The sequence below is a fragment of the Calliopsis andreniformis genome, chromosome 4 (assembly GCF_051401765.1).
Source record: "Calliopsis andreniformis isolate RMS-2024a chromosome 4, iyCalAndr_principal, whole genome shotgun sequence".
NCBI lineage: Eukaryota > Metazoa > Arthropoda > Insecta > Hymenoptera > Andrenidae > Calliopsis > Calliopsis andreniformis.
Window position 1 is genome coordinate 5,145,853 of NC_135065.1, and position 142,102 is coordinate 5,287,954.

The 142,102-nt window shown below is 32.9% G+C and overlaps 16 protein-coding genes across 24 annotated transcripts; 5 read left to right on the forward strand and 11 right to left on the reverse strand.

The window, feature by feature from the left end:
• The first annotated feature begins 388 nt into the window (after positions 1 to 388).
• On the forward strand, positions 389 to 8,542 carry LOC143178509 (G-protein coupled receptor Mth2). Its single transcript, XM_076377234.1, has 6 exons — positions 389 to 502; positions 4,319 to 4,578; positions 5,254 to 5,420; positions 5,706 to 5,939; positions 6,564 to 6,827; positions 7,434 to 8,542. The coding sequence occupies exons 1-6, from the start codon at positions 389 to 391 to the stop codon at positions 7,919 to 7,921; spliced, it is 1,527 nt and encodes a 508-aa protein (XP_076233349.1). The 3' UTR covers positions 7,922 to 8,542.
• A 1,261-nt stretch (positions 8,543 to 9,803) lies between these two features.
• Positions 9,804 to 13,834, reverse strand: LOC143178197 (inositol polyphosphate 5-phosphatase K). 2 transcript variants are annotated; one of them, XM_076376721.1, is made up of 9 exons: positions 13,545 to 13,834; positions 13,184 to 13,274; positions 13,027 to 13,104; positions 12,768 to 12,915; positions 12,525 to 12,700; positions 12,229 to 12,456; positions 12,004 to 12,157; positions 11,717 to 11,921; positions 9,804 to 11,639 (listed from the first exon to the last, which is right to left on the reverse strand). In XM_076376721.1, the coding sequence occupies exons 2-9, from the start codon at positions 13,195 to 13,197 to the stop codon at positions 11,464 to 11,466; spliced, it is 1,179 nt and encodes a 392-aa protein (XP_076232836.1). In that variant the 5' UTR covers positions 13,198 to 13,274; positions 13,545 to 13,834; the 3' UTR covers positions 9,804 to 11,463. The 2 variants fall into 2 exon arrangements, with proteins under 2 accessions (XP_076232836.1, XP_076232835.1); XM_076376720.1 differs by having other exon boundaries at positions 13,184 to 13,300.
• Positions 13,835 to 16,332: 2,498 nt separating this feature from the next.
• LOC143177992 (uncharacterized) lies at positions 16,333 to 36,328 on the reverse strand. The gene is made up of 7 exons (XM_076376364.1): positions 36,017 to 36,328; positions 33,948 to 34,475; positions 30,033 to 30,266; positions 27,448 to 27,605; positions 26,030 to 26,430; positions 23,392 to 23,469; positions 16,333 to 17,092 (listed from the first exon to the last, which is right to left on the reverse strand). The coding sequence occupies exons 2-7, from the start codon at positions 34,314 to 34,316 to the stop codon at positions 16,950 to 16,952; spliced, it is 1,383 nt and encodes a 460-aa protein (XP_076232479.1). The 5' UTR covers positions 34,317 to 34,475; positions 36,017 to 36,328; the 3' UTR covers positions 16,333 to 16,949.
• A 15,812-nt stretch (positions 36,329 to 52,140) lies between these two features.
• On the reverse strand, positions 52,141 to 55,618 carry Trp1 (translocation protein 1). The gene is made up of 5 exons (XM_076376713.1): positions 55,461 to 55,618; positions 54,462 to 54,902; positions 53,457 to 53,804; positions 53,265 to 53,368; positions 52,141 to 53,131 (listed from the first exon to the last, which is right to left on the reverse strand). The coding sequence occupies exons 1-5, from the start codon at positions 55,494 to 55,496 to the stop codon at positions 52,960 to 52,962; spliced, it is 1,101 nt and encodes a 366-aa protein (XP_076232828.1). The 5' UTR covers positions 55,497 to 55,618; the 3' UTR covers positions 52,141 to 52,959.
• A 2,682-nt stretch (positions 55,619 to 58,300) lies between these two features.
• Positions 58,301 to 63,953, reverse strand: LOC143178243 (uncharacterized). Of its 2 annotated transcripts, none has more exons than XM_076376773.1 (11): positions 63,816 to 63,953; positions 63,152 to 63,278; positions 62,005 to 62,107; positions 61,707 to 61,864; positions 61,162 to 61,429; positions 60,802 to 61,006; positions 60,509 to 60,690; positions 59,957 to 60,164; positions 59,491 to 59,694; positions 58,927 to 59,160; positions 58,301 to 58,663 (listed from the first exon to the last, which is right to left on the reverse strand). In XM_076376773.1, exons 1-11 carry the CDS (start codon positions 63,916 to 63,918, stop codon positions 58,485 to 58,487), a joined length of 1,971 nt encoding a protein of 656 aa, XP_076232888.1. In that variant the 5' UTR covers positions 63,919 to 63,953; the 3' UTR covers positions 58,301 to 58,484. The 2 variants fall into 2 exon arrangements, with proteins under 2 accessions (XP_076232888.1, XP_076232887.1); XM_076376772.1 differs by having other exon boundaries at positions 60,802 to 61,039.
• A 2,662-nt stretch (positions 63,954 to 66,615) lies between these two features.
• Pix (ATP-binding cassette sub-family E member 1 pix) lies at positions 66,616 to 71,342 on the reverse strand. Of its 2 annotated transcripts, none has more exons than XM_076376698.1 (9): positions 71,245 to 71,342; positions 70,329 to 70,564; positions 69,863 to 70,078; positions 69,573 to 69,780; positions 69,271 to 69,457; positions 68,791 to 69,197; positions 68,376 to 68,688; positions 68,032 to 68,266; positions 66,616 to 67,950 (listed from the first exon to the last, which is right to left on the reverse strand). In XM_076376698.1, the coding sequence occupies exons 2-9, from the start codon at positions 70,539 to 70,541 to the stop codon at positions 67,903 to 67,905; spliced, it is 1,827 nt and encodes a 608-aa protein (XP_076232813.1). In that variant the 5' UTR covers positions 70,542 to 70,564; positions 71,245 to 71,342; the 3' UTR covers positions 66,616 to 67,902. The 2 variants fall into 2 exon arrangements, with proteins under 2 accessions (XP_076232813.1, XP_076232815.1); XM_076376700.1 differs by lacking the exon at positions 71,245 to 71,342 and adding an exon at positions 71,092 to 71,211.
• Positions 71,343 to 71,774: 432 nt separating this feature from the next.
• Positions 71,775 to 74,320, forward strand: Arfip (ADP ribosylation factor interacting protein arfaptin). Of its 2 annotated transcripts, XM_076376444.1 has the most exons (6): positions 71,775 to 71,855; positions 72,467 to 72,655; positions 72,731 to 72,898; positions 72,980 to 73,301; positions 73,394 to 73,571; positions 73,646 to 74,320. In XM_076376444.1, the coding sequence occupies exons 2-6, from the start codon at positions 72,472 to 72,474 to the stop codon at positions 73,796 to 73,798; spliced, it is 1,005 nt and encodes a 334-aa protein (XP_076232559.1). In that variant the 5' UTR covers positions 71,775 to 71,855; positions 72,467 to 72,471; the 3' UTR covers positions 73,799 to 74,320. The 2 variants fall into 2 exon arrangements, with proteins under 2 accessions (XP_076232559.1, XP_076232560.1); XM_076376445.1 differs by lacking the exon at positions 71,775 to 71,855 and having other exon boundaries at positions 72,443 to 72,655.
• A 1,729-nt stretch (positions 74,321 to 76,049) lies between these two features.
• LOC143178436 (mitochondrial import inner membrane translocase subunit Tim10 B) lies at positions 76,050 to 76,949 on the reverse strand. Its single transcript, XM_076377098.1, has 3 exons — positions 76,810 to 76,949; positions 76,602 to 76,697; positions 76,050 to 76,457 (listed from the first exon to the last, which is right to left on the reverse strand). Exons 1-3 carry the CDS (start codon positions 76,831 to 76,833, stop codon positions 76,275 to 76,277), a joined length of 303 nt encoding a protein of 100 aa, XP_076233213.1. The 5' UTR covers positions 76,834 to 76,949; the 3' UTR covers positions 76,050 to 76,274.
• A 1,750-nt stretch (positions 76,950 to 78,699) lies between these two features.
• LOC143178432 (nucleoredoxin) lies at positions 78,700 to 97,313 on the forward strand. Its single transcript, XM_076377094.1, has 7 exons — positions 78,700 to 79,271; positions 94,340 to 94,609; positions 95,312 to 95,412; positions 95,760 to 95,955; positions 96,043 to 96,133; positions 96,592 to 96,728; positions 96,798 to 97,313. The coding sequence occupies exons 1-7, from the start codon at positions 78,792 to 78,794 to the stop codon at positions 97,023 to 97,025; spliced, it is 1,503 nt and encodes a 500-aa protein (XP_076233209.1). The 5' UTR covers positions 78,700 to 78,791; the 3' UTR covers positions 97,026 to 97,313.
• Positions 97,314 to 97,544: 231 nt separating this feature from the next.
• Positions 97,545 to 100,742, reverse strand: Cdc45 (cell division cycle protein 45). Its single transcript, XM_076377099.1, has 9 exons — positions 100,582 to 100,742; positions 100,099 to 100,251; positions 99,812 to 100,021; positions 99,571 to 99,735; positions 99,183 to 99,430; positions 98,773 to 99,109; positions 98,303 to 98,697; positions 98,140 to 98,216; positions 97,545 to 98,063 (listed from the first exon to the last, which is right to left on the reverse strand). The coding sequence occupies exons 1-9, from the start codon at positions 100,630 to 100,632 to the stop codon at positions 97,999 to 98,001; spliced, it is 1,701 nt and encodes a 566-aa protein (XP_076233214.1). The 5' UTR covers positions 100,633 to 100,742; the 3' UTR covers positions 97,545 to 97,998.
• A 480-nt stretch (positions 100,743 to 101,222) lies between these two features.
• On the forward strand, positions 101,223 to 104,506 carry Nop60b (dyskerin pseudouridine synthase 1 Nop60B). Its single transcript, XM_076377092.1, has 8 exons — positions 101,223 to 101,300; positions 101,649 to 101,773; positions 101,850 to 102,182; positions 102,362 to 102,772; positions 102,877 to 102,997; positions 103,155 to 103,393; positions 103,480 to 103,710; positions 103,768 to 104,506. The coding sequence occupies exons 1-8, from the start codon at positions 101,288 to 101,290 to the stop codon at positions 103,873 to 103,875; spliced, it is 1,581 nt and encodes a 526-aa protein (XP_076233207.1). The 5' UTR covers positions 101,223 to 101,287; the 3' UTR covers positions 103,876 to 104,506.
• A 407-nt stretch (positions 104,507 to 104,913) lies between these two features.
• Positions 104,914 to 106,678, reverse strand: Rpn11 (regulatory particle non-ATPase 11). Its single transcript, XM_076377096.1, has 6 exons — positions 106,546 to 106,678; positions 106,252 to 106,374; positions 105,913 to 106,062; positions 105,546 to 105,809; positions 105,205 to 105,471; positions 104,914 to 105,131 (listed from the first exon to the last, which is right to left on the reverse strand). The coding sequence occupies exons 2-6, from the start codon at positions 106,342 to 106,344 to the stop codon at positions 104,970 to 104,972; spliced, it is 936 nt and encodes a 311-aa protein (XP_076233211.1). The 5' UTR covers positions 106,345 to 106,374; positions 106,546 to 106,678; the 3' UTR covers positions 104,914 to 104,969.
• LOC143178435 (COX assembly mitochondrial protein homolog) lies at positions 106,665 to 107,727 on the forward strand. Its single transcript, XM_076377097.1, has 3 exons — positions 106,665 to 106,802; positions 107,099 to 107,203; positions 107,283 to 107,727. Exons 1-3 carry the CDS (start codon positions 106,739 to 106,741, stop codon positions 107,489 to 107,491), a joined length of 378 nt encoding a protein of 125 aa, XP_076233212.1. The 5' UTR covers positions 106,665 to 106,738; the 3' UTR covers positions 107,492 to 107,727.
• Tsen2 (tRNA splicing endonuclease subunit 2) lies at positions 107,715 to 110,087 on the reverse strand. Its single transcript, XM_076377095.1, has 4 exons — positions 109,326 to 110,087; positions 108,394 to 109,246; positions 107,966 to 108,126; positions 107,715 to 107,882 (listed from the first exon to the last, which is right to left on the reverse strand). The coding sequence occupies exons 1-4, from the start codon at positions 109,491 to 109,493 to the stop codon at positions 107,718 to 107,720; spliced, it is 1,347 nt and encodes a 448-aa protein (XP_076233210.1). The 5' UTR covers positions 109,494 to 110,087; the 3' UTR covers positions 107,715 to 107,717.
• Positions 110,088 to 110,229: 142 nt separating this feature from the next.
• On the reverse strand, positions 110,230 to 114,825 carry LOC143178429 (NADPH:adrenodoxin oxidoreductase, mitochondrial-like). 4 transcript variants are annotated; one of them, XM_076377091.1, is made up of 5 exons: positions 114,708 to 114,798; positions 111,741 to 111,879; positions 111,465 to 111,683; positions 111,233 to 111,392; positions 110,230 to 111,079 (listed from the first exon to the last, which is right to left on the reverse strand). In XM_076377091.1, the coding sequence occupies exons 2-5, from the start codon at positions 111,858 to 111,860 to the stop codon at positions 110,280 to 110,282; spliced, it is 1,299 nt and encodes a 432-aa protein (XP_076233206.1). In that variant the 5' UTR covers positions 111,861 to 111,879; positions 114,708 to 114,798; the 3' UTR covers positions 110,230 to 110,279. The 4 variants fall into 4 exon arrangements, with proteins under 4 accessions (XP_076233206.1, XP_076233204.1, XP_076233205.1 ...); XM_076377089.1 differs by having other exon boundaries at positions 110,230 to 111,107; positions 111,177 to 111,392; XM_076377090.1 differs by lacking the exon at positions 114,708 to 114,798 and adding an exon at positions 112,362 to 112,387 and having other exon boundaries at positions 110,230 to 111,107; positions 111,177 to 111,392.
• Positions 114,826 to 120,097: 5,272 nt separating this feature from the next.
• Positions 120,098 to 132,628, reverse strand: Gasp (Chitin binding Peritrophin-A domain-containing protein Gasp). 2 transcript variants are annotated; one of them, XM_076376125.1, is made up of 4 exons: positions 132,186 to 132,628; positions 127,866 to 128,267; positions 125,973 to 126,186; positions 120,098 to 120,431 (listed from the first exon to the last, which is right to left on the reverse strand). In XM_076376125.1, the coding sequence occupies exons 1-4, from the start codon at positions 132,223 to 132,225 to the stop codon at positions 120,371 to 120,373; spliced, it is 717 nt and encodes a 238-aa protein (XP_076232240.1). In that variant the 5' UTR covers positions 132,226 to 132,628; the 3' UTR covers positions 120,098 to 120,370. The 2 variants fall into 2 exon arrangements, with proteins under 2 accessions (XP_076232240.1, XP_076232239.1); XM_076376124.1 differs by lacking the exon at positions 120,098 to 120,431 and adding an exon at positions 121,262 to 122,461.
• Between the last annotated feature and the right edge of the window lie 9,474 nt (positions 132,629 to 142,102).

A 142,102-nucleotide genomic window follows, 5' to 3' on the forward strand; every position in this document is an offset into this window, starting at 1 on the left:
AAACCTCTGATCAAATAAATTAATACGAAACTAAAAATTGGGAGCATAAATCTGAAAGAAAAGGAGACTTTCCTCAACTAACTATACCAAAGAACAGAGTCTAATACAGGAGAGATATACTGCATCTAAAGTTTATCAGAAGAATAATGAAAGAGGAACAAAATGTGGCTGATAAATAAAATACTTTGGATCTCTTATTTCTCGGTGATTATTAACACTTAAATTGCGCGCGAGTGATTAAAAAGAAACGATAAACAAAGCGAAGAAACTTTCTGAAGAAGGTGAAACAGGAAGCTGAACCGAGGAATCCGCTACACAGTCGTACGTCGAACGTCGTAAGGATTTTACGACAGCATTTGCAGATCCTAAAAAAAAGTTTCAAGGAAAGATGTCTGCAAACGCCAAAAGCTTTATCGTGCTGCTGCACATTCTTCTCTGCGAATTAGCGATTTGCATCGGTCGCGTGAACGACGAAGCGCCAACTATACACTATCTGCCTCTGGTAAGTGCGAACGTGGCTTAATATAGAGATCGTAGCTAATCGGAGCTGAATATAGAGATCGTATAGATAGGATTAACATTGGAGTTGAATGTATGTAGAGATCATGATATAAGCACACTGGTAGACACTTCGTGTGTACAAGGAATAATTGATGAGATTCACTATTGTTTAAATTGTAATGTCAGAAATCACAAAGATCTACAAATCTACACACTGAGTTTGCAGAGTTTCAGAAACTATTCAGAAAATATATATTCTACTACTGATCTCGTTTATCATAAGATAGTAACAAGTATCAAGATATTGTTAGAGTAATAAATATCAAAATATTTTTAGTCATAATTATTGAGCAATATATTCAATACCTATAACATTGTCAAAATTTTTGTTTATTTTGAAATAGTATAAATGTAGTGAATTTGAATTTATTGTGCACACATTCTATATTATTTGTTGGACCAATTTTTGTAAATTTTATTGTACCTCTGACATCTGTACATCATACATCAATTTTTTAGAAATGCTTTCTACTTTAATTAATATATTCTTATAATTGGTTTAATAGCTTTTTTATGATAATGTAACTACCTGTTCAATCTTTATTAATTCCAGTCAAAAATGCCTCAAAAATATTAGAGTATAAATTGAAAATGACTTACTTGTCGAAAATTTGTGTATTCCAAAATATTGCAACTTATAAAATGTATATGGACTTTTGAGAGTAAATGAATGTTTCATTTGAAACCTACAGGTTCAGTCATGCGATGTTAACTAAATTATGTAATCAGTAACGTAAAATTACCTATTGTATTGTGGAGATGCATGTTATCAGAATTTCAAACGTAACTGACATGTAAAAATACATTCGCGACATTTCATTGTTGAATTTAATCATTAAAACTAATCAGGAGAATAATTCGTGCTCTTGATTGGTGTAATTAGCGATTCACAAACAGTGGCATTAATCAATCATTAAGCCTTTGACATTTGTTTATACTACGTGCTTTTGGACGTTTTGCAAGATTTTTAATGTATACCTCAGATTATTACGAAGAATGTTATACTTTTTTCTGTAACCATTTATTTGAAGTTACTTTAACAGAAATTTAGGTACAAAATTTTCACTTGTAAATTTAAAATCTATTGTGTTCGACCAATTCAATTAACTTCTTTAATTTAACTTCTAAATTTTAAAAACTAATTTCTCTTAGATTTTTTCGAATGTACAAATAAATGACAATCGTTTGAAGGCGGAATAGTAAGCATAAAATTTGTCAAATGATTAGATCTAAAATATGGATATTGAATTTACCATAATAAAAGAGAAATAACTCTGAAATTTAAGGTCAATAAACAAATGGATTAATTAGACAACTTTCATTATTTCTCTAAGTAATCTTTGAATGTTACCTTTTTCTGTATTTAACACTTAATGCTATTGAAACAGATGACATTCCTTCCCCAAAGATAAAGTATTTTTATTTTATAATACTTTTAAAGAAATAAAAAAATAATTATTCTTTGATGCTAACGAACTCTATACATCTACATATAAATGAAGAAAAGCAAGGACGATAGCATTCTTACATAAATCTTTCTATTTCAGAGAGATAATTTACATATTCAACAGATTTTAGAAGCACAGTATATAAAAAGAAAGATACAGTTACGACATTGTTAAAACTCTCTACAAAGACCGATAAATCGATTTGTTTGGAATAAATATAGACACCTGTATGTTTATACGAGTATTTTTAGAGCTTTCTCTATCCATCTACGTTTATCTTTGAAACTATTCGAATCACCAATGTGCATGACGTAACTGGCGCTAAACTGCTTGATTAATATTGATTAATATTACTCAAAGGAAATTTTACTACGATAACGTCATTCATCTTTAATACTGATAGCATTCAATTCCACAAATTAACAATTGTTGAATCTTTTACTCCTTAATCAGTGCATAACTATGACGTATTTAATTTTATCAATTTTACATACTTTGCCTATATTTTGGTCCATCTGTCCTTCTCGTATCTACCCCAAAATGTAATATTACGTAAAATGTATAGATAATATGCCATGTGGCAGATATCATTAAATTTTAGGTGCTCATTAGGGGACATTGGCGAGCATATGGTTAATATTTGTTAATATTACCAGATATTCCATTTAATATAAGTCTTTTCATATTTACAATTATAATTTGACTTGTTCCAATAAGGTTCCAAATATCAAAAATTCTTCACAGCAATATGTCCAAAACTACTGTGCAAGGCATTTATGTTAATACTAATCATTGTTTTTCTTGTAAACTAAAAATATAGATACGTATACGATGAATATGTAGAATAAATGAAGAGGAAAAGTTTCACTGTCTTTTTATACATAGAAGAACCTTGATTAATCGGGTTTTAATTATTTGTAGTTTTTTTTATTGAGGCTTACGTCTGTTTAGAGTAATGGAAATGGGAATAGATTGTCAATTAAGACTTAAATTATGATTTAATAATAATCTATCGAAAATCTACACACAGTCATCAAAAGGGTACTTTAGATTCAAATCTCGTGTTAAAATGATTAATCATGGTGCTTCTATAATGCCATCTTTTCATCTAAATTTCTTCTCATACACACATCGTTTGTTATAAAAACGATAATCAATAATAACATGAACACCCTGTACATGAAATACAGTAGTAACCCTCTCTTCATTTATTATCCACCTGCATATACAGGTTTTCCCCTTTCTGCGTCACGAATGGGGAATCCCTAAATTCCTTTGATAATAATGCGAGATATCAAATTTCCTGTATATAGAAGATTCCATAAAAAAAGGGTTTAAGAATTTGAGAACACAGAGTGCTCACAAAAATAGCCTACTTGTCCAATTAACATAGGTCTTCTAAATGAATCTTAATTGAGGTATAGATAAGAAAATAAGTTGCATATGAACTATGATTCATGATGCAGAAATTCTTTTAAGGAAATCTGATCGCTGGTCCCTTCATAAATCAAAAGGTTGAAATTATTCATGTTGAACTAACGATCTACAGCACTCATGGAATATTTTAATATTGAAATAATGGCGTTAATAATGGTATAAATGATGGTGTTAAAATAGAATGAGGAATTTGAAAATACGATAATTTTTATCTAATCTTAGCTTTATCAATATTGATTTGTGAACCTATATTAATTAAGTTTTGTTTAAATTTGTGAATACTACAATATGTTCAAATTCTTTGACCACGTTCTTGAAATTCTATTTAATTCAGTATACTGTGTATGTGTGCGTTCAACTTGCATGGGATTCCTTTGAAAATATATTTTCCTGATATTTTAATCGAAATTACTTTGAACTACAGCCTTTCAACTTTCATCAATTTTTTTATAAATTAGTTTGCACAGTACTCCCGTTTATTGAAAAATTCTTTACCATATATGTTTTGTTCGATTAAATATTCATTTAATATTTTTTATCAGATATTGCATGTAAATGGAAGAGTGTACAATAACGTAAAAATAGATTTATAGATTCTAATTTTATCCTGAAGACCAAAACGAGATAAACGTAATAAAAAAGAGTAGAAACCAAATTCAATTATATAAATATAGTAGACAATGTCTTATTATTCAACAAATTTGTGTTCTCACACTATATCTATACATAAACACTTTCCTTATTTCTTTGTCATTTTACACATGTATATATCCTTTAAATAACTTTATTCTACTGTGTATTGGAAACAAACTTCTATTTGTAAACAAAGTGTTGTTTAAACAAAGATGTTTTAGAAGTCAGTCTAAACGTTCTTTGGCATTGTTTTACAGCAGAATGAGACAGTAATACCAGAAGAATACAAAAACTTACCAATAGTAGGGAAGTGCTGTGCGAAGGGCGAAGTTTTGGTGAAAAATGGAACTCAAGAAGCGAAGTGTGTGGCGTCGGATTTGGCAGTTGACCAAAGCTTCTCTCCTCTATTCAGCAACTTCAATAAAAGCGGCTTTGAAGTGCCAGGTGAAAAACAGAGCGCGTTCGTTGCAATCGTTGGAGATCCTTGCACACGTGGGAGGTATGCACTTTCAAGCTGATGAATATGCAATGTATTAATAATTTGCGAGAATAATCACAAACCTAACGCCATTTATCAATCACATTCGAACACGTTTCGTGCCTTGGAAGCTTGTGACAAAAGGCAACGCATAAATCACTTTCGTATTTCAAAATTCAATTAATTTTTTGTCTTTTCATCGTTCGTATTTATTACTTTTTTTGTATAGAAAATGAAATTTCTTTTAGTTTTGATGCAGGAAACGATGAGTTGAAATGATCCCCATTTTCGTCTCTTTTTACATCTGAATTAACAGGAAACATTCGATTCTCTACATTCTACATTACAAAAAAATTAAATATAAACAATTACAAAGCAAAAAAGTTAGTTTTTAAATAAGAAAGTCATTTATGTGACAGTATGTATTTTTCTATGGTTTTCTATGGTAATTGCACATTATACTTATCTTTTACTTTTGATGTTCTGTCAGAAATAAAAAATTTAGTCGTGGCACAAAACGTATTAAGACAGTGTTATAGAAATATATGTAACATATTATAGATATAATCAATGTTGTATATAATTTCAGCTACATTGTATAGAACGTGTTCTTGATCATTTTGCTTTGTACATATAACATTGTAAATATTTTAAGATATTTAGTGACATTCTAAATATTTAAAACACTTTCTTTAGATACATTTTGGAGCCAGATAACGAAAACGATGGTGGCAATTATTTATTATTAAATGGATCCATATTCGGACGACATCTCGAGGTATCGATGTTGAAGCCTGGTGTTGACTACTGCATGGAAACCATTTCAGGAGTGGGACTTAAAATCTTAGGATGCATTCCAAAAGGTAGGCACTGAATTATCAAATTACACAAATTTTAACAATGCAGAAAGGAATCAATAATTAGCATTCAATGAATAGTCAAATTAGCCGAAACAATTACTTCAATTTGCCTGAAGTATTTAATATCTTAGCTAATTTTTTGAAGCAATAGTAATAGTAATATCGTAGCTTAAAAAATTCAGAATTTTATGTTATTTGTAAAGTTGAACATAGATTTTTTAAAATATCCAACCCCTCTAAAGATATTACTTTATATGCTTTTTTTAACATCATTAATCAATATTTCAGAGCGCATAATAGTGACTGCAGACTCACGAATTACGATTTATGCTTGCGGTCTCCTGATATCCGTGCCATTTTTAATCTTCACTATCGCGGCGTACTCCATTACTCCAAAATTACGCGATGTTTATGGAAGAATACTGTGTCGTTATTGTGGATGTTTAGCAGTGGCTTTCATTGCATTAGCGATTTCACAGTTGGGAAGTGTGCGTTTATCTGAGCAAACTTGTAGCAGTATAGGTAAGATGTGTTTTGTTTGAATATTTTTTATAAATTAATTTCTATTAATTTGAACTGAAAAATAAAAAATGACTTTCTTATGAATTTAACAAACTGCAATTATTTTACATTTTCTTCGTTATGAGTTCGTCTCAGTTCTATATGTTAATAACATAGAATTGGGGAATGATAGATTTCATATTTTTTAAAAAAATAGATAAGTCCTAAAATATAACAGTTATGCAATAGCTAAAATAATAGGAATAAAATGAAAACTTAAGAAAATTTGCTTGTATTTTCATGAAAACAAAAAGTTATTTGTAACTACTTTACATTACTATTCTACATCACTATACACACCGCTATTACTATTAAATACTACAATAATTCTATCAATTACCAAATTTACCAAATTCAATGTAGGTACTTAATAATTCAGTTTTACTGTAGTTACCGAACATGATTTTTTCTACAACTCTTCAAAATGAAAATTTGCCAAATCGTATCCTCAATACAGAATGGATGTTCTTTCCTAAAACAGTAATCTTCATGGAAAATAATATACACGACTCAGGGATTACTTCCCTTTCAAGAAATAATAGAACTCATTAAAAAGCAATTTTAAAAAACAATTGACTTTTTAAGGGTTTATTATCCAGTTCGCCTTCGTCGCATGCTTCTTCTGGCTAAATGCAATGTGCGTCGAAATATGGTGTCTGGTACGTAGCTACGTCGATCGCGAAACGTACAAGAGGATGAAGCCAAGAACGTTATTCTTTTGGTACTCTTTATGGTGCTGGGGTCCCTCGGTGATACTTATCCTTGTCACGATGATCGCTGATCTCAGCCCGACAATACCCTCGACCTATGTGAAACCGAACTATGGCAAGGAAAGTTGTTGGTTCAAATGTAAGTCAAATAAAAGCTTTTGGAAGGCATTCCCTGTTTTTGCTATCGCTTTATACTGAACTTTAGGACTGCAGAGTTTTGGTTATTCGTCATTTTAAAAGAAAAAGAACGCTGAAAGTAGAAAATTGATTCGCTAGTAAACGTGCTACCAGTAGACTGCGGATCTTTATGAGTTTATGGAGAATTAAGGAATGCAAAGTGCAGAATGCACATAATATCTATAAGAAATATAAAAAATAGAGTACATGTTATAATACCTGAAAACTGAAATCAATTTTTAGTTTGTTTTCATTATTCTAATAGTATATACGAAAATTTGAATTTGCATACAGGTATTTAGCGTAGTTATTAATTTTCTTCATGGTAGTAGCAGTACAAGTTTAATTATTCTAATCTAAGTAAGACCTGTTAAATCGAATAACAACTGCTTCTTTCGTTCCACTTCATTTTCAAAAGAAATCACACTTCTTACACATTGAAATTACTGAATAAACATTGGCAATATATCAAGTAAAAAAACAAATGACTAAATAGATAACAAAAATATAAATTAAAAGATGTGTCTTACTATCACCAATGTAATCAATTCTTATCTTCTCTCTACAGCACATGACCAAGCAATGCCCTACTTTTACGTTCCAATCGGCATGCTTCTTCTGGGAAACGCAGTACTCTTCATTTTATCATTCTTCAAGTTAGCCAAATGCCAAAAAGACCTCGACCTGAGGCGTCTCGCAAGGAACCAAGAGTCGGTTCGTCGCGATCGAAGGCTACTTCGACGTTTGACGAGGACAACTTACGTCTGCTTGATCATCTTCCTGTTGATGGGGCTCAATTGGATGATAGACCTGATATCTTGGTTCGTCAACAGAAATTCAGGCGACTGGTCCACCATCGACTTTATCAATGCTCTTCAAGGTGCCCTGGTGTTCGGTTTGTTCGTCCTACGAAGGCCTCAAAGAGATTTCGTTTGGCACAGGATACAACAACTTCGAGGGATGGACGTAGCGGAGCCAGAAATCGAGAGCATGGAATTGTATCTGCTGCCAATGGTGAACGGTGACACGACGCCCAGACAAACTATCATTATGTAGAAATGTTCTTGATCCTTTTTCGATATCGGCGTGCAGGATGAAAGGATCATTGTTAATCTACTGCCTTAAGACGCTTAAAAGTTCCTTTTAGAAACGCCCGTGGATGTTTCATGAGGTATTGTATAAATGAAGTCAAAATATTTTGACAATCTGGGTGAATCTGCTTTAAACAAGAGTTCATTGATCGATTATGTAACTCGTTACGCAATTCATTGATAAAGTGCTTTACGCACGAGTGAAAGGAAGTGTAAACGCTGTATGAATATTTATGATTCATTGTACAAAACACGTGACATTATTATCATTTGTAAAGTAGTCATGAAATCTTAATTTTCCATTGTACATCAGGTGAATTCTAATGGTTACTATGGATAATTGAAGTAATTACATGAACACAAACATAACTTTGAATTAAGTTACAGGCGTTTAGATTCAATATGAAACTTTCTAGTCCTATTTTACTTACAAATTAGTGAAGATATATCTCAGGTTTACTACATAAGGTATCTCAGATCTGTAGGTACAAGCCTAACTGTTAAATATTAAAATATTTAATTTCATCTGTTAGATCTTAAGCTAGTAATTTTTTATACAATTATATAATATACTGAAAATTTCTGATCTTGAAATCAGTGCTGTTTGTGATTTACTTTTATTTGTATATTTTAAAACGAAAATGCATTCCAAGTTGAAATTTCTCTAAACAACTTTACCTATCATTTAGAAAATAATTATTTTTGATGCATCTACTTTCTAATTATAACTAAACTAGATATCTCTAAATCTATTAATTTTCTATTACCCAATTAAGTTTGTATTTACAGTTCTGATATACTGTCTATAATTTTAATACAAAAAATTGCTTTTTAGAAGCAATAAGAGTTAACAAATCATGAATTTTGACGGTGATATCACATGCCTTTGCATTTATACGTACATTGTAATATAATCACAAATCTCATATATTCACCAAATTAAAAAAATTCATTGTTCTCATACTGTAACGTTGATTTCATGAATCAACATACAATATGGAATTATCGTACTTGAAGCTGTGTTTAAAATAAATTCATGTTGCTGTGCAAAGATGGATCCGTGTTTTCGGGCAAAAATAGCATGTCTCTCAAGAACAGCTAGTTATATAAAAACGTCTGCAATTCATTTCACGATGATACATGCAAGTTGTAATATTTGTACTTCGATTGCATAACAGTGAGAAACCGGATAGACCGTATTGTGACCTTACATTCTACGTAAATGTAAGTACTACGAATCTTGCACAGTAACATTAAAGCGTATCCTTGATGATTTCTGGATACAGAATTGTACTAAGTGTGTGACAGATCGTTTGTTGGGAACATGAGAACATTTAGTATTACTAGTTTCATTTATCACTCACACTCAATTTACATAAATGTTCTCGTAAAATATCATATTATCGTGGTAATTATATGTAATTTGAGTTAGAACGACGATAACAGTAGGAAATACGTTGTTTCGAACACCTTTGTCTTGTGAAAATTATTTTCCTCGTAAGCATTTTATAGAATACACACTTCTGCAGCTTACTAAACATGCGTTTGTACAGTACTATTACGTAGCAATTATTTATTATAGCAATCCTACAATATTTATTTACAGTGTCAACAGATTATTTTAAAAAATGTACACGGAAATGTTCCGCATTTTATAATTACAGTGGAGTGTAGGATATGATATTTATTGTAAAGATCTTAAGTTATTTATCTAAACCTAACTTATCAAATAAATATTTTTCATATAAATATTTACGCCATTTTTTGTCCATGATTCATCTTCACCCACAAAAATAACACCTTGTTTCCAAGTCTCTGACATAGGATAGAATAATTTGCTTTATGAATAAAAAATATTGTTCTTTATTTGCAACCCCTTTCAGACGACAATAAATATTTGTTCATTTTCTTACTTCTATCGCTCTATAAAAATAAAACAGTGTAGGTTTGTATAACCAAACCGTCGCAGCAATTTGCTAAATCAAACAAAAAGTTTCATATGTTAACAGTTAATTCTTACCTACGAGTGCATTTGTGTATCAAGTGAATAAAAATATGTTAGCACTCACGTAAATCTTGAAGCGTATAATTAAGCACTAGTGCCATAGATTAATAACCTAATAGGTAAAGCCAGGTACCAAAAATAACTTTCAAATATTAGTCAAGAAACTGGTCGTAGTATAACACATTAGTCAATTTTATATCTACGAAATATCACTGTATTATTCAGTAGATACTGCGTTTTTTAAAATTTACAAATATTTTGAATTGATTTGTACAACTTCAATGTACATATTTTTTCATTTATGTACTTATCAAAATAAATGAATCTAAAAGTTTGTTTAAAAAATACATCACTTAAAATTATTTCTTTATTTAATCAGTAAAAAATCTAATATTAATATCTACTGAAAAATACAATAGCGTGTTCAACTTATTGTAATGGTGCGTTTAAGCCAAGCGAATGAGTGCTCGTTCTTCTCTCACTTCAGAAAAATTCAGTTATTAATGAACGAATAAAATCGACAAATGAATGAAAGAATGTTTGTGTTACATGAATTTTGCTGAAGTGGGGAAAGAATGAACATGCGTTTGCTTAGTTTAAACGCAATATTAGAGAGCTCTTTGCGTATCTACCGAGAGCCGAAAAGTAAACCTCTGAGCACTCTATAAGTGATGAAGCAAACCATGATTTCCTCAGATTTCAGGACCCCAATGGACATTAAGGGGCCTGATACCATTCTTAAGTACTACAGTTCATAATATTCATGGCTTACACAGACCAGCTGATATATTAGAAGGTCGCTGGTTGGCTAATCCATGGTTCCGTTCCAGTGACCACGTATATAAAAGGACTTCCTAACAACAGGGGACCTCAGTATAGGAGACTCTTAGCCCTGACGATGTAGACTGAAACGTTTGCAAAATGTCGGCAACATGCCGGAGTTAGACACGGCATTCATCCGGAAGCCATGAATTTTATGAATAATTCTGGTCGCGAAAGCCTCAAATCTCATACTACTATAGTTCTTTTTATTCGTTTATACCCTGGTAGGCTCCTCACTCGGCCCTGGAGATCAAACGAGCGCTCTGGCTTTCAAATTGCTTACTTTAATACGCGTCCTATAGATGCTACTCTTTCATCTTCGCCTCTGTTTTTCAGCCCCAATTTCAAAAGAGTTATACCGACTATTTCAGTTTTAACATTGCACAGCAGTGCAGAATTGTATCACATCTAAAACTTGTGGTCCTTCAGCGTGACAGATTTCGCTACAATAGCTTAAAGCATTAAAAACACTCGGTAAATTCTATTAAACGTTTCTAAATAAAAAACGGTGTAATAAAAAGGTTAGAAATATGCGACCTCAGAAAACGTGAAACTTGAAAATGATTCGTATCGACTTACGGAAATTTGATAACTAAATACAGACCTATTTAAATATAATAACTTAGCGGCAATCCATTAACAGTCTATCTCGGTTTTATAGGATAATTAGGTAAATTGGATCAGGTAAGTCTGTGGTGTCCTGGAAATGGTGGACTAACACCTAAAATTCCAACTAGATTTCCTCGTTGAGCAACGTAAACCAAACGATACATTCCTGGTGTGCGAAGAGCAGTATCGTTAAAGTATATTCGTTCAGTAATTGCGTGAGGTTCGAAAGGAACTGGTGATGATTTACCTAGTATATAATATTTACTTACTAAAATAATTGGTATGTTTAAAAAGGGACACGATAAAAATGTAGAAGAATCTTACCTCGTCCTACGTATTCATAGACGATATAATCATCTAAACTAGAAAATTCGTTATGATACAATCCTACCCAATCGCGGATAGCGATTTGACCACTAGCAGGTCTAGCGTTACCCAATAATGTGTACGAAACAGAATTTTCCTCATCAATAAACCATGCAGATACAGGTTGAAATTCAACACCATGATCCTCTATGCCTGTTCTGACCTATAAGTGTAATTATTATGTTTACTCCATGATTTTAGTCACCGATTTCAAAATTTTTTACATTCAATAAAAATCAACGTACGACAATGTCGAATTCTCCTGTAACAGGTTTGTGATCTGACTGAATATAATCGGAATGACTTTTATAATTAAGTTGAACGGCGTTAAGCTTAACATCATCGTACACATCCGCGTTTACTTTGTACAAAATTCTATCAGTCCAAGAAGGTCTTCGCCTAAGTGACAAATATTTAGGTAAGAAAAATAATATCAAAATTATGTCATAAAGGTACCAAATTTCTCTTACTTAAGATCAAACTCTTGCGAAGCAAATTCATATTTATAAGTAGGGGGGAATGTAATAGCATTCTCGTTCAATTCTGCAAAAGCTTCTCCAGCTTGCATAACAATTTTTAACTGATCTCTGTCCAGCAGACATTTTAGTTCCTTTTTCTTCACTAATTCATTAATATCTGTAGCAGATAAATCTTCCCCATTCAATCGAAAATTCAAATCGCCGATCCAGAATATGTAACTGTATAAAAAGTTATGATGAAAGTAAAATACATGTGCTAAGTTAATTTATCAAACATATATACTGACTCATGGTATAATATTTTTGAAGTGTCAGGACTACTAAAGCTATGATTTGTGAGTATAGTATTATAATCCATAATTCTATCTTGTAACAAATGATCATGAGGCGTCAGATGTGTATTTACAATACATAAACTGACTCCATATATATTTAATCTTATACTGACAGCACCTTTGTTTCCCTGAAAAGAACATCTGTGTTAATGAAGAATTTACAAAAAAATTTATACAATTAAGATGTCCTCTTACCCACATGCCTCCAAATCCTGTTCTGGTATACTGAGCTTCCATTGATCTCAGATGTGTGATATGTTTTCGTAAGCAAAAGGCATTTAAAACAAGACCCTGTAAACGCTGTGTACGTATTTTTACATAATCATAGTTTTTCAATACTTCCCTATAAAAATACCATAATTAAGGAATTTTTTTATGATATAAAATACTACAGAGATCATAATAAATTGAAATAATTAACTCAAGAGTTTTATTATTATTTTTGCATACATACTTAAAAGATTTAGTCCATGGATCCTCAAATACCATGTCTAATATCATATTTTGTGGTTGAGACTTTACTTCTTGCAATCTAATGTATTCAACAAATGCAATCAATTACTTTTCACACTATTTATATAATTTACAAATCTAAGGTATTTTATACATACCCAACAAAATACATGTCTGGCAAGGTTCTATGTGGATTAGAATGAACAACATCAAGCAATTGATGTAAATTTTGTTCCGGATACTTAGTCGCTACATTCCATGTGACAAAATAAATCCTAAAGTACACGTTAACCATTTATTACCAAAATGATTTAAAAAAACTCAGAAAACCATTAATAAAATTAAAAATAATATAAAACAAAAAGGCGTTCCATATTTGTCATTGAAATTTTAATACATCATTTATATCCAAAACGTATAACATTACAGAACAAAATTTCAACTCCAATTAAAAAAAATATTGAATGAAAAAAGCAACATATGGTGTAAAAGATAAATTATGTACTATTCTTCACTTACCTAAAATTTTCCACTTTTCCAGCCATTTCTAAGAGGTAATCGTCCAAGTTATAACGAAAATTTCACTACAATTTACGCGACTCTGTTAGTATTCGAGGGCAGGTTATACCACAGTGACTACGCAGGATGCCAACGCATTTTTTAGGTTAAGTATTATTGTACGCAGTATCCACGCGCGACTGACCACTGTGCTGACCGTAAACTCTCATTGAAGAATCGTCTTCATACGATTAAACGGTTATTGCACGAAAATCACGGACTTTGTCTCACAGTGCATCACAACACGTCCGAGGCACCATACTGTTGACAGCTGTAGAAAAATTCAATCGCCCCCTCTACTCAAACCCGCCACGTGACGTCAAAGAAGCAACCTGCCGTTTACTGTCAACTACAAATGCATTATTTACGGTACTACGAAAGTGTATTGTATACTCATCATTGGACAGTGATGTACTAAATTAGAACAGCACCCCGCTCTATTTCAGTTTTATAAAAATACTTGCTGTCCAACATTCATTTTTACATTTTCTCTCTCTCTTTCTCAGAAAAATGAGAAAGTAAAGAGAACTTTTAACGTGGCACTTTCGAATCGCTAAATGTACAAAGATGTTCACGTAATTACTAACCAGCGTTTATTTTTTTTTGTAATGAATTTAGTAGTATAAGCCAATTTTTGATGTTTACAATATTTTTAGAGAAACGAAAGTGATCTTTAGGCTTCTCAATGAAATGTTATGCATGTACAGGGTGTAAATAATATACGAGGTAATATTTTAAAGGGTAGAGGAGCTCAAATGGAAAACAAAATGTCAGATCTCTCTCTATTATGCAATAATAATGCCTTAAAACTGACATACCTACCTATATGCTGAAATAACAATCAGAGAATTCTGTAATTTTATAGACACATTAAAGAGTAGTAATAGAGCAAAAAAGTCAGTATAATTTGTTGTATTTTCCACGATTTAACTTTTATGACGCTTTAGGAACCTGAGATCCATTTCCTGTAAACATTAGCTTACAGGATACATCCTGTAAACAGGATGTTTGATAACAGGTATCAGAAATTTTAAGGAGTGGTTCTACGTGTTAAAATAAGACGGAAATCAAGAATAATAAAATTATGTTTAAGTTTTTGTTTCGGAGTTATGTTGCATAAAGGTTTGAAAATTGCGTAAATTGTATCTGACTTAGGACTTATTCTACTGCTAGTGTGCATTAGTTAAGATAGCGAATTCAGTAGAATAAGTCCCAAGTCAGACACAGCGAAGTTAGTAGAATAAATCTCAAGTCAGACACAGTTTACGTTTATTTTAGCCGTTTCCTCAGTTATTAACTCGAAAACGAAGCTTTAAATATAATTTCATTAACTTCCACTCTCGTCTTATCATGGCATGTAGAGTCACACTTTAAAATTTTTATCACCTATTATCGAGCACTCTGTATGTACATTTTTTATATTCAAAATATATTTTTAAAAATATAAAATTTAAAAATATAATTATATTTTTAAAAATATAAAATTTAAAAATATAAACTAAGATTCACCATTCTTCGAAAAATATTGCAAAAAAAAAATTAGCATATCCTGTTACATGGCTATAGAAAATAGTGAAATTTTTTTCTCTCTCATCTACTCTGAGTAGGTACGTACTACGTACTCGTTTGCGAGACAAACACTAATTAGTAATTGCGTGAACATCCAGTATATACGTGTTCCACTGTAGTTTTTATAAAACGTTAGAAAAACTTATCCACAATTTGCATAATGAATGTAGTGGAATGTTGTGATCATATTTACTCTGGTTGCTTGAAAATTAATACATCAAGAGATTTTAATACACAGTGTTCCATACTTTTTAAACTTTGCCTATGTGTTCTGTAGATAAAAATAAAATTAAAATAGCTTGTAACAGAAAGCCTATAATTGCTCTATTAAGAAGTTATAGCAAAAATATCAAACTTGAAGAGTACGATAATATTATACTACTTTTTTTAATTCAATACAAGGCAAGGTAAGATGTACATATATACGTAATATTTGTCATTTGCTGACATAGAATATGTTCACTGTTTTTGTAAGTGCATCGTTCAGAACGATGACTGCCAAAGTTTGAACGAAAAAATGTTGGACACCCTATATAATTAGGAAAAAGAATGGAAATATGAAGTGTCAGTATATGGATACTTGTAGGAGTTCTAACTATGAATATTGAAAATTTTCTATCGTCTAGAATTCATTTTACACGCAAAGATTAATACGTGTACATTAATCTCGATGTTTCACCTTCAGAGAGAATCAGCAATTTGTTTGATAAGATAAGTGAGAATAATGTGAATGTAACAGTTCTAATTTACTGCACGAAGACTTATAGATTTAACTTTATAATACATAGAGAGTGACATGAATTTAACCCGAATGAATATGCAAAATGATACGTATATGTGCGACTGAAATTTGAATAAAGACTTTAATTTACAGCATTCTTACCTTTTTCAAGAAAGACATCAGAAAGAATTTAATTTGACCTATATTACTATCCCTACAGCAATACTAATTATAATATAATTTTAATTATTTTTCTACTTATGTAATTGAATGTATTACACACAAATATTTATAATTTAGAAAAGACTATATAAAAATTTACTGAATAAATAAATGAATAATTAATGAACATTTATGAACGACATGTTCAATAATTTTTTTTTGCCTCTGCCAAATCCTAAATGCATTTTCATATTATACTCTCCATATATTAAAAAACAAAGTTGCATGAACTTTAAAACAAAGAAGATTACTGAAAATTAAAATCATTAAAAACTATACCACAAACATATAATTTTCAATACTATGAAATCTTTCTGAAACAAGATCCACATTTAGAATTATATATTTCCTTATGCGCATTAAATTCGATGCTCCTTTACGTTTTGCAAGATACTCGAGATAGTCTTATCAAGCAATATTGATAACTAAAATAAAAGTTTCATATAGAAACCTCTTCAGCATCTAAAACAATACCCCTACGAATATACAATACACAACTATAGAACCGTGAGCTACTTTGGTCTCAGATTAACGCTTAAGCTACGAATGACGATAAAGAAAACGAAGGAATTATAAAAGAAGAGAATGTATCGTACCTTTATTATAATTTCACACGAGACTCGTCCTCGGCTGCTATCATTTGATTTCTTATCGAAATAATCGGTCGTGTCACCTCTACAATGAAATGCTAAATTCGCGGAACGGCGCTCCCGCAGAATGTTATTTACAACAACAAAAGACAGACGGTACGCAGTGCTGTCCGTCGCTTTCGTGGCTATCTAATCTAGAATGTAGAAAAGGAATTCCCTTATCAAGTTCACAGACTCGCGGTTGGAAGCGTTTCCAGGATGTTGTCAGTACATCATCCCCGGGTGGGCTGCTCGTTGAAAAAATACGTTCGGATTCGCCGACAGAGTCGTGTACAAATTTCCTGCGTCTTCCGGCCTTAAGTACATGCCGTGTGGCAGAACGAACGTCTCCATGGGCCCGTGAACATCTGCGGAACAGACACGTTTATTTCTTAATGAAGTTCATTGTCTAACACGTAAACAGATATCATGGTGAGGCGAGGCGATATTTTTATAATCTAGGAGAATTTCATTTCGAAATTGAATGCTGTTAGAAAATTTCCCAGTCATTCTTAATTTGGAAGCAATAACTCAGTGACCCGAAATGAGTAGTATAAGGCAAAATATGCCTTAAACGAAACCTTCGAAGTATACAGGGTGGTTCACTTAAGTAAGGCTATCTGAATATCTGTTTTTCTAATTGTTATGACACAAACAATATTTTACGTGTAATTTGAATGGTATCGATGGACCAAGATACTGTAAGGAATGTTTTTTTTTCAATGTGTCAAATAAAATATTTTTTATATCATCACAATTAGAATATATATATAGGTGGCCTTATTTAAGTGGACCACCCTGTATACAAGATAAAGATTAAAACTTGTCGAAGTAAGAATGTATCCCATAAGGTACAGAGATGTCCTGAAAGCGTTTTAAAGATATTCAGTAAAGTCTTAAAAATGTCCAAAAGATGTTTCTGAAACGTCTGAAGTTACAAATCAGTATGTCTTTAGGACGTCTTAAAAGATACTCGTAAGACGCCATAAAGACGTCCAAATTACGCCTATGAAACGTTCAGATAAAAAATAGATTATATCTTATATATTGTGCAAGTTTATTACTGGTAATAAATCGTGAGCTTATAAAGATTGAGACTGTACATGTACTGATATTAAAAAAAAAAAAGACAAAGAAGAAAATGAAAAATTTCCTCTTAAAATAATTCCTCAATTTTATTAATTGGAGTAGTAAAATAAACGTATTAAATTCATAAATAGAAGCACTCATGAAATTTACCTTAATCACATTATTTATTGAAGTCTCATCAACTTCTTCAGATTGAAACAAAATACTTTACAATTGAAGTGACTCTATTGTATAACTATTCTTGTTTCCTGGAATGTCTACTGCGTCTTATTTCTCTAGAGACTACTTCAAAAATCATGTACAAAATTTTGGTGCAAAATTCCCATTAAACGACGCCCCAATTATTCTATAAACATATATAACTGTAATTCGAACTAGGTCACGCTTGTCACACTTCTCAAAACCTCGTAATTATTCGAAAGTTTCTTGCAACGGACGAGTAATTTTATTATCGCTGAAATTAAATTGCCGCCAACAAGTAAAAACAGGATGAAATAGACCGATAACATTCAGCGAGAGGAAGTTCGTGGTTGAAATCGATGGTAAACCTGATGGAAACATCAATTTATGAATCATATACGAGTAAGCTTGACATGCTAACATGATTCCAACTAATTCAATAAGGAAACATGAGAAACGAATAAAAAGTGATAACGAGAACTGTGCAACGTATACAACGTAAAAAAAAGTTTTAAATGCTGATATTATGGAAATATTTTTATTCGAAAGAATTTTCTATATTTTAAATTTGAAACACAGATGTTATTCTACATACATATATTTTCTTAACAGAAACGTTCAAGAATTTACGATCTTTCTTCAAACTTTTGTTGCTACTATAATATTGCAAGTTTCATTTTAGGTGGAGAGTTTTGTTATTAAAAAAATGGTGTCTTCTACGATCAAAAGAAAGACTGATAATTACAATAGACCTTTACGAGGATGTACATACATAAAATATCCTATACTCACGTAAAAAAAAAATGATTTAGTTCTTATAAGCTAACTTTTTCCTATGTTTATGAATATTAAAACTATAATAACTGATTTCTCATGTACATAAAACATGTTCAAATGCATGCATATGAAAATAAATTATTAGCGAGAAAATCGAATAAAGAATTTCAAATGAGATTTCCTCAGACTTTTTGACATATAACCGCTGCTTTCTAATTATTACGTCCAAATGGAGAGTATAATTATTATGATCAGTGCCATGAACGACCTGTTAGTTCATGCTCGACAGGCCACTAACCTTTGCCTCACAATTTGTGCTGCATTATTCCACACTCTATCCATTATAGCGAATATCATGACTAGGTGATGTATTAGAGACTCGACACAGTTACTTGAAATATTTTCCGTTCAAAAAGAGATATTCCTAGATAACGAATTCCGTTTTTGTGCAACATGCGACTCTGTTGCACGCAACACGTGCATTCAGGATACCCAGGAAAAGAGGATGTAGGACTTAGAAAGTAGCTGCATCCACAAAATTTATGAGGAAAAAGAGCTTCAACATTTCGAAGAACAACAATTTCTGTGTTCATATGATGCCAGTGGATCGCTTTTACTCGTTATGTACAGAAGATAAACGAGTCATTAATAAATGGTAACACAGTTATATCGGTCATTCTTTATAAACTAGTTCCTACTGAGCTGCGAAGTTATGAGTACCTGTATTATATAACGTATCCACTATCCATTTACGGACATAAACACAAACAATCACAAAAATTTCCATCTATGCTACAAATGGAAATATAAGTATTACAAGATACAGAAATCTTGATACCTGTCGATTAAATTAAATTGTAAAGCAAATACAGTTAGAGATACTTCAGGGAAGTAATAATATTAATTACGTTTCCAGAAACATTCAGGAAGATGATAATTAAAAGAAAGTACAATATTACGAAGTTTGCATTTCCTAATGATATAATTATATCAGTAGAAATTTATTGAAGTGAAATTAAATGGGTTCATGTAAATTATAAATTTTACAAATTTTTAATGTTTAAAAAATGTAAAAGTTCTGACGAAGATATAGTCACTAAATTTGTTAACACTTAAAAGTATATACCCACATTTTATAAAATGAGAATAATGTTATAGTAAAGCTGCTAGAAAATATTGTAAAGTAAAGAAAATATTGTAGTTATAAAATGTATGTAAAATTTTGTGATTTGCTGTATACTTCACCCTTGATTTTATCGAGAGCAATTCTTAGTCTGTAGTAGAATGGCATTTTCTACTTAAGATTCAGAGACAAAATGACAAGACCCTACTATTCAGTACGATAAAATTGTGACAAAAATTCTGACTGTAATAATAATTCCATACACATATGAAATACATTTATTTCTCAACACTTGGTAAAATGACTCTCACTGTTCAGAAAACAATCAAACCTTGAGCACTTTTTACCCAATTCAATGAATACGTAATACAGTACTGATGCACTGTAAAAAGACTCGATACAGGTAACAATTCTACAATTAATAACGAACACCTTGTTCAGAATAATTTATACGTTGATAACTCACTATTGCCTTACCACAAGCAAACAAAACAAAAGAAGGTTGCGAATAATTCCAAGGAATAACGGAGATAGTGATGAGTTTATAGCAAAAAATATTCCCCAGGCCTTGAATCCTCTTTTTCAGCATCCTGCTGATACGTGCAAAGAGAATACGGTTATTGTATCCATCAAAGAAAGGAAATAATTTAAAAAAAAGATCCTGCTACACAGGATGCAGAGTGTATAAAGCCAGGACTACCATAGATAATAATATGCGAGTGCCAGGGAGCTGGTCAAGACCTGTTGGTAATGAAATCAGCAAATGTAACAAAACAATATACATCGAGAGGAGGGACCTACTGTTGGGAGCATTTAAAAGAGCGCTCATGAGATTTCTCGTGTTATAAACTCCAGGCGCAAAAGACCGGTCACGATTTCACGTTTTTACGGGAAAATCGCTGGCTTTAAGTGAAGCTACGAGAAATATGATAATATGCGGCCGTAAGTGTTCGGTGAAGAAGCGAGATTGCCATGTTGGAAGTAGATGAGTTTTGACCTGATTCTGTTCCTAAGAATATGAGATTACAGAGAAAATATAATTATCTGTTGACTAATACGTTGAATATAAAAAGCAATAGCGAGGTGTTGCATAAAAACATGTTTTATGGTGAAATTGGAAAGCATTCCACGCGTATCATAATCTCTGTTATTGAAGCTAAGACTTATTTGCTCCCAACAGCAAGCATAACGCCATTAAACCTTATCCTGCTAAGATAATATTAAATAATAGACTATTCATTCAGAACTCAATTACAGATTTTTAAAAATAGCAATTCAGGCACTGGGTATACACAAGAAGACTTCAAATGTTCGAAAATTTTAATATTGAAAATTTGAAATTTAAAAATCTGAAAAATGCAAGATCTGTATTTTAAATACTCGAACATTTAAACAGTTACAAATTGAAAATTTAGAAGCTCTGAACATTTGAAAGATGAAAATTTAAAGATTTACGAAGAGTGGAAGATTTTAAATATTTAAAAATTTAGAAGCTCCAAATATTTAAAAGTTGAATATTTGAATATTTGAAAAATGGAAGACATATATTTTAAATCTAAATAATTGAAAATTTAATATTGCTTGTTACTAAAAATTAAATAGTATCGTCGAATCGATACAAATTTTTCCTACATAAATTATCTTCATGTTCCTCTTACCTAATCGATAAAATACTATTGCTTCCATTGATCAACGCATTTTAGGTTCATTCTAGAAATTCATGGAACTCGATAGAAGTGTGTACAGACGTCCACCATTAGGCACCACTGACAATGAATGAAAAGGTCATCGTTATACATATCTTCTTTGGCCTGAACGATTTCATTTCGCCTCGAGAGAAGAAAATTTCCTTCTACCATCGAAAGAAGTTCAATCATTCAACGACAACAGGTCACCGATTAACTAGCGTCGTCTGATCTAACGGGATCCGTTTCCCCTTCCACTTTAATCCTCGGAGAAGCGCTTGACCTCCGCCTCGAAACTTTCTCCCTCTCCATCTTTCCAGCACGAGGTTTTTCCTCCCTTTCGTTCGTTCCTCGAGGTGAAGGTCGTCGAAGTCGACGCCGTAACGGAGGAAAAGTTTGGAAGGGGAATATACCTGGTTAACGAAGCCAGGAATTTCCTGGACAACTTCAACGACTTTGCTTTCCCTATTCCTTAATTTTCGTTAAAATATTAGCTTAATCAAAAAATATTGCTAAATTTCCTAATGAAGGTTATTAAATACATTTTATTTCTAACATACGAAGAAATATGTGGCTTGAAAGCCATAGACTGTAGCACAGTATTAGCTTGCTTATTAGAAGTATCCTTTGGTTAGTCTGATATTTTGACTATTAAATTTAAAATGTTATTGTATAATTAAGTATTCCTAGTTTCTTGCAAAGTTTATTACAGCTGAAAAATTTCTGAATTGTTTGTATTTCGATTTTATGATTCTGTCTTTTATTAAGTCTAAGAATGAAGACTGAAATCAATTTATATAAGGTAGCTATTTTGAACAAATATAATAAAAGAATTCTCTCTTATATCTACGATTATTAGAAAAGCAAACTTTAATTTTTTTTAATTCATACTTTAATATTGTTCTAAGAATTCTATTCTCCCGTGTATCTTCATAATTTAATTACACTGTGTCCTAAAAACAATGTTTCATGTCCACTGATCATTTACGCGGTCACAGTATGCTCTCAACGCTAGTTTAATGCTGTCTCTAGTATTTCCTGAAATTACTGACTCATTTTCTCTCACTGTCAGTTTCACCTTTGGCAGCATGAAGATAAATCATGAAAGCATGAACTGATTGCATAGAGAACATATTTGTTACACTCTAAAAGCTCGTTACTGGTAACAAATCACGGGGTTACGAGTAAGGACTATATCCAGGCAGTTCGACAACAGTTGTCAGAAATAAGAGATGATTCTACGTGTCAAAATAAGACGAAAATGAAGGATAATAAAATTGTGTTTGAAGCTTTTTTCTCAAGTTATTAATTGTTGAAAAATCGCCTAAAATGTGTCTGACTTGTCTTATTCTACTGACTTCGTCTGACACGTCTGACCTGCCCAGTGCACACTGGCAGTAGAATAAGTCTCAAGCCAGACACTTTTTATGCTCACATAAAGTGAATTTATCTTTAATACTTAATAACTTATTTTAGTAATTTTAATAATGAATTTATAACTTGGAAACGAAGCCTCAAACACAATTTCTTCATTCTTTATTATCGTCTTATTTGCACGTGTAATCACTTCCCGAAGTTTCTGATACCTGTTGTCAAATACCCTCTATAACTGTTTATTTGTTTTGTTATTTTTGCACTCTTACCTGCATTTTAAAATGATCTACCTAATAACGTAGAATAACAGTGATTGAATTTTCAATATAAATTTTAAAAAATTCTATCGCGTGTCTATAAATACTATAGCGTGCAGTTCAGGTTATTGTGAGCAATAATACTGGTATCTAATAGCTGGATAATTTCTGAAAAGTCTTACCATCTGAGTATATGGGGCTACCACCATGCCTGCAGGCAGTGCATCCAGGTATAGCGGATGAGACTAATGCCACGCGATCTGTAATTCAAAGTACATCAGTAATACGTAGTTCTGATAATATAAAAAAATATTACAATTTTATATAATACAATAGGTGTACAATAAAAGCTTGTTTACACGAATCGTCTGAAAAATATTAATTATACATACATCTCAATTATAAAACTGAATAACTACTTGATTAATTTTAGTGCTATTCCATTCAATATTATTCCCATTATTATGACCATAAAAGATGATTCATTTGAATGTGCTTATTTTTCAAATGTACTTAGTAATTCTCCATTCTCAACGGCCAATCAATGTCGTTAATCAAATTGAATGGACTTTAATTAACTCTTCAGTTTTTTGTACGATAACAGTTCACTCAGTTAATTCTCTGGCCGACTTTTGTGGAACAGATACAGTGAATCCGTTAATATCGCGTCGAACGAGCGAAATGGAACGAGAATCGTGGATGCCACGTGAAATATATCACGTATATGCGCAAAAACTCAGGTGAAATTTACTTGTTCGACAAAAAGAGGGGATCACGATTGAGTATCTAGCTCAATCTTGAGCACAAAAAAGAGTTATTATAAATACAGACGTTAGTAAACATAATAAAATTGGACATAAATTTCATTCAATTTTACAAGACATAAATATCAGATAATTTCAATTTGCTTTTTAGATTAATGGTCACTGTATGACGTCGAAAACGTTTGTAGAAACTCTGATAATGATATTAGCTATCGAATATAATTTAAGTGCACAATTATTTTTGAAATTACTATAGACTTCAAGAGATTGTTTTATGAAAGTAGAAAGAGATAGAAAGAGATTGCTTGTTCTTCGTTGTAAATACTGCATGAGACTTAATTCTGAATTTACGTTTTGGGTAGATGCAATTATTAACTTGTTATGACAAATGTAAATGTCTTAGCAAATTTTTAAATTAAAAATTGATTTTCCTGTATCCATTATTTAATGAAATTCGAATATCTTCTTCTAAATTATACAATTTTGATGAAATATGTTTTGGCGTTTGTGTAACTCATAAAAAATAATAACGTCTAATTTAAATCTAATACACTGTTTAAAAAATGTTTTTTAAAATTTGAAAATTCTATATAGTGAACTCAGGTCTCAAGAATAACAAAAAGAATTCTCTCCTTTTCAAATTGCATGTAGACTACTTTTCTGTCTTAGATATTTATCTTGTATATCTAAAAGTAATTAAAATTTTCTAACTTTCAATATTAATTAATATTGAAATTAATGTATATTCGTTTTTTCTTAAATTGAAAAATGATATAGTGCATGTATAACCATCCTTTCACTGTATAAATACACTATAATCATTCATCTAAACGAAAACTATAATAATACTCCTTAATTTACAACATGCATGCTACTTTCACTGACCTTAAGATATGAAATGTACTACATATACAAGCATCGTGTAATTACATTTACAAATTAGCAAAACCTCGAGTCTTTTAAGTGTTATATAATAAACAGTTTTTCTACTTGTACATCAGTTTATTAGAAATTAAAATAAGGCTTAACTCGGTAGCAAGAAATAGGTGTATGTACTTTACTGCTTTTATGTTATGATTTTATTACTGTAGTATTGCTCCTGAATTAGAAAACACATACATTTACAAGATGATCCATATCTTTTCATCTGATAAAATATGTACAAAACATATCAGACTGCAAACTATTTCTCCTATTCTGTAATCACTAATTTCAATTTCAGAACAATTATAAACACTTATAAGCATTAAAAAAAAAACAAGTAAATATCCTAATAAATATGGTACATTAAATTTCACTATTAGAGGAAAAAAATGTCTTTTCCTAAGACAAAATATTAAAATGGAAACACATGTAACATTTTATATTCAAGATCAGTAAAATATCATAAAACTATAAGTCTAAGTCAAATAAACAATAGATTGTATTATGCAAAAGTATTGGTGGTTTCTGAAATTTCGAAAAAAGGAAATTTTAAAATATTCTATTAATCATAGTCTTCCCCCTTTAAGATTGAGTCTATTTTTAAAAGTAGGAGGGGACATTTTAAGTAGTATAGACACATATATGGATCACCTTAAATACGTATCTACTTACTACATACTTGTATGCATATACATGTCAGTAATTATGAAAGTGGTCTATTACCCATTCTTCATATTTAGATATTTTAACACTTGCACTAATATGTTAAAATGATAACTTTTTATCACAAAACAAGAAAAATTCAAAATCCTTTCATTTAGTAAATCTTTAACATGAATATAAAATTTCACGTATACTTTATGATAGCATGTATATTCTGTTACCTTAAGTAAAATAAACAGTATTTAAAACTTTTTACTATCCTGAGGAATCATGTATGCCCAAAAAATTGACTTTTAGTCAAAGAAACGTGAAAATACTTAAACATAATAATATACAAGTAAGAATTGAATTCTACTAAAAAATTATCATAGAAATGGCTAAACCTGAACTCTCAGGATTTTCAATTACCAGACCACATTCATAATTACGTTATATTAACGCATGATAACTGAGACTAAAAGAAATATACCAGCACTGTGATAATGCAACTTCCTCTTCAAAGAAGCCTCGGCTGGCTTGAAGTGGAAGAAGGATGGCGAGTAGCCGCTACCAGGAAGTGAGCTCAGAGCGTCGTCCCTATCACGGATCACCGTGTCAGGAGCTTCTCGGCCGAGGGCAGCCAGCTGTCGACCCTTCGGCAGGAACATCGTCAGGAACACGAGAAGGGACGTAGTTAATAGACCATAAGCCAGCCAAGCTTCTCTGTCACTCTCCGAGGAGGCTGCCACTGATCCGATCGCGCTTGATATCCAAATTGGAAGCGATAGGCCTACAGCCAGACCTATGAACGCTGCTTCCCGGTTATTGTCCCTGACGCCACGTGCTCGAACTGCTAAACAAACTACTGCGACGAGCAGTGCGCCAGGATATCTGGAATCATACAATACAGTCGCCAATGAAAAGTCATGAAAAATATCTTTGTGGAGTGGAATTTGAAATTTTTTAGAAGCAAGATGTTCAGTAAACGAAGGTACAATAGGGTGAAGTTCATTAAATGAGATGTTCCATTTTAAGACGAGCATTTTAAATATTTTTATTATAATAGAAAATATGAAGTTTATGATTTTGAAAATTCTGAAGGTAATAAATACTGCATTAGAGGCCAGCTTGATTTCAAGATCATCAGTATCTTCTAAATGAGAAAGAGAGAGAGAGAGAGAGAGAGAGAGAGAGAGAAAGAGAGAGAGAGAGAGAGAGAGAAGCTAACTCAAGTCCATTTTTTTCAAAATTGGCTTTTATACATCACTTTTCTGCCTTCTCTTTATTGTATTAAAATACGTAGTAGGAGTTCATTTATATTGCGTTATAAATAAGGAAAATTGAATTGCATAAACTATTTTAATCACAATATTAGGAAATGTGTGATCACATTTGCTTCCCGTTCTTTCGAGAAGTAATAAAAAAGGAGTTAGATCAGCTTGAAATGTTGTTTCTCAAGAGTGTCATAATTTATTGAGCACGCTATGTGGATACTTGTTTCCAGTATAAAACAGATTGCAATAATGACGGTGGTTAATATATGGAAGCACTTATCTTTATACTAATACTACTTTCAAATTCATCAATTCATCATCTTGTTATAATTGACGTAATCTGATATTAATCTTAACACTGTCGATTATTTATTTCCTTTTCAATTTACAGATTTCCTTTTAACGTAGGTACGCATTTTATAGGGCAAAGTGGTTTAATTATAGATAAACACGATAAAATAATCAATGGATGTATGTATATTTAATTATACCTCTTTTTTCCCGAAAATTTTATATGTACCCTTATATAGCTACAGGAATGACAAATTTTTGAAATAACTTGGATTCATATAATGATTCTCCTCTAAAACCGGAAAAATAGTGTCGATGGAAGGATTACATTTCAAAAGTTTACCCGAGGGAAGCCACTATCTGTCCAAGGGGAGTTTTGCAACAGGAGGCTGGAGAGCTGTATCCCATATTTTGTACTTGAACCACGGCAGGTGGTTCCCCGTAGAACCATTGGCCAACGATGACTACCTGCACCAACACTGCAAATCCCAAGACTAACGCCTGTAACAAAAAGAAGAATAAATAATATTGTAAGAACATTCAGAAAACTACGCTGATAATGATAATTAATAGTAGTTGTTCAAAAAATTATACATAGATTGAGAAATATTAAAGACGTGTTTCGAATAAAGCTTCAAACATGTGACCTTTAACCCTTGAACAGTCTTGAAATAATTGTTATATAAAAATACAATTAATTTTTATGAGTATGTGCTCATATTGTGACAACGAATTTTGGATAAATTGAATTCTTATCGAACAAGCATTAAAAGTAAAAATTAAATTTTGGATCACGTTAATCTTAATGATGGCATTAATCTTAATTCTATCTACATACTCTAAGTAGTTTTAGTAAATCAAGTACATCCTTAGTATTCTTATATTTTCATATAAAAAATAATATACATGAATTTTTCACTTCAGTATAGCAAAAAGCCTTACAAATCCTCAGCTTAATGTTCACAAAAAATACTCCACATACTTTGCTTCAAAGCTTCCTGTAAGTCTGCACAATTACCTAACGCAAGACTGCAACGCAACACCGCCAATTTGTCACTTAGCTTAGTGAGTGCCATTTCTCTTCCAACTCCTCAACACTCAGTACATACACGCATCTGCCCGTATTCACTCCAGTTACGCAAAAGAGTAAACTGCAAGAGTTCCCCTCTCGTTAAACAGAATCTGTTTAACTACTACTGTAACATTCTTTAATAATGCCATATTTTTAACACTCATTCTCCGCGCTATAATTTATCCGTGCGCGAACAGTCGCTTAAGCGGGGCATAACAGCGTCGAGCGTACGCGAAGACAGTCAGAGAGCAGCGTACGAAACCGACGAGAGTCCCTGTCGACTTTTCTAACGAGACATTTCATGTGCTGGTTCCCACTCTCATCATCGCTCCCTTTAATGCGTATAATCACGCCTAGTGACGAGGGGCAATAAAACGAGACGCCCATTGGGCCCCGTTAGATGGGCCTGAAAATATCGGAAATATTAATGTTATTCGACGTAGGACGAAACGCGCTTAACGATCGCGACAGCTGCACTTACTGCTATTACTAGCAGGCGTTACTACTGCGTTACTTTTCATTCAGGTCCCGTCCCGCGCGTACAAATAGTCGATCGAGATCGACATCCGGATCTCCGACAGAGCGAAATAAGAAAAGTCCCGTGCATCCTTCGTGAGAGTCGTTCCACGAGTTTCTGCGGGCCGTTTTATAAAGCTGTGCTCACACCGAGGTACTCGGGACTTTCGATTAGGTTTCGATTGCTTAATTGCCTCGCGTTCCGTCTGATAAATGATCCGAGACGTCAGTGGTCGTCGGTGTCTAGGAAGTAATGTCGCAAATGACGATGATTCATGACTTTCGTTTCGACCAAGGGGCTTGGATATGAATGAAAGCAAGGATATTAAGTCTTCTATGAAGACTGACAAGGGAACTTCGATGCATCAACATTTCTCATTTTTTTCGAACCTTGCGGATTTGTAGGGGACCTCTAAAGAAATTCTAGGAATTTTCTTTCTTTCCTAGCTTTTGATTCTTCGGGGTGAAGATACTCGCTAAATGTTAATAAAAAATATTACGGTAAATGTTAGATACAAAAAGATTGTCGCAATACGAATTTAATGGTTTTTTGTACTTCATGAAGGTATGTAGTTAAATTATTTGAAATTTTTAGTGGAAAATGTTTTTCATTAAAACTACAAATTTTAAGCAATCTTATGGACTATAAAAAACCACTACATTTTTGTTCTAATTTTTAAGATATGTATATATCTACTAAAAAAATAGATAAACACATATTAATTTTTAAGAAGCGTTTTCCCCTTGAAGAACCAAAAAATAGGAGAAAAAGAAAATTACTCGATACTTCTCTTGAATTTTCCTACAAATCTGAAAGGTTTCAAAGCATTAGAATTTTCAAGATGCCAAAGTTTTCTTGTGAGAGGCAGCCTGCCTCAACCTCAACGTGCACCGCCGCCTACTCACAGTATACATACATAAAAAAAAGGAATACATAATAGGGTATATAGAAAAAACAAGTATATCACTTTCTTGATGGTCACCATGAGGAGGCATGAAGCAGGCTTGCCACGCAAGATAGCCTCGGAGTGTCCATATTCCATACGCAGCTTTAGATCAATTTAACGAGAGGCTCTCAAATAATACGACAATATTTAAATGAGGTTTTGCATAGTGATAGGGCTAGCAATACTGACATTAATTTATTTGAGATTATTTTTATTTTTCCGACGTTGCCTTTGTTTTTTATGCACTTAGTTTTGTCAGAGACTAATTAGGAACTGAACTTAAAATCCATCTCTTTTATAAATAGATTAATAATAGCAATAATTCACGCACTACCCATTCATCACACTATGTTACTATAAATATGATTCATTTATGATTTATTGTCAACTTACTTGATATGGTGCTGGTAGGTAGATGCCACTATTTAAAGAAAGCAAGAAAACACATTTGACCAGTAGAGCCGCGAAGACAAGAGCAGCAGGTAAACCAACCAATCGAAATGCAGCGCAGGATAAAGGATTTTGGCTGAGGGAAGCTGCCGCTGACAGTCCTGCCAGGAGAAAGAGGCCCAAGAGTAGGGCTTGTCCCAGGAATAGATGTCGTCTGTTTGGTGCGGTTACTCTTGCCTGGAAAATATTATTGATGCCGTTTCGTGTCAATATTGATGCAACCATAAACAACAGAAATAAAAGAAATATAATCTTCCAATAAAGATTACTTAAAATTGATTCTCAGATCAATTACTTAAAAACCTTAATAGCTTTTAAAAATGTTGTACTACGACTTGTGATGATTACGAAAAAAATACTACCATTAAGAAAATACAACTGTCCTCAATATTAAATCCTAAATATAGTTCGTCCAATTAAACGACTCGAGAGATTCGTATCCGCTTGAAGGAAGATCTCAGCATATTCAGTATTTTCACAAGAAAGAACTTCTGGTGAAATAATGCACACACGGCAGTGTTTCACGCAGGATCATCAGCATGCTCTAATTTTCCTTCCCCGACGAGGAAAATCTAAATAAGGCAATCAGAAAGTATCTCTTGGTATGTCCCGAGGCTAACTTTTCTTTTTGTTTTCCTGCGTTCGTCCCACTAATTTTACCCAAAGTGGTATCGGTGAAGGATTGTTGCGCACTAAATTGTTCGTAGAATAGTCCATTTGCGTGTGAGATACAATTATGCGCAGATTAACGAGACTACATGGATTAATTTCTCCAATTGAAGTGATTAATAAGGTAGTCGCAGTTTGTAGCAATGTTCAGTCGATCTTAATTATGGGACTAGCAGACTTTGTAAAGAAAATTATTCAAATATAAAACTCTATTCACTTTGAAAGGAAAGACAAATAGGACGAAGTCGTGGGACAAAATCTTCAGAAGACCTTTTGCATTCTTTTTTTGTTTCTATTTTGAAGTATTCTAAATCACATTATTTTTTAAATGTATGAAATATACTAGGATAATTTCATTTTCTCTTTGTTTATTTGTGAAGATATCCAACGCTTCAAAGATTCATTTAAATGTACTCCAAACACCAGTTTGAAAACTAATGCCATGTATTATATTCCTTTATCTGATTCATCTTCAATTCTTAAGTTTAATTTTCAATTTCCTCAATTTTACTACAAAAAAAGTAAAATTTCTTGAAAACCTAAAGATGTGAATACACTCCTTCGAGAAATTCATGAGTCATTATAAGTCTACACTTTATACTTCATGAATGCTCGCGCTGAGTGTTTCTAACGATAACACTTTTATAATACTATTTTATGAGTTACTAAAGATGGTTCCATTAACGAAAGTAATACGCGTTTAAAATTGTTAACACATCCAAGTCAGTGAAATGCAACTTCTATAAAAATATGCTATTTCACAAAAACACTTGTAGATAACTAAATCACAAAATCATATAACACAACTATTTATACAAACTTTTCCCATAATTTATATGCATCTAATTAACATAAAAACAATTATATATCATAACTAAATAAACAATTCAAATTGGTAGATGCTAACAAACACATGTTTCTACTTCCATTCCTTCTGCCGTCTCCTTCCCCAAAAAGGACAGAAACAAATTGCAGATAAAGTATCGTCGAAAAAACTGCAATTGAAAGTGTTCACTGATTATCATCTTCAAAACGGAAGGAGAAGTAAGCCAGTTTCAATATAGTCGGTAACGTAATTACGTAGCATTAAAGAGGGCATAAACATCAAGTTCGGTATCAGACTTTCCTAACGGCCCCTGCTCAATGGAGTGTGTCGATACGAGCAGACGACACGGTAAGGAGAAATAGGCAATTGGCATGCAAACTAGGCCTAGGTCTGGGCGAAATTGCGAGCGTGCCAGTTATTGGAGCTTGTCGAGATACGAACGAAAACAATTACTATGGATGCCAGTACGCGCTGCCACGTGCTGGCAAAGAGAGAAAGAGACGAAGATTCCCTTCGTAAGCTCTATTAACTCGCTGCTTCCTCAAATCTCTATTACCAATGATTATACGACCGCGGAGATGCGTTTCGTCTCATTGAACGCGATAGATTCCGCCGACAACGCGATTATATTCCCGCTTTTCCTCGACACGCGACAGGGATCTTTGCCGCGGTTCATTTCCGGTGCTCGAGCGACTGAACACTGCGTTCAATTTTGTAATAACTTTTTCTAGCCTCGTTTTTAATGACCATTAACGAACACTGAAATTATTCGTAGTTTCGTTGTGTTACTTCATGGATTGGCGAAAGCTGTCCTATATTCAATTGAGAAACTGCTCTAACATTTTTACTGGTTTCAAGTGTGACATTTGATCTGAAGGAAAGATCGATATTTTCGTTGGTAATGTATATCGCTTATTTGCTGCAACAATAACGTAACTCAGGAAACATAATTTTTTGAGAAATGAGGTAATGCTGTCGTTTCAAGCAGTTTTCTTGTACCCACTGATTACTGAAAAACGGTTTTTTTTAGTTATGCTATTATTCCTGCAAATGAATAATATGAATATTTTGGTTTTTAATATCTTAAGGAAGTTGTTTCGCAGTTTTTTAGTTAAAGTTCCGAAAAAGAGGTTTTAAGATTGTAGTAAATGACTATGAAGGGGTAACTTTACATAGATTTTGAATTAAATTAATTATCATACAAGATATAAAAAGTAGGATAGTCACTACTTTTAAAGATGAATCTCCAAGGATAATTGAAACAAAAGTTTTTAAGTCTTTTACATAAACATATTCTACTCAATATTATACACAGTTTTGTAGGAAAATCGTTTATTAGTTATTGTCAGTTTTGAATTTTAAATTTTATTTTAAAAGTTAAAATTTCAAATTTAGCCTTTTAGCAATGATGTGCAGGCCACCCTATATACTAACTCAATTTTCAATATTTTATATTGTTAATAAAAGATTGTAAATTCTCTATACCTATAATACTATTAATAACTTTTAATTATTTTATCACAATAATGCTACTGTACTATGCTATAACACTAAAACTACTGAACCAGTCAAAGTTACTGGGACCACTGTCTATTATGATATAACATTTATTCTTTAGTAGTATTACGTTTATTTTAAATTAAAGCTGAATAAAGCTAATAAGAAATATGTCTACTTAAAGATAAGATTGTTAGATTATTCATTTTTTCAAAAACCTATTATTTTAACAATTCCAAAAGTCACATTTCGAAATTTACACACACTATAATTATTGTAATATTTTAGCAAATATAATAATTTAATATAGGAATATAGGAATTATAGTAATTATAGTAATATAGATATAGATATAGAATTATAGTAATATAGGAAACATTTTGATAAAAATACTATTTCTCTAAGCTATCCTCAAAAATTTATTAAATAAAACAAAATACTAGTATTAACTTTATATAAAAATATTATAATAATATTTTCCAAACCTGTTCCCATAAATACAAAGTTAGCCAAACTATCAAATGCTCAAAAAAATATAAATGCTAGCCTAGATATTATCTATTCCATAATCAAATACAAAAATATTTAAAAATCAAACTTACACGAACAAATTAACAAACAAGGTACATCGTCAACAAAGAAAACTATTTTGCATTTCCTAAAATATCCCCAACACGTGTATAAAATTTTCCACTTCTACATTCATCATTAGTGGTCCTAATACTAATCAAATGAAATCAAAGCAGAAGACTAACTGAAACACCTCCCTCTTCGCGAAACAAGTTTAAACTGTAAAGACAAAATTCGAATCGAAATTTGCGGCAAATCATCGAATAGAATAGACGGGTAAAGGTAAACGAACCGACCTTGAGCAGTACGAAAACCTCGAAGCCAGCCATGAGGAGCATCGTGGCTGCGCTAAGGGCCGCCAGAGGAAGAGCCCAGGGTCGTTGTCTGAGCAAGGACCTCGCGTACGGTTGAGTATCGGCCTCGATCTCCTGGTTCTTTTTCCCAGCGGAGCCGAACACCGAAATCGTCCTGTTCGGCGCTGGGACGCTGATGACACTCGCCACGCTGGCCAGGCCGTGCTTGTCCAGAGCCACATCGCCAGGCACCAGGAAGAATTCCGTCGACAGATCGTAGTCCCTCGAGGTTTGGGCTCGTATCGCCGTGGTTCCGGTTGGACCGAGCCAGCTTGCCGTGGCCCACGACAGGATAATCGGGCTCAGTCTCATCGCGTCATCCGTGCTTCCGTGGTTGTCTCTGTGTGTATGGCGCTCTTTTTCTCGTCTCTATCCTTTCCAAGTCTCTGTAGCGTCACCGGGACATGCACCGTTTCCTGCGTAAGCGCATCCTTATGCGCCCGCTCCTCTTTACTCGGACCAACTGCGCGCCTGCAATTACGATTCGACCCGGTAATTAGGATGCGCCGCTTCATTTGCTTGGCCGAGCCGCCCGAGTAAAAGTGCAAATCGGCTCGACGTGATATTGACACACACCGTTGGCAAGCGGGACAGTAAAAGTTCCGAAAGAAATTGAGGGAACTGGAGTAGCAATCTGTTTTTCGTTAATTGAAGTTTAAGCGTAGGCTCGGGCGAGACTTTTTCGAGAGAGATAATCTGCTTTTCGCGCCGCATTCGATGAGATTTAGTTAGGGTTTTTTGTTACAGGTAGCTCGAAATTTTAAGGACTGCTTTTAATACCTAGTGAAATACAAAAAGTAGGTGGGGTAGTATATTGGTTTTATAGTTAGGAAGAAACTTTCTCTCAGAGTTTGTTTTGATTAGTATTCGTTCTAATAGAGTTGTGTTTTAATAAACCTGGTTTTGTCTATACTCGTCGATAGCTTAACATGTTTAGGTTTTGAATATTTATTGAGACAAAGTAAACACAAATTTTCTACAAAATTATTTTATTTTAACTGAGCTGATTAATAAGAATTGTGTAGTATTTCAATTAAAATTTGATTAACTACTTCTTCTGTCTTAATAAATATTCATGAATTGGAAATTTTTAATTATTTACAAATGCAAGTACCACAAGATGTATGAAAAAAAAACTTAAATACAATTTTGAAACCATGTTAGAATAAATACTAATTAAAACAAATTTTAAAAGAAGGTTTAAATTACAATATTTGTTGTTTGAAATCTTCTAATCTGTTAAACAAATACGACGAAATAACTCCAGATATTCCCCATAGGAAAATTAATAAGAAAATATAGTGTATCTATACAGTCATATATAACCATATTTTGACCAATATGATTTTAAATCGTTTTTAATTATTTATAAATATATAACGTTAAATAATTTGAAAATTTTCAGTCAAAAAATTGCCAAGTTAATCTTTTCAAGAACACTTATCTACATAATAAGCTTAATTTTCTAACTTCATATATTATTAACAAAGCCACAGCAAATCCTATCGTTAATAATTATTAAGCGCAAAATTTCTCAACAACAAAACAAACAATCCTAAATAAAATCACATCAAATTCAATATTTAAAATTTAGATGAATTATGTCTTCAGTAACTTAAAAATTTGTCGTTTTCAATTTCTATATTATTATTACACAAACAAATTTATGAGAAAGACCAATATGTAAAATCATAAGAATTGTATCTACCATATTCATTGCAATTCGTAAAAGTCGCGTAGAATAATCCCAGTACCAACTAAAGCAAATAAACCACAGGCCATTCTCAGCGAGAGCCAAGCATGACCAGTCCGCAGGCATTCATAGAGTCTAACACCATTAATTATTATGAACAGGGTCAGTCGTAAGTAGAGTGAAGCGTGGACTGAGTAATACCGGAGTAGAACCGTAGAAGACAAGTACAGCGAACACTAAAACTCGATTCTCCGTTAAATTAAACGAAAGTCTTTAAATGAAACTGTAACTGTATACTCAATCACGATAGCAACTGGACCTTTTGAACGTCGATCATCCTCTGTCCTCGATGTACCAGCAATATTGCTTCTCGCACATTTCTTTTCTACGATCGGTTCTTCTACCAGCCGATACTTTATTTTCCCTCTCGACGCAGGCACTATTCGTGTTTGTAATTCGACACTGAAATAGTCCCTCGAAGGTTTTCGTCTTCCGTGTCGAGCAGTATCTGTTTTCCCGAGGGCCGAAGATCGAGACGCGAGATACTTCGAAATCGTCGAAACTGGGAGGAATTTTCTGTCAGATCTAAGGATAGATCCTGCGGCGAGACGAGTCAATGGAGTGGCCACGAAGCGCGTGTTAGGAGAGTCGAACTCCGACTAAACCAACGAGCATTCGCCGGGGAGAAACTGGAAGCAGACTGGAGTTCCGTTCTGGAGGTGAAGCCTATCCGTTACGAAGGAGCCAGAGAGATGGTGATGACGCTGCCGAGGTGGTAGTGGCATACAACAGGAGCGGATCCATCCGAGTCCTTCGGTAGGATTTTCTTTTTCCATTGAATTTGAGAGACAAAAAATGTTAGATCAGCGAAACCAATTTGCTGAGTAATTATCGATACTGCCAACTCATTATTACACTAGAGTTTTATTACTTTGAGTGGCTGCTGGAGTGCTAGCATCGTAAATTCCTATCAGGCATGCAGTATTAAAACGGTTCATTTAAGAAACTGAGAACAATACTGCAAGCTTCTAAAATTCAATATTTTAATCTTGTTAAGCCAGAGATATAATGAAGGAAAAAATATTATAAATAGAGGATCTCTTGAAAATCATTTTTCCTGATGACTCATTTTTCTGTCCTGGCTTACTCAAAACTCTAGGGTAACTGTTTTTGGTCATAGCCACTGGTTCAAGAATTCTTAAAGTACTCGAAACCTCTAACATATGTTCTTCGATGATGTCCTTGTATCCAATTTCATTCCCACGGGCACGAGTTAATTGACACATCAAGCCTTATTATAGATTCATGATTTCGTCGAAGCGGAACATAGTTGTGACAAAATCTGTTTAATTAATTCAGAGCCATTAAAGATAGGTGTGTTTTATCGAGTCGGTTCCGATCAGATCCGCCCCTGAAAAGATGAGAGAAGGAGCAGAGTGAAATAAAAGAGAAATAGAGAGAAGGATCGGAATGAGAGAAAGAAAAAGAGAGGAGCTGATCCTCCGACGTCGAGGACCGGACCCGGCGACGCATTTACATATCGTACATGTAATAACCTCGAAAAAGTTTTAACAATGGCCCCAGGTCCGTCTCGGCTGCGCGCTACGTGGAAAAAGGGAGAAAAAGGGCCCGGTGGATGACGATCGATTGAAGAAACGTTTAACGAGCTTCTTTCGACTTTGAGCAATGAGACGTCGGGGCCATCTTCGCGGAATTCTTCTCTGTAAATGGAATGTTTAACCTGTTAACTGGGGAGGGTGAACCTGGCTCGTGTGAAAATTTCTTTGCATCGAGCGAAAAGAATTCGTTCAACGTGAAAATTTAATGTTAATGTAATATTAACGTGGAATGTGAAAACGTGATGCCAGGTCGTATGCAACAGGTATTCTAGATAAATGAATTCAGCTGGCTTTAATTAATTTTAATTATGAAACGGTACATAATGAGGGAAATTGTGCTAATATTGTAATTTTAATTTTTTGTTTTGACGTTTGAACTTTGAAGAAATTCGATTTTGAAAATTTATTTCGAACTCGTAGAACCGTCTATTAAGACTCGTGAATTAAAGTTTCGTCGCCCAACTTTTTTCTAATAAGTATTTTCAATGTAAAATTTAGACAGAATTGTGTATTTCAAAATATTACAATATATACTTCAGTTAATTATTCAGAAATGAAAAAGTAAATAATATTAGCATAGAAAATTAGAATCTGAAAAGACTCTTTTTACCGATAGTCCTGCGAGTGTTAACGCACTTTTATTATACTTAGGATTATTATCATACTTTCCTTACTTCCCCTATCTTACTTGGATTCTTAATTAACAAGTTAAAAAATTACGATAAATCATATTGAATTAGTGCACATGGAGTTACCAATTTTTTAATTTCGTCGATTATCTATGTTAAGTTTTAGTTTTTAATTTGTATTAGATAGATATTACTAAGCATATGTGTAAAGATAATTACATTGATTAAGTAAAAAGTTTAAAAATGAGAAATTCTATTATTTAAATTTCCTCATTTGAAATAGCAATTTCATACGCATCAAAATAATAAAACACTGTGCATTTCAAGAAGAAACAATCCCAATAGATGATTTTGTTCAGACTCATCGTTCTTTCAGACGTTCTGGCTAGTGATGAGCGTTCAGTATTGCCTTCACAAGTTATCAATCAATTCAATTATTATAAAATTTGACATCACTTTAAGAATTATTCAGAGTCAGAGATTCTTGAAACCCCAAAGGTCTTCATAATTATTAATATAATACCTCGTAATACTATTATAATGATATAATTATTTTATGAATCACAAGAGTGTCTGAAAACATTAATTAGTAAATCGAACTCTAAAAGAAATATAGCAACGAAATTCTTCAATAAACAATTTCTCATTTTATACACCTTTTACATATTACGTCAATGTTTAATATAATATATTCATCTATCTCTAATCATCTAGATAAAATGAATAAACTTGTTCTAATCTCCACAACTTATCTAAATTCTTCTATCATAATATCAGACGTAAATTAGAGTTCAACCATTATCTCAGTGATCGCTTATCGAGTTCGTTTTAACAATGACTCATAAATTTTATTCCTGACCATAAAAGCAAATCTACTCAATTTTCACTCCGATCGAAAACCACTCCGTGCTTTGGAATTTTAACATCATTCTAGTTCCATTGCGTCATTTACTATTTAGAATACTCCAATATTATCAGAAGAAATACGTAAGTACAGCTCTGGCAGGAAACTCTCGCAGAACGTTTCTTCCAATCAGTGACACTAATGGCGAAGGTGGCTCTTCTAAACCTAACTAAGCGCGTCCCATTGTTCGCACAACGTTTGAACTAGATAAGATGTAGGCGGTCGCGCGTCACAGATCAATGATCGTTTGCGCACATACGACACGTTCGGTAGCCATACACGATCGATCCCTTGCAAGCAAGGTTCGATGAACTCCTTGCCTCGAAAACCAGACAAACCGTTTGCACGTTCAGTTCGGGGACTGAACTTCCTCGATAGTGAGCACAGGCATGCTTCGTATTTCTTCTTCTTCTTTTCAGTTAAACAGTGTTCCCTTCGGGGGAGACTATTAAATAGAGAAGCACTGGATTTGGATGCGTTAAAGACAATAACTTATATGCTACGTGTAATTGATTGTCTGCTCAAAGGAAGTTGCTTATCGATGCGTTCAATGCAGCTTGAAACACTTCAGTGATCCTTGTTACTACACTTGTTTAATTAAATATTTCTATGAAGGTACATATATATTTCTATATGCACCCTTTAAATAAAAATTGAAGTTGGCAAATTTTATTTTATTTTGAAGATTATATGTTTCTTTATATAAAATTCTGATTAAAATATCAGTAAACAGAAACCTAGACTACTTTGACATTTTTGCAATGACTATGATCAAAATTTTGTGTCTTTAATGCTAATACCTTATTTAAAATTTGAATATTCATATTTTCAATATAAGATATGATCCAAGAATACAAATAAGTCTGTTAAATCTGAAGGTGAAATTTTTTTTAATTTAGGGCTAAATATTATAAGTACTGATTGAAATTTTTATTCCATCTACTAAAAAGAATTATTATTAGTAGATAAAGAATTCATGACAAAAAAGGGGAATATCAATTTTAACGTACCCAAAATATAGAAATATTTTATTTTAATAAAATATAAAAATATTTTACTTTAATAAAATATAACAATATTTTATTTTAATATTTTTTAAAATATGAAGCTGTGACATGGTAGCAAAAAGTAAATATTCCTTTTCTGAAAAATATTCATCGCAAAACACAATAAAAGATCATTTGAAATTCATATGTTTTAAAAATACAATATAAAATTTAAAGCATTTATATTTAAATTTATACAAAATAAAATTTGTTAAAGAAACGTTAATTTCGTATAAAATATATATAATTTTTGACTTCATTTCATGAAGTGCAGCCCACAAATTCAGGTAAACCAAGCTTTGATTAACATAAAAGTAATCAAGGTATTTCGATAAATACCTCAGGGTCCAACGTTATTTAGTTTCAATGTATGTTGCATCGACACACAATATTGTATAACACAACCTGCACGTAAATGAATTTTTCATTCAATCCCGCTGAAGTTTTTCGATGGTCCATACGTATGCGCACGCCGTGGTTCTTTTTTTTTCACGTATCTCGTAACAACGTCGCCGACAAACGGGCTCGAGCAGGAAGCATAAATATTAAACCTACCGAATTTGGACTGTACTTTTGCAGTCTGTTCTTACAAAGACAGTTTTTCTTGCTTCCTCTTGGGTGTGGATGTGCTCGACATTCCCCTCGTTATCTGAAGCAAACATCGGTGAAGTCGAGGAAGGCATGTCGATGAATTTACGACGTTACTTGCAGAAAAAGAATCAATTCGTTTGAAATAAAACTACATTTACTGCAGTATTACATGTATTATGCTGATCGAAGAATATGGTCAGATTCGTTTACTGAAAATTATTAATTACTTTTAATTAATTAAAAGATCTCGTCTAGGGACCAAGTCTGTTCCAACAACTCAAACCATGTAGCACAAAGACGTATTAAAAAATGTCTTAAAGACATTAAGTAAAGTCCTAAAAACGTCCAGAAGATGTCTCTGTGATGTCCAAAATAACAAATCAGAATGTCTTTAGGATGTTTTTAAAAGACATTCATAAGACGTCTCAAAGACGTCCAAATTATGCAGTAAGACGTTCAGACAAAAATAGACGTCTTTAAGACATCTTATAGACGTACATTTCTTTGTCTTTAAGACATACACAGTTGGATGATTTCAAGAGGTCCAATTATTTAAGACATAAGATAGACATAAAACCTCTGCACTCAAAAATGAACATTTCTGGCCAGTCGATATTGTCCTTAACACTGCTACGTAGGATTCTTGTTTAATCATCTTCCATCATTCATATACTACCACCAGTGTTTCGTTTTTATTTTTCTCTCTATACCTGCTGAATTTTACTTCACTATGTATCAAAGGATCATTCCACAAATAAATAAATAAACAAGTAAATAAAATACACATCTTCAAGGCATCGTGTGCCATCTGGAATCACGTATCAACGATCCGTATTGATCCGTATTATGGTCGTTCCCCTCGGTGAGTTTTCGAAAGCCCGAAGGATCGGAGATTGATCATGAATCGCAAAGAAATTCGGTCAGGGCCGTCATACCAGCCGATCTTCCGCTTTTTGCTGTTAAAGAACCGCGTCTTAATTATCCTTTTTCGCTTATTTGGCGGCGTGCTTGTAATTTACATTCCACGGTTGGTTGACGTGCTGCGAGGAAAGCGGTCTACCACGGTTCGCGTTAGATCCGAGCGTGGGTAGCTTGCGTCATTAAGCGTAGTAACTTACAGTACAAGAATGACTTTGGCTTTGGCGGAGAAAGTGACCGGGTGTGGCCATTGCGGGACATTGTACATTGTACGCATTTGTGTACGCTAGCTTTGGAAAAGGATTTTCGCTGTTCTCCCTTTGACAACGTCTATTGTTCTGGGAACTTTTTCGCTCGCCCCGAGCCGCTCGAGCATTTCTCCAGGCAGAGGTATTTGCGAACTTCAACCCGACGGGGTATAAATCTCTTCACTAACGACATCGAGCGTAACACTGCGGCAATTATCGGTGCGAAAGTGCTGTTTTGTCTCGAAGATCGATGAGACGTTTCAGCTTGTATCAATTAGGAGATTAGACTTGATACCAGAGTTAGTTTTCTGGAAACAGTGAATATCGCGCCTGAAGGTGAGATTATTAGAGGTGTTTCTGCACTTTGATGCTGAGGAGTATATTAAAATTCTGGAACTAGTAGGGTAAATTTGAAGAAGACCTTAAACGCTGTAATAAATTTTAAAAAATGGGGGATTTTCATTTATTTTGATCTTCTGTTTAAATACACGTTCATTTTTTATGTTAGAAATAAAATCCTTTAGTATCTATTTTTACTATAATTTTAATTTTGATTTTCTCAGCTCAAAGCACGAGTTCTACGTTATAAGCCTGCATTTCGTTATGTTTTTATTTTTAAGAGAAAAAGATTCTTTAGTTCACTCCTCTTTCAGTAGATATACAAATTCCATTTGTTTGGTATCATTTAAAGCACGAATTCTAATTTTTATTTTTTCATGTAGAATCATCCCTTTCCCATTAACGCTCTAAATATCAATTTTACTTATCACAAGTCTTTCAACAATAACACATTAAAAAAAAGTACATTATTCAACAAAAACGAAGAACAGAGCTTAGAAAAAAGTGATACGCTAAACTAATAAAACTGGCAAAAATAGAAAGCCTATAACCGAACAAAAATTATCTTATTTTTAAACATAATTCGTCTGGAAAAATCACTCACTATCAGCAATAAATAATTTTGTCCACATTATTTGAAACAATTGGTAGTTACTTATTTAAAGAATTTTTGAAATAGCTTCTCGGACTTCGAGCACCACTTAATAAAATATTTATTTATAAACTAAATTAAATATTCATACGATTATCGAACATACCTATATCGAATTGCTCTCAAAGTCCTTCAATGATTAAAAATAAAGAATTCCATCACCCTGGATAACCAAAATTGAAAAAATGAAATAAATTTTCTCAACATTGATAAATCAATTCTCAAAAATCTCAAGAAACAAACGTTGTATAAATTTAAACGAGCGATAGAAAAATTTGTTTAAGCACCCTACAGCAAAGGCTGTCTTTATGCAAAAGAATTTGTCGAGTGTGGTGAACGCGAAATTCCTTCCTCCACCCGAGGAACCTTAAATGATGCAGAGTACCGAACTCTCGGTGTTGCGGTAAGAGAGGAGAGAAGTCGCTTGCAACCGGTTTCGACAAACTAAAGCTAAATAAAGTCATGTACCGACGTGAACGAAGGAAATCGTTCTGCCGATAATTGCGCCCTCGAAAAACTTTCGGACCTCGCTAGCAAAACGATCGTTATACACCGAGTAATATTTAAGAACAGTAATTACCATTTTCGAGTCGTTCAGGTGTATCATTTTCACATTCATTTAATTCGTGTGCCCATCTACAACGCATTCCTATCTTGTCTCAGGCTGACTTATTTACATTGTATTCGCGATTGTTTAATGTATTTAATAATTTAATGTATTTTTCTTGGTTCATGTTATATGCAATTTTCTCCATTTTGCAAGAATCTATAAGTATGCATTTCTTTAAAATTAATCATTGAAATTGAATAATAAGCAAAATACTGTTAGGTAAATGTATTATTATTTAAATGAAGCATACTACTGCAAAATAGCAATATTTTTTTAATGAAATTTTCTGCATAGTTGTATTTTTGGACTTTGTAATTAATCTGAAAAATTTCAGATTGAAAGATACTTTATGTATGCATTTACAATAATGTTTGTAATATTGAATAGAAAACAATCATTGAGCTGAAGAAGCAGAATATATATAAGATACAATAAATTATGATTATCTATTGATACTGCTATTTTTATTCAGAATTGTTTGAAGGAACATGCTATTGAAAAAATGTTGTGATTGACCTTTTCTATATATGTTGAGGCATCAATAAAGTGTGTAATCTAAAAGATATTATTTTTTTCAAATATGAATAGAACATTATTCAAGAAATAAATGAATATAATTCATTACATTTTATTTCGGATACTTCTTCCTCTAATTGCTTACTGTAAGCTCAAGAATCCTATTGTAAACTCATAAGCTGTTCAAGCCACAAAGTTATAAGCAAATAAGATAACAAATCACGTCTCTTTTATGAATGACAGAAGTAGAAGAAACTGAGAACAACTCGAAAAATTCAAACGAGATAGTAACAAGTTTCAACAAAGAATATGTACCCTCAAATAATAAAAATCCTGTGCTGATCGTGTTAACTCAACATCCAAGTGACGACTATGTAGTAAAATACACTTGTTTATTTCATGTCGTCCGCCAAAAATTCAATCACAAAACTACATGGCTGAACTCCGTATTTACGAATGAATGGCCAAGAGACAAGTTCAAGGGAATAATTAATAACAATTCCCTCGAGCGATAGCTGTGATCGATCAAGAAGCTAACATTCTTTCACGACTCACCCTTCGCCCATCCTTCGCCTCGTCGGGTTTGATATGTTGATAAGTCGACCCTTCCACGGCGATTCATTTGAATATAAATCTGGCTGTCTACACACGTACGAAATCCTGCGAACGCGGAACGAAGAAGAGAATAGGGAATCGGCTGGGTCGAAACGAACCAGAGAAAGAGGAGAGGGAGGAAGACGAAACGAAGAACTCTTTTTCATTTTGTTTCACATTGTAACCGCAAACCGCGGTGGTCGGCCATGCAAGATATTTTTTAGTCATCTTATTTTGGGTTCCTCTTCGCGCTCGATTTTTTTTAGCCATTTTAACGTTCGCGCGCGACTGGAGTTTGTAACCTTATTTTTGCTGTTTCTGCAGAGACCTACCCTCTCAGAAAGACGTGACGATATATGCAAAAATTGCGTCGACATTTAACATTTCTTTGTTTAATAGCAATAAAAATTATATCCAATGTTTTTTAGCTATTATTTTAAATCAATAATTTTTTTTAATTATGGTGATTTTTTATCAATGTTATTCTTTGTATAACTGATGTTGATATTTCATTTATGTTGAATATTTCATTTAGGGACAAAACACAAAAAGATTGTGTTTGGAAACCCTAGTAATTTACACTTTTTAAATTATGTAGGATTTTATTTGAGCTCAATTTGTTTTAAAAGAAATTTCAAATAATATCTACTCATTCAGCAAATATTTATTTTGTAAAAATATGTAGTTTTTTGAATGTCACTGAAACAAAAATAAAATACAATATGTTACGAAATAGCATATCTATTTCATTGCTCCTTTCAAACGTTTTTTATCTTTGAAGAAATACATGTAACATACATGTAACATAATATACTGCAATACTAATATTCTAATAAAAAGAAAACTGTGCTTGGTTTTACAACGTAGTATTCAATGCGAAACAATGTAATAAAAAATTACGAAATATCCTAATAAAATGAAAGATTAGTATAAAATACTGCAATAATTTATTTTGATTTCCTTTTAATGTATGAAATTGTCAATGTGAACGCAGTGTGATGTTTGAATATTAGCCGAAGTGATCGTAGTTGGGACTTTCTTTCGAAGAAAAACGCACGGGTCATTCCACGCGAAATCGGGCACGTTTCGGAGCAAGTTCTTGTAATTTTCTCAAATTTGAATATGTTGTAGTCTTTAACGATATTCAAACGTACCCTAAAGGATTTTTCAAAATTATGAAAATTGTCGATTTTACAGCTGTTTGAAGTTAAGTGCTACCTTTTTTTTAAAAAATTATAGCTATTGAACTAGTAAGCGGATGGAGATGAGCTTTACGGTGCTTATAGAGAAAACATTGAAGTTTGTAAAAAAAATTATTTCGTTTAAAAAAACTTGTTTTTTAATCATCTTTTTTGCAATTATTTTAAACAAATGCTGGTTTTTAAGATGATGCGCGATTTTAAAAATCTGAAAAAAAAGGAGAATATAGTTTGATCCTTCCCCTTGATGGACAAACTTTCAAAAAGATGGACATTTTAAAATTGGCCCTGTGAAAATTGCTGAAAGTTGACGCTGCGTCGAGTCGCACTGCTGTGGCGGGCGCGTCGTCGCTGGCAGCCTACTCGACTCCAGCGGACGAACGTGCGTTATTTGGAATCAAGGCGACTTCACCCAACATTACTCTACATTATCTCCGAGCATTTGCAAGGTTTAATGCAATCAATAAATATTGGTAACTCAATCTTCGTCTTATTCTTGAAAACATAAATATAATCTCTTAAATCCTAGCTTTCATTTCGAAGATTTTGGTATTAATGCAGAATGGCACTTTTTTGCAACTTCACATGGCAAAAATGAATGTGAACTTGTCAATAAGTATCATTGACAAAGAGTGAGTTACCAATATTTGCCGCCTTGATCGCAAATAATAACGCACGTTCGTCCGCTGGACACGAGTAGGCTGCCAGCGACGACGCGCCCGCCACAGCAGTGCGACTCGACGCAGCATCAACTTTCAGCAATTTTCACAGGGCCAATTTTAAAATGTCCATCCTTTTGAAAGTTTGTCCATCAAGGGGAAGGATCAAACTATATTCTCCTTTTTTTTCAGATTTTTAAAATCGCGCATCATTTTAAAAACCAGCATTTGTTTAAAATAATTGCAAAAAAGATGATTAAAAAACAAGTTTTTTTAAATGAAATAATTTTTTTTACAAACTTCAATGTTTTCTCTATAAGCACCGTAAAGCTCATCTCCATCTGCTTACTAGTTCAATAGCTATAATTTTTTAAAAAAAAGGTAGTACTTAACTTCAAACAGCTGTAAAATCGACAATTTTCAAAATTTTGAAAAATCCTTTAGGGTACGTTTAAATATCGTTAAAGACTACAACATATTCAAATTTGAGCAAATTACAAGAACTTGCTCCGAAACGTGCCCGATTTCGCGTGGAATGACCCGCACAGGACTGTCAAAACAGGAAAATCAATAAAACACGAGAAAATATGCGACAAATGTTAACCATGCTATAAATATTTTTTATTGTCGGTTCATTAAGATAGCATCGTGGCGAACTCAAGGATACAATAGTATTCCATGAGTCAATGACCCGAACCGTGAAAGAATTCGTAAATACATTGAACATAATTTGTGTGTAATTTGAATAATAAACTAGCACAAAACGACAATCAATGAGGTAACTTAAAAATACGATGAAATAAACAGTGAAAAACGTACCAGATAAAAATAATTTCGATGTTGAAACTACCAAAGCTATTTTCGGTATGAGACTTACACAATTTATTAGACGATCTAAGAGTATTATACTTACATTGGAAACGAATCGAATTTAAAAAGCATCTATACAGAGTGTCCCACGAGAAAAGGCTAAAGTTTTGAGTTATCGAAACTCGAAACTTTTTTGGAGGTCCCTTGAAGGGACCTCAAGGTCTCGACATTTCAAGAAACCTATCCCTAACAAAAACCATTCGATCAAAAATCAGAAGTAGACGTAGAGTCACTCAAAACCCAAATCTCGTTAAAAATGCTGACACAAGGTATTAGAATGAAATCACTGAGAATAAGTCAATTCATTCGTGCACAGTGAGCTCAGATGCTGCGCGTTATTCAACAGCGAGAAATAATGAAAGTGAACAAATAGAGGAACTCGAGGGCAGCAAGTTCAAACAAACGGCGACCCGATGAAGAGTTTCTCGCGACCCTGTGCTGGAAAAAAGCTGCGGTATATTCATGGTGGTACGCGGCAAGGGAGTCTAAAGAACCGTCCAAAAGGGGCAACTATTATTTTATTCTTCGCGCGAGTGCATTGTTAAAGGGAACTTTTATTACCTCCGCCAAGGACGAAAGCTCGCCACGTAATATCAGGGAAAGCCTGCTGCCTGGGTCCGTGAAAACGTTCACATCCTTGCGCGCGTATCGCACGAGGGACGCGCGCGTGTTAAGCCACGACGGTCGTGTCTTGGTGTGCTCACGATGGAGTAACGATATTTATTATATGTCGGCTATGAATTATGGGCCGTTAACTTTGCCTTCGTGACGCGCGGCCCTTCGCTCCGCGAACAGCCAGCCCACAAATCGCCACTCTGCCTGCGGAAAAATACGCGCGTATACATGACCGGTGTGTACTCGTACCACGCGAGAGCTTCATGTTTATCTAAGTGGCTTGTTTGCGCGAATTAATTGAATTTTCATCGAACGAAACGCTAGCCCGAGGAGCGGCCTCAAATGCGACACCAGGCGCTCGGGGAAGGAAACAGCTTTGGAAGTTTCAAATTCGTGCCACCTTTTTTTGAGCGTGCCTTCGTCGAATTATACAAGGTGTCCCGTAAAGAGTAGTACTAGAGGATAATTCTACGTGAAAAAATAAGTCGAGAATGAAGAGTAAAGTTAGTTTAAGTAACGCTTTGTTTTCGAGAAAATTGATTGCGAAGATGTTCTTTTTACTGTTTTCAGTCGCGTCAATTACTTGGTTATTAGCGGATGTGAATTATTTATTTAGAAACTTGACGAAATTGTAGTCTCTTTTTGCAGGTTTATTTTTTAGCAGTGGCTTGATTTTGAAAATATTCCGACAGTTGTTGAATTTAGGGGAGTGGAGCAGTATGTGGTCTACTGTGATTATTAAGGTACAATCAGAGCAAACAGAAGTCGATTACTTAGATAGGATATCTAAATGGGGTGATTTTTGTATGATCGATTTTAATTTAGAATGATACTTGTTCTTTTCTAGTTAGTTTGGAATTAATTTGGAATGTAGATTCAGGAAAGATTCTAATATGAGGGAGGTAGAGTTCATCCATTGTGTCCCCCACTTTTTGAAGATGTGCCAAGTATGTTTGTACTTAACTCCTAGATAATGACTTGGTGGGCCCTAGTGTTCGACAATAAAATAAAGCATTTTACACTATTAAATATTTTTCTCACTTCACACTAATATAATAGATTCTACAGAGAGATGTACATACACTATAGCCCTCCAGATCATTATCTGGGAGTTAAGTGCATGCGTACTTGGTACATCTTCAAAATCGATTTTCTCCGAAACGCAGCGTTATTTAAAAAAATTGTATTCTTCATTTTCGACTTATTTTTTCATGCAAAAGTACCCTCCTGCACGGTAGTACTGCATTTTGCAGAATACCCTGCATACAGGGTGATCGACAACAGGTATCAGAAATTTTAACTCTTTCAGGCTCAGACATTTTTGGGCGATGAGAGAAAGTTTTTTTTCAGTTTATTAATAATAGTAGCCTAAATAAGCTTCATAACAAATTTGATAATTCTAAGCCTTTTAATTTAATACTATTCCAGGATCAATGTTACATGTACATAACTCCACCAAAAACAAGTAGACATGAAGTTACATAACTTCAACAAATATGAACATTTTTTTATCAAATTTTCAACATATATTTATTAAAATCGATATTAATGAATTATCAAAGACGAACAAAATCATACCTGTAATTTTTCCAGAATTCATACTCAAAGTTTTTACTACTTTTGAGAGAGTCACAGTAAACCCCTTAACAAAAACTTTGTTTGGGATAATAATTAACATGCGGGAGAGCTTTTACTTTTTTATCCCTATTTTCATATGGCTATGTCTTTTGCATTTCACAATACTGATTTTTCTTCGTGAACTGTAATTAAATTTACAATTTCACAATTAAACACAAATTTCGAGCACGCTTGAAGAACAACATTAGACATAACTTCAATAAGTATTATTTCTCTACAAAATTTTCAACGTATATTTATTGAAGTGAACATTAATAAATTACTAAAACTGAATAAAATCGTATTTGTAGATTTTCCGAAATTAATTCTCAAAATTTCTCCAGCTTTGAGGGAATCACAATAGAGGAATCCCTCAATTATTTCAAAGGCGTCTAAAATTCGTGTGAAATATGTCAGACTCGTGACTTATTCTACTGCCAGCGTATACCAGTCAGGCCAAACACAACGAAGTCAGTAGAGTACGTTTTCAGACATACATATTTCATGCGTTTTTTGAACAGTAACTCAAAAACGAACCCTCAAACGAAATTACTTTTATCTTACTTTAACATGTAGAACCGCCCTTTAAAATTTCCAACGCCTGTGATCGAGCACCCTGTATAATCAGCCCATCGAAGAGCTTCATTCGAGGGATTAAGCTTTTTAATAACGCGCACCTCGTGGGAAAGACGTGGCACTAGCGTAATACTCGAACAGCTTTAACGGTAAACTTACGGGGCTTGGTAAAAAGCGCGATGTTAAATGCTCATTAGCATCGCGGCAAGGAAACGGAATGACCGTTCAGCCTCCTTGCAAGGATCAATTTTCAATTTGGTTCTTTTAGGGCTCAAACCCTTTGCTTGGCTCAATCAACGAGGCTGATGTAACTTGATCTTATAGGGGGTTTTAAAAGCATTCGTATTTGTATTTCGTTCTGAGTAATTTCTCAATTGATAAACATTCGTCTCTGGCAGGCTGCAAAAACACGAGGGAGATGGCAAGAAATAAAATGGTATATACGTGCAACCACGGCGAATGCTCCCTGGTAATAGGAAATCCTATCGCCGGTTCGACGACATTCCGAAAGAATTTATCAGTATATGATGTAACGTAATTGATTTGCGGTAAAACGATCAACGAAGATGAGATTCCGGAGGCACATTTCAAAGATCAACGATAAGAAACGCCCGAGCGAAAGCAATAAAATAGTTGTAAAGACGTTTTCACTGCTTTACTGTATTTGAACTTGCCGATATTAACGACTATTCGAATCGACACGACAATATGTAAACGAATAACGTAAGGCAAATAAGAGGTACATAGTAACGATTAGCATAATTCTAGAAACGTGTATGATAATGTGAAATGTTTTACAAACAAGGAACACGAGAACTAGCACTTTGTATACTTTGCATATAATTGCAAAAAATGTAAAACGTTGGTAAATCGTTAATAGCTATTAACGATTATTTAAATAGATATATTGTTTGCAGTAAAAAATACAGCACAAATACAGATCCAAAAATGCTCAGTGTTAATGAACTAAACAAATTTTCAAATTGAATTTCTTGAGCAATACACGCTTTATATCATGTTATTTCAGAAAATTTCTGACATGCTCCAAATTGTATCAACTTAGAGTAAAAATTTCATGAAATAATAATGAATCTCTGATAAGTAATTTGTCTTAAATGTGTTTAAATAATGACTGACATTCACAGACTGTTGACAAATTTGTCTAATTTTGACTAAACCAATTGAGTTACACTTAATAAAAATAATTTAAATAAATGTTACATAAAACCAATTATTATTGATACTGTAAAATATAATATGCGAACATTTATTTAATCGTTATTTACTGCAACTGCGATTGTAATATAATGACACTGACATGGGTAAGTTTGTCAATAACATTCAATATTTGAATCTATTCCCGTTCTCTTGTTTGTACAAGTAAGTACATACTTATCTACTGTTCAATATTTGAACAACTTACATTCTAAAATAGTGAAGTTGGAAGACTGCTACAGTTCCTGTTGCTGCAAATGTTGATATGGTAAACAAGTACATTTACTATGAAATGTTATCAATATTTTTCATTCAATATAAAACAATTTATAGTAGAAATTTCTAATGTTTGTAACTTAATAAATTCTTTAGTGGATGTATGTTTCATATTATGATTAGCAAAATTAACCAATGAAAATCGGTAAAATTATAAAGTGTATGTAATATGATCGTGTGAAAAAAATACAAGATATTTAATTTTATTATTCGAAACGTTAAACAAAAAATATTGCAAGTTTCCTCAGTTATAAACAACGAAACACGTGTCGTGATTAGCAAATTGATGTGTTGTGTTACTACACATGTATATCATGTTTCGTAGTCACAAAGCAAGATTGTAGGTAATTGTAAAATCATGTAAATACATGGATAAATGCACATAAAACACAATATGAATATAATTTGCATAAATATAATAAGTTATTTGTAAAACTCATGTAGAAATTTGAAACGAGTAATTAAAACATATAAAAGCAAAAATATAATAAGATTACTAATTCTTTACTAAAATATTTTATTAAGTGAAAATGAAATTAAAATTACCTTATTTCGTCAAAATATAATTGATATTAAATGATATAATGAAATTCTTATCGTGAAATGATAAAAAAATCTATCTATACTTGATAACTTCTAAAGTATGTTTGTAAGCTTATAATTACTTTTCATATGACTTAAGAAGTAATGTAGATACGGTTTTTACCATTTATTTCAATATAGGTAATGTCATGATTAGCGTGTCCACAACGATCAGTATGATATTACGTAATAACGTTATTAATATAATAGTCGTAATAATAATCGTAATAATTATCATTCTTGGACCTTTAGACAAAAATATAAATTACAATCTATTTTATTAAATCTGTAAAATATCAAGAAGTTTTGGCTCTGTTAAAAAGAGATTCACAAAAAGAATAACAATAGAAATAATATTAGTCTTATTCATGGAGATTCTATTTATCCAGCTTTGTACAATTCTGAACCTGAGAAAATAACGTTACTATAATTTAATATGTATTATGACGAAATGCATTAAAAACAGTAAAAACAGTTTGCAATTGTTTCAGGAAAACTTCAGGCACCTATATTAACGTAGTTGTACAATAAAATAATTCTTACAAGTAGTATGTAAATATCTAAAACATTAGTAATGATTTAAATAAGGATACATCTTTATCTGGAATCTCAGAATTCGTCACCTTACACCATAGTTTACAAAAATTTCCTTTCTGTAAAATATATATACGACATTCTTGTTTACTTGCCTGTAATATTCTAAATGTAAGAAATGCAATAATCCTGATATAAGCATTAAGCTGATCGAGTTTCCTAAATTGACTGCAGTTTTCTTTCTTATAGTGATTGACTGATATGAAAATCCTGCTCTTTTTTCAACCGAATAAGCCATACATGTTTAAAACTTTTAACAGTTACACATAAATATTTCAGTTTCATGTATGACCCCGTTTGTCATTTAATCAGAATAAATGAAGAATTAACCATCGATTGATACGGCAGTTGTCGGAAATAAAGAAAAACTATTTATTGCCAAAAGTTCCTGTTTTAGACCATCACAAAATCCCGCCCGGTATTAGATTTTTCACTTTCTGAACTTTCACTACCTTCTTCACCTTCTGCCAACTCAGGTGAAAGATCCTTTTTTTCTTCACTAGTTGAAATTTCTTCAACTTGAGTACATTCTTTAGGTAATTCCTTTGTACTAGAAGTATCTTCTCTGTAAAAAGTAGAACAAGTATGCATTAGTTATTCTGAGGTTACAATATATATTGTTTTGAGAAAATCTGTTGGAGCAATAAATTTTTATTGTCTTTGGTACTTCACAATTAATTAATTTAAGTATAACTTACGAATGTGTTGATGGTGCTTCTTCCGAATCAGAATCCTTTTCCTTCTTTCTTTTCTTTTTACTAACTTTCTTATCATTTTCAGATGTAGAACCATAATATTCATACTAAACGTAAATATATATATATATATATAATTATTTTATGTAAGTAATATCCTGTGTAAATAATATAAAATTAAAAATTGATACAAACTTGATAAAGTGGCCAGAATGAAGCAAAGAATCCAACATCTGCTATTAAATTAGGCAGAAGCCAAAGATGGCATCTGCCAAGTGTTGGGACCCAAAGAAGACAAAACACAATCAATCTAATAATTGCCAGTGCCAAAATGAATACTAGTAAACCAGCAGCTGCAACACTTATATAATATACACCATGACGGATTGTTAAGGGCCACAATGGAAACAGACAGACACCAATTGCACCTAATACTACAAGAGTTCCAAAGAACCAATAGTACACTGGAATTGGTTCATATATCCAAACATAAGCATCATTGCAATCAACAAAATATTGTTCCATGTGCATTTCCAAGCGTACCTAAATCAATAAATGTTCGCTTAAGATCTTTTCTATTTTAATATATTTTATTATGGAATATCTTAACAACAGGATAGACAGTACAAAAAAATATTTAAAATATAATTATAAGATTAATACAATATAAGCAAAAGTTTCTTTTCAAAATTCTCTTCCTCAAATTTCATTCAATATTTTTTTAAATAATTGTTTACACATCATTAGCTTATATGTTGTACTTGACACGCATCTACGTATGTATGTATATATTAATGACATAAAAGATTCACATAATTCACATATCTAATTCATTACTTATGCATACAAACTGTTAATAAAAACAAGGTACTATTATCAAATTATAGTTACAAATAAAATGTAAAAAGAACCACATATAATATAAATAATTACAATACTAAAATGCACAAAAAGGATAATAATTATGGTTCATTTACCTAATATTATAGACATTACTCCAAACCATTGAATTTTATCATTAATCATGCATGATGATGATGACACCACTATAAAACCTCATTTTAATGTCAATTACAACATACAAGGAAAAGATACATATTATATAACATTGAAAAAAGATTTAAGATCACTAATACTTGACATCTTTCTCCTATAATATTTCAAAACTATACCCTTTTGAAAATATCTTTCAAAACTCACTTTTGGTTTCCTTTTCTTTTCCTCTGTTTTCTCTTCATTATCTTTTCCACCTGTTGCATCCTTGTTTTCTTTACATTCTTCTTTATCTTTTTCACATTTCTTTTCTTTCTTTGGGTCCTTAACCTTCTTTTTTATTCCACGTATTTTACATAGTTCTTCCTCAGAAATTACTACCTTTTTTGCTCTATGAAAGAATTTATGTCGTAACATAGTATCAAGAAATTTTGTAACTTGCTCCCGTGCCTTGAATTTTGTTTTGCTCCATGGCGAGTTCTCCAACAAAGCATCCACTGCACGGCTGCCAGTGAAGTATTCAACATTGTGATTTCTGTCAAACTTTGTTTTCTTTGACGGCACATTATTACGGATCCATTTTGCTACCGCATATTCTTCTTTAGATGGTTTATCCTGAACATCTTTAGTCTCTGAAGTTGACACTTCCTATTGTAAAAAAGATTCTTAAACCTTCATGATTGTACATAATTCTACACAAACTCTAATTAGGTATATTTATTTAAATGAAGAAATCCTGAATAAGCCGTTGTACAAATACACATACTGTTTTATGACACTAGATTTTCAGTTAAATGTGATTTACTGCACGTAAAATAACACGAGATAATAAAAATTTCGATGACACAGATGGTGACCCACTATACCGGAATATAAGTGCCGTTAAATTTCTATGTAAAGGATGCATTCCACATAACTGTTAAATTCCCGTGACCGACACAACTGTGTGAATTACGAAAAAGCGAGCCGATTCTAAGATCAATTTATTCTAAAATTTTGAATAAAGAGTATGAATGATGCGTTTGCTACGTCATCCGTCGAACTTTGTTGAAACAGTTATTAACACTGACACACGATTGGGATGAATAAAAAAAAAATGACCGAAGGCAAAAATAAATCTTATCCTCCTGGCCACCGAATAAACACAACGACACACATATACAGTTGAGTAATATCACAATAATTACAGCCATATGCGATGCTTACATCTTTGCGTTTCCTGCTTTTCCTGCGTTCCGCCATGTTGTAAATTCCGTTTTGCGCTTGCGCACTCGACCTTATCTACTCGTTAGCAGAAGCAACAAACGTATCTAGCAGTCTAGCATGTGCTTCTGCGTAACATGCTAATAACTGTATATTCATATAGCCGCCAGCCGGTTCTTTAAATACACATACACACATACACTGTTTCCTTTGTTAACGCAATATTTCTAAATTCACGTACAAATATGAGTTAATGAATTGTTAAACTGATTTCTCTTTTATCTTTTTGCGTCTGTGGACAAATATAGTTTGTAATTTTTGTTAAATATATTTAGTAAGAATTGTACGATCATTCAAAGAGTATGCTACGTCAAACGTATGGAAAATTTCCTCTTCAAACAGATATTTTATAGTGAGTTATGCCATCTAGCGAAAGATATGGTAGTAGTGTTTTAGATTTTAGATGATAATCTGTAGACCTAGCCAGATGACTTGACATTTTTCTAGTAAAGTAATGATATTCGTAGAATATGTAAGCAGAATTTTTGTTGATAGTAATAACAAACGATAGTTAGACATAACAAACATTTTCTGAACATTTAATAAGTCCACTTTTTTTCATCTTTACATCCTGTTATCGATAAAGAAGGAATTTACTCTGATAACCTTTTTCCTGATTTCTTCAACGATGTCATAATAAGAAACTACAATTACAGCCAAATAGAATTAGTATAAATGAAAATTGTTAATTAACGTTTGCAAAAGCATTAACTCTTTTATCAAGTTTTTAGATCAAGTTAACTTAATGTCCAAAGTATGTAATCTAAATTTATGCAGTCGCTAATGATCAAGAAGTTGAAGCTTCATAGCTTGAAACACAGGAAAAAGAAACTTGTTATCGTTGTGCAAATCAGTAACAAAAGGAACTTCATTCCAGCCACTCATTAAAAAATAAAACAAAAATTGAAAATATATTATAATTGTATACTTACTCCTCAATCAAATTTTATAAGTAGAAACTCATCTTCATTTCACACATTTCACTTCCTTTAATCACAAATAATTTTTTAACCGAATTTTTGAACATTAATTAAAAGACAAAAACAATAATCGCAATTTCATCGCTTTTGATTTCGTTTGATACGTTATTGTCAGTATTTTATTAGATAAGAACAGCTCCCAATGACTCCCATAAACGAAATATAAATAAATACCATCAATTAATATATTGCTACATAAAGTACCAAAGAAGCAGCCACGCAAGGCGCTCAAATAAATAACCACATATAAGGTTTCAATAAGTAGCATAATTGAAAAATTGTGATAAATATGCACGCAAAATAATTTCATGCAGTATTATTATACACATGACTTTCACTTCATTTACGAAGTAATATCGCTGATAGGCAACTTTATATTCATGTTTTATTTTACGTCACTTTATTGACATTCATTTCAATGCCTTATTGTTAATAGACACTCATAGATTTATAAAAAATGTCTAGTAGGTATATTTTTAGGTGAATAAAGTGAATAGGATTTTACTGATTAACGCGATCTTTAAAAAAAGTCTTGCATAAGCTGAGAAATACATATGAAACTATTACAATTATATACGAGATCGTATTAAAAAGAAAATGGCGCTTCGAATATTCATGTACGTCTTACAATATGACTGAATAACTATTTTTCAAATTATAAAATTTTCAAACATCCGAATTCTAAACTCCGAATTTTAAATTCTAATCTCTAAATTGTATATAATATTTCAATAAGATAAAATGACTTACATTATTCTTCATGTCCTAGCGTTCGAATTCGCCAACAGAAGAATTCACCTTCTTCTTGGATACCAGGGCATTTCAGTTGCAATAGAAGATCTATAGCAGAAGAAGAACAAAAGTTTCAAATATCTATACGTATAGAAATATAAAAATGTTGTCCAAATAATAAAAAATAATAAAATGATCATACGCAAAATTGACATACAATATGCAAAAAGTTTTCAAAGTAACTACGGTTACCATCCACTTACCGATATATTCCTTTGCTTAGGTGTCCCACACGGCACAATCCACAAATAACATACTTATACGAAAATATAAAAAATCAAACCACAAATACTACGGAAATTAAAACTAGATTGAATAACAACAAATTATACGTTTGTTTTACCGAAAAACTAATAAAAGTCAGGACATGATTCTGTCTGAATAGGCGCGAAGAAACTGTTAGAAATTGCGCTGATACATGCGCAATAGCAATTACGTGACTAGGCGCATGCGCAATAAGTCACGTGATTATGTACATGCGCAGTAACAATCACGTGACTAGGATCATGCGCACTAGCTATGTAATTATGATTCAAGCGTGAGTGCGCAGCGCGGTCGCGTTTGTCGGCGGGAGTTTTAAATATTTGCTCAAGCCCATTATAAATATTAACTGTATAATATTATGAAATAAAATAGTACAGTAATTTCACCTCATGTAACATTATTTCCTAATTAATCGATTTTATTGCTCTGAGATTCTATGTTAAATGCAATTCTACATATTTTTTGTCGATTCTCTAGATGTTCTGATTACCTGGAAAATTTAGAAACACTCACAATTTCCATATTAGTAGAATATTAACTGTATTTTAAAAACATCATTGTTATATAAAATATTTTGCAATATGTGTATAATATAAATATTTCACATTATTTCCAGAAAAATAAATATAGTTTGCATTATGTGTCTTAAATAATGGCGCAAGCTGAAATATGCAAATTTATGTAAAAAAATGAATCGTTTTGCACCTTATCCATTTATATGTGTATCATATTTCTGTAGCAAGCAAGGCCAGTCACACTCTGTATTTTTATTTTGCATAGTTTTTAAATCTTTAAAATCTTAGCTTCTGAAGTACATTGTATAAATTTAGATATAAATTATGTATTGCAGTATAGATACAACGAATGCAATATTGATACAATGAATGCAATATCGATACAATGAATGAAGTATCGAAATATTGATTCTGCTTTAAAGGTAGTTGTTAAATCCATAAAAATCATTTAGAGCCTGTACTGGTGGTTTCCAATTATTACATCTTGGAAAACCTGGTGGTACTGGCGGAAGATCATACTGGTGTCCTACACGGAGAACTAATTCCATTCCTGTAATGTGGTGCCAACTAAAATGACAATGGAGTAGCCACCATCCTACAACAAAAGTAAATAATGTTTATACGAAATAAATATTATTTTTATTATCAGATTTCTATTGCGAAATATTATAATAAGCTACAAGAGTATATTTTTATGGCAAGTAGTAAGTTTTATATAGGATGTAAGATTAGATTCAATTTGTACTTAGGAAGAATAATAACATTCGAGACAAAGCCAACAAACTACTGCTACTTTAATTACCAACAGCAAAGAGATATGTATTTGATGGTTTCTGTTTGAAAAGTTAAACAGTTTACCTGGATTATTAGCCTGAAAACGTATAATAGCATATCCTCCCATTGGAATCTTAACAGTATCTTTACCAGGTGGATTAGTATACTCTCCCTGTTCAAGACGTTGTCTATGTTCAAGTAATACTCGATCTACATCCTCGTTTGTAACATTATTAACGTTAGGAAATACGCCCATAGCAAATACCCTAAAGGAATAACCGTGTAAGTGAAACGGATGATGTAAATCCGTCAGCGGCACTAAAACGTGTCAAATTTAATAAAGTTAATTACATATTAAAATTTATGCAGTAATTTTGTATGAAAAGGTCGAACGAAAATCAGAAATTAACGTTTTAAAATTCGAATGAAAAGTGTTTGAGACTCAGGAATCCATCAGATAAATTCATTTTTAATTTTCTTGGTACGCTTCTAACGTTCAATGTTTCTAACATAACATCGATGTTCCATAAATTCCCGAGCATCAAGTACTCTTCACCAGAATACTTAAACGTATGTGTAACAGCTAAAAATCGAAATTCAAGAATGTGAAATATGCAAAGCCTATACATATAAAAAAATAAATATTACATTGATCGTATATAATCAGCTCCACTACACTATTGAGGTTTGTGTTAATAACTTGAGTGCATGAGCAAGGTTGGGTACAAGTATCAAGTTCATTTGAACGACATATTGTCCGACGACTGCTTCTTTGCGAAATCAGAGGTGAAGCTGGTGTTTCATATGCGATATTGTTGAACATAGATAGTAGTTGAGATCCATCATTTACGCCTGAAAGAAAACAAATTTTTACGATATAGTTTTATATAAGAATTAAACAATATTAGATTTTTGTAATCTTATTATTAATTAGCATTAATATTCGACCTACACGTTCCTTCAATACTTTTTAATCCCTTAGTTGCCAAAAATGTTAATTAACTTTTTTATTCATTTATAAGTTTATTTCCACTATAGTAATCTTCTTCAAAGTTTAAGTAAATTAATACTACTGTTAGTTGTATGATAAAACTCATGTTACAAAAATACGTACTGAAAAACTCAGGGTACGTTTCCGATTTAAAAAGTAACCGACTGTTGGATAGTGTGTAATTGTAGAACCAAAAATTTAATATATGTCTCTCATCGGGTTCAACCTTCAACAATTCATTCTCATCTTCCAAGCTTTCCAACTGATTGACGCAAAGTGCTTCACCTTTAGGTTGTGTATTACAATTTGATGCATCCAGTGAATTGTAGACCTAAGAGATTGACAGAAATCAGTTAATTATTAAGTAAATAAATTAAATTTCTTGTGGTCTGGTCGTATAATAGATCATTCGTTCATAGCATTTTCTAAAATAAAATTCAACATAAAATACTTGTAATTGCTATTGTATAATCTTTTCCAATCTTATTACCATGTTATAGATGCTACTCTTGTTAAAAAATTTAGGTGTCGAATTGTATCTTCATAAAACGTTTTATATTTCATGGATGGTCTTAAGGCATTTTAATTTGAATGAAATTGAAGAAAAATGGATATGATATGGCGCAAATTTTTATATTTCATTATAATCAACGATGATTAAAATAATGAACTCACAACACCAGACGGTGCGTTGCTGTACGCCGGAAGAGGCGTCGGTGGAGGCATTGGAGCATCATCATATCTTAAGATAGCAAGCTGTTGTACCTCCTTCTCGCTGCACTCACCAAGACCACGTACTTGTATCCAATAAGATCTTTTGGGTTGATTTGCATTTAATACACAATCCACTCGTTCACCTGTACACATGTAAAGATGCACAATTGAAATCCTTTTCACATCATACCAATTTCTAGTATTCAAAAGCAACCCTATAAAATTTGAATGAAGATCTCAAAAATTGATCTGACCTGAAGATGTAACAAGTGCGTTCACTTCTACTGGTTTCACGTTTTCACCATCTTGTGCAATTACAGTGCAATTGTGACCCTCAATCGAAAGTTCTGCGAGACACACTGTACTAAATGAATTAATTATGCGCAATCGGTGACGTTTTCCTTCCGTCACTGGAATTATTGCTAGAGGTGCATTACTAGTCTCTTTAGTATCTGGATCCTTAAAAAAATTATATCTTGCAATAAAATTTACCTATAAACTTGTAAATGAATGTTTGGCTGTTTTTATGAATTATAAAAAAAACTCCAAAAAGTTTTGTATTGTTGATAAATGAAGATATATCTATGACTGTTAGCCAAATTGGTGAATCTTACCGTCCAGTTTCCTTTACCATTTATAAGTATGTTTTTAGCAGTTTGTCCTATATCGTGTCTGTACCAACCAGGGAATCGTTCTAGCGATAAATCATGCCACCAGTCTTGCAGAAATATTATGTTATCGTCTATATCGTATTCAGAAATATGAGGATTTTTGGATGGAGGATCTCTAACAATCAAAGAACCACTTTGTCCGTCCATCATATGCGTCGCTACGTGGGAATGGTAGAAATGCGTGCCCGAATTCTTCACTTCGAATTGGTACCTATAAAATATATGAAATCCTTCGTCAATGATATATCATAGACCTAGAATTTCAATTAAATTAAGAAACTATACATGATTTTATAAAGAATAATTTATCTAAAAAAATTAATCGGTTGAATTAAGAAAAGCTTCAAGTTGAAGTTATTCCAGTTTTACCAATTATATGAATTTGAAAAAATCCTTGTACCGCGATATTTTACAAAAATACAATAAAAAAATTTTACACATGAAACTTAGGATAAAAAACTGATCTGTGTACATTGATTGATATTCACCTAAATGTTGTTGAAGAGGGAATAGGGCATTGCGTCAGGTAAGGGACACCATCGTAATATTGATAACCATTTTGAAAAATTCCATGCCAATGTATCGTGACTTCTTGACCTAATACTTTATTCTCTACATCGACAACAATAAGATCGCCATTGCATACCTGTAAAATATGCACTTTGTTTGAGATACATATTCAAGTCTGTAAATATCAATCTGTCAACGTTACCTCCTTGATACTGACAATGAGTTCAGTACCTAGCGAAAATAGTGAATTACATATTTTCTGATAATAACTCCTACCTCAATTAGAGGTCCTGGTAATTGTCGATTAATTGTTGTTATTGTTTTTTCCACTCCGTCGGCTACGATACATTCGCCCTGGTACGCCGGTGTATCGCAGGCACTAAAAATAATTAAAATGTATTCCTCATCACACATGATTCAAATTACGGATGAATGTAGTAAATATAATAATTTATTCATTTTTGTCACGTTTCTGTTAAATAAAAACATGAATAAATAAGTTTGGAAACATAAAGCATTGCTTCAATGCATTCTTCTACAAACAAAATAATACATTTAAATAAAGAGAATAAGATTAAAGTTTCAAAAAGTAGAAAATTGAACGACTGAAGCTTTTTAAGAAAATAGAAAAATATGAATGGAAAACGTGCAGGATATTCATCAAAAAATTTCAGAGATTTTAAGGGTTGACTTTACACGTCAAAATAGGAAAAAAATTACGAATGATAAAACTGCATTTGGAACTTTGTTTCAAAGTTATTAATCACTACAAACGCTCCTTTCGCGTGAAACGTGTCTGACTTGGGACTTATTGTACTGCCAGTGTGCCAGAACGGACACAACGATATCAGTAGAATGAGTTCCAAGTCAGACACATTTTACGGATATTTTAAACATTTTCACAATAATCAATAACTTGGAAACATAGCCTGAAAGGCAGTTTTGTCTATTCATATTTTTATAGTAGAAGTTTCTTAACGATATAACAGTAAATTTTGAATTAAACCTTTGTAAATAACAAAACTCATTCATTCTAAAGAAGTCCAAATTACAGTGAATATAACGCGAAAATTGTGAATAATATAAAGCGATTCTACATGATAAAATAAGACAGAAATCAGGAGAGATTTTGTATTTTAGTCATTCATGTTTAAAAGTTCAAGTGATAAGCGCTGAGATTCTGCAATCTATCATCTCTGTTTGCATTGAACGAGCCTATAACGACTATACAATTATTGTCAAAAAATTGTGCATCTAGATTCTTTTACACTATTGAACAATTATAGTATTAAATGAAACAAAAGAAGAATGCAATATCGAAATAAATGTTCAAATGTTTTAAAGATTTTTACAGAATTGTCTTGAAGTCTTTTTAATGAAATAGTATTAATTAATGTCCTTCGCTAAGTATATTATTACATACCGATTTACTGTTGTATAAAACTCGACAGTAAAGTTGTATTGACAGATCTTCGGCGGTTCCCCATCCTGGCATTGTCGTGCGCACTCCTCAGGCGTAGAAAAAGGAGGTTCACACCCTGTTTGGTCACCTATATGTAAATCAGTATTTTCTTAATCGTCTTGAAATCAAACTTGATAACAACTCACAGCAAATGGTTTCAGACATTCGTCGTTTTCATGAAAAGATAGTTAAAGTAAAACTTAATTCTTCATTTTTGGTCGTTAAGTATACGCTGCCCTCGTTAATTGACTATCAAAATGACATACAGGATGAATCTCGTAACTCTATCACTTGAATTTTCTTTAAACTATTTGTGGCATGAAAACATGTTTCAAATGAAAGCTGTTTGGTACCGAGGGTATGCTTCTTTTAATACCAAACAACTTTCGTTTGAAACATTTTCTTATGTAACAAATAGTTTACAAGGAAATTTAGGTGATACAGTTATTAGACTCACCCTGTACACGTGGTTAATTAACGGAGGTAAGAAGTAACTCATTTTAGGCAGAAATATTCGTGCTATTCATTTAACACATCGGGATTCTAAAAATTATGTTAATCGAATTTATGTATGTGTGGACTAGCAAATATTGATTCGTAAGAGTTTTATTAAATATGTACTTACAGTAAGCCGCTTGTGTGGGAAATATAGAACTAATAGATAATACATAAAAGCACAAAAAGTATAAAAAAATGCATTTATTGATAGTTAACTGGACGTTCATCATTTTTTACAATTATAGTTTTCAGTGTGCTTTCCCTCGATTGACTGGTCGATTTGAGTTATATCGATGACTTTATATTTATGGAAAAACGCTAATTATTTATTATCAATTTGCATTAGCATTACATTTCCGGAAGTATGTTGGTGCATCTTTAATAATACTGTAAAAGCTTATCATTTGAAAGCTTTTCCTCGCTAAGTTTTTTGAGTTACTCAAGGCTGACGTTTAATGCACAAACACAATCTATGTGGATATTATTCGAAAACGGGCCAATTACACAAAACCATGTTTGTTTCAAATCGATGGCATAGTTGCCCTAGAAGAATATCAAAATTCTTTTCCTTAATTACAAGACCAAAATCAATTTTAATCAATTCTACATGAGACATTATAATTTACTGAGAAAATACATTTTAAATGAGAGTTTAAAGTGAACGGACTTAAAGCAGCTAATGTCGAAGATACAAATTAGAGATAATTATAAGTACATTTTATGCATTTCATTTTATGTACCTGAAATTATTTGTTATGTCATTCAATTTGGTTTCCTACTAGTTAAATATAATACTAAATGATAGAAAAATATCATTTTCCATTTAAAAAATATGTTATGAATATCATTAAACTACAGTAGCCTTTGAAGCTATTGTATTATTTCTATTTATTATGAAAGGTACTCGACAGATGTCACAAATTTTAAATGGTGATTCTATGTGCCAAAATAAGACACAAATGAAGATAGAAATTGCGTTTAAGGCTTCATTTTAGAGTTTTTAATTGTTGAGTAATGTGTCTGACTTAGAACTTATTTTACTGAATTCATTTTGTCTGACCTGACTAATGTACGCCAGCAGTAGAATAAGCCTCAAGTCAGACACATTTCAGGCAAATTTTCAGGCAAACCATTAATAATTCTGAAATAAAAACCCAAATGCAATTTCGTTATTCTTAATTTTTCTCTCATCTTGATACCTTTGAATTGTTTCTTAAAGCCTAGAATCACTCCTTAAAATGTCTGATACCTGTTGAGGAATATTCTATATAAAATTACAAAAAATCTTTTGCATATTTTGGCAAACTACTATGATATGTTTAAAAAACAGTTTATCTCAAATTTCAAACATCAGAAACAAGAAAAAAATGAAAATATCCATCTTCTATCCATTTGTTAAGATAACAGTATTATTATTTTGTAAATGTTAATAAAAATGCGTAATAGTAAAGCTCGTCAGATTCAAATTAGTCGATCACAATGTTATAACTCTTGTAAATGAAAATGTAAAGACGATATGTCACACACGATAGTAGGAAGAGTCTGTTTTTTAAATTCGAATTGATCACAGAAACTCAGAAAGAAGGTGTACCTTCGGAGTTAATCGCATAAGGAAAAGGAAGTAATTGCTTTTGATGCTTTGACTGAAAGTGACAATGTTTGCTTACAGCATTGTTATCGCTGCATAATTATTTGACAAATTGTGATATTTGTAATTACCGTGACGCCAAACGTAACTCAGGCAATTATCGATAAATATTCGTTATATGTATCTGTCAGGGTTCAATACGGATATTATTTTATTGTTTGTAATCGACACAACCTATTCGGGAAAGGACAAAGAAACAACATAAAACCGTATAATTCATAAGGAAGATACAGCACTGCATATGTATGTTACATACATTTGTCTTTTCGAAACCTTTTAAAAACAATATTAAAGTAAATATTATTTTATGACACCATTTACTTTCTCAATGTATATAGCTGATGGAAAAAAATACAAAAAATTATCAAATTTACCATTTAACTATATTATTTATAAATATCGATCAGGTGTCCAGCCAGTGCTAAGTTTCTGAGGTATCAGATTCTTTTTTACAGATGACAAAAATAATCTATTTAATACAAACTCAAAATAAAAATACCTCTTAAGAGTCTAGGATCAGATATGTTTTCGTCCTTATATTAGAAGATTTTGAGCTGGGAAAGGGCTCATTCGATAGAGGAAACTTGAATTAAGTACGCTCTGGTCATGATTTAGTCAGATTCTGCTGATGTTCAGTAATATGAGCGTTCAAACTAAAGGAAAAATCGACAAATTCACAGCCATGAACTCAAAGCATTTTTAGGTAATTTAGAGATTGTTCTGAGCCAAATCATGACCAGAGCGCACTTAATTGAATCTTCCTTTATCGAATGAGCCCCTTCCCAGCTCGAAATTTTCTAATATAAGATCGAAAAGTGTAACAGCGTACATCTCGGTTTTTGCCTATTTTGAAATAATATTAAAAATTTCAAATATTTACTCAAGTGCGCAGAAACTATGGTAGTTATTACCGACATAGTAATTTTGTTAGTATTATATCGTTATCAGTGTGATATACTTTATTTTACGCTATATAATATATAAGCAAAAGTTACGTACATATCTACAATACAGAAAACACAAGCAAGTTAGTTACATGTTACGTACACACTTCTATGTTTGTTTTTGTAACCACTTCAAAGATATGAATAATAAACATTTTTATACAGATACATATTATAAGTTTGTTATATACACCAAACTAAATGTTAATTGAAGACAAGTAGTCGAATATTATAATTCTATGCAAATAACAGACTCAGTAGTAAATTTAATAATTTCATTTGATACTTACATTTTACAGTTCTAATACTTTATCAATGAACACAATAAATTTCAATTTCCTTGGATCTCAATTGTATACATTTATTTTCCAATTCTGAATTTCATTACATCCTCCATACATAAATCGCATTATACGTTACTATTTATCGACGCTTAAGTGTGATCAATTACTTCTTTTTTTTTTAAAGTAATTCATTGAATAATTTTAGAATCATTTATTATATTTTACAAATGCCTTACGACATCGAAAATATATTTTTGTGCATTTGTGACACGTAAGTTTATGCAATGACAGAAATATACATTCCACATAAAATTAAAGCAATTTTGATATGGACAATTTATTTCTGAACATGCAATTGTGATAATACATACATTATATATTATATAATGCACAATAAGCAATAATTTTAGAAGACAAACGTTGTGTAAAATAACAGAACAATTATTCTGTATCCAGTGTTTCAAACGTTTAAAAATAATTTCTGTTGTTTTAAGCTATTGGGTGAAAATAAATTTATTTTACATAATTTTAGGTATTACACTTGCAGTTTGGAGATTAAAAATATCTCCATATTTTTCCCATATAATATCAATAGTTCATAAATAATGTGAATCATTTCGATATGAAGACAATACTGTTACGAAACAGTCACACTGATATTGGTTTTATGAGCGACAGTATGATCATAAATTTATTTCTCCAAATGACCGAGTTACTTTTTTCTTCATATTTCATTCTTATCATAATTCACGTTGCATAGCAGTTACTTAATCAGTTTAAAAATATCGTATCGTAGTTTCGTAAATGCATCGACAGTATCATCAATTCCATGCAGTCGGAAGCACGTAGAACTAATGCGACTGGTGAGAATGATGCATAATGTATTTTGTAGTATTCGATACATCTGACAATGAGATAAGCTTAGACGTAAATGGATTGAAATATTTGACTTCATTTCATTCGTTACACACGATTATACAAAAAAATGTACTGTGTCTTTTATATATCAAATTGGACATATGATTTGTGACGAATTTCGATGAATATGAACAAGTTTGTGGCAGCAATACTTCGTACAAAAATACGATTGTACTTCTCTTTAAATCAAACTTTCTTCAATTTATAGAAAAAGTTGCATTATTTATTTATTAAAATAAATATCCTATAAGCAGAATTGAAAAAATGAATAATATCTCGGTTTAACGCAAGATATGCGCCACAGGCATTTAATATATTGTAAGAAATTCATTCCCGGCTTTTAAACATATAAAGATTTACAAAAACTTCTTAACGGTATTTTATATAAACTGCTATTCAACTTATCAGTAAAATCGTATCTCACTCCTCGAGGAAGAAATATTGACCAGCTTTCTTTTGTTCCAGGTCCTATTTCAAAAAGTATATAATTAATATTTCACAATACCTTCAACATTAAAATTTCAATATTAAGTATTTCAAATTACGTACTTTTACAGACTGACTTTTATTGATTCTTGGTCTAAAATTATTTGGATCTCTTCTAAAAGTGATGCCTAGGAGTTCCAAGAATCTGTTCATACCATTTAATAAAGACTGTGGACTATGAGCTGTAGTTTCCAAAGATGGTGTTCCAGAAAATACTATTACACGATCAGCCAAATATGTAGCCATAATAAAATCGTGCTCCACTACAAATCCTGTTTTCTTTGCATGCAATATGAACCTACAATGACAAGACAATCCACAATAATTATTTGATACATACATTATTTCCTAACTAGGGACAGTAATTTTTTACAATAATAACTACGAATGTCTACAATTTTCATTACCGTTTTATCACTTTAGCTGCAACTAAACGTTGCTCAGAGTCCAAATAAGCAGAGGGTTCGTCGATCAAGTAAACGTCGGCAGGTTTTCCGAGACATAAAGCTAAAGCTACTCGTTGTAATTCTCCTCCAGACAGATTCTGCACCTCTTGATCCATAATATCGTCTATTTTTAAGGGTTTCATGACATCCGTCACGAACTGAGGATGTACGTACGCATCCCTGATTTTTTCATGCAATAGTTGCCGCACTATGCCTTGAGATTTAGGACTTATTTTCTGTGGCTTATAACTAATATGAAGCATAGGGATGCTTCCTAAACCACAAAATATAATTAATAATCGATAAACAATTTCTATTTGGAGCACAACAATTGTATTATAAAGTGCATGATAAAAATGAATTATACATGACTCACCTGAACCATCATCTGGTGGTAAATTACCAGCCAGCATTCTAATAAATGTTGTTTTCCCTGTTCCATTTTCACCAAGTAAGACAAGAATTTCCGAGTCAGTAAATTGACCCTTTTCAACGTGCAATCGGAACGAACCCATCGTTTTCGTCATTGCGGGATACTCGTAATGATTCATACGTTTCACTTCCTCCTCGGTCGCACTTTCTGCCACTTTGAAAACAAGAGATTCCTCGCGGAATCTCAAATTTTCTGTTGGGACAAAGCCGTCGAGGAAAATATTTATACCTTCTCTCACAGAGAAAGGCATTGTGACAACACCATAAGCACCAGGGACACCATAAAGACAACATATAAAGTCTGATAAGTAATCCAAAACTGATAAGTCGTGTTCTACTACTATTATGAACCTGTTAAGTTTCCGTAATACCATTAGTTTCATAAAACAATTATAACTATATTATCTGAGTACTAATTGCTTACTTGTCAGGATGAATGAGAGATCGAATTGTCAAAGCGGCGTTGAGACGTTGTTTTACATCTAAATATGAAGATGGCTCATCAAACATAAAAATGTCTCCATTCTGTATGCATACCATAGCACAAGCAAATCGTTGGAGTTCTCCACCAGAAAGTGCGTCAATACTTCTATCGCGTATGTGCATCAAATCTAGGGCAAAATTGTACGAATTTATTAGACATTCAAGATCAATATTGAAATACTGAAACGTATATATGTTACATCCTGTATAATCATATTGTTATATTATTTCTTTCGAACTTACCTAACATTCTACAAATGTCTAATTGATTTTTACATTCGTCCTTCTTATCCAACAGTTGTTGCACAGTTCCTTTAACAGCTTTAGGAATTTGATCTACATATTGGGGCTTAATAAGAGCTTTCAAGTCGTCTTCCAAAATTTTAGTAAAATAATTCTGTAATTCGCTACCCCTAAAATGACTTAAAATTTCTGTCCAGTCTGGTGGATCCTGAAATAATTAAATAAGAAATGCTGTAGAATTCTAAGCAAATTTTTTATATAATTCAATATATAAACATAAATATACTTACAGTAAAACGACCTAAATTTGGCTTCTGCTTGCCTGCTAAAATTTTCAGAGCAGTTGATTTACCAATTCCATTAGTTCCAACTAAACCTAACACTTCTCCAGGCCGTGGAATAGGTAGCCTATGTAATTTAAATGAGTTCTTTGAATAACGATGTGTAGTTTCTTTTTCTAAATTACTAGGAAGGTTGATAATAGATATTGCTTCAAATGGACATTTCTGAAAACATAAATTAGCATTACTTCATGTTTTAAGCAATTATGTGATTGCAACAACATATGCATACATACTGACAAACAGAAAGATATATGCACATATCTCAATGAGAATTGTGTTTCATAAAAACATGAAATAAATAATTGTTCTAACAATGAATCAGTAAATTCACTAGCTTAAGATATATTTACACAAATAAATACTGAAGCATCTCTGCAAAAATACTTTAGTTCTATAAAATTATTTAACATACCTTAACACAAATACCACATCCAATACATAATTCTTCTGAAATTGATGCTATTTTACTATTCGGATTAACTTCTATACAAAGTTTCCCCATCCGTACAACTGGACAAGACCTTTTACATTCTTGCCTGCATCGTTTTGGCTTACATTTATCAGAATTAACAATAGCAATACGAGTCAGGCGGTCTGTTTCCTCCATCGACTTTTTAGGCGGCATGATGATAGTGGCTATCTACTTGCCTGAAAGTTAAATTTAAACAAATATCTAAATTAGGTAAAAACTACTTAAAAGTTAGAATCAAACAGTTTGTTTAAAATGTTACATTATTTATGATTGCATATCTACATGATCAAAACGCATAAAAAATTAAAATTAATTTTTGTACATGTATAAAAATACCTTCTAACAGATAACATAAGTATTGTCAACAGAAACATGATTTAACAAAAATTAAATCAAAATATTAGTGCTTTATAAATTTTAAGTAATCATGAATTTATTTTAAGAGATTGCATTTGAAAACAAGTAGATAATCTTTTAATATATAAAAACGTTTAAACAGAAAACATTGTTAAGTAATTTGAACACGTAAAAAAGTAATTCAACATATGTTTTATCAAAATCCCTATTAAATTCTTATTCCAATTTCTATTAAAATATAGAATAGAAAACAGTAACTTAATTATACAAAAATTCTATAAAAATTTTCATATGCATCTATATTTCATCTAAGCATGTAATACACGAAAATATAAATCCTACTTACACCATGGAATTCTAACCTCAAGTAATTAATGATAAAACATGCTTCTCTATAAGTATTTCAAGAATATATCATACAACTATTAAAATTAATTTATTATATACGTATTATGTCATTAAAACGCAACATTTAATGGACATGCATACAAATATGTACCTGTCAAAACCAAAAACGTGGAGGTAACTCCTTTACAGCTTTTTCAAAGGAGTTTCCGCACTCGCACTCCACCACCACATGCTTCAAGTATAATCATGGAATGCAAGAACATAGATTGTGCACTCAATACTAAAACACAAACCCATTTTGAAAATTCTTTACTATTATGTTTTGACTATAATTATTAATATTATATATTACACTTTTATATTAATCAAAGTACATTATTCAACAATTTGACGATAATCTTCATATTACTAAATTTACAAGCTCATGGTTTTAAAAACTATTCGTCAACCATAAGAAAAAATAACTATTATCTACTAACTGATCTACGTTTCCATTTTAAATAGTATTATTACATTTTTATTAAAGCGTGTAACAAATTATTGTTATTGAGTAGGACAATACCATCTATAGTAATATTTATGAACACAATGAGATTATGGTACACGCACAGTTACGAATCAGAAGATTCGGGTGTTTCCAAAGACCATTTAAGTTACGCCACCTAACTTGGTATACTGTATTTCTCATGAAACACTATAAAGATTTATTCTGAAGTTTTAGGCATACAATATTAGCAATCATATATATTTTCCAATTTTTTAGTGAGTACCCTTTAATAAAATAATGTTCTCTTTAGTAGCCAGAAATTTCTAATTTTCAGTTGTTTAAGCAGTGTATCGTTGACGTGTATGAGTGAACATTAGCCTAACCGCACAGTTTTAAAACAGGTGTCCAGTGACAGTTCTTAATGCTTCTTTTATTCAAGCGCTGTTCTGTTAATAACATATTAATATTTAGTATGCTACAATATATTAAATGATTTATACGCGAGTTTTGTGTGAAACAATTTTCTGTTTTCGTGTGTACCAATTTTTACTGAATTGAAGATTATTAAAAAAATGGCGGTTTCGTGTAAACATTTTGCATTTGTTATCAAATTCTTGATTTTTGGCAAAATTTGATGTCATTTTTATTAAAAACATTTCGTGTATAACGTCTATAACTAAGCTACAGCTTTATTATTACTTTCTAACATGCTTTTGATCAAAGTTTCATTAATCATTAGCTTATAATGTTGAAGCCTTATATTTATATTTTTAAGAAGTATTTTATCATTTCTTACTTTAGAAAATAAAAATGTTTTTGTATTTCATGTAAGCACATAAGTCATTGCACATTAGTAATTCTATTCTGATTGAAATATTGTATATAGTTGTTATGTCGACTGGAATGGAGCGAAGTATTCATGAAATGTTGAAAGATGCTCCAGCTTTAAACGACAGTGATAGTAATGTTCATGGTGGATCTCCACCACCTCATGCGTTAAACAATTGTAGCAATGATAGTCAATCTAGACCAGCTACAATAAATTTAACATTAAATAGTCCTACATCACAGACATGTAAGTATTATAATTGCAATGAAAATATTAAAAGTTAAATCTGCAATTGAAAGATTATTTTTGAAAATCTAACAGCTGTAACTGTATCTCCAAATACACCTATTCAAAATGGTGATACGCAAACAATGCGTACTGCTCAAAGCAAAATTGAGAGCATTAAAAATTGGAGTATTTCTACCTATAAATGTACAAGACAGTTAATGTATGAGAAACTTGGAAAAACATCTCGTACAGTAGATTCAGGTGTGTTATCTACAACATATTTTACATTTATAACTGGATTTATAGTTTCATTACATAATTATAATTTGGTTTCATTTTCAGAGCTCGAAACACAAATTGAATTATTAAGAGACACTCAAAGAAAGTATTGTAATGTTTTACGATTATCTAGAGCATTAGCTTCTCACTTTCATCATGTTGTTCAAACCCAACATGCTCTTGGAGAAGCATTTTCTGAATTAGCCCAAAAATCTCCAGAATTGCAAGAAGAATTTCTATATAATTCTGAAACTCAAAGAAACTTAACTAAAAATGGTGAAACTCTATTAGGGGCCTTAAATTTTTTTGTTTCTTCCGTAAATACACTTTGTAATAAAACGATTGAGGACACCTTACTTACAGTGCGACAGTATGAAACAGCAAGGTATTAACAAAATCCTATATTTAAAAAAAAAAAAAGAAAAAATCCTGAATATATTCAGCAATTTTAATTTGTGAATATTAAATTTTCCACAGAATAGAATATGATGCTTATAGAACGGATCTTGAAGCATTAGCGCAAGCAACGAAGTCTGATGGTAGTAATGCAGCAAGATTAGAAGAGGCACAAGCTAATTATGAGGAACATAAACAAAATTTTGAAAAGTTACGCTCTGATGTCTCTATAAAACTTAAATTTTTAGATGAAAACAGAGTATGTCTTTATTTGTCTTGTTATAGTTTTAAATATCTTGTGTACCTTTGTATTTTATTTTAATTTTATTACAGATCAAAGTAATGCATAAGCAGTTGCTGTTGTTTCACAATGCAGTGTCTGCCTATTTTTCTGGAAATCAAACTGCATTAGAAGCAACATTGAAACAATTTAATATAAAAGTTAAGTCACCGAATTCATCTTTACCATCATGGCTTGAACAGTAGTTACACTAGAAGAAATAAATGCGAATATTTTGGGAAGTACGAACAAAAGGATTCGTCCATATGAATTTCTTTTCGAGCACTCAAGAAAGTGACAAGGTAGATTATTCTTCAAATTTTTTAACAATATGTTGAGAAATGGTACTATCAAGTAATTTGTTAATTTAAATGATTTCTGGAAGGAGAATGAATTACGACGTAAAAACAGACTGAATTTTTTCCGTATTATGCTTTAAATATTGGCCAGTATCTATGATATATGGTGTCTTACATTAACATCTTTTAATCATACACTTAGATTTTACGTGCATCATTCAATGAGAAATACATGTCTGTTAAAGGATTTGGTAAAAGTTCTCTTCAATCAATAGTAATGTTTATGATATTATAAAGGCAATAGATATTTAATTTTTTTATCTGACTTCTTAGAGAAGTTCTAATGTAAATACATAAAATATCATGATAAACTAAACTTTGAATTTTACAGTATGTATAAAAAAGTATGGATTCGTTATTTATATTATATTTTGCACCAACATAATAGATATTCTCTAATAATGAAATTGTAATGAATTCAAAAATTTGAAATTTTACATACTTTATTATATTTTTTATTTAATTTGACATATAAAAAAGTATTAATTGAATCTCATTTGTAAAACATATGAATTAATCTTTTTGAGTAGAAATTGATTTTTTTCTTTATATGTTAAACCTAATCTGTTTATTTAAAATCAAGAAGTAATTTAAAGAAATTTGAATACTTCCATCTTTGTATTAAATTTGTAGTATTTGTAAGCATATTTCAGTTATTGTATTTATACATTCGTACTATCATCTTCCTGTATTTACTGATTTTTATACTTAAATTAACTGAGAAACTTTTAAGGAATTAACAACAAGATACTGTTTTATAGGTTTTGTTTAGCATAATTTTACTTTGAAAGTATTTTTGTTATACTTTTATCTAATATATACGAAAAATCGCTTGCAATTATATTTATCTAATGGTATCAATTATTTAAAAAAATTTTGCTATTATTTAATATTCATATATTAAGTAAATTTTTGTTATAATAGAGATGTGTGTATTAATCATAGTATTTCAAAATATAGTAAATGTTATATGATTAATTTACTTATCAGCTTTTATACATTTGAATCAAAAGATATATCAGCATAATTTTCTTATATATATATAACAATGTTTTTTCATTAGGTACATTTCTATTCAAGATACTTGTATTTTAGAAAAGAAATGTTTAATTATTACAAAACTGAAGAAACTAGTCATACTTTTTAAGCAAACACTTAAAACATTAAGTGAATTAAAATTATGCTTTATATTTAGTGTCATGTATATTGACATTAATTATATTTTTACATTTTATTTTAAACCAATAAGATATAACTAAGCCACTGCAGGTCATTACGCTTCACACATAGAAAACTTTTAGTATAGATGAAATAAATGTAAATTGTCACCATTGTTTGTTGCTTGAAGTCATAGTTTACATTAGCATTAATAGAAATTTAAATTATAAAGAAATTAATCTATTAATATTATGATATCACCAATACGTTTTATCATTTTGTTTGGAAATACAATTCTTCCACAATGATTGCAATACAAACCTTTTAATGCATATGAAACAGTATTCATAAGAAAACTGTATGAAATGCATAAGCAGTTCATTTAACTTTCAAAATTTCTGCAGATTTTCGTAATTGTAAATCTGCATTTATCTTCAAAATATCAATGACTATAAAAGATATTGACCATAGAATAAAATAGTATCTTTATTTCATTTATATTCATTTATTGTGCAATTTTTTAAGACTGTTAAATCTTTTTTTAAATTATTATGAGTGTATATTAAGCACATTCCATTATACAAATTTTGTTAGAAATGTCTAGGCCAATTAAAATGTACTTTAACGAAATAAAAATACAGAGTCATAGAAGTAAGGCTAAAAAGGATTGGTGAGCAACTTGTATCATCAAAATACAAGGATTGAATACTTTTTAATTTATAAAACGTATTGTAGTTAGTGTATTATGTTCCTAACCATGATGTTATTGTGTGTATATTATGTGTATACAAACTTCTAATAATAAATGAATACTTATATACTTTGCTTTGTACAGAATTTTGGTTAATTAGTAATAGTTTTTTTATCCATATATCCAACTTTTATTTTAAAACTGGAAATACAATTACGAATAAAGTAGTTAAATATAATTTGTTGCATACTAAATACTTCTTGAATATTTATTTATTTATTTATCAGTATTTATAAAATTATATTGTATCAATTCTGATAACAGTACATAGCAATACACAAACAACATTTATACAATTTAGCACATATGTGCTAAATGCTCATTGATTTCAGAAAATGTTTTAAATGCTATTGTTAGAAACATAATTTCCATAAAATATACAATAGAAAATTTAACTAATTTCTATAAGCCTACCTACGCCGTAGTTTGAGAAACACTCTCTTCTACCTGTGATTGTGTTGCTTCTAAAGCTGCTTGAGCACTTTGAACTTCCTCTATCCTTCTCTGTACAAGAACAGGTTGTACTTCCATAAATATTTCCATCATTTTGTGATTCGCATGAATATGTTTCTCTAAACATTTTCTTAAACAGATATCCTGTAAAATAACAAACTTAAAAAATGAATAAAAAATTTCATATTATACAACACAGAATCATTTTCCTTGTAAATATGTCTAAAAGTTAGAAACGTATTTTATGTAAACAATAATTATACAACTCTGATGCATTGAAAGACTTACCTCATCTGTGGAAATTTCCCTTGAAATAAATGTATTCATACACCTCTTGAAACATGCCTCGGATATTTGATTATACAGAAGTAGAAAATCCTTGAACTGTAAATAAACAATCATACAAAAACCCTACTACATTAGCATTCTCGCACATGCGAGAATAGGTTAGGAGGTAATACTTAATTATTAATTACAGATTATTAACAATAAGTACATTTCTCATGTGCGTAACATCCATATTTAAATTATTGTCTCCAAATCGAATGACACGTTTGCAACGTCTTACTATTTATTGTTTGCTCTTTTGTTAGGTTACGGCACATCACTTATTACTTCAAATTCATAACGATACGATATCTTTGGAATCGACAATCGACTTACGACTTTTGCAATAATTCGATTGATCGACTTTATTTTATTTCGAGAATTAAAAATACATAATTTTCATTAGAAATTAATTAGATAGAATTTAATATAATAATCGATTAAATACAGTAGCAATTATTATTCGATGCAAAATGTAATTGTAGTGATGATGAAAGCAACTGCTTTCTCAAATTCAATTGAAATACGCATTTGTAAGTATCTGGAATTATTACATTATTTACATTACTCTTATCACATTACTTACTTTTCGTGACTTGCGACAACAAAAAGTTCTATATTACACTTCTTTTTAAACAAACTCTTTAAACTCTTAAAACAGTTTTTGGCATTTGAAGGGAAAACGGAGAAAGGTGAATACTTCTAACTTACGCTACCAATAGTCAATATGTAATAATTCAAGCTCAATTTTCTCAAAAACGAAGCACGATATCAAAAAAGTTTATTCTATATTTTCGACTTACTTTCTCATGTAGAATCACCTGTTTTCCACTTGTACCATCACTTTTGGGACACCATGTATATGTACATGGCGTTTGTGTGGCCTTTGCTTGCGCTGATACCACAGTTTTACAAGTATTGATATAGAATATAGATGATATTAACATTTTTCGTTACGATTAATATAGACTTCCAAGATAATTTTGTTTTGAATTGTTTATATTTATATGCATGTTTATCTTGTATTTATATTTATATTTGGATTTCCATAAATTTATAAACTGTTGCTATCTTTTCTATAATTCCTTCGTCCTCAAAAAAGGACAGTGTTCTGATTATGTAAAGGGGGTGGATTATTTTTCCTGAAAAGTAATTAACAATTTTCTCTGTTATGTTCTTGTTGTATTAAGTGATTTAAGTTCTGTTCGTCGTGTGGGACACCCTGTATAACAGTATGTATCCAGGGACGAATTAAAAAGGGGGTTATAGCCCTGGGCCTCGTCTTTGCGGGGGCCTTCCAATTAAACTAAATTCCTAGATAAAATTTAACTAAATTGTTAGATAAACGTTTTTTGAATATATTAAATCAAAATACTTTAACAGAAAACTTCAACCCTTCAGGTACGGCTCATATTGTAGTAGCTCTATTCAAAGTATAGACATAGATTTTAAATTCTACCCAGCGTACGCCGCCATAAGTCGTAAACTTTTATAATACTGCATATTTTATTAAATATCTCATTTTTGTTTCATTATTGAATATTTTATTTTGTTTTCCGTTTCATGTTAATATTAAATACTCATTCACATAACAGTTTGTTATACGATTTATTGACAGTTTGAACATTTTCCGAAAAAATTTCAACACGCAACATTTCCACAAGAAACGAATTACAGTTTCGTAAAAGACTCGTCAAGAACCATCGATTGTAGCACAACACATAGAAATACGAAGCGTCGCTATTCTAAGAATATTCCAAATATCTCATCCTCTTTTCCTCATAACGTAATTATATATCCTCAAAACATTACACAAAGCATTCATTACTAACTCAATTTTCACTCATTACCCGCGCCACAATTTTCCATTAAGGGCCCTCCACTGGCCAATAGCCCCAGGCCTCAGAAGCTTCAACCGCCCCTGCACGTGTCGAGGAAAAGCGCGCTTTCGTCGGCTCTCCTCGGCGGCGGTCGGCTTCCCTCGTGTCGGATCGTCCCCGATTGGTCGCGGGTTGCGAGTCAGCGAAACGCGAATCAGTCGTCGGTGACGGTCAAAGAGTGTCGAGACGTTCGATTCGTTCGCGGAGCAGAAACGCGGGGTCCGTCGGTGCGTGGTCGCCGGTGAATGAAGCGAGACGATCGTTCCGCGCGATGGCCGCGTGCTACAGCGAGCAGGCATCGTCCACCTCGGGGAACGTAGCGAAGAAGTCGTCGACGGTCGGCGGGAAGGCGGTCTGTTGGCAGCAGAGGCTGTTCGGTAAACAACTGTCGCGGTGCGGACAGGTTAATCATCAGGACGCGAAACCGTGCGACGCGAGCGGCTCGCTCGTCGACGAGGACGGTCGGCCGACCTGTGAGGTGATCGGTGTGTATTTCAGTTTCATTAACCCCGGCGCTACCTGCGACGACTTCACGCGTCAGCTGCTCGAACTTTACACGAACATCAACGGGCTCCAGGAGAACGACAGGGACGCGGAGAACCCTGGCAGGGAGAGGAGGAAAAAGTTCGAGGTCGTGCACGTGGTCCTCTGGAGCAACGTAGCCGACGTCCTCGACTTCGAGGAAAGCTTCCGCGCGCACGTAGCTGAGCTACCTTGGCTGGCTGTGCCGAACTTGGACTACGAGAGGAAGGTAAGATTGATGGTTTTTATTTAGAATGATGGGACTAAGGTACTGTGCAGAGCTAGTAGGGCTACGTCTGGGAAAATGTGGATCTTTGTGATTGTAGATAAGAACGCCTGGTTTCACATGCACTTCGGTCGTAGGGAATTGTTGGGCGAGATGGTTGTGACTGTTAACTGAGACGAAGTAATCCCCTGTGTACAGAAAATTGGTATGCGAGCATGTGTCGGGGAGGAAATTTTATTAGCTCTGCATAGGAGAATGTTTTATTCGTTGTCTTGTTGTTATAATAAAGAGCTCCATGCTATAAATTTGTCACTGAGAAGTGAGCCTGTGTCGAGGAAACGCTGAACGAAAAAGGTTAATTAAAGGAATAATCTAGTTTTCTTTATGACCATGAAATACAATTGATGGTTCACAGCAAAACCAACCCTCACGATTTCACGACTTTTTTATTAACCCTTTCGTGGCTGCATGCTTTTCTTTATGGGCAGCTTTTGTTGTTCTTTCTTGTTAACTAGACTTCCAATATCATTCTAGGTGCGATAGCAGGAAAAAGTGGGACATTATGTCTCGCTAATCACGAAAGGGTTAAGAACACATTTTTGATTGTATACGAATATTCACGCAAATTCATATTTTCATAAATAAGTATATTTAAGGGAATAAAATCTAAGTGAAAATTTGATTCACTTTTGGAATATTATCACGTGTACTTAGTTTTCATTATTTTGTACATTTAAACTTTCCGTAAATGCATAACAATAAGCAATTTAGTAATACTAAATAGATAAATGTCCTCGCGAAAAGAATTTTAATCTGTTGATCAAAAATTGAAGATGCCTAAGTATTTTTCGCTCTCATAAAAAAAGTCAATGTCTCGTGACAATGGTAGATGAAGTATTTGTCGAGATATGTTGATGTGTGTAGAAGTAAATGTACTGATGTATTATAATATACGAATATAATTAATGTATTGCTAAACTGCTCGAGTAACCGATGTACGACCAAACAGAGAGGTTTCTCCTTTTTTAAGTAGCGTCGTATTACGCTCGGTACAAACACTATTAAGTGTGTTCAGATTAACTTTGAGCCTTTTAAAATCGGAGATAACATCGAAGGCTGCTTCAGACAGTTTTCAAAGAGACGTCCACAAGAGCTTGTGGGAAAAGTGTGAGATAAATGGACGTTATTATTCTGTCATTGACCCAGACGTTTTTAATCTCGCATTAATTGCTGATAAAATAGCTATGTAAATCAAACTGTGTGTTCTATCGTATGTTTTCAGTTTAGAGTTTAAACCATTTTCTCAGGTTAAAAGCACTTTTTTAAATAAAGAATAATTTCTGGGGTTCTTTCCTAAGAGATTATTTCAGTGTAGATTAATAATTTGTGACATAACCTACAATATGAACAGTTACTAAATTACAAATTTTGTACCGATTCTAGGAATATTTTTAACGTTTGAAAGTTTCACAGTACAAACTTAAATGTTTTGAAATTTATAATAAATTTGATTTTCGAGCTTTAGTTTATTAATAGAAATATTATACTTATAACAGATATAAATTAACGTATTTATAATTTTAAGTAAATGTCAAAATTGTGATTCAAACATCTCATCCAGTTAGCAATGCATTAAAAATACGTTTAAGCGTCTTTAATTTTTTCTTAATTCATGTAATTAAGTTTTTTTCCGTTAAATTCCCAATTACATTCAATTTAAATAGAGTTTCTTTGAAAGAGAAATTCGGTTTTGAATTTCATCTGCTCGACATAATCTCGAATTGGGGTCCATCTTAAAACCTTCTACATTTATCGTAATTATAATGGAGCATAATTTCAAGTAATTGTACTCGGGATTCCCCCTCGTTTCGAGTTGACGTCACCATGGTTTTTTTGCCGATCCCCAGCCATACGCGAACTCCAATTAAATTCAATTAAATAATTAGGGCCGATTTTTAAACCGAATAACGGCCCTCCAACTGGAACGGTCGCCATTCAGATAATTCGTAAGTTGGCGAAACTTTGAAAGCATTCCGATGAATTTTAAAACGAATCGGTGGTATAATAATTTCAATGGGGTTCCCCGTGTTTCAATATTCCTCGGGGACGCGCTTCTAACGGTTTTTTTTTTTCATGATCGTTCCTGATTTTCGCCGAGCTGCGTGAACTTTTGCCGTCGGGTCGCGGCGCACGACCAATTGAAGTGAGCATATCATTTGAAATTTGTACACATGTCTGTCATAAAGTTACATGTGTATATAGAGGGGGCATGCATGCCGTTATGCAGAACGACCGCGCGTGCAGCGCCTTTTTTATTTCCAACGGGTGTTTTAACCCCTCGCCAGACGCGCTATTTAGGGGCCGATTTTATTTGCGCCCAACACATCGGGCGAAGTCGACTTTCTCCATCTAAAAATCGCTCGTATATTTCCGTGTCACATCTGTTACTATTATGGGGGCACAGTAACTCTAAGTAATTAATTTCAATGCTACTCTCTTTACTGCCATGCTCACCTTTTCGTTGAAGGAAAATTTCTCAGTAAACTGTTGAGATTAGTTACAAAAATACAGAGCTGGAGAATATTTGAAATAGTGATAATTGAAATATTTCACCTAATAAATACTATTTCGTTAGATTATTTCTTATAGTAATTATATTACAAGTACATAGATGGAGTGGCAGTTGAAATATTTGTATATTCTGAATACACGACATGTAACTATTTTAACTCAGCTATAGAGATGAGGAATGTTTGAAATAGGTTAGTAGAGATAGTGATAATTGAAATATTTTACCTAACAAATACTATCTACGTTTATGTCATTCATTCTTCTTACTATTTCAGGACGCTTTTTAAAATTCCCACTAGAATAACCAAAGTGAAACTAATAGATAACCTAAAACTGTTATGGTCACACATCGTGATTGTGATTCATTCAAATATTATTTTTACAATTTTGGACAGTATTTCAATTCATTCTTGTTCAATTTATTTTTTGAAATTATTGTAAAGATATATAGAAATTATTTCACATTCGATGAAACAGAAATTAATTATTAGTGTATGAATCGATCTCGAAAACTGTGCATTTAGAATTGAAATATTCAGTGTTGGAGAATTTAGTAATTTTTTAATACTAAATTACATAATTTAATTGCAGAGTAATTGCATTTAATTTTACTAAGAATAAAAAATATATTCGTGCACATGCAGTTTTTATTTTTATATTAATACAATATACAACACGAAAGCAAATATCTATTAAATATTATAATTATTTATTCTAAGAGAAAACAATTTATTTTACTATAGAAGTTATTACTCGCACAAAAGTGAACCACGCATGCGAAAAAAATGATTCCTAAAAGAGTGGACAATTAACGCGAAAATTTGAAGAAAGCGCTCCGAGATAACGTAACCAGCAGCCAGAATTTTAAACTAAAAACTTTCAATGAAAAAGTCTGAGGCTCTCTAAACGATGTAAAACATGTCCCTCATTAAGAGGAGAGATTCTGTAAATGCGACTCGAAATACATAATTTCATTCTTAATGATTTAAGCGGAAGACAGGATAGTTCCTTGCGTCGCAGCTTCTCATTGGCTCACGTGCCCTCAATGACGCGCGTATCTCTTGTCTCGAAAGTTGAGTGGCTATGCGTGCATTAGGGGGCTTCTCGTATGCATAACAGTGTTCGGTTCTCCCTGGTATTTCTTAAAGCGAGTTAACGAACTTCTAGCATCGGGGTTGAGTAACGAACTAAAAAAGGGAAGAAAAAGAGAGGAAAAATAACGAGAAAGAAAAAGAAACGCGCGGAGTTTACTGCTGGATTTGAGGCAGCAACTTGAATTTGAATGTGGTACAATGATGGTGGTTCAAAACTTGTACATAAGATGGATATTTTTCATATTTACTGAATATATACAGGATGTAGATAGGTGGTAATATTTTAAAAGGTATAGGGGTGCTCCAGTGAAACAAGAAATGTCCTATGTAGGACATTTTCTAAATTTGTAGGAAATAGATCTGAGATTTTTAGTATTATAAAAGTTTAATCCTAAGAGGTAGAACAAAATCTATTAAGACTTTCTTGCTCTATTTCTGCTCTTCAATGTATCTGTAAAATTACAGAATCCTCTGATAGTTCAGGGTTAAGGGTTAACAAAAACCCTTGATACTCCCAATGTTTTAAAAATTTCCTTCCCAAGAACTTTCTATTATTTTAATTCTTTGCTCTTCCAATTTAAAAAAATTTGTTCCAGTAACTTTCTATTCTAATAATAAATCAATTTAAAAATGTAGAATGAGATTCGACGTAGGAGTACTTCTAAAGAAAACTGATGTTGAATCACATTCGACATAGAAATGCAAAGGATTAAGACATTGTTATCTATCGCAAAATGGAGACAGTTTGGACATTATGTCATAAGATATTTCTTGTTCCATTTGAGCTTCCCTACCATTTATTAAAATATTTCCACGTATATTGTTTACACCCTGTATATATGCATTACTGGGATATAAATCTAAGAGACTATCAGAGGTCGTTATTTCCTTTCTTTTTTCCACGATCATTAGTCAGGCCACTCGAATTGTTTGTATTGGTGATACGTATACACGTACATTCGATAGCCTGATTCGTGAGCAAACGCAACGATAAGCGTCCTGCGCAATTAGCGTCAAGTAGCCTCGTGATTCTTCCTTGCTCGTTATTCCGCCTATCTGCCCGATTCACATTGGGAATCACCCCCTTAAAATCGTAGCTTCTTTGTATACTTGTTCCATTCATTTAACAATGAGAAGAGCAACTGCGGTGTTGCATGCCCCGTTTGCAAGATAAGGACAACGCGAAATACTTTCGCCCTCTCGTTACTTTCTTAGCTCGCATTGAGGGTAAACAAAGAAATTTGAAACTGATGCTCGTTACCTGGGCAACGGGCACGGAAGAGGTAAAGGCAGCTGTATCTCGGGGAATCTTTAATTCGATATCTCGTTGGTCAAAATATTTGAAGGAACATTCATGGGGAAGCCTTTGTAGGGCTGTAACAAAGTGGAAAGGAGTGGAAAATGAGAAGAAATGAAGGTTCTTTTCGTGCATTGTTACAGCTTTTCTAGACGAGACACTTAAGTGGTTTGCGACTGCCATTCAGAACATGTTCACATAGTTACCAGCTTTTGTGTCGCGTCTCATTTTCGAAAGAAGAGTGGTGGACACGGCGAGGAACTCTACCAGTAGACTACAGGAAAAAGTCACTTAGGAGATTTAGGAACTTCAGACTTGAATGTTTTCTGTAACAAATATTTTGATGTTTTTAATCCGTATAATATCGTAACTCGTTCCTAATAACGAGTTTATATGTTATATTATAGTAATTCCAAGAAGTACTGGAAATATTAATGAGACAGTAAACGAATATGTGAACACTAATTTCACAATTCACTAGCAACGAGCTTATACAGTGCAAAATATATCTGCAACCACCTGACAAAACCTGATAAATCTTAATAAAGGTAAATGCCCCAGTAGTTGATCATTTCCTGATATCTGAACACTAACGTTGACTTTATTTAATTTTAGGCTTAAATTAATCAGACTTAAATGTAAGCATCTCATCTAAAGGGGTTCCCAATACAGTTCAATATTCAATTCCCTAAACACCTAGGATTTGTCTTCCTTTGTCCCCTCGTCCAGAGGTCTAGCCAGTTTACTTGACGAAATTGAACGATTAGTGGCATAAAGGCCAGCCACGAGTGCGGTGGCACGATGTCCAGCGTCGGTTGAACTGTGTGTAATAGAGGCACACGCTGCTCATCGTTTGTACGGTGTGTAAACCGTTTTCATAAAGATACACGCCGTTGGGTTCGACAGGGAAGCGCCGGTAGAAAAAGAGCGAAGCCGAGCAGCCTTTCCATTCTGGGGTGGCCGACCCATATCTTCCGCAAATAACCTTCTCATTCGGCCGGCGAGATCAAGAAAACAGTGAGCGCCTGGGAAGGTAGATGGACGAAAAAAGATGGAAAATATATTTACGTTAGCTTAGGTGGAGCAGGCAGAGAGAGAAAGAGGGCGAATCGGACGATGCAGGTCCCTTGCCACGAAAAATGACTGAAACGGGGGAGGAAGGAAAAAAGCGAGGAGGCGAGGAACGTTGGAATCTAGATAGACTTTGAGGTAGTTCCTGCACAGAGTGGCCCGTGCACGGCGCCGTGCAACCCCCCTCAACCCTTGGACCTCCTTCCTGCCACTCCCGTCTGCTTTTTAGCTGGCGTATCGCGTAGATTACACACGACCTACTCGGCGGTGGTCAAAGAAGAAGTGAAGTACGTGCGAATCGCCCGAATAAATGTATTCTAGTACCTATGACTCGAAAACTCGCGCGAAACCCCTTCGAATGGTGCTTTGACGTGCGCCCGACGCTGGTGTGCATCGCGCGGGCGAAAGTGGTGGAAAGTTGCACGGGGAGAAAGAAAAAAATTAAATGTTCCCGCCGCTAACGCTAGCTGGGATGCTCCCGCGATACCTTTCATCTCTCTGATTTCGTTCCTCGAAATTATTCCATCTTAAGTTGCGCCTTTCATTTTCGCCCAATTGTCGGCAAATCTTTTTTTCCGAGGGAACGTTGCGTGCCCTGTTCCCTTCTCTGATAGAGCGTGCCTTTCATTTAGCTGGAGATTTTAACGGCCAGCGTTTTAAAGTGTCTACCTTCTTCATTGTCGTTAGCGATCCTCGTGGAATCGATCCTTTTTGCTGAGGACGCGATGGAGTCTCTTCCTTTTCTCGTGTCTCGTATGCATGTACCCACGTTTTCGACGTTTCCTCGCGGGAGCCTGCATTCGTTCGCGGTGTGTCATTGAAAGCCGCGGTAGCTTAAGACGCTGGTGCTGTTGCTGCTGTTGGGGTTGACCAATGAAAACATAGTGGTCTCGTCAGTCTCGGGCGGAGGAGAGAACGGGAGCTGTGGCGATATCTGTATACACCAGGGGTGCGCAACTCCAAACAGAGAGAACTAAATTTCCACTGGGCGTGAAATTGGTTAATTCAAATTTGTTGGATACTCTGTGAAATGCAAATTGTTGGCTATATATAATAGATATTACTTTCGAATGGTTAACTTACGTTTATTTAATACTGATGGCTTTATGCACACGTTGTATGTCCATTTTAGGGCAAGTTTGATATTTTGTATTATAAGTGGATTTTATATCAAATCTCAAGCTTGATCAAAAATGGACATGTAACGTTTGTAGATAGTTTAAGCCATCGATATGATTTGTGTCTTCGATTAGGTATTACATTTTGCATGATAATTTTCCATGAATTTTCAATGAATAAATGGCGTGCCATGTTTTCCCGCAGCGTTTGCTGGGTGAATGGTGTTAGTGGCGACGAAGTGCACGTTGCGCACCTCTGTCGTTCACGAAGGAGGCGATTGAACGCGCGCGAACGAGCCAACAGTGATCTCATCCCTTTCTCTCCATCGCTTGTCTTCTACCCGATGTCACGGCTATGCCAAGGGGTCTTCCCCTTGCAAGGGAGTCCGAGCGTCAGGGTGTCTGGTAGAAACAGGGGACTCAGAGACGTCACTTTTCAAATTATCTTCCGCCATTGACAAAACTCTCTGCTAAAGTCTCGATTGTATGAAAGTTAGCCGACAGAACAATTCCCGAACACTGTCTCTGTAAATTATACGGGAATCCGAACGAAACAATGCAAAGTCGAAGTGTTAATGATGTAACAGTTGTTTCAGTAAAGCAAAATTTTGTTTCCATTGGATATCGAATACATATTTACGTTGATACGAATATGAGACGAATACATATTACGTTGATTAAATTAGTTTTTTCGTCTCATATTCGTATCAACGTAAATATGTATTCGATATCCAATGGAAACAAAATTTTGCTTTACTGAAACAACTGTTACATCATTAACACTTTGACTTTGCAATATGTTTAAAATATTTGGAAATATTTAATTCTATTTTCTATGAGTAAAATATTAATCACATAGTCACTATATTTCAAGCACTATCATAGTTAAACCCCAAAAGTTACCACATAAAACCTGGATCCTATCATTACCTCTAGAATCACCTTTCCCACGAGCTCCCACATACCGTAACCTTATCTTGCCCCCAAAACCATTAGCCAAACTCTAAAACATACACTCAAGCCTTTTTCAAACTTTTCTAGTTCCTTCCGCTCACATAATAGTATAAGTGTATCCTATACATGTTTACTAGATTAAATTAACTTCTGTTTGAATTAACTTCTGACTTTCGAAAAGCCACACGTTTCGTTTGTCTTCTAAAAAAATACATTTGCCTTCAATATGATTGAAAATATCACGTTTTGTTTTCCTTCACAAAGAAAACCATGCCTGCATAGTTTGGTACGAAGAAAGCATGCTCTGTGCTATCAAATGTCCAAAAGTGATTTTCATGGAGAAATGGTAAAGTGGAATACTTTTTAATAAACTGAACTTCGAATATTCAAAATTTCTATTTTTTGGAGTTAGATATTTTAGCTGTAATAACAATAGGAATACAGTAAAACATTGATTAAACCTTAAACAGTGGAATAATAGTACCTTGCTGCAGAAAATAAAGTTAGCTATCAAAAGAACGCTTCAGATAATCAAAGCACCTACTGTATAGAGAAAATCGAAATCCGTAAAATATCAGTGAGCATACAACATATCTACCACTATCCATAAAACTAGATAAAACTCATTAAACGAATACAGCCAAACCTCTTCTTTCCCTTGTATCCTCAAGATACTCTACTTTACAAAAGAACCAAATGAGACGTGCCACTTCCCCTAACGCCCACCAAAATGTCCTTCCATCGATCGGAAGCCTACCATCCAGTTCCACGCTGTAGAGCTAAAAAAAAAAAAAAGGGCGAAGGTGGTAGTCGATTTTCAGGTCGAGTCGTTGTACGTGTAATCACGATGGGATCAGAAAATAGTGATATTACAGTGGCGTTTTTCGTACGGGCACAAGTACGGTCCGGGTGAGTTGGCGATGGGTTGGACAGAGAGGATCCCCCCGGAGGGAGGAAGAAGGCAGAATCGACGAGGGTAAGCGGACGATGGAGGGCAAGGACGACACGGGGGAACGAGCAAGCAGGAGCGATGGAGGTGGCTTGGTAGGGGACATGCAGACCACCGGGGGAAATAACGATAGCAGCGTCGAGCGAGCGGCAGCAACGCCAAGAGAGGACGTACGCGTTATCGACCGCTCGAGACGGAGACGGCAAACGAACCCGCGTGTATGTATACGCGGACCAGCACGAACGAACGAGAAACCGCCGTGGAAAATATACGAAGGGACCGCGGTAATGCCTCCCCGTGGAGGGTCGCGATAACGTGCGTCGCGCGTTCGGTGCCCAGACCCTTCCTTGCCTTACTCCGAACCTCGCACCCTCGCTTTGTGCTCGTCCATGGCCTATCGATACGGATTCTCGCGCGACGCGACGCGCGGGAGCAGAGAGCAGCAGGGAGCAGCTGAAAGTTGGCCATCGTAGGGGGCTGCCGAATGAAAAATCGTTTACTATTCAGAGGAATGGTCGGGAAGCGAGCGATTCCCCGCGCAATGGCTCTGTATAGGGAACAGGGAACCGTGAAAGGCGTCTCGGGGCGCCAAAAGTCTGATGGAACCACGGTCCTTCGGAGGTTGATGCAGAGGAGATGATGGGCGCGCGATAGCCCTTGATCCTTTCGCCTCTGTGCAAATGTGGGCGTTGCGGCGCCTACTCGATTCCGCTGGCTAATTGTTATCTCCGTTTTTGACGGCACGGGACGAGATAGTCGCGTTAGATTGCGATTGCTCGGTGGCGCGGCTGGGGAAATGGGAAAGAGGGTTTGATAGAAATAGCGAGAGCGGAATATGTATGCAGGATATTATTTAATTAATATTCGAATGCTAATGGGATTGAACTGGTGAGATGGAGAACGGTACATGATTAAAATTAGACGTTTTCGATTAGTCTAGAAACTACAGAAAAATTGTTGTAAATCTTTTTTATAGAAAAATATATTAATTTATTATATATGGTTGTTTACAGGTTAGAAGAAAAACCAACAAACTGAATATTGATATTACACAAATATTTGATCGAGTACAATTTTTATTCAATATGTAACACATTTTAAATAGTTTAGAATATTAAAAATTAATATAAATGTAAATTATCAATACTCTGGGTATCATTCTTCTGCTAGACGATTTTTTTGACCTTTCTTCAATGCTCATTGTCGTTTTTTGCGAGTTTTATGATCTCTAGTGCATTTTACGGGCACATATAAAATATAAGTTCATCCTGTCGGTAGGTATATACTTTTCTCCATTATATGACCCGCTGTGGAAGCTTTTCAGGACGTGTTGGTTACGCTCCAATCTTCTTCTCTCCTTTTGTTCTCTAGTAATCAGACAGATTAACGAGAATCGGTGTTCAGCGATAGCGGATACTATAGGCGATCGTCCTCTCGCGAGGGAAGTACTTACTTTCTAGTGTCGTCAGTAAAAATCGATAATGAGGCATTCAACGGCGTAAAAAGTTAACGTACATAGTTTTAAACGCGCGTCACTGTGAACAGGCTAATAGCCTACCATTAGGAAGTCGGGCGAAATGAACTGCAAATGGGTCTGGTGTTAATGAAGCAAACGTAATGTACAATATACACACTACCTAAAACAAGGATATCGATACCTTCGTTCTGATACCACTTATCATCATTTTTTAACGATATTTGGGTTGTGAGTGTTGCTACGTTTGATTCTGCATTGAATCATTATTATAAAATGTACAAATGTGCGCTTTGAAATGAGATACATTAATAAAATTCAATTGATTTGACTCAATTAAGGGAAATCTGATACAGTAGAATAAAAATTGTTTCAGATACAAGAAAATAAAATTGAAGTGGTTCTTAAATATTTGTGTAATATTTTTCAACGTATAAAGTGTTGGAAGCATTATGTACAAGGTGAGTCTCGTAACTGTATCACATAAATTTTCTTGTAAATTATTTGTTGCATGAGAAAATGTTTCAAACGAAAGTTATTTGATATCAAGAGAAGCATACCAAAAAGGAGTATACCCTCGATAACAAATAACTTTCGTTTGAAGTATTTTTTCGTAGATCAAATAGTTTAAAGAAAATTGAAGCGATGCAGTTAGGAAGTTTACCTTGTATATGTATAATATGTTCCTATATTAGAGTTTCTAAAATAGTGAGTGTTGTAATTAATATCTACTTACTTGAATAAATGATCTTTGGAATCATTTTGGCTAGTGAATATTTAATAGTAGTAAAAGGAAGAATTTCAATAAATTATATGTAAAAAATGAAATGAGATGGTAATGGAAACAAAATTAAAATTCATATTTATTCTATATTTACTATGCAGCTTGCATTGATAATATGTAGTTTACGAAGTTTGGTAACATCCAAAATAGGCGAATGGAAATTACATGCATATGTATGTGTTATGTAAGGACTCGCAGGTGGCTATTGATTTTACACTAGAATTGAAAGAGAAAGTACAAGAAACTTAGGGGAAACCCCCATGAAGGCTTCAGTAATATCGTAAAGTTTAGTAATGAAATTCGTATTACAGAAACTACCTTTAAGACCACTTTTTCGAGATGGGGGATCGCAGTGAAGAGGTTTATAGCGGACCATTATTTTAGTTCAAAATTTGAAAGGAAGTTTAGGATACTAAAAAGTATCCTATAAAATGTAATATGTATTTATAATAAAATTCAATAATAAAGTTTTCATTACAAAATATCAGATTGAAGTTGATAGTTGATATCTGAACAACAGAAAAAAAAATAGAAAACTACTTATCGATTCATTTTTGAAACTCAAAAAAGAAATGTTAATAGCAATTTTAATAGGAAATTATGCAATGGAAATTGTGTAACATTAAAAATTGATTTGTTTTCTAAATTATCGTAAAATTGGTTGCGTATCACAAAATTTTATTTTAGAATTTCGTGATACCAGTATTTTAATTTTTCTGTGTTTTTATCTGTAACAGGATTTCCAGTTCCTGATGTTTTAAAAGCTTTAATATATTCATAGCAACTGGAAGCACGATAAGAAGTTCATCCTATCTTTATATTTTTCTTCCATCACTGGTTTATAAATATAAATATACATCTTTAGATCTTTTACTTATTGTTACACTACTTCCATAACTATTGACACATGTACATAGCAAAATAATTATACAAATAATAACACGCACCTATACAATACAATATAATTATTTAACATTAATTTAACCGAAATATAAGTACTGTTCGATTATACTAAATAATAAACTATTCTCTTTTACTAAAATAGGAATATATCTGATAGTCTAACAAGAAGCAAAAGAAAGAAATTAATAAAAAAATATATACTGTTCCATAATAAAATCATAAAAAAAGGTCAAAAAAAACCAAGTATAAAATATTCCCCAAAAATAATAAAATAAGGTGCTTGTCCATATTTCTGTGCCTTTGGATTGAAATCATTTTTTTAAAATAATTGTATTGAAAGTATAATACTTTTTTTTAAATTTTACATGTTAACAAGTAAGCTTGAATAAAAAAATAATTCCTCAGTTTATTTCCAAAACTCCCATTTCTATAAATGATTTTAATCCGAAGGCACAACATTACATACAAACACAAAAACATGGATAAATACCCTAAGTCAGTCCCAATTAGACCAAAGAAACTTTTTCCGAGAGAGAAACCCCTCAGCACGTTGAAATCCACCTAATACTCGAAAAACGCGAAACAACCACGAAGTAACATATCATCCCAGGTGGTACACATTTGCATGAAAAGCGTCCGTCCCCCTTCAAAGTGTAAAAAGCCTGCAACGCTACCTGCAACCGGTCATCGATTTCCCTTCAGAGCCGCAGAAAAAGGTCGGTGCGCCCAGGAGAAATCCCGCGGAGTCTTGAAGAGTCGCTCTCCTTTATCCTCCATCGCAGTGGAAGCAGCCAGCTTTCCCATCATCGTCTCCGTTTCCATGGCTGATGCCACTGTAATCGCGCGCCCCGCTAGAACAGAACCAGACGCTCCTTATTATCGGTCCTTCCCCTGTTCTCGATCATTTTACCGCGAAAGGAGACATTCTCTCTCGTCGACGTTATCCTCCTAAGGACTCGTTAATATTTTCTTGTCCACGGGCGAGAACGCCCCGACGAAAGGGTTGATTGCTTATCTGGGAAAAGGAACGGAAATTTCGCTGTGTCTAGGGCAACCCTCGTAGTTTTCGTGCGCTGCCTGTCCTTTCCTTATCTCCGTTCCAACGTGAAAACCTTTCTGGCTGGTTTCTAGTATCACGCTCGAGCCCTTCCCTTCTTTCGCCTCTTGTAGCACTGTAATCATGCAGCTGGGCAGAAGGGATAGCACTCATTGTCGGCAGACATTACTCCCCTGCAGAGAGACACTCGTTGCGCCCTTTTCGCCGTGGTTGAATTTCGTAGCGCGGGGGCCAAGGATAACGGAAGAAACAGAGAGCTCTGGCTACGTGCTCTGAATTACGTGTCTACGTGTGAAGATATATATGCTCACTCTCGCGCGTATTCCTCGCACGCTCCCCGAAATTGATGGGTTTCGATTTTTTCTCATTGCTTCCTCCGCGCCTCTTTTTTTTTTCATACACTCGATACTCGCGCGCTGCTCGAATATAAATCAACATTTATCGTGTCCCGACGCGGAAGTCTGTAAAATTGGGCGGCGCGAAATTTTCGAGCGGAAATTTGCTACCTTCGTTAACGCGGACTTTGAATAATTGAATTGCTCTGTTTGCTTTGGTAGTTTGGGATTTTTTAAAATTCTGTTTTCTTTGGGGGGTTTTTCTCGTTTTTCGTGGGTGAAAGGGAGGGCAAAAGAGAGGGAATTGGAAGCGCTGCTTGATTCCCTCTTCAGAGAAAATTTCAGCGAGATTCCATCGGGCTTTGTATCTTGCTGGCAAAAAAAGGTCCTTTGTAGATATACAAATGGAATGGAATTACGTATTGAAATATGTAGAAAATTCAATGGACTCTCGTTTCATGAGATAGGATTTATAGATAGTAAAAAATACTGATAATTTTTAAAGCAAATTAACGTAAAGTAAAAACTTTTAATTAATCTTTTAATAGCAGTATGAAATATGAATATCAATTATTTTGTAGATTGTTATCTTACCATAATTCTTAATTTTACATAATAGATTTTTGAGTGAGCTATAATTAATGGTTACTTATTTCATAATGCAGTAATTGAGTAATTATATAAGTAAGAATTTTCTTTCTGCATTTTTCAAGAATTTTATATTTTCGACTTGTCACAGTTTTCTTTGGTGTATTAAAAATAATGTTATTATCGATGAATATATTTTTTGTTTAGGAACATAATATGTTCATTATTCATAATCATAATTAGAATCATATCATAATATGCCCGTAATATGACTCTAATTATGATATAACTCTATTTAAGAAAAAAAAGAATAAATCAAACCTCGTTTTCTTAATAAAAATAAAAGACAGGTATCTCAATTATTATAGGTATCTACTATAATTTATGTACAATTCAGAAGTAACTACAGATACGTATAAATTTTCTTGACAAACTAGTCTAATTCTAAGTGATTTAAAAATTGTGTATATCATAGCAATGAATTCCAAAATAAATAATTCATGATTTAACAAATTTTTGTTTTCCTATAAATACTACATACTTTATCAGTCTCCTAAAATCAAACGTCTAACATATCAATGATACTTAATAACATTCTGCACAACATTTTCCTTTCAAGCAGCGCAAATATCTTTAAAAAATAAACAGAATTCCCCGAGACAGTTGCATGTTACATTATTCTAATATACAGTTCGCTCTTAATGTACTTTGATCAAGATCGTAACGGCGGAACCCGTGGCTTTCGGATGCAAATCCCAGCAGGGCTTCAAACCGAGGCCCTCGTAAACGAATATTTATGAAGGATTCTCAAGAATCTTACGATCGATGGTGAAATACTCTTACAGGCGATCAAGTATCTTTTTTTTTATTTTACAGACCAGACTGACCCGGAGGTACCGGATAAAGGCTGGTGTGCCGACTTTAATTTTATTGGACGGTTCTAACGGCTCGGTGGTGACCAGAGGGGGTGTGGAACGAACTATTGGCGATCCTACTGGAGCTGAATTTCCTTGGAAACCTCCTCATCCAAAGGCAGCACTCGAGGATGGTCCACTGCTACCCTGCGGAGCACGCGATAGCAATGAACCCATGCTGCACGAAGAGTTGCGCCACTGCTTCAAGGGTGTCTACTTCAGCGCGCATTGGGTATGGTATACACGTGGAACTCTGCCTTTCAAACCGTGTACTTGATCGAAAAATGTACAAAGTGTTCGACAACAGGTGTCAGAAATTTTAAGGGGTGATTTTACATGTCAAAATAGGACGAAATTGCGTTTGGGGATTAGTTCTAGGGTTTTGGTGGGTCTGCGCTACATGTTGTACAACATAATTGTATAACATAGTTGTACGACATAGTTGTATAACATAGTTATACAACATAGTTGTATAACATGTAGTGTAGGCCCAGCTTAACTCTAAAACGAAAACAGAAAAGAGACATATGTATAACATCTTTCATTTCTGTTTTCTAAGAAGTTATATAAGTTATTGTATGTCTGACTTGGGTCTTATTCTACTGTCAACGTGTATTAGCCAGGTCAAACACAATGAGGCCAGTAGAATAAATCATGAATCAGACACAATGGAGCCAGTAGAATAAGTCCCGAATCAGACACAATGGAGTCAGTAGAATAAGTCCTGAGTCAAATACAGTGGAGTCAGTAGAATAAGTCCTGAGTCCTGGGTTAAATACAGTGGAGTCAGTAGAATAAGTCCTGAGTCAGACACAATGAAGTCAGTAGAATAAGCTCCGAGTCAGACACATTTTACGCGTACCTTATCAATTTATGTAATATGATGAGGTAAAAAATTGTAGTCAAAGCTGATATGTGTTTTTTCTTATATTAGTGTCCACCTTGTAAAGCGTTTACCCCACAACTTGTGGATACCTATCAGCGAATTCGGGAGAGAGGTCACGACTTCGAGGTGATCTTTGTGAGTTCGGATAGGTAGGTTGATCTAATTAATTCATTTACACATTCATTTAAAAACAAATGAAAAATATCTAATTATTCATATAACGTTAATACTCTTCATCTGTGAGTTTATTAAATTTAAAAGTAATTTTTTCAAAATAAGTCGAATTAAATTGTGTAATAATTATAACATAAACTCACTTGGAAACATGATTTTTTAAATAGTAGTAAACAGTCACAGAAAACCATGTATATAATACAGGAGATTACAAGTAAATTAATTATAATAATAGCAAATTTAGTTTTCATTTAAACAGCGTAGCTATTCTACTACTAACAATAAGAAACTTTTAATTAAGATGTAACCTTTTTATGAGCAGGAGTGAGGAGTCTTATAACGCTTATATTGAAACGATGCCTTGGTTGAGGATACCCTTTAGTCAGGAGGAAAGACGACGAAAATTAGCGAGAGCTCTTGATGTGCAAGCGATACCCACTTTAGTGATACTCGATCCCCGGGATAACATTATAACTCTGGATGGTCGAGCAGAGTTGATTGAGGATCCTGAAGGACTGGTAACTGAAAACTTTTTCGAATTGTTATCAATTACCCTTTGTATTTTTTTCTCGTTCGTCTCTTAATTATATTCATTTATTTTACAGAACTTCCCATGGACCAGTCGTTTGGTGAATATTTTAACGGAAAAGTATGCTACTTCGTTACACGACGCTCCAGCAATTATACTATTTGTCGGTAAGTGCATTTAAAAAATACAGTATAATATTTTTTCGCTATAAATTCTCTCATATTATCAGTTCTAGTATTTGAAATTATTCTCCAAATTTCTTTCAAATCACCAGTTTGTGAATTAAGGTAAATGTCCCAGTAGTTAACTATGCTCCGATACCTAAATATTAACATTAATTTTATTCAATTTTAGGCTTAAAATCTATTAGGTATACCTAATTAAAAATCAAAACTAGTGTCGCAAAATAGTATCCTCAATTTCTAGGTCCTCATAAAGTATTGGGTTGTACAGTTTTAGGTTGTTCGTTAATTGGAACATGTTGAGCGTTTACGTATTGGGACATTTACCTTATGCTCAAAAATATATTTCTTGCAGTGTATACATTCAATTGTAAATTTATAGCAAATGCATAGTGTATGATATTTGCGACTGCTCCCTTAATATTGATGGTATTTTTTGATAGAAGGCGAAGACTGCGAGATTCAATTCGCGGAAAGCGTGCTGTTGCCAGCTGCACAAGGGTACAGAAGAGATAGACCTGATTATGATCCAAATTATGATGATCCAGATGATATTTTACAATTTTATGTAGCGTTAGATGTAAGTATCTATAAATATCTATAAGTATACACAATAATTAAATTATTATTATTATTATTTTCGTTGAAGTGTGAAACGTCCGACATTCTGCGAGAGTTTGTCGGTTTGGACGACGCAGTGCCACTCCTAACGGCGATTGATATACCCCGAGGAGTTTATGTTGTGATGGAGGATGGTGCCGAGATAACAGTGGACTCTGTACAACAATTTGTCGACGGATTCCGCAATGACAAATTGCCTATAAACAAAATAGCCGCGATACACAAAATTGCCAAAAACGATCAAGTTTCTACATGAACCGTAGAATTAAACGGATGATTTTATACAAATTTATTAAAGACCATGTGAAGGAAGGAGCAGCTAGGTTTTTAAGTGGTCATTATACAACCACAGATTAAAGAAACCCCATCCTCTCTTCTCAATCCTGTCTCTGTGATACCATTGCTCCTTTCAGTAGGAAGGAATCCCGCGCATAATTGCGCTTTTGTATCCGCACAACCCTTCGTGGAAGTAACCAAAAGACATGTATTATATATCATAGTCAATAAAAATCGAGCGAATTGTATTTTTAAGTGTACACACGCACACGAATACGTTAATATATTATAATGTATTACTTAATGAACGCCAAATGAACACGTCGAACGTATTTTGGGTTTTAATAAGTACTCAACTAATCCCGTTTTTCGTACAGGCAACAAGTAATGTATAGTTAATGTATAGTTAACTTCGTAAAATTTCGTATCCTAAATAATCCTTACTTTTACAAATTGAAATACAAACAAATATAGAAAATTGAATAAATTTATTGAAATTTCTGTTTTCATACGTATACTTGTTTTTATATAAAAATTATATCTAACGTTATTTTTTACAAAATTCTTTCACAAATTATTTCTTTCTTGAGTTACATTTCTTATAAACATGATTTTCATTTTATCTTGAATTCTTTTCGTTCATCTTATCGACACAAATATTTGAGTCAGCATTTCATACATAAATGGAAGCTTTACAATTAGACGTTTACATTCATTTTACTTTATACACATATCTACAATACAATTAAAGCTAGATGTCAGTAATTATAAAATGGGTTTTACTAATTCGTATTTATCAAAAAGCTACAGCATGTCATAGAACATAAAGCGAGTCAATTTCATAGTCGCGTTTTTTAAAAGGCAGTGCTGTCGCTATTTTACTATACTATCTACAAAATAAATAATAGGGAGAAAATTTTTATTTTCGTACGTCAAATAAATCATTAAAAATTTTACGCTAGGAGAGCTGCCAATGCATCCAAAAATTTTGCTCTTTCTTCGGTTTTCAGTCTTATTACTAAAAATAAAAAGAAGTGATTATAAGAAAATAAACACTTTTGAAGATAAAATTGAAAGACTTAAATGAATCTTACTTGTAGTATCGAAGTAATCCGCTTCTATATAAGAATTTGTATTTTTAGCTGCTTGTTCAAAGGCTCTTCCAAACAGACTGTAATAAATTAATATTATTATAATCAAATATAGTTAAGATATTTTGTAGAACAAGTTAGTTAAGATAACTAGTGGAACAAGTACCTTCTTGGTTGGTCTTCACAAACCGGTGGTATACCAACGATGAGACACGTACCATCTTCTGGATTACATATCGAAGAGGCTACTAGTGGCCATTCTGGTGCTCGTCTGTTCTTTGAAGAGTCTACATAGGCCTTAAGGGTAAACTGTGCTAGCATTATTAACGGGTATGAATGTGCAAAGACATGATTATCGATACTTCCTTCTGGGATGATTATGTAAAGAAACGAACCAGCGCTTCTAATTTGTTTCATTTGTAAAAGACTCTGTGCAGTTTTGAAAACACTGCAAAGCATGAGTTTTGCTTTTTCTATGCCACTTTCTAAAATATCCTTTTTTGTGCGTGATAGGCAATCCAATGCATCCAAAAAACAACGTTGTGGTAACTTTTCTTTTGACTGTGAAATGAAAGTAATAAGACTATTATGTTGATAAATCTAGTACAGAAAAACAGATGAACGGTATCAACTTACAGAAGATTCCATTAATGCAAGCATAGCATAAACTACATCCGAGGCACAGTATTTAAACCTGTATCCATACTGAAGAGTAAAACTGGTCCCAATAATCGTGTCTACTCGATATTTCCCCGCTAATTTCTCAATCATTTGCCTAAATTCTTGTCTAAGTGCGAGATCCATTGCAGAAAATCGTTGTTTCGATTGAGCTAAAGGTAAACCCATTTCTGCTAAGAGTTCTTTCAATCGTTGTTCTCCTCTAACCGACCAAAGTCTTAACGATACTGCAGTCGGTACAGAATGCCTTAAACTGGCTTCTACAGTCCAATGTCGATACAATACGAGTAAAAGACTATATTTGATATGTAAGGAATTGAATTTTGAAAAGTATTTTTGTAGAAAATATTTTTAAAAAGAAAGGATACTCTTTGTCATAAGTAATTCTGAGGGTGCTATGTTGTTGCTGTTGCTGTTGCTGTCTGTCAATTTCGCCTCCTTGTTTATGAGTTAATCTAGATACATGAGCTTGAAGTGAACCTTCTTCAAGAACGCTCAACCTTGTCTCTACTTTATTAAGAATTGCTTGTTCAGTAAATCCAATAATAGCCCACCACACCATATCCAAATTGTCTTTAGACATATTCCATGCCATTTCAAAAACAAGCATTGCACTCTGAAAAACAAAGAGAAATTAATGAAAATTTGATTACTGTACACAATATAGGTGATGTTCTTGAAGTTACCACATTGATTTACTAATATAAAAATGTTCTTGACTCTACTTATTGCAGTTACTTTTGATATAATACATACTGATCTGCCATAATAGCTGTACTGTGTATAATTAAACAAAATAGTATCCCTTTTTTCAGCCCATTTTCTTCTTTCGGCTTTTCTAATGAGATCTTCTTCGTTTAATCTTCGCCTCTTCCTCTGCGAATCTTCATCTGAATTTTCATCCATATCATCTTCATCAGACTAAAACTCACAAAAGTGAATACCTTGCTCTTTGTGTTTTGTACTTTATATACAGAAACAAGTAAGAGATATTTACTGAATCGTCCCTGAAGACCTCGTTGTATTCTGGAATTTCATCATCCTCATCAGCCTTACCAAGTATACGTACTTGATCTTCCGAATATATATTACACAAATCATACGGCCTATGACTATCAAGTACATAAAATATCACAGATTCTGCAGGTTGCAGTAATTCCACCAAGTCTAATGTGCCACCACAATTTATAAAAATAACATTTTTTATCTACAAAAATAAAAATTAATTATTGAATACACTATAAAAACAAATATTTATATACGGGATATTTATATTCTTATCACCTCTTCACAGTTTTCTTCAAAGGCACGAACCATGTCCTGAATACCCTGGACAGGGATTAATGTGTATATCATGTTATCATTTTTAAATAATTGCTGCAGAATTCTACAAGCACAAATGGCATCAACATCAAAATTCACTAATAACAAACATCTCTGCAAAAGAAAAAAGAACAAAGTTACACAGCCATTTTTCCTATATAAAAAATAATTTTAATCTATGCTATAGTCTATATCTATAATTCACTGTGTCATTCATTAATTAACAACAAATATAAAACAACTTGGAGCATGTGTTTTTGTATATAAATACTGAAACTATTACAGGAAGTATGAATGAAGATTAATTAAAAAATACAATAATAGTTTAGGAAACAAATTTAGTGTAAGATAGTTCAATTGTTTAGATACATTATTTATAATATACGACTCTTTAACCTATATAAATAAATCAGGTTAACGAACTCTAGCAATGCAAGCACTCACATCATCTCTCACTAAACGATAGAAACCTCGTTCTAAGTTTTCCACGAACATGTTGCTATACTCTTCGGCATGGGAATGTGTTTTATATCTGTTTCACTTATTTTATTTCGTTTTACCTCCTATTAAATAATCCTAAACGATAACGTAACATTCGCGGGACAGAACATGCAACAGATGCACCCACAGAAAAGCGGGAAATGTACACAGCTGACAGTTACAACAGATCAACACGTTAAGTACAAAATAATTGCAATACATTATTACAAGGGCTTTAATAAAATTTCTACTTAATAGAAATATTAAATTAAAACATAAAATTTGTAATGTACGAGATGCTTCCATAAAATTGGATGAAAATTGTGCTTGAATTTGAATACAGTCAGTGCATCAAGAAAACAAAAGATGGGCTTTAACCGTAGATCTTTGTGTCGATTCAAAATTCAATTTTATGTCAATTATTCTGCAATATTTTCATAACATTTCGTAGTACTTACTTGTATAATTTATCTATATTCTTGAGACAGATTAATCAAATGTTAAAAACTTATAAACTTTTTCTGCACTTTTCAAATGTTTACTCTTAATGTGACAGATCTACGTTACATGTCGTTCATGACATTACGTAGTACACTGATGCTCGCAACGCTCTCGCGCGTTTGATGTTGCCTTGGTTCTTGGGAATACACGTGTTTCTACTAGCTTAAAAATGGCAGATACAGGTAATTGTTATTAATTTTATTTGTACGTTTATTATCGAATATAGTATTCGACTGTAGTTATTTATTTGGGTGAAGATTTTTCGTTTCTGTTATGGGAGTTGATAGAGATTCATGTCTTCTGTTACAAATATGGGTTAGATGTTTAACAATAAACACGTGTTTTTCGCTGACAAAAATCCCGATTGGAGATATTGTTTTAAGTACGATGTATCGCGGATATCGTGTACGCTCGTTTCCTGTTGGAATTAATTCTCCACTCGCGTACACGGTTACTATGTTCTGTTATTACAGTATCAGTGATTATAAACGATGGAAGTTGGTAGGTTAAGTTTCACTTTTATTGTGCAGATAAAATCAAGAAGAAGAATAAAAAGAAATCGCTTGGAGAAATTCAGGCAACAATGAAGTGCCAAGTCGAGCCTTCCAGTGATCCCATAAAACTGGAATACAAGGATTGGCCACTTTTATTTAAGGTAAGCTAATGTGAAAACAGTAAGGAATAATCTATTTAGTATGATTACAACTAAAAATGAATTAATATTGTTTCAGAATTTTGATAAAATGCTTACGCGTACAAAACATTTTACTCCGTTAACTAGTGGCTCGACACCATTGCATCGTACTTTATCAGAGTACGTGAAATCTGGATGCATTAATCTTGATAAACCATGCAATCCATCTTCGCATGAAGTCGTTGCTTGGATAAAAAGGATTTTAAAAGTAGAAAAGACTGGCCACTCTGGTACCTTGGATCCTAAGGTCTCTGGGTGCCTGATAGTGTGTATTGACAGAGCAACTAGATTAGCTAAGTCACAACAGTCTGCTGGAAAAGAATATGTTGCAGTTTTTAAGTTACATTCTGCTCCTGAAAGTTTGCAGAAGGTAATTGTAAATATATTCTACTTATATTTTACTTACAAAAAAATTGTTTAGAATTCTCAAGATATTTCGTCATTTTCGCATAAAAAAGACACCCTGTTCATTGAATTAGGATAAAATTAAGCTTATTTATTTTATACTTTAATGAAATTATGCATTAATGTTATGATGAAATGATGCAGGTAAATCAAGCATTGGAAAAATTACGTGGCGCGCTTTTTCAACGGCCTCCACTTATATCTGCAGTCAAGCGCCAGCTTCGTGTCAGAACAGTATACGATAGTTGGTTCCTTGATTATGATAATGAAAGAAACATGGGAGTGTTCAGGATTAGTTGTGAGGCTGGTTCTTACATTAGAACTATTTGCGTTCATCTTGGCCTCTTCTTAGGCACTGGTTGTCAAATGCAAGAGCTGCGTAGAAATCGTTCAGGTGTACAATCCGAGAATGATGGAATGGTCACCATGCATGACATACTTGATGCTCAGTGGTTATACGAAAATCACGGGGATGAATCTTATTTAAGAAGAGTAATTAAACCATTAGAAGCGCTTCTCGTGAATCATAAGAGAATTATCGTGAAGGACAGCGCGGTATGTATTTAGTATTTTTATTATATTTATTATTTGCACATGTTTATACACATAATTAAGAAAAAAAAAGACATTTATATTATGGTATATAATTATATTAATAGGTAAATGCTATTTGCTATGGAGCTAAAATTATGCTGCCAGGTATTCTGATGTACGATGATGGCATAGAACTGAACCAGGAAATTGTGATAGTAACAACTAAAGGCGAAGCTATAGCACTTGGTAAATAAATTTGCAAAGTAACATAGCAATGCCATACATTATTTAAAAATCTAAAAAATAAGAAGAGCAATTTATAATTACTATTTTATTATTCTAATTCTTAGCAGATTTTATTCATTCTTATGGAATAATTATACTTAAAATTTTATTATTCTAGCTATTGCATTGATGACATCTCCTACAATGGCAGCTTGTGATCATGGTGTAGCTGCAAAAATTAAACGAGTAATAATGGAACGAGATGCATATCCCAGGAAATGGGGTTTGGGACCAAAAGCATCTATAAAGAAGAGAATGATAATTGAAGGAAAGTTAGATAAACATGGAAAGCCAAATGAAAACACACCGGCTGATTGGTTATCAAGTTACACAGATTATTCTGCAACTAATATAAAGGTAGGCATTTCCTTCCCTTAATTTCCTATACATAATACATTTCTATAAAATGAGTTATTTAATATGTATTTTAAATAATTGACTAGACTGAAGAAAATGGCGTTACTGATGCTGCCACTAAAAAACGTAAGTGGGAGGATACGGCGCCTCAACCAGTGGATGTTACAGTAAAAGAAGAACATGTTGATGATCCAGAAACAGCCTCACCAAAGGAGAAAAAGAAAGAGAAAAAGGAAAAGAAGAAAAAGAAGAAGAAGGAAAAGACAGAATCTGAAGCTGATGAATCAACAATCGCGGAAACCGAAACGTCAACGATAGTAAGTAATGTTTAATATTTTTAAAATACGTAAATTATTAACTACTTCTATTTATAGGAAACGCCAGCAAAAGAAGAGAAAAAGAAAAAGAAGAAGAAGAAAGATAAAGATCAAGACCAAAGTCTGGATCAGAGTCAAGAGCAAGAAGCACCAGTTTCGAGTTGAAAATAATTTTAAACAGATATATCCTTGTTAAAGGAATACAATAATCTTTCCATAAAAAGCTCTTCAATATAAATGATTTTTTATATTTTATAATTCCTAATTTGTAAAAATAGCATTTAGCTCCTCCAATAAGTAATGCCCTCTGCATTAAATGTTAAAAAAATATTTTGCATGTTCTGTACAGCTGTACAGATCATCATGATTCTTGTCACTTGTTTAGTAATCTTTTAAGATTATGTTTCAAAACGTGCAGTAATACTATCACAAGTGATAACGTGAAGTAAATATTACCATTAGTGAAGTTTCATAAATTTTGCAAATATTAAAACTATATTGGTACGATTTTGTATCAAATGTACATAGAGAATTCTATTTGCAAATCACAAAAATATTTTGTAAGTGCACACAAATATTCCACTTTAATCTACTGTGTATTATATTGTATTTTACGTTCCTACAGACGTACAACAGTGTGCAGTATTTACACTCTGTATTACATAAACATTTTCATCTTTTTTACACTATCTCATTTTATTAGACGTGTATGTATATTTCGCACGTCTTCTGTCGGACAAAAAATTGTATAAGACCTAAACGTCAATCAAATAATAAAAAATACGTCTTTAATAAAACCATATATAACTATCTTTTATGGATTATCTGTATTGTATACTATTTTCCTTCCAGTGTAATCTATGGTTATCGTGTATGTTGGATATTTGTATGCGTACAAAGTTTTTTGAATACATTTTATTCTTTTGTAATAGATGTACAAATATTAAATAAAAAGATATTAATGCTTAAAGGTCCCTATGAATTAATCATAAATAGTAAAGTAGTATTTAAAATAATAACGAAGGTGCGTAAATTATTTTTATTTTAATTTAGAATTTTTGGATTCTTTAATGAAAGAAACAGAAAGTAAGCATAAAATTTACACGTTTTAAAAAATTACGACATGAATACAAATTAGAAAAAAGTGATAAAAAAATTCATTAATTAAAGGCGCTATTTTCGGGTACAGAGCATGAACACATGTATTTTAAAAAGATGTATATTTTTTAATATATTGCAAATGATATTTTAAGAAATAGTTATTTGAATACAACTGTATCCAGCATAGCTCCCAAACACTGAACAATATTCGTAGACATAAGTGTGTCTACCTTCTCTTCTAAATGCCGTTTAGGATCTTGCTTACCCACGTTCTTTATAGCTAATTGTTCGGGTGTCATTTTCTCTTCATCTTCCAAAGCCTACGAAATTCATTTGTTATTACATTTGCTCGGAAAGCTGATGTTATTTTTAAAAAATGTTTGCACACTTTACCTTATTATAATTCTTGGCGAGTTCAAGCATTTCAGATACAATATTTTCATTCAGTCTACTATGTTCTGAATATTCTGCAAGTGTAAGACCATCCATCCACGTCTTTTTGTGTAGATTTAGTAGCATTTTTTGTTCTAATTCATTTTTCCGATAGTTAATGCTAATGCTATAATAATGACGATTTAAACCATGGATTAAAGCTTGAACAGATGGCTTCTGTAGATGACCTAAATTGGATGTAGTCTGACGGGGTTCTTGTCCCAAAACCTACAATTTTATGAATGATGTCTACAGATATATGTTAAAAATAAAAGTAACAATTATTTTACACAAATGCTTACCATCATGTTTGGATTAATTAATCTAAATGCATCAATAACAACTTTTCCTTTTACAGACTGTATGGGATCAATAACTACAGCCACTGCTCTTTCACTGAGAGCTTCAAATGATTGCTGAGTGTTAATATCCACTCCAGAAAGCCAGCAGCCAAATCCAGGATGAGAGTGGTACCATCCAACTACCATTTCTGGCCTACCAGTCTGTTTAAGCATATCTAACATTTTTGCTTGAAATACCGGATCGACAGCCTCCACACTAACTCCCTAAGAGTGGAAAGATGGTATGATATAGACACAATTATTTTAATAATTAGTAAAATATAAGAAAACAGTATATTATGGAATAATAAAAAACTTTTGTTCTTACTGTTCCTGTTTGAGGCATAGCAAATACATCAATAACACGAACAGTATAGTCATCAACAAATTCTCCAAGCATCAAACCCATCACTTCCATCGGTACACCTGCACGTCCATGTTTAAGCATTTTTAAAAGTGCCAGTGATGATATATATACCTGATAACATACAAAATAATTTATAGATAAATGTTAACTATTATACTGATGTATAATCATTTTTTTTGCCTCATCATTTTTTGTAAAGGCACCAACTTTTCTAATTGGTTGATGATTCAAAATTTTCTAGTTTTTATAAAAGCAAGATTTTTACACATTAATAATCTTATAAAATCAGAGAAATCTGACCTGTTCTGCGGTGTCAACAGCCGGAGCATCTGAAGATGGAGGTCCCTGATTCAGACCTGGCATACCTCCGCCTAATCTCAAGAGCCGATCCATATTTTTCTATTTTATATTTTTTGGACGATTCTAAAAATATTGCACGTAGATTTCAGCATTAATTAAATACAGAAAATATACTGATTATCAAAGCGTCAATTCATGTTTAACAGCCTTCGTTGAGGTTAAGTTCATTAATAGTATATTAAAATTGAATTTTATCATTTTAAATCGCGCAGAGCATATTATTTTATTACTCACTTATTATGTTAAACCACAAATAGAAAATACTACAACTTCTCGTTCATTCGTAGTATTAAACAAATATTCTTTCTATAAGCAACCTCACTGACTTACTGACAACTCTCAAATGTGCATACTCACGAGCGCAGCCTATTGGGGGTGAATAGCGTTTATAGAATCTGTATGTGCAAAATTGACGTGCATAGAAACAATGAAGGATAATGTAGAACATACAGTACTCCCGGCGAAACTGGGAGGAGGACCCCATAATTTAGGTATATTTTGAGAATTATTATGGTTATTGTATTTATTAAAAAAATTAATGTATGAAATTAACAATAACTTTGCTGTAATTTCTTAATCAAGTAAGGTTATGTTTTCCAACCTCTTTTGTCATATTGAAAATACTAAAATTGAAACAATTTTGAATGACTTCATTCTTAATATTTCACTGGAATGAGCTTTTTCTGTTGCATTATTTTGGATAGGGTACGCGACTAATCATTTTCATACAACAGAATCTGAAAATCAATATTGATACATTTATATACCATGTAGCTGCATTTTATAGGTGATCCAAATGATAAATCTTTAAGAAAAGTAGAAAAAGAAGTACTTATACCACAAAAGATGAGGGACAAAGCAAGGACAGAAAAATGCAGTGAAGTGGTTAAAGGTAATTATAATATATTTCAAAAATATTGTTACATGTTTTTAAATATATTATATAATATCTTCATATGTTCACTTCCTAGAGTTTTCAGATTGTTGTAAAAAAAATCGATACTTAATGGTTATTAGATGCCGTGGAGAAAATTCATCATTAAGAGAATGTTTAGGATACTGGTTTAATAATGAAAAGTTTAAAGAAGAATGTACACAAGAATATTTACATGAGAGATCAGAATATCGAAGGACTGGTATACCTGTAAGACGCAAAACAGATAAAATAAGATCTTTCTGAGTATTTAAGTTACTATTAACAGACAATAGAATAGAAATGTGTTATATATTTTACAAATTATAAACAACGTATCATAGCCTTTTGTAGTATTATCTTTTTGCTTGTTAAAAATATTTCCTGATTACAAAGATAATAAAACAATAAGGTATAAAAGTATCTAGAAGTATCAGACTTTAAGTTATAATGTATATGCATTCATTTACAAATTTAATAAATATGTTAAACATTAACATGAATCATCGTCCTCCTCTTCTACATCTCTATTGTGCTTAGGATTCCATCTTCTCCATAGTACTTCTCTTATAGAAAATTCTGATAGAACATCCACTGTAAGGGAGCTAGAAATTTGTGACACTGAAGATGGCCATAAAACTTGAGCAAATAGTATCTCCTAAATTCAGAATAAAAAATAGAACTTAACATATTTCATTTAGAAGAAAGAAAGTTAAATACAAATTATAACTTATAAGTTACCTTTGCAGCAGTCTCTGACAATCTCTCTAGTCCTAATAAACTGTTCCATGTTGATTTATGCATAGACTTATTCTGATCTCTAATTAATGAGTCTCCATCCAAAACATCTATTAATACAATATATGATGCATGATAGAATGGTGGACCTTGTTTATACAACACTAGAATATTGAAAAACATTTATTTATAGTTGCAAATTATTTAAAACATTAGTACCATATCTGCAGGTGTCCTGTACTTCATTATGGACAACTTTTACACTCTTGGAGAAGCTGAAGTTATTTGCTTCATTAAAACTTGATAAGCAATGACAATACACAACTTGACTTGAAATAATAGAAAGCCATTCAAAATTAATTGGAAGGTGTTAAAAGTGAAACCCACAGATAAAGTATTAAATTGGAAATGAAAAAGAAAATAATACTAACAAAAATCTCCACCATATTTGAGTCCAGGTTTTACTACCCACCCTTTGCTTCGAAAATAATGATATACAACGTATTTCTGTATAAAATTTTTATCAGCTTTACAAAAGAAATGCCAAGCACTATCAATATCTAATAAATTACCATCAAAGTCTACTAGATTTAAGCAACCTAAACCATATAAAAGAAAAAATGTTTCTTCAAATGTAAGGTGAAGTGTTTCCTGAACTGGAAAACTCTCACATTCAATTTTAGGTTTTATTTCTTTCAAATAATTCTCAGTTTCTGAATCACTGTCTGGTAAGACAAGTAATTTGGTTTGACTACTTGTATCATTGTTAACAAAACATACATCATCTTCTTTAAAAGTAATATCTTCAAAGCAATAAGGCTGTTCCCTTTCTATACTTTTAACAGATTCTTTTTCACTATTTTTAATATCATCAAATTGTTCATCAGTACTGTCATTCATAACAACATAAAGATCATCCTCCTTTGATGAATCAAGAGTTATTTCATTGCTTGTTACATCTGTATCAGTTTTCTGAGTTTTTCTTTCTTTCTTGGAAGAAACAGGATTAGCATCTATTTCAATTATATCTGCCATATTTTCACTTTCTGAACTATTCGAAGGCTTTCCATTATCTTCAAAAACTTTTAGTGGAGGAAGTCTATCTTTGTTTTCTTCTAAATTCAGTTGCTTGCTACTGTTAGGTTCCACACTAAGTTCATGAAATTGTTTTAACCATTCTTGCCTACGAGACCACTGTCTGTTTCTTATAATTGGTGGTGCTCCATAGCGTGCTTTTCCAAACGAGGGAAATCCACGTGATAATGAACCTTTACCAAAAAAACCCTAAATGAACAAAATTACAGATAAAAACAGTAATAAAGATGTAAACTATGCACAGAAGATATTTATTAGTCATTATTACCATAGAATGTACTGCAGTTACTTCATTTGGTTCAATAATGCATGATCCTAATTCTGTTAGATGTGCTGTATAAGTTACCCATTCATTTTTATCACCTAATACGATTGGAAATGGTAATTGCTCCTTTAATTTTACACGACGTTTTTTCTTTGGTTCACGTAAATTCATATTAGTGTAATATTATTATATAGCACAGAAATATATAATGCGTATTAATGTCTCAAAAAATATTTATGTCACTCTGTTTTTCAGTTAAAATTTTCTTTAAATTATTAATTAAAGAATAAACTTCACAAATTTTTGTATAAATGCAATTATAAGAAAGCTTTTTTAATTGTAATAATTTTTCGTCTTATGTCAACAAGTTTCCATTTTCATGAAACACGTAATACAAGTTTTATTGTATTTCAGGATAATACAAATACTTTTTTAATTGCTCTACTCAAAAGTTGAAATACAAGAGGAAATCACTGTCAACACCAATTAGCGTACATGGATGGTATGTATAGGTTAATATTACTTTTGAAGTTTGCGCGTTTTAGAGGTTACGTTGAAATTTTATATTTTTAAATCATACAAGTAGTAGTTATCTTCCGTATCTAAGAAAATTTGTTAACATGTTTAATGATAACGTTTGTTGATGTAATTTCTTTACAAAAAAAGTTTATTTTGAGTCTGAAATTTTAGAGTAAACGAACTTAATCGCGGAAACACTTTTACATATGCATATTTAATTCTTTAAAAATATATAAATCCTTTATTTAACAACATATTTATTAAATGGTAAAAATTTTATCAATCAACAAGTGTGACAGTAAAAACATATTTTTTCTTAAATACATTCTGTACAGTTATATAAAACTGGTGCATAATATCGTTAAATATTGAAATAAAACATAAAAAGACAAGTTTTTATTGATTTAATTCGTCTTTAACACAGTCCTTACTTCTTCCTTAATTTAAAGCAATTTTCAACATTTTATTAATATCTGTTATTTTTTCTCTTGGCTTCCCTAATTCTTGTCCTCTTTCACATTCTGCTTTATCAATTTTTTTCCAATTGTTATATGATACTATAGGAATATTTTTCTCATCAAGAATTTTTCGTAGACCTAGAGAGCCTGATTTATTTTCCACAATCAATAGTTCATTATGTACTAATTTTCCAACTTGAAATGCATTTGTCATTGTTGATAGTATAACTCCTACAGGACCAGTTGCTACCCAACCAGCAGCATAAAGATTATCTTCAACTTTGCCATCTACATTTTTAATACGACCTTTTTTTATATCAAATGGTATTGATACATCTATTTGAGTAGACTTATAACCAATGCTACGAAATGCTAGACCACATGGAATATCTTCGTATGATCCAGTAGGCACTGCAACCTGTTTAGAGAAATCACTACCATCAAGTTGATTTATTGACAATTTAACACCCTTTACGTTATTAGAACCCAAAAATTCTATAGGACTTCTTAAAAATATTGGATGCAGTTCTTTTGCGTTTGTTTGTATGTCAGCAGGTGTTTCTTCTAAAGACTTTAGCATTAGTTCAGTCAATCTCTTTCGAGGCCTTGGTAAAGTGCTAACTATTTCTTTTACATTTACAAAATCGTTTGTGCACCAGTAAGTTTTACAACCATCTAATTTTAATATTTCACGTAACTCAGCGATTGTGAAAGCAGCTTGCAATGGACCTCTTCTTCCTATTAACGATACTTTGCGTACTCTACTTCGTGACAATTGTTCTAAGGCAAATGATGTTATATCAGTATTCTAGAACAATACAAAGCATATTAAAATCGTATGCATTAAAAAGTATTCTCTGTAAGTTATGAAACATACTTTCAATTTGTTTACTGGTGTTAATAAAATTCTTGCAATGTCTATAGCGACATTACCCTGTCCTAATATAACTGCTTCTTCTACATCCAAATTTATGTTTAAATTACTGTCTGCTGGTACTCCATTATACCAACCCACAAAACGTCGTCCTGATATTACATTATTTAAATTTTCTCCTGGAATTCCGAGCAGTCTATCTTCTTCTGCACCATACGTCTAAAACATTAGTTCATTGCCAATATAAATTATTATATTAAGCAATTAGAAATAAATTTCTTCTATGCGTACCAATAAAACTGCATGGTAAATTTCTTGTAACTGTTTTATGGTAACATCTTTTCCTACATTTACGTTTCCTATAAATTGAAAACGCGGATTAGATGCAGTTTTCTCAAAAGTATGAATAACATTTTTGACTTCTGGGTGATCTGGAGCTACACCAAAACGTACTAAACCAAATGGTACTGGTAATTTTTCCAAAATGTCCACATTTACATCACTGGAACTCTGTGTCAAATTATTATATTATAATAGTATTTTCTCTGTATAAAAGTTTCTACACACCTTTAATATCTGTTGAGCAGCATAAAATCCTGCTGGTCCTGCGCCAACAATACAAACTTTTGGCTTAATATGCTTAGTTGAAAACAGGCGAACATAACTACAAATTGTATCAAGTTTCATAGTAGTAATTCGTTTTAATCTAAAAGAATATGTTAGAACATGAAATTACTTCTCATTTATTGCTTATAAATAAAATTAACAAATTTTTAAGAAGGCAGCCAAGGTCTTTCTTAGATACATGTAAGAAACAATCTTTTTGTAAGAAAGTAATTTATTTAAAATAAATTAATATACATATACAAATGCTATTGTGTAATATCAACCTACTTATACGAGAATGAGTGTACAAAGAAGAGATATACCATTTAGAAATGTACAATTATTTATTTTTCTAAAGACATTGGTACAACTTTGGCTGTTTATAAAATACACAAATATCATGTGTTACTTTCTTTGTTGAACTTATCTCTTTCAAGTGTATTGAAAATGTAATGAACGTATGATTTAATAACCCAATGGTTAACATCCACTATTGTGAGGAATAAATCACATTCTAGAAAAAGATGAATGTGAAACATAATATCAGAGAAATATATTTGAAAGATAATAATTACTTCTTACCATATAAAAATGATGCAGGAATTATTCCAAAAATAGCTTTTCCTTTTCTTTGAGCATCACAAGAAGTTGCATTAATATCAAGTAAGTGTTTTACTATTTTAAGATTGTAATTATAATGTTCTAAAATAATTATTGATCCCATATCATTACAAAGTTTCAGTTTCAGACAATTAAAAGCATAGCTCAGGAGATAAAAAAGTCCCACATTAAGATGTGTAAGTAATGAATAACCGATTAAAACCAAAGTTTCTCCACTATTAAGATTTATCAATGCATCATAAATTTGAGTAATTATTGCATAACTATCATAACTGTCCGTGTAATGGAAGATTAATGTTTTATATTCTGATTGTGTAAGAGTTTCATTTGTTAATGTATTTATACTTTCTGTGGTTGGAAATTGCATTTTATATCCTATGTTAGCAAGAATGTTATCAACGCCATTTTGTATTTTTAAAATACTTTCACTGCAAAATCTTGAATTGTATACTTTCTGAAATGGTTTTCCACAAGAAATTTCTAGATCTTCTGGCAATTGCTTGCACTTGAACTACAAAGGGAAGAAATTGCATATAATAAAATTTTAATTTCATAAAGGGAAGATAAAAGTAAATAACAGTGGAAAACTATAAAACATATCTTACTTTTACAAATTCATCAGATGGTATACCAATTTTTATTTTGTTAGAATCATTGAAGAAACCTTGCAGTCGATCCCATGGAGTTAAATGTTGTCGCTTACAACGTTCATTATAAGAACCCTGTAATGCCCTTTTACATAAATTAATACTGTTAGTTCCCTCCAATACAAGTTTTCCTACAATTTCTCCAGATGTTAATTTATGTAAATTATAGTCTTTTATATATTTATCAGCAACCATCCGTTGAATCTCTTTTATATCACGAGATACTTTAGTATCACCTGATTTAAATGCAAGGATATTATTCATTATGACTAGACATTGTTGGGATTTAAAAAATTCATTGCACTCTATAATCTTTTCTATAAATGCACATGGAATATCTTCTTTACTGAACATTGCTTGCTTAGGCTCATGTTCATAGTATTCTCTAAATGTATTTAAGTATGCAGAAGCAAATGTTGGCCCCTTAAAGTCTGTACAGACTACATACATTTCTGAATTTCCTTCTTTACTTGTTGCTGGCTTAATTATACAGACTTGATTAAAACAGCAAGATAATAAATAAATCAAACATACTGTACGACATTCAAAAATAGTAAAAATTTTTAATACAAAGCTACCTCCAGTATTTAAAAGATGTAATGCTGCTATAGTTTCACAAAAGTGTAACTGTCCTACAATAGTTTCTTGTTCTCCTGGAACATCTGAACAGTCTATACTACCATCAGCGGTAATTAAAAATATTTCATTATGTGGTTTAGATGATTCAATAAGTTTATCCAAATTGCTTAAATTCATAAGATTTCCAGTATTATCTTCTCCAAAACACCAATGACTCAAAGTATATCTTATAAATCTATCATCATCAATCATTACAGAAGGTGAATTACCTTCATAGTATGGATTTAATGTTGTAGCAATCCAATCCCATTCAATGTTAGGTATATTTGTTTGTATCCAATGATTTAAAGATACAACAAAAGCTCCAGGTGCTTCACATAAGTGAATGGACTTAAAGCGTTTACTACAGTTGTGAATATAATTCATTGGTACTAGAGGAAAGGATGATACTATTTCATAGAACTTACACCATGCTTGGGTTAAAAATTCTGGTTGAATGTCTTTTCTTAAACGATTCATAACATCTTTTGCACTGTTTCTTTGTTTTGTATGAATTTGCCATTCATCAAGATCATAATTATTTAAACAGTTCTTAACACTATTCAGTTCATTCTTTAAGGTCTGCAATCTATCGATTGTCCATAAACTATCTTTGAACATTTCTTTTGGTTCAGGCAATGTATAACATTCATTATTTGTAATGACAAAACGCTTTTTGAATAAATTATTTACATGCACATTATATGCTTGTTTTCTATCATTAGAAAGATTCTTAGTTGTAGCCAGTCTTTCTGTGTTTTTCAAAAGGTGTTCATTTGGTTCCATCGTTTTCTATGTCATTTGCTCAGTTTTAACTGTATAAATAAAAGAAATTTTTGTACGATTAAATGCAGTATAATGACATATTTCTAATACAGTTACAAAATAAAATATATTCAAGTAGTTGTAATTAAAATGATGAATATTATATGTTGAATCTTTTTTAGATGAAATGAAAACGGCGAACGGGATTTCTATAAGGTTAGATTTTTTATTCCCTCGGCTGACTTCTTTCTTTTCAATATATACAATTATTCCTCACCTTTTCCCAATATAATAATAGAATGTTTTTATTATTTAATTTCATAAAACCATAAAGACACTATACCATATGCAAGTGTAATGTGTCACAAATCCATTTGAACCAATTTGAATGTTTTATTGCACAATGTCACAGATTCAGTGATATATTCAAGAAAGTAAATATATAGATTTATAATATACATTAAAAAGCATTACTTAAAACATGTAATTGTTTATAAATAATCATAATACGATCATATTACGTGAATCTAAACATAAAAATTATACAATGATTTATATCATATAGACGTTTGAGTTAAAATATAAGTCAGTTTTACATGCAGTAAAAAATTGATAAAACTTGCTGAACAATATAAATATACAAGGGTATATAAAACATTCATAAAAAATGATCATTCGTAACTTTCTTTAATAAGTAATATCAAAATTTTATATATACACACATACTTTGTGTATTATGTATGTATTTTTCAAATATTATACTCATTTAGATAGTATTTAAATTTATTTTAAATGAATCTTTTCAATAAAAGTAAGGACAAATTTGAATTTATGAACATTTTTTGTACTGCCATTATTGCCGATTTCGTGAAGCGTATATATTCAAATTGCGCGCGCTGTTATTTCGTTTATGGTTTATGGTTTTATGGCTTTTGAGGTCATACGCATCTATGTATATCTCTCTCTTTTCGTGACCAACGTGTCTAATCCTGTATTTGGCGGTTCCTGACGGTTCCTGAGCATTCATAAAGGTATAAATGTTTTAAATTTGAATGTATTATTAGGTATTTAATACAAAATTTACTTTAATTCAATGAATAATAGATACTAGTTTAATTCAACACTTTAATTCAATAGTTTGAACGAATGATAGGTACTAGTTTAAGGAATTTATATTTCTCATTCTTCAATTGTTCAAAACCTTCTTCGCAATTTAGCACAACTGTGTTGCCTATTTAATATTATTAACAGTAATAGAGAAAATTAATCATAAATTTTAGTATTAACAATATAGAGCGTAAAATACAAAATTTTAGATCAATTATATAAATCTATATGTGTATTAATATTTTCTTTCATATTAATATATTGAAATAGATTTAATGAATTTCGAATATCATATTCATTTTCAAATATTATATTATACATATTTTTTAAAATATTGCATTTTTTTATATAATTGGGACAGAAACTAGTCAATCGGAAATATCACTGAAAGTATAATGGCGCTAAAATTTAAATTTCTGTTTTGAAATTTTCGCAAAAATTAATAACATTTATTGATTTATGATGATCTTTGTAGACTATAGTTATATGTGTTTAATGTTTCTTAAGCGAAATATAGTTAGTATTATATGTAATATTATATAGCTTTTATTAAATTTTATATTTTAAGTAGGTTGGGTGATGAGCAAACGAGATTCGATACTATCGAAACGCCAACGATATTCTTGGCATTCTCGAAGATGCGCGCGCAGTCCACTTCAAATGGCGGACGTTGGAATGTGATGCTCGTCGCAAAGGTAAGTTTTTTACTATTTTCTTCAATATTATCACAGAACTTATTAAATTTTGGTACTTTTCTGAAACACATAAGATACTCTCGTGTTATTACATAATAAAATTCTATATATCTTGTAATATACGTTCAAATGTCATGAAACATTGGAGTCTAACTTTCAAATAATAGAAACGTTAATGTCTAGATTTACGAACAACATTGAAAATTTCTACGCAGTAAATTATAAGCGAACTAGTTTATGAGACGTTTGTTTTGAAACATTTTTATGTTTTTATTGTCTTCGGTTGGGATTAGGGCTTTGTATTTTCAAAGCAATATAAATTACAGTGGTAACAGGCATTCCCCCACCTAACGACCATTGTGCTGACTGTCGAAATGGAAAAAGGGTCATTTATGTGGTAGACTTTGGGGAGATAAGTTGTTTCGAGAGTTTCGCGAATATTACGGTAAACATATTTCACTTACTAACATTTAATATTCCTGACTCTTACTAGCAGAGCTATCTATTCTTTAATTCTATTTCTATTTAACATTAAAATACTATTTTAGTATTTTATAATTAAATTTAAAATCTTTTTTTATAATACATTACGAGTTTTAAGTTATAATACATTACGTAGTATATTGGAACTTATTTCAATGTATTGATTTTAAATTTGGTTTTCGTCTCTGTTACAGATTTTTTTATCATAATTAATTTGAAGGGAACTGACCTTGGTACTATCCCCACAATGTTATGATGATTAATAAATTAGTTCAACAACTAATTAATCAATTTGCAAGGAAATCTGGTAAAATTTAAATTTATTATAATAATAAGTAGTTAATTTTATTTGCAAATGTGAAGTTTTATATTTTTGTGGAATCATTACACGTCGTAATATGTTGTGCAATTTTCATATTGTTTTAATCAAAAATTAAAGCATATTATTTTGTTTCGGTTACATCATCTTTACAATAATTTAATAATTTAAAATAATGATCAATTCATTTTAGTAAAACATACAAATCAATTATACTCCATTACATTTTGGTTAGTTTTATTTTCCCAGAATTATTAGTATTGTAGGTGATTAGATTAATTTATATGTATTTATAAAACTAACTATATTGCAATCACATGTAGTTTTTAACGATAGCTTAAATAAAAGTTGATTATGTTACACGAGCAAGATTGTTCCAGGCAAATTTGTTTTTAATATGGGAATATAATATTAAGAAATTGTTTTTCTACCGTATCTTTCAGTACTGTATAACATTTTTTCAGCTATTTTGTGACCGCGCGCAATGCGGTTGTAGAGTCAGTGTTTGCTGCGTAAATGTGTATTTTTTGTTCGTTAGTTTATAGTTTATAATCTGTTTATATATAATATACAGGTGGACACTAGAATAGTGTCTTTTGTTTTATGATTGATTTTAGAATTTCGAATTTTCTGATGCGCGATAGTAGAGTCAGTGTTGTTTCACGAGCTAATAACTTCAGTTACGATAGTAGATTTTTATTTTTAATTTTTTATTTGTTGAAAAATGTTGTTATATCGGTAATTAGAGTCAGTGAAGGGGGGTTCCTGTGTTGGCGTGTTCAGGTGCTGGAACGAGAAGAATAATGTAAGTATCGTTTTATTTCAATGTATTGAATTTATAAATTAAAATTGAAACAGAACAGATTTTTAAATTTCAATTCTAAAAGTATATTTATTGCTTCCAATTTGATTAATTTTTAAGTGCTTTTATTAAAACTTTTATTACTTGTGTATATTGCTATCATTTAAAAAACAGATAGTGTAATATATTTTTCTTTTTTTTTAAGGTCTTGTAGATACTTTGGAGAAATTTGTTGTACTGCATTCATCTTGAGAGTATTTAGGTAAGATGCATATTTTCTAATTCTTTTGATTATTTACCATGAATTGTTATTTGTTGCATTTTTATTTTTTGATAATTAAGTAACCACGGGTACAAGTTGTGCTTATGAATAATGATACCTCTTTTTATATATTTTTTAGAATATATAAAATAGAATATAGTCTTTTTTTTTTTAGAATTGCATTCTTGTTGTATTGAATTCCGATTAAAATTATTTTTTATTAAATTTATAAATCGGAAATACATATTAAGTCCTCTATGAAAGCAGGACCAATAGAACGCGATTGAAATTGTTTTTCGAGGTTTAGACAGTCTATATTGTTTGATATATTATATAATTATTAATCGTTTCTTATTGTTTCTTTTATCTTAAGTACAACTTTAGTGCTCGTGTGTTACAATATTGAAATATATGAAACATATATATGAAATATAATGAGGGAATGTTTAACAATAATCTAATATGTTTATATGTCTTCTGCAAGTATTCGATTCCTTGATTAATTTTTTAATATTTCTCGTTTATAACACGAGTATCTTTGCTAAGCTTTTTACACTAATATAATATGATTTACACTAACACACTATATATACTCAAAAGTTATATGTACGTTTTGTTTGTCTGCCAAAAGAATTATAGCCAATGACATTCATCTTTGGATTCCACTGACCTTAACCGTGTCTATAAATAAATAAACTGACATAATATCTATTTGACACAGTTAAATGTGTTTAAGAGAAAATATAGTTTTATAAACAAGAACAACAATGGATGAGAACCCATGATTAGTATTATTTAATTGTTGTATAATTATTGTTTGTGCATCTATATATTTATGAATTATATTACGAGTAGAGTATAAGAGTAATTTGATGTTTGACGAAATATTTCGAATTTCAAGTAATGCATATTATTCGATAAAAAGATTAGTAAGAGTACTTCTATATCGACACAGGGGTTCTCAATTCATCCTTCAAAATCTTCTCTTTAATTGGTTTTTTCGACTAGTTGATGAGATATGTTCTTAACCATTAATTTTTCTTTTTATTATTTCATATGAAAATATGTAGATCTATATTTTCTCTTAAAATTTTTTAATAAAAAGTTACAACTGATTCTACTGATAAAAGTGTTAGTAGAAAATTTGTTCAATTTCTAAACTATAGATGTCGCTTTATGTACTTCAGATTGGTTGAATTACAAAGTAGATTCCAAAGTAAGTTCACTTAGTCTATAAACTTTCGTTTAAGTTTCTTGTAAAAAAATTAATCAAGGAATTCAAAATGAATGCACTATGGTCTTTTTTCGCACTATATGATGTATTATATATCTGCTATTGTTTAATTTTTCACTGTTTATGCTTCTTGCAATTTTTCATGTTATAATATATACTTATACAATTTGATTGCTTAATTTCGAGAACATTTTATGCTTTAGAAGCATACGAGGTATATTATAATATTTACCTATATTGGATTTTCCGGAAAGTCCGTATTGATTCTTTTAAGTAAAATAAGACACCTTATATTTTAATGCAGTACTAAGAAATGTGACGGCTTTTGGAAAAATAGAATTTTCGAATTTTCCCATAAATGGTGAAAAATTATAAAAGAAAATGGCGTATAGTTGACTGAATAAAAACAAGTACATTAAAATATAAGATTTTTTATTTTGCTTAAGGATCAGAATGAACTTTTCAGACAACTCAATAAATTCATATCCTTAGAAATACTTGAAAATAGAAATACTAGAACGTTTTTATACATATAAGTTTGCAAAGCTAATCTTATTATATGTATAACGTTCTAATATATATATTAGTATTATTTGATATAATAATAATATATTTAATTATTATTATACATTTATAATATTTAAAATGAAATATTTTTCATAGTATATGTAAATTATACACGTCAGTGTACTAGGATGAATTTAGAATAGAAATATATACTTAATAAGTCATGAGGATATAAAAGAGACACATGGATAGTACGTTTCGTAAATGTAGTTTATTTACATAGTACTCTATATTACAATAAGCTATCTTAATATGAACGATCATGAATGGCAGTATATGAATGATCTCAGATGAAGGGAATGAGCATAAAGATTGCAATTACGAATGATAAAAAGATGGTAATCGGACAATCGTTACTTTTTTCAAGGGAAGGCGAATTAGAAAATCGTTCCGATGAATTTTTGATCTTCTCGTTGATTCTCAGTTGCACTGAATTTCCTTTGAGCTCTCCAATTTTGTATTTTATTTCTGTCACTTCTTGTATCCCAGTTTGCGTAAAGCCTTCAGGTCCACGTCGCCATAGTAGTCTTCACTATGAAATTTTTCATTCACAAAGTTATATTTTTTTTTCAATCCATTGAGGAATAGTAGGATATTCTATACTAAATTATGTATAACATAGACTAACTTCTAGGCAATTCAAAAATTAAACACCATTTTATTCTTGAATTTTCTTCTTGCATAGAATAGGTGAACCATACTTTTTTATCAATTTATCAAGGTTGTACTATATTTAATTTAAAGATAGTTAATTCCTAGTCCTTTATATGAAATCGAGTATTTCAAGAACAATATTCTATTACGTATTAAAATGTTACTCTATCATTGCCTGTACCCAATAAAAATGATCTTATAAGACTATTTGCAAGACCAGAACAGCTTAGTATGCAGATTAACATACCGAAAAAAAGAAATATTAACTTTCACGCGGAACTGGCCTTAAATTATAAACCAACTTCTATTTTTACGATTTTTAGAAACTTCTACTCCACCAAGAATGTTTGCCTGTTAAATGACTTACACTTAAGTATTACAAGACACAAACACACAAACATGAATTCCCATAAAGTTCTTTGTTATTTGTTTATTCATAAACAAACATGCAAGAGTTAGATTGACTTAGGAGGTATTGAACAAAAAGCGCTGCAAAAAACATCCATAACCCTTCGAGTGCTAAAGTTCAAATTCATGACATCGTGTGCAGAAATTCTGTAGCTTTGCCTGTTAGCCACCTTTGATGTCCATAGGCATTCAACACATACTTTATGGTAGTAAAGTACATACAATCAAAGGGCTAAATTATAAATGAAATTTCAGGTGATGAATGGTAGGGGCGTCAGAGATATGAAAAGTAACACAGTCTTTTCACGAGATTTTTCGTTTTATTGTACGAATTTTTCACATTACTTAAAAATCACACGGGCGAGTCTAGTTTACGCAAGCATGCTCGACCGAGGTCAAGAGCGTGACAGGACAGGGTCGAAATAAGTACAATCAAATTTGAAAACTCTGTGCACCAAAATTCTTAGCTCGAGTTTTTCCACGAAATTCAATCACCTCGTTCTCGTGTACGATGCACATCGCAATCACAGAGCTTTCTTTTTTATTCCTCATTCACGAACCGATCGTCTCACGATGGCTAAAAGAGTGTCAAGAGCAGGGATGAAGATAGTGAAGGGACAAATGATAACAGGCAAGAAAGAATAATAGAATAGAGAGCTTTACGAGAAATTACTAATGAGACGATACGATCGGAATGCCTCGATTAAATATCGTTAGTTTTCATCGAGACGCCAAGTGGCAACGAAGGCTACCCAAAAGGCATTGATAATAGACACTTTAGAGAGAATATTCGTAGATATCAATTTTCTCTGTTTCGATGAGGCGCAGTCAGTCTCTTAATTTCATATACATTTTTCAATGGATCCCCTCATCTAAATAGACAACTGATAAAAATAAAACAAGAAATAACACAGAAAATTAACACCCCACGAGCAATCGTTATCATTCTCCACGTTGCCGTGTCAGCAAGACGCAGCTTAAAACAAAATTCAAATTTCCCGCGGAATCGCTGCGTTCCCAGACTCGAGTCAAATCGTCGAACAAAAAAAAAAGTAATTGCCAATATCTTAGAATTTGGCTCGAATGGGAACGCGGATCTTGGCACTCTTGACTCTCGGTGTTACACATAATTCGAGGTATCGAACATTAGGACTGTTCACTCGAGAGATTGTATGTGTAGGTATGTGTGTGTATGTTGGTGTGTGTGTGTGACAGAAGAGAAAGAGCGAGAGAAAGAGAGAATGGGGTTCATGAGAGAAGATGGAGAGATGGAGAGAAGGGTAGTGTGAAGTCGCGAGAGAGAAAGAGAGAAGGGGGAAAGGAGAAAGATTGAGAGAGATTAGAGATTATTCCTGAACGGGTGTGTTGGGCCTCGCAGGTGTCGATGGGGGCCTCGGTTTGCCAGGGGACGGCTTCCTGGGTTCGCCTGAATTCTGAATTCCGGCAAGCAGCTCGCTCTTCCTGATGCTCTTTAGGTCCAAGTCACCGTAGTAATCCTCACTGTAAAGCAGAACCGGGAAAAATCCGGGGTTAGGACATGCGTGACGTGCTACCCGCCTCGCTCGTGCGTTTTTCGTGTCGAGTTAATCACGTGTTCGTGAATGGATGCCGCATACAGTATTTCCTCGCTATAGTCTCGTTGCTGTAGAGCAGGCTCCTCCCTCGACCTGCCTGCATCGCTGAACACCCCCACCATGTTTATTTCACTTGCTCTTTACAACAGAGCAGGCCTGGGGAAGTGGCAGTTCTCTTTCTTGAGTGAGAGAGAACTGTGTATTATTGGAAATTCATGAAATACACTATCGTGTGTAAGTAGTTGGACACAATTCCAGGGTATTGGAAATTCACGAAATACCTACACTTTTTTGTTTATACTAATTGTTATTAAGTGTTACTCTCGTCAGTATTTGTAAACCTTTTATCTGTGGTTTCAAGACAAAATGATCTGTCATATTTTTAAAAAATTCTAGTTAAGGTTTGAGTTGATATTTAGAATATAAAATCTGTATATTCAGAAACAAAGGGCACCAAAAGATTTTTTTCATCTAAAAATAAGGGTTCAAGGAGATGCAAGTTAACAGAAACATGTGACTTAGGTCATTTTGCCTTAGAGCGACAGATATAATCTTCTGAGATGAGGTTTGTAACCAAAACTATACCATAGTATTTTACTTGGTGTATTTTATATATTGTAATAATATGGAAGTGTCCAAATACTTATGCATGGTAGTGCATAGCTCCTGCTTCTATGCTAGCTAACTGTTAGCTAGTTGGAGAATCGGTTAACTGATGGTGGGGGTCGAACAGTACTGGCGGGGAAGAAGTTTGATAGTTCTGCTATACAGTATTGGCAGATGCCGAGACAAAATATCTTCCAGTGATGTCATAGAGTAGAAGAGTGGGGGTATCGTAAGCTATGCAGCCAAATACTGTATGGTATCCCCACTATTCTGAACTATGACGTCATTGACGACATTTTGTCCCAGCACCTGGCACCTGTTGCTATATTTCCTACAATCTGGAAATATTTAGAGTGTAATAGTTTTATCTGCACTGTGATTCAGAATTTTAGTATGAGATCAAAATGGGATACCATGAGTATCATTTGATCTCGAAAAAGTATCCCATGTTATAAACTTGTTGGTGAAGAATGAATCTATATCGAGGAAACACTGTAGTTTCTTTTTTAGCATGAATGAATCCGGACTTTGTCGCGAAATATAGTGTATAGAACTTTAAAAAATTTTTTGAAAATCTCTCAAGAAGGTCTTAATGGTTTCATGTACTATAAGTAGTACACATAGACGTATGAGTTTCGCTCCTTGATGTGATACAATAGTGAAATAGAATAGATCAGTAAAATATTTTGAATTAAATAAGATGATTTATTATTTGAATAATTTTTAATAAAACTTTAAATCATTTTACTGAAATAATGTCTAGCTCTGATGTTACATATGCACGATGTAATTTCAGTTTTAATAATTTTAAGTAGTGATATATGATTTTCCAGAAGTTTGTAAAAAATTATTTTATAGTGCAAATATACACATTTGAAACATATGAAAATTAAAATTTAGAGTTCAGAAAACAATTTAAACAGTCAATTTAGAAACTCTGTATCTTCTAACAAGTTACCTTTTAATTTGGGAAATTATTTCATGTTTCTCATTTTCAGAAAATTTAAAATATGCTAAATGTATTTCATATTTAATTTTATTATAATGTATTGTTCATAACAACTACTTCGCGACAAAATCCACATGCTAATTTTTATAAGATGACACCTTCATAGTACGAACGATAAATTAAGAGAACACATATGTTACATGCTTAAGTTGTTAATTAACATTATTAGAATTCCGAACCTTAAAAAAGAACTATGGATATTTTAAGCTTTAGAATGACTGTGATCACGAATTCATGTTCCTACTTAATAAATAAAAAAAAAAAAAGAGGAAAGACGAACAATCTTTTTGCCCACAAGTTTCATTTGCTTATATTTTATGCATCCAATTGAATCTAGCTGAGGGATTGGCTTTCATAAATAACTTAATTAAAATTGAAACATCATACTAAAGTTCAAGTTCATAATCAATTTTAAATTTTGTAATCTTCCTCAGAGCTACGTGAGAAATGGAATGAAATTGAAATATTTTTATCATCCCAACAACACGTTATCGAAGCATTAATTTTCATACACGTTATTCCTGTCTTCAAGGGACATTATGTAAATATAGTGTTACGAACATTTGGACGATGTTACGCAAAACCTATCAGCCCAGTATGAGAGCAAGGTGTATCAGAAATATCCTCTTAATTGCGTCACGTGAAAAAGAAAGATTTCACGAAGTTTCAAAGCGTGCCTTAACGTGGGACCAGAATTTTAAAGACCGCAATCGAACTCGGACTATACATAATACCTGGTTTATCCAGAATTCGTGTTTACGTAACATCTGGTCGCAAACTTTCCCGACACGTTTAAATTTATATGACTTTCTTTATTGTTTGTGTTAATAATATTAATTAATGTTCAGATACGAAGGAAAGGTATAGGAAAGTTGGGGCGTTTTTCTAAAAGAAATAGCAGCATTTCACTTCAATTAAATTGAAACACAGGTCTAACCAGTGTTTCTAAAATGAGTACTACAAAAGTAATTAAAACAATATTTTTAGAAAGAGTATCCAAGTTCATAACATCCTGCTTTGTAGAATTTTCTGTGTAATTAAATTTCGCGGATGGAGAACTAATGTCTCTTTATCTACTTATAAGTAAGAAACCAAAGTCTTCTTTATCAATCATCCTTAGGAAAAGGGTATTCCTATATAGAAGTATGAAAGTATAGAATATTTTTGAAATCTCATGAAATAAAAATTACTTCAGCTATCCATTTGACATGTTGTTCACATACATTTATACATAGTTATTTTGCATGAATTTTTTCATAAGAAAATACTTCATAAATTACAGAAATGAGATATTGTAAATGTAGTGTAAAAAAGTATCTTTGTTTCACATGGTTTAGGTTCTTCCAGTCATCTAACACAAATCATCCAACAAAAATAAACACAAATTGTAAAAATTGATAAAATGGCAACATATAAAGAGAAGATACATGTGATCTGTTTGCTGAAATCTTTTATTTTAGTACTTCAAAGAAATACCTGTATATTAAGTCATCTTAGAGACCTTATCTCTCCACAATCTTATTACAGATCTTAATACTCCAAAAAGATACCTACTTTATAATACCTTACAATATTAAATTTCAAGTCGATCTGCCCACTACTTCTAGAAAATATTTAAATCTTGAAATTACAATTACAAACAAGAAGATAGAAATATGGTCAACTATCTATAACTCCATTATCTCTCCAAATCTCAACAAATATAAACATTTCGTGAAGACTTAAAGCCACCAAAAACTAGATTTTAAGTTCCATGTAAGAATACCCCCTCGAGGAATTGTCTATCAGCTACAGCAAAAAAAAAGAACAAAATGGCACTCACCATCCAGGAACGTCTTCAGGGTCCTCGCAGGCGCCGCTGCCGTCAGCGTCGCCGATCTTGAAGACGGTTCCAATCGGGCAACCGTACTCCCTGGCGATGCCTTCGAGACATATGTAATACTTTCTGCAGTCCTCGGGATGGGCGTGTCTGCTGAAGCTGCCGGATGCTCCGCTCACTTCGCCCGCAGCCGGACACGTGAAACCTCCTGCGACCTCTGCGCAATGCAACAAACACGCAGAACACGATGAGATTGGAGAAGAGAAAGAGAGAGGCGCTCCGTCGTGAGCCCCTTGACAATTGCTCGCGGGGACAGACGGATGTGAGTCGGTGAATGGTAAAATCAGGGTTCGGCTTTGAATTCTGCCGCACGATTGGCGATACACCAGCGGTGGTGAAGAAACACAGGATGTACGTGGGGATCATTGTCACGTATCGGCAATCGAATGTGTAGAATGAATGGACAATATGCAGGGAGACTTCACGAGCAGTAATTAGCCTTTTGAAGGAGATTGGCAAGTATTTGCACGTTTAGCTTTTTTTTTTAAATGCATAATTGGGAAAGATGGAATGTAAACTCTTGGGGAGGTATTCCTTAGGAGATTCCTTATTGTCTGTGGTTTTCTATTTGTTTGAATATTTCTTAAATGAATTTAATTAATTTACAAGATAAATACTTTTATTCTATTTGATCTTGAAAAAATTCTTCCTTCAAGAGGCTAGTCTGTAGAGAATGAATGTTTCATGATGTGTTCTTCTAGTCTTCGTTTCTAATAAGGATGTAGAGAGTGTTAGAAGTGAAATAGTTACGTAGATGCAAGGTGATCGTAGTTTTAGATCGTGAAGATTGAAATTAGGTTGAGTAGTGAGGGATAAGTGGTGATGAAAGGAAATGCGTATTTTGTAATTATTATTCTACCATTTCCAGTAGATTCTACTTAATAACCTTAGTTTGAAGTGAGACTGCTCTAAATTATTTATCTATTAATGTCATAGTGTTTTCTTTGTTCATTGGAAAATTAACTCAGTTCAATAAACACCTAAAATATGTATGAAAAGTGTCTGAGTTGGAGCTTATTCTACTGTCTTCACTGAATCTGACCAGGTTAGTCTACAGTAGAATAAGTTCCAAGTCGGACACATTTCACGCAAATTTTTAGCGTTTCTTCAACAATTAACCCTAAAACGTATTTTTATCATCTTTTATTTTTCTCTTATTTTAGAGTATAGAATCTCCTTTAAAAGAAAGTAGAAACTTCTTAAAATTTCTAACATCTGTTCAACATCCTGTATAATTTATTTCATTCATCGTAATGAATAGTGTGGTAGTCAAAACATTAAAAGCTATATTTGTGTGTCTACTAACTAGTAACTGGCCTTACTTAAGCTGCTTGAAAAAATAAGCAAGAATCAGTAGATCTGTAGAATATTATTAAAACTTTGAATAATATACATCACTTTACATTTAATGCGTCATGTTACGATGCCACTTCTTTCTCAAATTTAAACGAGGCACTAACTTTAACTTTCCTATTAATCTATAATTCTAGATTACCTTCTACAAAGCAACTAAAATGAAAGTATCTATAAAAGTAATCCAATAATTTCTCGTTCTGAGCTTCCCGATATCTCATAGAACTTTTATCGAATTATTCAAAGCAACCTACCTTTGCTATCATATATTTTCATTTATATCTCCGAAAAGAGAAAAATGAGTTATCACATGATAACTTTACTAATATAACTAATTGCCAGTTCACATGAACTAGCAACGAGTTGTAAAGTCATGTCGAGTAAAGACTGCATATAAAATTGAAATTTATTACTGCTAGAGGGGATTCAAGGCATGCAAAAATTCCATTAACTTCTTCGACTGTTGGGTATTGGCGCACGTACCTTCGTTCTTGCATTCAGGTACTTGGTCCGCCCACATACAGACTCTAGCTTCGCGATCGTAGGCGAGCCCAGGGCTGCACTGGTACCTGGAGGCTTCTCCGTTCCAGCAGTTCCAGAACACGTCGCATTTCTTGTCGTCGGCGAAGATACCGTAGAGACGGGGGCAATGCGGCGTGCTGACAGGCGGTTCGAGCTGTGTCCTCTCGCCACAGTCAACGTTGTGGAGGTAGTCACAGTTTTCGGTGAGGAACTTGCTGTCGCTCGCGTCGAACGCGAGACCATTACCGCAGGTTTTCAATTCCGCGACGTTATTGTCACATTTCCAGTATTTGTCGCAGGATATGTGATGGGGGTAGAATCCAAAGTCGTCTGGACATTTGAACGATTCTTGGGCGCTGGTGCCTGCAATCGTAATGATACATATGTTAGTGTCTCTATAAAATGAATACAATGAACAATAGTATTTCATATTATTGTTATGGTATTTATTATTACAAACTGCAGTATAATAGAATTGGGGTGTTTGTTCATATTTCTATGTCCATCACAATTTCTGTGTCTTCAGAATGGGTTAAAATTAATTACAAAGAAAGAACTTTTATGTATAAATTGAGGAATTATTTTATTATTTATATTTATTTATTGATGTGTGAGATAAAAGAAGTATTACGTTTATAGTAAAAGTCTTTTTTTATAAATGATTTTAATCCTAAGCCACAGCTTAGGATTCTACTTTATTAGCAAGGAGATTTCGTGTTAATTTTGGAAAATTCAAATTTAATAAGTAACTGAGGACAGTTTTATATTCGTGGTAACGAAAGTACTCGATTCATGCAGCGTAATGAAATATGATTTCTGTACTGACTGAGAAAGACAACTTTTTAATCGTATCATTGCCTGCACTATATATGGTACTCGTAAACGCGTGAATTCGAAACTCCTGAAGCGATAATATAGTGAAATTATTAATGACTGGAAGAAAGTTCAAATTGGGTTTTAATGAGCCAAGAATGGTGATTAATGATACACAGACCAGGATCAAATTTTCATCATGAGTGACAGTAGGTGTAAGAGTTGGCCAAGGAAATGCAATTTCTCTTGAATACTGAAATGAAAGTTCAAGTTGGCTTCCGGCAGACAATTGTAAAAGTCATCTCCATAATATAACAGGGGACGAAAAAGTGCAACGAGTTTAGCATTTTTAGCGGATACTTTCGTAATAAGAAGATGAACAAAAAAGTTTGCTCTGGCTGATGGCGCAAGGGAGACTAAGGCGTCTTTATGATAATAAGATGTATGGGAAAGTTTAACTTCCAAAAACTGTATCAGTGCATAACAGATGGGTTGCATAAATGGAGTTTGCTTTCGACAAGTTCGCTGTTTTTTAAACTTGTTAGGAGCTATATAAATCTTGCTTACTACAATGTTAATGGTACCCATATTTGGAGGGAAACTATTAAATGTGTAACAAGAGTGAACATAAATGTTAAGTACTATGTCGAAGCAAAAGGAATTAATAAAATATTTTTTATTTTCTTATTTATATTTTAAAAGAAATAAGAATGAAAAAAATTCTTTAGTTTAATTAATTATATCGAATAAAATACTGGGTGATCTTGAGCTTGGGAAACTGTATGCAAAATATCTTAAATTATTGTATAATATACCTACATGTAATATTCGAATGGAATATTATTTATTAAATCGCAAGATAAAATAAAAAATTCTTTAATAACCAGTGATCAAATAATGAAACAATACTGATAGAAAAAATAATTTTCCTTTTTAAATTAACTTATTTGATTGGGATTTTATTATTGTAAAAGAATCAAATAAAATAGGCAACCAATTTGAAGAGATTGAAGAAAGCACAGCAATTCATTTAATTATATATTCTTTCATTAAAATAGAACTCAAGGAAAGCTTTTATTGCGGTCGTGGTTTTTAATGTTTATAGGAAGACTCAAACCTATCAATTTCGTTAAACACCAATCATTGAATAGTATATTTCGTGTTGAATTTATCCAATCCCGACCAGACTTCAGATGATAGCGATTCTCAGGAAAAAAAATGTCTTCTGCGGTTACACCAAGTACAACATTTAATCGTATCAGGAATGGCGGTAATCGTGTTCAATTTTGCCAGATATTACCAGATATAACTTGACGAGAAAATTAGATAATAAAATTAACTATCGACCTCAAAATGGCGCCCCTGCATTATTGCAAATACCCTTTGTTCCCTCAGAGAGGAATGGAAGAGGTGTCTATTCGTTTAGCGTTTCATTATCAGCCCCCATACGGAATTCTAATCGCGTGTCGTTCCTTTGCTCGTGTTTGTCAATTACGCCTAATAACGTGTTATTCTTTTTTCGCGGCGTATGATGTCTGAATAACCTAAACGTCTTATGTAAGGACACAAACTGACTTTCGCCAGGCGCTTTCACTTTGGGCCTAGAGCCAGGCTGAGCTACCAGCAGCCGCAACACCAATACGGTTCGTGACTGGGCCCTTCCAGCATCCCGTTCACTCGCCTCTACACGCGTTTTCTGTTGTGTGGTCCCTCTCCGTCTCGCTCTTTCTCTCTGGGACATGCATTCACGCACACGTTCCCGAACACCTGGTATACGTTTCGTGCACGCTCGCGACCCTCCCGAGCGTTGTGTTCACTTTCATTTTTACTCGGGACCGGTCCCGCTATCAAAAGTCCCCCCTCGATTTTGACAAAGCTGCCTCGTAATCGTACCCGATCTATTTCTTACGAGACGATGCATTATTTCCTGTCTACGAGTCCTGGGATATTTTTATCCCTCGGCGTCGGTGGTCGGTGATAAAAAGAAGGGTCAAGATCTGGGCCAAGGTTATCCTGTTGCGTCGAAGGAAGCCTCGGGAAGGGAGGAAAAAGAAGGCAAATGCGGGAAGGTTTCTCTTCGCGCGGAAACTGAATACGCCTTTCGATCTCGTTTCGCGGATCGTTCAGGGGAGCGTGAAAAGTAGACGCGATTTCAGATAAAGCGGGTCACCGCTGCTGACGAATTGGTTGGAGAGTGAGGATGTAGGGACTTTTTTGGGACATCTTGTTTTGAAAGCTTTTTTATATGTTAGGATTCAATTTTTTGAGTGTAATAAGGACTTCGATTTGGGTATTTGTCCATATTTCTGTATTCGTATCTAATTCTGTGTCTTTGGATTAAAATCATTTTTATTAAAAGTGTGATACCTTTTTTTAAACTTACATATTAAAAAGTAAACATAAATGAGAAAGATAATTTCTCAGTTTACGTAAAATTCTCTTTTTTTGTAAATGATTTTAATTTGTAGGCACATAATTAGGTACGGACAAATAAATATGGACAAGTATTATATGTGAGCATGTGAAACTCTCAGAAGTGGAATTAATTAAGTTTTATAAAGTCATAGTTCAAACGATTTATGACGTTATAGCCTTAATAAAATTGGAGAAACAGTAAGTGTATTGTAATTTCATATGCTGGCTTTTTAAGAGAAAATTGTTTATGAATTTAAAAATGAATAAAATTGACGGCTTTATGAACAGTATTTTGTGAAATTTGTAAACCTAGGAAATCTAGGTGAAGTAGAAAGTGGAATATATTAGTTCAGCTTCTGGGAGGTTCTCAGGTGAACTAGATTTGATGAGCATATTTTCGCAAAGGAATTTCAATCAACTTATAAAGGTGTTATACTACACAGGGCCGTATGGTGAACCAGTTCTTATCCTTTTGTTCTATCGTACGCCTTACGTTGATCATACAGATCTACTCAAAAGAATACACTTTACAGCTTGCGAATTATACTAAACACTCCTGATCAAATCGAGTAAAAGTTGTGCACTTAGAATCTTAGCAAAGAAAGGACTTCCACGTTTTCGAAAATTGCGTAGACCATTCGAAACCTTCCGAACTCAAAAGTGAACTAAAACAATAACGACGTATCATTAATTCTTTAATGTCTTTCGTATCAAAACAAGATTGCCAAAATCCATCAGGGATATTGCAGGCTTGCTCAAAGAACATCGACTGTTCGTCAAATACGAAACAGTACCACGCACGGTCTCGTTTTTCCCATCTCAATCGCAGGAACGCGCGAGCGTTACTTTTATTCTGAAAATCGCGACGAGAGAAGAGGTGCACTCTGTGATCCACACGCGTATGTCACACACTTATGTCCTCCACTTCCGACAAACCGATCCTCGAGTCGACACTTTCCTCCCCCGTCTGTTCTTCTCGACAATACCTGATCCCATAAACGCGGCCTGTCCCCCGATCCTCCCCTTCTGTCCACGTATATTTCGGGTACGTACCGGCGATCAGAATGGCGGCTATCACGTAGTACGTCCTCATGGTTACGAGTTCGTGTATCCTCCCGCGTGGTTTGATCGAGTTACGATGCCTCGAGGTGTACGGTTCGAAGAGGACAAAAAAGGTTTAAAAAAAAAAAAAAATACTATCACTTTTGCGGCACAGGCTCCACTGCGCAGAGAGAACTCTGTGTTTGCGCCCTGACGTTCTCCACCTTTATATAAGTCATTGGTCACGTGTTGTTCCTCTTCCACCTCCTGGTGAACCTCCTTCTCTTCTCGTCACTTCAAGAAGAGGTACTATGTACCTCGCTACGTTTCTTCTCTCCCTCCCCTCGATCCTCTCTCTCTCGCTCTGTCTCTCTTTCTCTCTTTTTCGTCTCGCACCGATCTCTCCCTTTCTTTTTCTTTATTCTTCTCCGCTGAAAATGCCATCCAAAGACCTAACCGAGGCCCGGTAATAACGTCCCCTCTTGCTCTTCCCATCGACTTTTTCCTCTCCCTCGCTCCGTTGCATTGCCTTAAATGCTAAAATCATTTTTAGTCCCCATATCGTCTGCCACGACCGTTCGGCTTCCTTTTTCACTCGGTTTTTGTTCTGGACGGTGTTCGAATACCCGCGGGACCAGTTTCGATGCTGGCTGGTTTTCACACGGTCCACCTGAACATCCACTTTTCGACTTTTGACGAAGCCAGCCACTTTGTCTCTTCCGTTTACGAGGAATCGGGGACTCTTAGAGACGCAGTGTTATGTGTATCCTGATTAGATGATTTTGGTTGAGTGTTGGCGGTTTGAGAGCTTCTTTACTTTGGGGAGATATTCAGGATTGGTGCAAACGAAATTGTTAATTAGAATGGTCTTATATTAGTATTTTCTGTAGCGTCGATTTTTGTACGAGCCTTTACTGTGCATATTTTTAGATCGTTACTGAATACATATAATATAACATTAAAGGATATGTAAAGTATGCAAAGTAAAGTGTATACATCGTATCACTTGGAGAGTAAAGCAAAACTCTGGTTAGATTAAATTTGTTTGATTTTATTTATGAACACAATATGTGTTATTTTATATGCATTGGTTTTAGTTTTCCTGTATCCTTAATTTTGATGTAAAGGGGAAAATTCTTTAAAAATTGAACAAGTGAAATTAATACCAAATTAGTCATTTTATACATAGTAATGAAAATAGAAAATAGAAAAGAAACAAATGAGAAAATAAATGAGAAGTATAGAAAACAGAATAACTATCTGACGTGGTTAAAAAAATGAAGGTGTAATTACCTCATTACAGAAAAGTAATATCTGTGTTCAATTCTTACCAATTTTTGTTTTTATTCCTTCTATGTTGTTTTACCTTCAAATTGCAAATATTTATATGCTTAATTAATATTGCATTTTTTATGCATTATTCCTTATTTTTGATTAATTAATATTCCATTTATGATAGTATCTTTTATTTTGTTGAAATCTGATGGAATTTATACTTCATGATGTTTTTATACTTTTTATTGTTATTAGAAATTTGATGTGTTAGGCTACGTAATCTCAGGTGCGCTACAACTTTTTATGAAGTATCTACAATCAACATACTACAAAAATGACTATGTTCGTGACAACCATGTTATATTATATTTCTTTTTCTTCTCAAGAAACTTCACTCTACACCGTAGAAAAGTATCTAGAAGGAGCTAAATATGCTTCATTAATAAAAGACCAGCTTCCTGCATAATTAAATATGAAAGTACAGTTTTACCTTCGTAACTGCAATACAATCAAACAGTGCAAATATGTATTGACTGAAACTTTCATTCTTTTAATTTTGACTTTTTCACTTTAATCTTAAGATTGTGGACAATATGAGGTAATTACTCACATAAAATAAGAAATAAATTAATTTACAATAATGAATAAATAAATTTATGATAACACACAAGTTATGCATTATCGTGAATATTTATATTTTTCCTTTAAGAAAATCAATTCATGCGTGTTTCTTTTCCACGTACAACAAATAAGACAGGAAATATTAAAACAGTCTTGTTAGTCTAACAATTCTGATAAACTTTTATGATTAGGAAACCAAATTTCCCATATATTTTTTTGTATACGTTTTTATTTATATTTGTATTCTATCCTCACACAATATTCCATGTTTCAGTCTTACAAATATAAAAATTCATCAGGATTATAGCTCTATCAAATACTTACTATATTATTAATTTATTACTCAAAAGTGATATTAATTACAACAAGAAAATGGTGGAAGAAACAAAAAAAAATAGAAACTTTATTTGAGGAGTAGTTCATTTCGGTAATACTCAGTCCTACTATACTGAACGTCGAGAAGTCAGTGTCAGTGCTCCGTGTAACTGTATAACAATGATCTATCCGCGTACAAACGTGACCTATCAAGGCATCGAAATTCGTTGGACCTCTCCCGATGCTATCGTATTCGTATACAAGTGGCGTGCTACCGCGGTCGCACGATTTGCAGAATATTGACCGCTCGCTACGTGATTATAATAATAATCGTAAGGTCGATCGACTACGTGATATAAAATAACGGGGAAGGCTGGAAGGGGGCGAAGGTCGAGACACTACAACGTGACTCACCATGATACTCAGCTCTGGTACACCACCCTGTTCAACATTCCGATACATGTTATCTGTAACAACTGCGAAATGGTGGTCGTTCTTTACCTTGTGGCATAGTTGACTGAAAATAGACATGTAAAAAGGGTCCCTGATAAAATTCGTACCTTGGTAGAAATCGAAAATTAAGAGTAGGTACTAGGTACATACACTACTTGGAACTTCTAAGTGAATTAGTCTTTTTTCTGTAAGGATTTGAGTATACATGTTGTGAAGTATAATCGTTATTTGATATACAAAATTGAAAATAATATTCTAGAAAGGTTGATGACATTAAAATTGTGTGAAGAATTGTTTCACTAGTTCCAAAAATGGAGTACTTAGATCACATTCTTATAGAGTTCTGTAATCCTCCTGTATAAGAGAATTTAAATTTCTTATGCAGTTACTGTTATATTATTAAAGATTATTCCTAAAGAAACTTATTCAGGAAGAAACTAAAATAAAATAATAATTATGTACTTATTAAAATGACCTAAAGCACCATTGTTTAAAAATTAAAATATTTAGGCAGTACATCAGTGAGTAAAAACAACGACTTTATATAAAATTAGATTCTCATTTTTAACTTATGAAATGTAAAAGCAAAGGAAAATGAAAAAGTATCACCAAAGAATCACAAAAAAACCGAGTTTATATTACAATGAGGAAATACTATAATTGTCATTTATTATTCAAGCAATTATTTTAAAATAATTTTATTGAAAGAATGCCTAATTCTGTCATGAAGTGGTTCACTTCTATTGAACTTCTCGGGTCCCATTATGAAAAGTAACCCAGTCTCTAAAGATCTAATCGTTCGTCGATAACTTCTAATTAGCTTCTTTTAACTACAGATGTTTACTCAGCCTCGTGATTCCCCTTATCGAGGTACACGCGTGCCATGAGAACAGTTTCAATTTCGGTGGCTAGGAAATTTATACTTTGTTGACCGGAGCAACGATTGACATTTATTTCCTTACATCATCCATTCGCATTTCTGGCACTTGCGTTTCTTCTACAAGAAAGTTTCTAGGGATTTTGCAATTATTTCGCCACTTTTCTCTTACATCTTGCGGTGAGGTTTGGTTCCGTCGAAGCGAGAGCGTAGTTTGAAAGAAATCGATTATTATCCACGAAATTGGTAGAACAGGAGATAGTTGTCCTGAAATTTATATTTTTTGCTCGAAAGGGTAGGTCGATCGAAAGATAAATTGTGCAACGAATATTGTTCTAAAAGTATAGAACACATGAATTTCATAATTATGTATGCACTTTATCTAATCTTACTTTATTAGTAATAAGAAATATTGAATTATTGTTGTGAGAAAAATGAAACAACAGTCATGATCAATTTTAAAATAATGAAAGTCTGTGTACAATATATCCACATATAGGATGCTAAGAAATGGTAATGAAAAAAACCTATGTTTGTATTATTTACTACAATGAGTTAAAGATATCTAATTTGGAAAATAACTTGTTTAGAATAGGCTGAATAGTGTGTTTGAAATTTTTATCAATAATATAAGATATTTTCACGGGTACTAAAATAATAAAATAGTGCCATTTTAGGTCTCATAATTCTTTATATGTATTCATACGTGCTAATTTATTGTACTCACATATTACAATAACACTAGAAACTTAATAGGTGTATTGTTCTTAGCAGTAATCTAGACACTAAACTCTTTCATATCATTCAATAAATCAGGTGACATAAACTGGTTTACGATTGTGTACTTACTTACACATATTTAAAAAAATCGAAAGATTACATACATACACCATTAGTTACGCAGAAATTGGTCTTAAACGACTGTTTAAAAATGTCAAAAAATCTACTTACTTTTTTTTACTGTCACATATGCTCTATACTACATACTATTCCTACTATAGTAAGAATTTTAGAGTATAATATTATAATATTAAGAGTATATTATACTCTTGATAATAAACTTTGCTATTTGATATCTCTAACTCATTCCTATTACATTCTTAAAAGTGTCACTAAAATTGCAAGGTGTTCTCTTCCAATCTAAATATTCATATACCTAAGAAAATGTTTTAATCTATGATGATGGTTGAGAAATGTTTTATATACGGATACAAGGTTGCATCCTGTAGGGACGTACTCTAATTCCAGCAGTATTTCCGAAGAGACGATTTCAATCAGGGCAGACAGGCGCATGTTAATGCTGGACACTTTCGACGACAACGGAACTTTCTCGCTCCGCTTAGTCCAGTTTCTCGAATAAATCGCACTGGCCGAGCGTGTGTTCGCGCTTACGCGCACGTCCACGATCGGCCAGTCTAACGACGAGCAAAAAATGTTGCAGTGAGATATCGCAGGTTGATCGACCTTGGCGTCGTAATTCAAAGTAAATGAAGACGAAAGCGACATCGTATGCAGCACTCGATTGCTATGCATTTCTTCTCAAAGTTTATACTCCATATTGCAATATTTATCGTCATCGTTATGCAAGACTGACACATTGATGACCAGCTATTTTCAGTGAAGCATGTTCTTGTCATAATCTCGTCACTATCCTCCTTGTGACTTGATAATATTTTCTTGTTTTCTATTCCTGATGTCTTTGATAAGACAAAACGAGTTACTAACGCATAAATTAGACCAAGGAAAGCACCTCTCATTCTCTATAAGGTCGTCACTCGTATCAAGTCGCAAGCTCACAGTAAGTGTTATCCAATTTCTATTTCATTTACTCACTTTGTATTTGTTGAAATGACTTCACTCGTATTTAATTAATACATAAATAGAACTTCGTGGAAATTATTTAAAAAGATTGAATCTTTTTTAAAAATTCCTGTTCACACCATTCGTGGTAGGAAATATTAACATTATTCACGATTATATAAGCCTGGCATCCTATACACGAAAAAGGTGGTTGCCACTCCATGAAAGGCACCTCAGGTACCCCACGAACTTCCATGGATACTTTTTAAGGCCACGAGACTTGGTGCACTGAGCACACCCGAATATGAAGTTCGATGATGAAAGAGGAAGTACAGCACCGGATGGCTAATGCACAAATACCTTCCGGATAACGGTAGTGCTGCACCGCTTGTGGCAGTTTATCACATCGCTGGCCGATGTGTTACGTGCCGCAACGTGTCCCAAGGATGCAGATGCCGCGCCTGTCAGTGATTAATATTCGGCTCATTGGTCTCCTTAAGCGAGTCGTTTCGAGCAGGGCACAACTGGTCGTCCTCCCTCTGGAACTTCTGTCACCTTGCCCTAAATCCCTGTCGAAGTTACGAGGGCAATATGCATGAGCTACACTTTCAGTTCAAGCCTGTTTCCACGGTGTTAATGTTAATTTTCCTTTGTCCGCGGTCAATTGAAACAACCTTTCGCATAGTAAAAATTCGACGTTGAAGGCTTGCTTAGTTAGATATACTTGGAAACGCGCTGCTCGAAGTTCGTGCAAGTCTCCAGCCAAGGAGAGCTGGAGATATGAATGCCAGAGCAAGCGATGAACGGCGTGAAAATATCGCTTTATGATCCGTGTGATTCATGTATTTGTATTCGTGGTAGGATTTTTATGGGTTTTTGTAGAGTGTTTTCAAATTGTTTGTTACTTAGACATCATTGTGAAGCAAATTTTAATTAAAATGTGTTGAAAAGTGGAGATATGTAGGGTTTTATGATTAATTAAATATGAAAATACTGTAGATTATTATTTTTAATTTTGATTAACGAATATTGATCGAAGCTTGAATTTTTTCATAATGTTTTTCTTTGAAGTTATTAATTTTAAATTTTAAATTTAATGAATTTCAACGTAATCGAATCATGAATATTTATAGAATAATAGAATCATATTATTTAATTTATATAGGGCATTTGGCAAGAGATATCAGAAATTTTAAATGTTGATTTTATAGATTAAAATAGGACAAAAATCCAGGATAACAAGTTTGCGTTGAAGTCTTCATTTCAGAGTTATTTATAGTTGAAAGAACGTTTTAAATTCGCGTGAAATGTGTCTGTCTTGAAGCTTATTTTACTGACATTACTGTGTCTGACCTGTTCTGACCCTCGTCCATGTCAGCAGTAAAATAAGTCTCAAGTCAGACACGTGTCACACTTATTTTCGTCGTTTCCTCAGTAATTAGTAACTCTGAAACGAAGCCTCAAACCCATATTTATTATTTTTTATTTTCGTTCTATTTTATCATGTACACAAAGGGACACTGATTTTGTCAGACAATTGTAAGTAGATAGATCCAAATTTAGATAAATTTTTTAAAATTTCTGATACCCGTCATCGAGCCATCGTCTTAATTATAATATCAACATATCAAGTTGACTACCAACTTGACTCAGTTCAAGTAGGTACTCTAGTACACTCAATCAAATACTACTTCATAATCAAATAAAACCAGCATCCCAATAACTATAGCATCCCACAGATAACCAAACAATTAAGAAACAGAACAATTTCAGAACTGCATTAATCACCTTATCATGAAGTCGCAACTTCAATCTATCACGGTCGGAATAATTGACAGAGAATGTGCGTATGAGATTGCAGTCATGCATGTAACGAAGTTACCATTGCAAATGATTTATGACATTTTTAGCGGACAATGGATACAAAAGTTCGTCGGTATTTTTTAAGTTACCGTTACGACGCTAGTCTTTTGTATGCAAGCGATATCAGTTCGCGTCACCGGAACCAACGAAGGTGTTAACCAAACTCTGTTGAAGGAATTATGCATTCGTCGCGGTATAATTATATTCGTAATTGACGTAACCGATTAACTCTTTAGAGAGTTTGATTTACGAGCAGCGATAGGACAGTTCGACGCTAATAAATCATCGTTCAGAGAGCTTCAACTTGCGAACCATTGCGTACGATGCTGAGCCTTTATTCCGTCTTTATCGTAGCCTCGAATCTCGTTACGGTTACGAGTTTAGCGAGTTCAATGCAACGCGCGGAGCATTATCCACGGCATTCTTAATGAGTCCTCTATCTCTTCTACTCGGGGAATGTTCGCGAGATTTATTAATCACTCTCTAATCGGGTAAATGTTTTGTGAACTCTGATATTTGCGTTCCACGTAGGAACACAGCACTCGTATTTGCGCGATTCGAATTGGACTTTGCAAAATTTGACCTTTCGCTAGGGAAATTATGATACTGGTTTTGGATTTGGAAATTGGGACACTTTAGATTTGAAAATTAAGGGGTTCAGTGCATTTTATTAGCATCTCATTTCTTGGCTATTTCAAAATGTGTTAATATTAACAACTTCCTAAAACCACGACTAGTGACTTATTAATTAATTATTGTGTCATTATGCGACTCTGTACAGTGTTGGAAACTGGGACACTTTAGATTTGAAAATTAAGGGGTTCAGTGCATTTTATTAGCATCTCATTTCTTGGCTATTTCAAAATGTGTTAATATTAACAACTTCCTAAAATCACGACTAGTGACTTATTAATTATTGTGTCATTATGCGACTCTATACAGTGTTGCTGTGTCCACCAAGCAGTGAATAAAAAAGACAAAAGAAAGGACAGCAACGTCATTTTTAAATTCATCAGTAGTTGAGCAAACTTCGAATTCGATTTTCTCCATAACGAAGCCTCGTATGCAAATGTTGAATAAATGTTTTCCTCATATTTTTACCTAGAATTACCTCCCTGTACTACGATTGTCCACCCACCCTGTACAGGAGGACGTGTAACACGTGCAGTGGCGTGCATCCGTCAGCGTTCGGCACGCGACGTCGCGATTCGGTCGCCGCGCTGCGCCCCGGTAGCTTCTTGCGAACGCGGCAAGTCGATGCAGCGTCTGTCGAATTGCATAATGCGAGGAGAAGCGGCGCATGGCATCGCGCTACACTCGAGAGACGATCGTTGTCGAGAATGCCGCGAATAGAACGGGGTGGCCAGCCTGCTTTTGCCGACGACCTGGCATGGCTTTTATCTGGCACGGCGCATCGTTCGCCCTGGCCGCACGAGTGAAAGTCGCGTCCTGGCTGCGATGAACGTTCAGCATCCAAAAGCTGCACCTTCGAGTCTGTTCTCATTATGATTGCCGTTCATGAGCTCGGCGATCAGCGGTATTGATGTTGCTGTTTGAATAATTGCGAGCAGTTCGAGAGCTTGTAACGAAGGCGACCCTTGGACAATCGAGATTTGAAGATCGATTCTTGGACAATGGTCGTTTTTGATCCTTGAACAGTACTTGGTCTATAACAAAATATTTTTCTGGGAGAAGAGGAGGGATATTGTAGTATCTTTGATTCTTGTTCAGTTGGTTAATAGTTTTCTTAACACAATATTCATCACAGTACACAGATTGTAATTTTAACGAGATAGCTTCCGGTGTATTGTGAATCTGTTTTCTTACTATTAGAAAGTGTTCTTATATAAACAATTGTCAAGTTTGACAAGGGCTGTTTTTGTTACCAGCTTTCAACTTTGTTCTATTATTGGGGCGAAAGTAGCGAAAGATTCGAGTGGATAGTTTTCTAAACTAATGAAAAGGAATTATATTTGCATAATTAACTATAGAAATTGTTCTAGTATTTTAATAATACTTATTTCCTCTAATATTAATAGTTAATATTCATCTACTTAAAACACGCTTGAAATAAATAACTCTTTACTATAATTGAACATGTTTCGTAGACTGAGCCATCGATGGTTCTCGCTATTGATACGATCTACAATTTTCATACAATAAACAAATATACCTGTCTTGTAGTTTACAGTAAAGAGAACCGAGGAAAAAGAAATTATAAAGAATTACACTGTTAATTGTAAATTTGAATTTCTTTAATTTCAAAGCCTTGACTACATTCATACAATTTTTGACACTGCTTTAACGTCCTCTTATATATTAGTAATTACTATTACTACCTGTACAAAGTTGCACAACGTATTATCGTGGCATTTATGTACGTCAGACTTTTCAACGGGAGGACGCAATGTCTTGGCGCGCATTCTGGAATATTACGATGTCGCGATCGCTTGTCGTTACTGGTGAAAAGAACCTGACGTGTTGTTCGTCGGGGGAGGAGAACTACGAACGTAAAAGTCAGTATCGTGGCTACGCTAGTGCGAGCAAAAGAGGGTAACGAGGTTGTTGACACTCGCTGGATGAACGTTCCTTTGTCGTTTCGACGTCTTCGTCGACGACGCCGTCGTCGTCGACGCTGCTACGAGCATGCCGATCAGGAAAGCTCCTCCCTGTACGCGGTTTGCATTTCTATTTTGCGTTTCCTCTGCAATGTTATGACTCGATT

Bases quoted from the DNA above. Each gene is read 5' to 3' on its own strand.
- LOC143178509 (XM_076377234.1), top strand. From the start codon at position 389: ATGTCTGCAAACGCCAAAAGCTTTATCGTGCTGCTGCACATTCTTCTC. The intron at 503-4,318 runs GTAAGTGCGAAC...GTCTAAACGTTC, and splicing joins CTATACACTATCTGCCTCTG to TTTGGCATTGTTTTACAGCA. The intron at 5,421-5,705 runs GTAGGCACTGAA...TCAATATTTCAG, and splicing joins CTTAGGATGCATTCCAAAAG to AGCGCATAATAGTGACTGCA.
- LOC143178197 (XM_076376720.1), bottom strand. From the start codon at position 13,570: ATGGCTGGAAAAGTGGAAAATTTTAG. The intron at 12,457-12,524 runs GTCAGTATATAT...CTTTTTATACAG, and splicing joins TCAAAAATATTATACCATGA to TTACATATTCTGGATCGGCG. The intron at 11,640-11,716 runs GTAAGATTCTTC...ATTATATACTAG, and splicing joins CTATGAATACGTAGGACGAG to GTAAATCATCACCAGTTCCT.
- LOC143177992 (XM_076376364.1), bottom strand. From the start codon at position 34,316: ATGAGACTGAGCCCGATTATCCTGTCGTGGGCCACGGCAAGCTGGCTC. The intron at 23,470-26,029 runs GTATATTTCTTT...TTTGAATTACAG, and splicing joins GTTGCATTATCACAGTGCTG to ATCGCGTGGCATTAGTCTCA. The intron at 17,093-23,391 runs GTAAGACTTTTC...TCTGTTCCGCAG, and splicing joins TAGCCCCATATACTCAGATG to ATGTTCACGGGCCCATGGAG.
- Trp1 (XM_076376713.1), bottom strand. From the start codon at position 55,496: ATGGCGGAACGCAGGAAAAGCAGGAAACGCAAAGAT. The intron at 54,903-55,460 runs GTAAGCATCGCA...TTTTTACAATAG, and splicing joins AAAGCAGGAAACGCAAAGAT to GAAGTGTCAACTTCAGAGAC. The intron at 53,369-53,456 runs GTTTGTATCAAT...ATTTACGTTTAG, and splicing joins CATTCTGGCCACTTTATCAA to TATGAATATTATGGTTCTAC.
- LOC143178243 (XM_076376772.1), bottom strand. From the start codon at position 63,918: ATGATGAACGTCCAGTTAACTATCAATAAATGCATTTTTTTATACTTT. The intron at 63,279-63,815 runs GTAAGTACATAT...ATTTACATATAG, and splicing joins TCCCACACAAGCGGCTTACT to GTGACCAAACAGGGTGTGAA. The intron at 60,691-60,801 runs GTCAGATCAATT...ACATGTGTACAG, and splicing joins CGCACTTGTTACATCTTCAG to GTGAACGAGTGGATTGTGTA.
- Pix (XM_076376698.1), bottom strand. From the start codon at position 70,541: ATGCCGCCTAAAAAGTCGATGGAGGAAACAGACCGCCTGACTCGTATT. The intron at 70,079-70,328 runs GTATGTTAAATA...TTATGTTTTCAG, and splicing joins GATGTGGTATTTGTGTTAAG to AAATGTCCATTTGAAGCAAT. The intron at 68,689-68,790 runs GTGAGTCATGTA...TTTGTGGTTTAG, and splicing joins ACCACCAGATGATGGTTCAG to GAAGCATCCCTATGCTTCAT.
- Arfip (XM_076376444.1), top strand. From the start codon at position 72,472: ATGTCGACTGGAATGGAGCGAAGTATTCATGAAATGTTGAAAGATGCT. The intron at 72,656-72,730 runs GTAAGTATTATA...AAAATCTAACAG, and splicing joins TAGTCCTACATCACAGACAT to CTGTAACTGTATCTCCAAAT. The intron at 72,899-72,979 runs GTGTGTTATCTA...TTTCATTTTCAG, and splicing joins ATCTCGTACAGTAGATTCAG to AGCTCGAAACACAAATTGAA.
- LOC143178436 (XM_076377098.1), bottom strand. From the start codon at position 76,833: ATGGATGTTACGCACATGAGAAAT. The intron at 76,698-76,809 runs GTACTTATTGTT...GTTTATTTACAG, and splicing joins ATGTTACGCACATGAGAAAT to TTCAAGGATTTTCTACTTCT. The intron at 76,458-76,601 runs GTAAGTCTTTCA...GTTATTTTACAG, and splicing joins GGGAAATTTCCACAGATGAG to GATATCTGTTTAAGAAAATG.
- LOC143178432 (XM_076377094.1), top strand. From the start codon at position 78,792: ATGGCCGCGTGCTACAGCGAGCAGGCATCGTCCACCTCGGGGAACGTA. The intron at 79,272-94,339 runs GTAAGATTGATG...TTTATTTTACAG, and splicing joins ACTTGGACTACGAGAGGAAG to ACCAGACTGACCCGGAGGTA. The intron at 96,134-96,591 runs GTAAGTGCATTT...ATTTTTTGATAG, and splicing joins AGCAATTATACTATTTGTCG to AAGGCGAAGACTGCGAGATT.
- Cdc45 (XM_076377099.1), bottom strand. From the start codon at position 100,632: ATGTTCGTGGAAAACTTAGAACGAGGTTTCTATCGTTTAGTGAGAGAT. The intron at 100,252-100,581 runs GTGAGTGCTTGC...TTTCTTTTGCAG, and splicing joins ATCGTTTAGTGAGAGATGAT to AGATGTTTGTTATTAGTGAA. The intron at 99,431-99,570 runs GTATGTATTATA...TTTGTTTTTCAG, and splicing joins ACAGCTATTATGGCAGATCA to AGTGCAATGCTTGTTTTTGA.
- Nop60b (XM_076377092.1), top strand. The intron at 102,773-102,876 runs GTATGTATTTAG...TTATATTAATAG, and splicing joins TTATCGTGAAGGACAGCGCG to GTAAATGCTATTTGCTATGG. The intron at 103,711-103,767 runs GTAAGTAATGTT...TTCTATTTATAG, and splicing joins AAACCGAAACGTCAACGATA to GAAACGCCAGCAAAAGAAGA.
- Rpn11 (XM_076377096.1), bottom strand. From the start codon at position 106,344: ATGGATCGGCTCTTGAGATTAGGCGGAGGTATGCCAGGTCTGAATCAG. The intron at 105,810-105,912 runs GTAAGAACAAAA...TTCCACTCTTAG, and splicing joins CTATGCCTCAAACAGGAACA to GGAGTTAGTGTGGAGGCTGT. The intron at 105,132-105,204 runs GTAAAGTGTGCA...TGAATTTCGTAG, and splicing joins TCGCCAAGAATTATAATAAG to GCTTTGGAAGATGAAGAGAA.
- LOC143178435 (XM_076377097.1), top strand. From the start codon at position 106,739: ATGAAGGATAATGTAGAACATACAGTACTCCCGGCGAAACTGGGAGGA. The intron at 106,803-107,098 runs GTATATTTTGAG...TGCATTTTATAG, and splicing joins AGGAGGACCCCATAATTTAG to GTGATCCAAATGATAAATCT. The intron at 107,204-107,282 runs GTAATTATAATA...TTCACTTCCTAG, and splicing joins ATGCAGTGAAGTGGTTAAAG to AGTTTTCAGATTGTTGTAAA.
- Tsen2 (XM_076377095.1), bottom strand. From the start codon at position 109,493: ATGAATTTACGTGAACCAAAGAAAAAACGTCGTGTAAAATTAAAGGAG. The intron at 109,247-109,325 runs GTAATAATGACT...TTGTTCATTTAG, and splicing joins TAACTGCAGTACATTCTATG to GGTTTTTTTGGTAAAGGTTC. The intron at 108,127-108,393 runs GTTAGTATTATT...TCAATATTCTAG, and splicing joins CAAATATGGTGGAGATTTTT to TGTTGTATAAACAAGGTCCA.
- LOC143178429 (XM_076377088.1), bottom strand. From the start codon at position 114,451: ATGGAACCAAATGAACACCTTTTGAAAAACACAGAAAGACTGGCTACA. The intron at 112,912-113,005 runs GTAAGATATGTT...TTCCCTTTGTAG, and splicing joins CATCTGATGAATTTGTAAAA to TTCAAGTGCAAGCAATTGCC. The intron at 112,294-112,361 runs GTAAGAAGTAAT...ATCTTTTTCTAG, and splicing joins TCCTGCATCATTTTTATATG to AATGTGATTTATTCCTCACA.
- Gasp (XM_076376124.1), bottom strand. From the start codon at position 132,225: ATGAGGACGTACTACGTGATAGCCGCCATTCTGATCGCCG. The intron at 128,268-132,185 runs GTACGTACCCGA...TTACGATTGCAG, and splicing joins AGCCGCCATTCTGATCGCCG to GCACCAGCGCCCAAGAATCG. The intron at 122,462-125,972 runs GTGAGTGCCATT...TCTGCTTTACAG, and splicing joins CCTGAAGACGTTCCTGGATG to TGAGGATTACTACGGTGACT.